Source organism: Equus asinus, chromosome 8 (assembly GCF_041296235.1).
Source record: "Equus asinus isolate D_3611 breed Donkey chromosome 8, EquAss-T2T_v2, whole genome shotgun sequence".
In the NCBI taxonomy this organism is placed as follows: domain Eukaryota; kingdom Metazoa; phylum Chordata; class Mammalia; order Perissodactyla; family Equidae; genus Equus; species Equus asinus.
The window spans coordinates 72,934,401-73,078,579 of NC_091797.1; the positions used below are offsets into that span (position 1 = coordinate 72,934,401).

The 144,179-nt window shown below is 45.3% G+C and overlaps 1 long non-coding RNA gene and 1 pseudogene across 1 annotated transcript; both read right to left on the reverse strand.

Moving 5' to 3' along the window:
- Nucleotides 1-35,527: 35,527 nt before the first annotated feature.
- Nucleotides 35,528-51,952, reverse strand: LOC106840852 (transmembrane protein 132B-like; annotated as a pseudogene).
- Nucleotides 51,953-52,449: 497 nt separating this feature from the next.
- On the reverse strand, nucleotides 52,450-117,579 carry LOC139045905 (uncharacterized). The gene is made up of 3 exons (XR_011505290.1): nucleotides 117,376-117,579; nucleotides 53,736-53,852; nucleotides 52,450-52,786 (listed from the first exon to the last, which is right to left on the reverse strand). It is a non-coding gene; the product is annotated as an uncharacterized lncRNA (long non-coding RNA).
- Between the last annotated feature and the right edge of the window lie 26,600 nt (nucleotides 117,580-144,179).

The window sequence follows — 144,179 nt, forward strand, 5'->3', positions numbered from 1 at the left end:
TTCAGAAGGGGACATACGCATTTTAAACACACTCTGGTCCTTGCCTCTGCCCCATTAGACCACAGGAAACAAAGTTATGAATGTGGCTTAAGATCTAGAAGTTGATTTGCAAATTGAAGGGTAGAGGGCACATTCCTGCAGCGAGTCTGGGCAGAGAGAAAAAGTAACAGGTCAGGATGTTCTTGCTTGGTATTTTTAAAATTTGTTTTCATCATTTTTCGGAAAAATCTTGGCTTTCATTCAAACTTTGCCCAACTTGGGTGAAAAAGTGACTTTGTTATCTTGAATAGACACTGCTGACTTTTTATGTCTTTGTGTTCCCGAAGAGAAGGCACTAGAAATGAAAGAATTCATCATGCAGGAATAATCAAGAGACTGACAATAAATTCAGGAGGCTGGAAGTAACTATGGATTGAAAGGAATTATATCAACATTTTGAATTTTTCACTAAATTAAAATGTTGCCTATGGAAGTTAAATGAATTCAGACTTTTCTTTATTCAGGAGATGCATGTTTGGTAAAGATGGGAGCATGAACGTAAATAGTTATTTCACTTGTTCCTCAAACTCCACTAAAATAGCAATAAGCTGATTTTATTTTTAAGGTATCAACACACAAGGACAAAAAGATGATAGAAGAAAAACAAGAGTGACCTAGAAAGGTGTTGAGCAGTGAGAGAAAGAGAGAGAGAGAGAGAGAGAGAGGGCTGGGTCACATTCCACCAGCTACAGGACGTCATGCAAACCCATGTGGTTTATTCCATAAATCCATCCCCTCACTCCCACTCCAGAAATGGTGGCCCAGGTTCCTCTGTAGGTGAGGAGCACAGGCAGGTGGGTTTAAGATGTTTCATTCCCAGGTATGAGGCCATTAAAAGGTATCTGGATAAACTGCTGTATGTTTTCCATTGTTTAGGCTAAGTCATAATTGCAGTGTTTGTATCAAAGGAAGTATCTCTAAGCAGGCTTTTTCAAAAGAATCTTTTAGAGTTACATTGAAGGCTTTTCTCTGACTCAGACGTTCTCTGAAGTTCAAGATCATGAATCACCAGGGGACTCTGTAGAAAGAGGAATCCTCAGGTCCTACCCTAGAGCTGCTGAATCAGAGCCTCTAGGCATGCGGCTCACTAGTGGTGTTTAACCAGGTGAGTCTGGTGCTAATGTTTGGGAACCTCCACTCTGGATGGTTTCTCAGCCTTGTGGAAGGGTGTGGACCTTGGCCAAGCTGGGTGTAATCAAGAAACAAACTGAGATGAGTGTGAAAGGGAGAAAGGACTGAGCCAGGGCTTCTGAAAAGAGTAGACACTTAGGGTGACTATACCTAGCGGAAAAAACCCTGGATGCTCTCCCTATTCCTCAAGAATTTAGGAGCCATGGAAAGGTATTGATGGTGGTATTGATAATCAGTAAATTACACTCAGGAAGACCATTAACAATTAGGCATACGAAGTGGAATTATAGAAATGGAAGGTAAAGTTTCCAAACAAGCAAGGGAGAGGGGATAAAAAAGACAACTTGAAGAAGTTAAGAGAAAAAATAAGAATTGAAAAGACAACATAAGCAAAATGAAATGTGTGTCATCTTAACAGGAGACAGCAAAAATCCTCTAAAGAAGAAGCTTTGTTCCCCTGTCAGGCAGAGGGTCCTGGGGAAAATCTCTAGGATTAAGGGAAAAAAGGCATTTTAAGAGCAGGTTTGGGCATAGGTTTGCCTGATACTCGTTTTGAAGCTTCTCACATTGCACAATGAAACCCTTTCTTTCTTCTTCACCTCACCAGCCACCTCTCAACTTCAGGCAAGTCTGCTAACCTCAAAAATTCATCATGTGAATGAAGCTTTCGTGGAAATCAAGGAATGGACTATATTTAACGCCTGGGTTTATGGTGTGCCAAACAGAAACAGCAGCTTGGAAATAAGAATCTGCAAACGACTGTGTGAACATAAGCCTCAGAATTCTGATGAAATTTGGAGGAACGCTTTGGTCTCCCACAGAACAGAAAGGAGATTAAACCAACCTTGCCACGATGCCAACGATGCAGGAGACCCCTGTTCACACCTGGTGACGTGTAATAGACACAGGCCACATAAATGGCAATAATATACTGGAAAACAGAGTTGACTATATTTGTAAATTGAAATGCAAGACTCATGAGATTTTTTTCAGTTTTGTGAATTTACATTTAAGAAGATATTTGCAGTCTTGTTATGACTAAACCACATTTTGTTACATATGTACTAAATTGCCATTGTTGAGAGGAATAAAATTCCACAAGATGAGAACAGTCCTTAAAAAATAAGCAGGGACGTAGAGCTAGATATGAATCTTTTGCAGTGCTTTCATATTGATTAATTTCCTTCTCCTCTCACTTTTATTTGGTTGTGATATTACATAATCCTGGAATATATGAACACTAACCTCTAGAATGTGAAAGACTACTGATTTTAAACTGAATGAATGATTAATTAGATGGAAACACTTAAAAAATATCATATTCAGGCTCTAATCTACCTAAAGAGAACCAATATTTATCAATGTAATTTTATCCAGTAACTAGAGCATTAAGATTAGAACAGAAGAATCCTTAAGATCTACATACATATTCCTTGGATGAGAATGATCATGAAAAAAAGGTCAATCTGAATGTAATCACCAGATGCAGCCATGCGTAAACGTTTGCTAGGTTAACAAAAGAATGAATAAATGCATTTTTTTATGGCTTTCCATACAACTATTCTTAAAGTGAGCAAATCTTCCCATTTCTCAAGAGAAGCTAGATAACAGTATTCAGGGAATGAAAAAGTTTACTTTTTCAAAAAATTCAATTTAAAAAAATTTATTGAGTAGTCCAAATAAAACCCTTCCATTGTTACTCTGCATTAAGGGTTTTTGTCTCCTCCTGTTTGTTTTGTTTCTTCTCAACAGTAGAGGGGGTATAATAGTCAGCATCTTTAGTTGCAAACAACTAAATTAAGTCTAGTTAAATAGGAAGAGTTTTATTAAAGAATATTGGAATATTTGTTCAGTTATTGGAAATAGCGGGAACAGACGTTCCAGACTGGATTTCCATGAACGGCTCTCAGAGGACTTCCCGGAAGCAGCCTGGTAAGGGGACAAGAGTCATTCAGCTAGAGTTGGAAAGTAACCGCCAACAACAGCGGCCCTAGAAATATCCACCACGTGCATCCACGAAATAGATTTCTTGCATCTCACCTGCCTGTTTCCTTAAGTAGGCGGCACCCACATAGTCTCACACAGAAGTGCATGGTTGGTGGGCCCTAAGTCCCGTGTCTTCCCCCTCATAGCAGTGATTCTGGTAAAGCTAGTTTGTTGTGTTGGTGGTGGTTGTTGCATTCTGCATGAGAAGATGGATTCGTAATAAAGGGCATTAGCAATGTACATGGATCCATAAAATGAAATTCCCTTCCTCGTGGATATAAACGTGGGTCATACTTCTCAGTCCTCCTTGCTGTTAGGGAGAATCGTGTGAAGGGTTTTAGCCAGGGGAATATGGAAATAGGTTCTGATGCCACTCCCAGGTTTGGTCCACACAAATCTCCCACACAGTCCCATTCTTGCTCTCTGTCTCCATCTGCTAACCAGTACAGAGGACCTTGTCAATTTCATAAAGGATCAGGGAGCCATACAATGGGAGGGGTTTGGGGCCGAGTGACTATGCGAGCAGAGCGTGAAGCCACTCATGCAGCCAATTAGACTGTACCTTGGCTAAAAATATACGTGCTTTGTTTTAACAGCTAATATTACAAGACTTAGCTGTTACAGTAGCTAGCGTTTATGGCAGGCAGCTGTGAGAAAGAGAGAGCTGTTCCCAATGGGAGGAATATGCTTTCAAGTGTGAATTAAAGCTCTTACCTTGACAGAAATTAAGAGAAAAAGAGAGAGAGAGAGAAACAAATTCTGGACATAGTTAAAAAGATAATTCCAGAATCCTCCATATTCTGGCCATCTCAATAATGACATCCATTTATGAAGATATCAGTGTTGTGTAGTGTGAATCAGCAAAAACAAAGTTACAAAATTTGGTGAAATAAAGCCTTTTAAACCATGAACAAGTCAAAATTCCTACAAAAGTCTTATAAACTCTCCATCAGGGGAATGTACCAATCTCATTTTATTGTCTGCCCTGTTATATATTCAAATGTTTGCACATTCAATACATTTCTTGTTAGAGAAAATGTTTTCTTTGCTTTTCTGGGTAATTTGCTTGACTCTCTGTTATGCTTGCAGAGCGAATCATCCGTCACATTAGCACAGAATGTGTGAACACCAAAATATTTCTCCCCGACAATCGCTGCCTCTCAATAATTGACCCTTCCTTCCAATTGAAGCTTTTAGTTCCATTGTTCCCTCTAATGTTCACCAGTATTACTCACTCACTACCTTTCATGCCCTGAGAATTATCCCAGGAGATCGAAAAACTGTAGAAATGTTGCCGATCCCGTTGATAATATTTTTTAAAATGAGAACAAATGCAATCCAGAAAACCACTGGATCTGATTGCTTCTATGCGGATTCTGTGTGTCACGTGGTGGGAGGAGGAAGGTGGCATTTTGGACTTATTTCAGTTGATGTCCAGGTTTAACATGTTCTGGATTTGGACAAGGTAGGTGTCCACCCTGGCTCCACCACTTCCATGCTCTGAGACCTTGGGGAATCCACTTCCCATCTCCAAGCCTGAGTGTTCTAATCTGCAAATGGTAATAATGACAGTACATCACTCCGAAGGGCTATTGGGTGGGCTCCAGATGAAATATATAAGGCATGGGGTAATTGTACTGTAATGTACCAAATGGCGGTGTTTGTCATTATTCTGGCAATCAGTGGCTTTCAGATGTCTCTGTGCAGTTCAACAGCTCCATTTGTGTGAATTCTTAGAGCACTGTAACTTTCCTGTTGGCTTCCTTTCTTTATCCTCCCTACAAGTGGTGTTTTGGATGTCTGCTGTGTACGAAGGGCTGGAGTAAAGCAAGTATGCTGAAACACTGCCCTGTCCCAGAGGTGGGGGATGGAGAGGTAGGAAGGGGGACCTCCTCTTGGGGTCCTCTTCCTTTCACAAGGCTCTTTCTCCTGCAATTCCCCACCAAGTTCCACCCTCCTGATGCTTCCCTCCCTTCGATTTCTCACAGAGCAAAGGAATCCTGTCTTCAGCTAAATATCACATGGAAAAAGATCTCACAGACTCTGAAATGGCCCAGTGGTGTAGTGGTTAAGTTCACATGCTCCACTTCGGTGGCCTGGGGTTCACAGGTTCGGACCCTGGGCACAGACCTAGCACCACTCATCAGCCATACTGTGGTGGCATCTCACATAAAATAGAGGAAGATGGGCACAGATGTTAGCTCAGGGCCAATCTTCCTCACCAAAAAAAAAAAATTAATAACAATAAATTAAAAAAAATAAAGATTTGTTAATGTGCTTCTCTTGGAGGAATTTGCTTTTCCATATGAAAATTGACTTGGTACCCACAAAAGGCATAAGTTGCTGCCCTGATGGCAGCACCTCAAGCATTTGGGGATAAAGGAATTTTGTTGAGCTCTTCAAATTAAACTCCAGAGGAAACTACATCTTTAGCTGGTAAAATAAGTCCCCAGACCAAAGATCTCCCTTCACAGGATGGCAAAGTTGAACTAGAGATCTTCAAAGGGCCTTAGCTCTCCCTTGAAAGGTTGATGTAAGGTCTGGCATCTAATTTTCAGGTGGTGGCCTATGAGGTGACCAGAGGACTAGAGAAAGAGCCATTCTTTCCTGTCTGGAAAACTCTTACACATACCTCAGGACCCACTCAGTGCTGCCCCATTAGGGAGTTTCCAGTTAGAAGATAAATACCCTGGTCCAGGATGAATGGAAGCATTCTGTGTGGAATAAAAGGAGAATCTAGCAATCGCCTCAGTGAAATAAGGGAGGAGGAAGGAAGGATGTTATGGGTAAGATGATGGAAGCCCGTTCATTAAGCAAAGTGAGAGCAGGAGAAATGCTGTGCCCACACGCCCTCCACGTCACCATTTTAACTATGCAGATGGCTTTCCAGTGCAAGGGTGTCTCTGCTTGAGAAGCATCTATGCTAATCCAACCAGCAGTCTGTTCCTGCACAGCCCGTGAGGTGGGAAAGCTTATTATTACTATTATTATTGTTGTTATTCCATTTTCAAATACTTAGAGGATGGAGAAGGAGAAGAAGAGGAGGAGGAGGAGGAGGAGGAGGAAGAGGGGGAAGGCAGGGGGAGCAGAAAACTATGATTACTGAGGAGGCTGAAGAAGAGAGGGGGAGGAGAAGTGACAAACTCCATATGTGGCCTGTTAAGGCTGAAATCTACGCTCTCTGGCCCTTTGGAGAAACCATCTTCTATTGATCATGTGGAATGGGGACTACATCTCAGCCCTCACTTGCCCCCTCACCTGGATGCTCTCACTCAGTGAACAACCTGAATCACTGTACATGGCAGCCCTGCCAGAAGTCCACAAATGCAACTCTCTCTTCCCATTTGAAGACCCATCCTTTGCAAGTGATTTCTTAACGCCGGAACAGGAAGAACAACTGAGTCACTGCTTAATACACTTTACTGATTTCCCAAATGACAAGATCTAGAGACATTTAGAGTTGTTTAAGTAGGTTCCAAATGTACACCAGTAGAGTTCACACTTGGTGCACGCCTTAGAGGCATCCAGGAAATCATTTCAGATGAGGCCGTCTAATGGACCAGATGACGTAATCAAGTGCCAGGCCGGAGCACCCGTCCCACTTCCGCCATGAATTGGTGCCAAATTGAAGTGTAAATCACTCATGAGAGACCAATAAAGAAACATCTCTTTGATAAAACAGTGCAACCGGGACTTTTTGTGACTTTATATTCAGCAATAAACTCAACATCAACAGCTGAGCCCGGAGGAGATATGCGCATGTCTCCCGGTAGACGGCAGTCAGAATCTCTGTGTAGTTCTGCAGAACTTGATGTTCTGAGGACAATTTTGATATTATTTCTCTAGATATTATGGTACATGGAGAAGAAATATTACAGAGCCCAGAGCTCAAATATTTTGTGTTCCACAAATCCCTGAATCGTTCCTGAGGGATTCACCGGGCACAGACACCCGCAGGCATGTTCTCAAGGGAGAGATGACGGCCAGCAGACAGGAAGATGGAAGAAGGGATTCAACTCCAATGAAGGGCGATGTTGCAGTTAACAGAATGCCCCGTTATTCAGGAGACATCTATTACTGGGACTTCATCTTAAAAGGACATGCTCGCTAAAAGCCCAGAGTGGGATGAAGACACACGTTTTTCAGATCCCAAGGATGGAAACAGTGATTGAAAAGGCTCTTAGTGTCTAGAGCTATTGACAGAAAGAGAATTTTTAAAAGAGTTTTAATTTATCAGGTTTGGCTCCAATTTTTTATTGCTATAAATTTTTTTTTTCATATTTCTCATCCACTTCAGTGAACGGTAGTTACTGGACGGAAAGTTCTCACGTGTTCTCAGACTAGTAAGAGTGGCTCTTACACCCCATCGTGGGTGCTTAAGTTGTTCATGGATTAAAAGCCCTTTAAGAATTTCTGCAGCAAGAATGTCTCTCTGTGCTCAGTCCTAGCTACCCGACTCCCAACGTCGTCTGCAGTCAAGACCACCTCTCTAAAGGTAGCCTTGGCGATGGAGGCCACCCCAAAGTTGTGACAATTCTGCTCCAATAAGCATGAGAAGCTCAGGTGCATGACTGATCTGAATGATTATACTTTAGGCATGCACTCCATTCACAGCCCTTCCTTTTTTTCTTATATGACTAGCAAATATTTGGAAAAGAAGTGGATGAATAAGTGAAGAATCAGGCAAATTCAAACAGGTGTCCTTATTGCAGGGCTTCTCGGAATCGTTCATATTCTATTGCATCTCGCGAGACTCCAAGACAAGGGGAGCGTTCGATGGTCTCCCAGCGTTCCTGTGGAAGAGCCGTGGTTTGACCAGGACACTGTTTCAAGCACGTTTCACACTCAGCACTGGAGACACGGCTCTGACCAGCCCTCTCGTTTCACAGAGGACGGAAAGGGAGGGTGACAGAAGGGAGGCAACTTGCTCCAGCTTTGATCTTGTTGCGGTAAGAACTATGTTCACTTAAATCACGTCGGTTTTATTTAGTTGTCTTTGTGATTCTCTTCAAGGATCAAACCAGCGGCTTTTCAAGAGCCACACCTTCACATAGGTTTGACGTTGCATCAAAACCAGAATTCACAAGAAAGACAGGCCCCGCTCTGACTCACTCCTTAGTAGAACACTGCAAGAAGTCAGTCTCCAGGCTGGCCCTGGTCCAGCTTCGTGATGGAACAGCGGGGACCTTCTTCTTCTTGCTCTTCTCATTTTTATGCATAACTTTGCACTTGAAAGTAAAACAGCGTTTCTTTGATGGCACCTGAGGGTACTCTGGCATTTATCCCAACGATAATTAATGTTCTGCCCATGCCAAGGTCAATGTTCACCTGACTGTCTTATTTTTGTGTTGGAGTCATAGAAAATAATCAAGAAATAAAATTTTGTCTGGTACAGGAGGGAAAAAAGGTTTGCAAGACCTAAGGGTGATCATTAGAATTTGTACACAAAGACCCATTCCAGGAGCTCTCCGGTGGAAGAGAAGGCAAGGAAATTCACAATAAAACAGAGAATCCCACAGGAAAGTCTTCTACTTTTTATGATCTCTATAATGGATGCCTTGGTTTTAAGAGCTGTAATTAACTATAAGCAGTGACAAATGCTCAAGAAAAAGCCAATGACAATGGTCTTGGTGGCTGGTGGTCTGCTGTGATCTGAGGATCTCTTGTTACCTCAAGGCTGGCTAATGTATCAGACATTCAGTCTTATCCAGCTGAGCCTCCAAAGAGAAATCGCCAGAAATATAGAATAACTTCAGAGAAATTCATCCCAGTGGAATGAAAAGCAGTGACGATCCCAAGCAGAGTGGATTTTGCAAGTGGGAGGGACTTCCCTCTCCACATGGCCATCTCGTCCCCTGGACCCGGAGCACGTGGGGCCGAGACTCATCCCGGCGTCCCAGCGGCAAACATGAAGCTGGGGAAGGGTTGGAGCTAATTAATCATCTTTAAGTAATTGTTTGAATTGACCTGAACAAAATAGAATGTAATCAAATTGTAAAAAAAAACAATAGGAAGTCATTGACCCTAAATACTCAGTGGAAAGAAACTGTCCCAAATTCCCACTAATCGGGGAGCACATTTATTTAGCCCTGATGCTTCCATGATGGTGGGGAATTGGGCAGGTGTGTGGTGCCCACTGCACAGATGAAGACAGAATTTCTCAGAGTCCACGTCTGCTCCAGAATCGAGGGAGTAGAGCAAGAAAAGGTTCTTCCTCACTGGTTTTTGAAGCATGGAACAAAGATCTCTCTGATAGGATGTTACTTCCTTTTAAAACTCAAAGGATGGCTTGCCCCAAATTTGCTTAGTTATTTGTAAGACATCCAGAGAGGGGACTGGGAATGTGGTGGTTTGGCCCGGGGTTCGGAGCACCCCAGAGCCCAGGCAGCTCCTTCTGTTTCTTGAACCCAAACAAGCTTTTACTGAAGACGAACGCAGAGATGGCACCTCGGCACCATGGGAATTACCTGGTGCGACACGAGCTAAAGACCACCTTCTTGGCAATGGGAGGGGGAATTGCTTTCAAACTTTGAGTATTTAACCCAGGTCTTCACTCAGGCTTGGCAGAGGAGCAGCCACTTCGGAAAGAGATTGAGGGGCGCAGATTAAGTGGAGGCGGTGGGGTGGGGTCTCTGATCAGAAGCCGAGTGAGTGGCTGGGAGGGGCTCTGCACAAAGGGACGATCCTCCCTATGCTCCAGAGACGTCTTCTTCCCATCCTGGCATACAGAAGGGGAAATGGGAAGAAAGACACAGCTTACGACACCAGGTTCTCAAAAAAAAAAAAAAAAAAATGGCAGAGTTGGGGCAGGTAGTTGATGAAGGGAATAATAAGCTTGTGATGAGAACGCTCACTTATTCTTAACCCCACTTAGCCTGGCAGAAAGCAGTGCAGACCGAGGCATTGTGTGTATGCGATGGAAACTAGCCCCAAACAGCACACACAGTTAGAGCTATAGGAACAGAAGCGCCCAGTAAAAGTAGGAAGTGACTCGCCCCAAACCCCCTCGGTGACCTCAGAGGGAGAAGCTGACATTGCTGCGAGGAGAAGAGAGAGGGTTAAGGTTAAGGTTAGAATCTTAAGGAGATGAGGTCACATGGTAAAAGTTTAGTTTTATATTAAATCTGTCAAGTAGTTCCAAAGTAATGAAACATTAAACAGATTTTACCATAATAATAAAAGGTTCATTTATAACCAGGAGTACTTACGTATTTTTTCAAATGTTTAGAAAGTCATTTTCAGGTGGTCCAAAAAAAATCCACACTTCTAAATACCACACTTCAAGCCAACGATCATCCTTATTTTTCAAAATCAATAAAGCTCTATTAATTTGGAATCCATTATTTATGCAGAAGCTGGGAACAATTAATTTAATTTGGGATCAACAATACGTTTGTCTTGTCTAAGATGAAAGGATTTGCTGGGCCAGAAAACAAAGACTGTGGATACTTAAATTAAGATGGAAGCATTTTTTTAAATGGCATATTATTTGTATACGAATGACAGTAATAATAATAATAATATTGACAAAAGCAACCAGTTCTCTCATCTTTCTCCCAAAAGCATCATACCGTCCTCTCCTTGGACATCACTGTAAATCTTCATGGGAGTTCAGAGCAAACATCTAAAACGCACTATTTATATTGATTTGTGCATTCCCTATAATTCAGGCTTTTTTACTCATTCAGCGGGCCTTTTGATTCTATTCGTGTAAATTTTGCATTCAAAACCCAGTCTCCTAGAAGAGGCAGTTTGGGGAGTGGTTAAGGTCGTGGAGTCTGGAGCCGGACAAACTGAGTCAGATCCCCTCCCCTCCTGCCGGCTGTGTGACCTTGGGCCACATGCTCTGAGTCTCTGGGCCTCGGTTTGTTCATTTGTCAAGTGATGATAATGCCTACCTCCCGTGTGTCTTGAGGACTGCACTGTGACAGCCCCTAGCTGCATGGGAAGCACGGCGTGGGTGAGCTTTATTGTGGTTTTTATCCCGTTCCACAAAAATGCTGTTAACGGCTGTATTCCTGGTCCTTCTGCCAATGAACTATGCTAATATTGACCTTGTTCTCCAGCATCCAGGGAGAGATGTGCTCAGGCACTGCATTCATTTCCTGCTGCTGCTCTAACAAACCACCATAAACTGAGCAGGTTTAAAAAACCCACACATTTATTATCTTGTAGTTCTGGAGATCTGAAGCCCTAACATCAAGGTGCTGGCAGGATTCATTGCTTCTGGAGGCTCCAGAGGAGAATCCATCTTCATGCCTTTCCAGCATTTAGAGACTGCCGCGCTCCTGGGCTCCTGTTCCTTTGTCATTGTGGCCTCTGCTTCCGTCATCACCTCTTCTCTGACTCTGACCTCCTGCTGCCCTCCTGTAAGGACCCTTGTGATTCCATCTGTGCCATCCGGACAAACCAGGATGATGGCCCCATCTCACGAATCTTAGTTTAATCATATTTGTGAAGTCTCATCCCCCATGTAGGATAATTGGGACGTGGTCATCTTTAGGGGTTCATGATTCTGCCTACCACAGGGACTCCTTTCTAAGTCCTTAATTTCACCCTTTTCTCCTAAACCTGCTGCTCTTTCTCTCAATCTTCCTCCCCCACAACAGCAGCAGTTTTACTAAATGCATATTTGATGACAAAAACATGGCCGTGACTCTAATAAATTCCCAAAGACACAGCACCCCTCCTTGGCATTTCAAAAAAAGTGCCTATTAAGCAAATGCGCATTTACCCCAAAAAAGAAATAAACAGATGTGTCTCATTAGCAAAAGAAGGGCTTTCATTTTTAACCGACTTTAATGTTCTTCCTGAATGCTCATCAATAGGTGTGATGAAACAAAGGCTTTAGCCAAAGAGTCAAATTTTGCAAGTTTCCAGATGTGGGAAACTCTGTAGGGTTGAGACAAAGGACACCCCAGCTTGGCCCAACTCTGGACAAGGAGACGGCTGCCGTTTTTAAGTTGTTCTGGGATCATATGACTTTCCAACATCATATTCAAATGAAATGAATTCCCTAAAAGAGACTTTATTGATTCATGCGGGCTTAGAAGAGGAGCAAGACCAAGCAAGGCACACCTTGACCTGACCTTGCGTGCTCCACCATGTCTGCGCCTGGTCACCATGCTCAGAGATTTGGACAGACCCCTGTCTTCTCACTGGGCTGGAGACAGTACCTAGGCCATGGTTTCTGGTCTTCCAGTTTTACATGTTGTCAAATAATTCAACTTTCAAAACTTCCCGAATGGTTTGGAATCTCTCATGGTTCAATGGGAAAGAACAGTTTGTTGGTCTGGCTTTCTGGGAAGCAGATGCTGAGACAGAGTTAGGAGCACAAGCAGTTTTGGGGGGGGGCAATGCCTGCGGAAAATAAAAGAGAGGGGGGAAGAGGATTGGGCAGAGAGGATTCGCAAAGGGATCTGACAAAGCCTCAGCCAACACAGTGGGGAGCAGAGGCTGCCCATTGGAGGAGCCTGCGCCAGACGGAATTGGCCGGACCTGAGCATCCCTGCTGTGTTTTGCTCGGTCATTGGCTGGCTGCCTGGGAAGACCGAAAACTGAGCAGATCCAGAAGGCAACAGGAGGAGCCTGTGAGCTAACTGGACCACTTGCCGTTCAATGGCAACCTATGGAAATCCAGGTGGCACACTGCCACGGCAGCCACAAAAATGTGCCTGGAATGGACCCACTGCCACTCCTGAGCAGGGCTTGCTTACTTGATGAGTCTCTATGGAAGAAGTAGATTTCATTTATGCATTTGTTCATTCATTGATTCCTTCATTCATTTAACAGATATTTGCAGAGCAACAACTTTCACTGGGCCTCTTGCCAGGGAGCTCACTCTGGGGAGCAGACAGGCTACTAGCCAGGCCTCCACAATGGGGGACGAGGATGTTACTGCAGTAGTCATGAGGCGCTGAAGTGTGCGATGGGGGTGACAGTGGGGGTGTGCAGTGTGGGGGCATGCACCCAGTCTCTTGGGGCCAGGACTGACCTTCCAGGGACATGCAAAACCAATCTGTCCATCTGATCTTCCTGGTGGTTAAAATCCTGGATTTCTGGAAATACGTGGTGTTACAACTGACCTCAACATTTCATCCCAAACACATGGCTGACTACCAACATGTTGCACGTGGGGCCTGAGACGGGCCAGCAGGTTCCTTCTCCTCTGGAATCCCTGCGGCTGTCAGCTCTAGAGAGTTGAGATCCCAAGTCAGGTGCATGTGGGGTCAGAGATTATCGGGAGACCCTGAGGCCATAGCAAGGAGAGAAACCAGGCAGATGGAGGAAAGAGCCAACAGAGGGGGGAGCCAGAAATAAATCACAAAGATAATAGCCTAGATTTAGATACTTAATTATAAGCCAAACCCTAATCTAAGCACAAGGCAGAAAGACGTTTAATAGTGATGCTAATAATAACGGATGCCGTTATTATCTCTCTTTTACAAATGAGGAAACTGAGAAGTAAAATGAAAAAGAGGAAATTTGAAAATGCAGCAGAAACACGGAGAGAGGCAGGACAAGATGGCACTCAGCTCCAGGGACGGGGTCCAAGAGACTGGCTGCTGATAACCCCAAGCCGCAGTGACATAAATTCCTGTGCAGGGTAAGGTGGATCTGGGCTCCCACATGTCCTATTAGGAAAGGAGGTCACACCCCTTTCTCCCACCCCCTGCCATCCTGGCCTGTGACGACGTTGGCCCATCGCAGGCAGCCCTCCCCACTCCCCAGCTGGGCATCAGGCACGGTTTACACTTATCAGCCACTGTGGGGCTGTCCTTCTCATGGCTTTTGGGAAGCCCCCACTTTGAGTCTTTAATGGACACACAGTTTATTTCTCTAGGATATTCAAATCACCAACTGGCTGTCCAGAAATTGCAGAAATGTCATCCTGGGCACACAGTTTACAAGTTATCACTCGCATTGTCTCTGATCCTGGAAAACCTAATGCAGAGAAATCCTGCTGCAGATGGGAACTTGGGTGAAATTTTAGACCAGCAGCCCCCAAACGCAGACAACGTGATTAATAGGTGGTGACAAAATAGTCATCTGGCAGGTGGCTGGATAGAATAAAGAGATGTACAATGGTAGGCCAGGGAGCTTTTTCTAGGAGGGAGGGTGGAGTTCTTAGGAGGAACAAGTCTCCATCAAAATGCTCCTCCACTCTCAGCATTGTGGGATTGTTTGGCCTGAAGTCGATGGTCGGCTATGTCAGTTAAGCAGACGACAACCCTACATTGAGCATCTGCTGTGTGTGGGGTACTGCCTAGGGCAGTATAAAACATGAAAAAAGGCAGATGAGCATGGCCGCTCTCACGGGACTTACATTCCAGTGGAGAAGGCCAGAAGCAAACAGGTGGCTTAGTGAAATGCACAGTGCACAGTCCAGCAGAGGAATGTCAGGGCCACTGACGAGCAGAGCAGGAAAGAGGCAGACAGAGAGTAATGGATGGGTAGGGTACAATTTTAGGAAAATGCTTAGGAACTCCTCACTGAGAGAGTGACCCCACTGGAACAACTTAGTGTAGCATCTGAAAGGCAGAATAAGAAAATGACAATGATGACAATTAACAACACTTAGAAAGCCCTTACTGCGTGCTGGGCACCATCCTCACAGTTCACCTCGTCGAGTCTTCATTTTCCGATAAACTAAGGATCAAGAATTAAGAGCTTGTCCAAGGTCACAGGGCAATAAGCTGGAGGTGACCCAGCCAGTCGGGCTCCGGCATCCGTGCTCTGAAGCACAGGGTCCCTCTGCCTTCCCCATGATCCAGCAGGGAGTGGACAAGGCGATGAGTCTGCAGCCGTGTAGACGGGGCTTGAGAGTCCTGCCTCTGCTGCCCACTGGCCAGGGGACATGGGAGGCCACTTCCTTCTTGCTCCTCATCAGTGTATCCATGATAATAACAGGACCCTCTTCACAGGTTTGTTGTGAAATGAGGTGAGATACCGATTTAAGGCACTTAAAGGGGTTCCTGGCACAGGGTAAGTGCTCAACAGAGAATGTCAGTCACTCTTATTAATACCATCGTTATGGTTAGTACCTTTTAAATCATGGGTAGGATGCAGGGAGAGTATCAAAGTCATCCTTGGTGGAGAGAAAGTCAGAAACTATTGCCTGTCATCTCTGTGGAGGTTCTCCGGACTGTCTATGCTGCCACATCTCTCAGTGTTTCAGCCTATCCAACCACGTCCAGGGAGATTGTCCTCAGTGGTCCTTCTGTTCCCGACCATCAACAGGGATTGATGGGGTGTGCAGACCAGAGAAGAGGGATTAAGACCCCTGATGACCCAGGCGGGTCCACTGGGGGTGCCCTGGAACTTCACGGCACAGGCGGGAAGAGTGGGGCTCAGGAACGAATCTGAGGGAGCAGAAGCTGCTGCGGGATCATGCCAAGAATAGAGAAGCGGTTTAGCGACACCTCCGTGGGAGGTCGCTTTCATTCTTTTAGTTCTCGTTGTTTTTTTTCATTTATTAATTTATTTGAACACTTACAATAAGCCATCCACCCGCCATGATGGAATCCCTGTAGGGTAACAGATTTGCTGTTTATTTTTATTTTTTAAAAAGTGGAGCCAAGTCTACTTGTCTACAGGATGATGTTTGATATTTCAGTGGGTTGCAGCTTCCTCTACAAAATTATGTATTCATGGTATGTTTTGTGAAAATGAAGGTTACTCTTCTCTTTGCTCTGTTACTTAAGCTGAAAATTACCCTTTTAAATTCCCCATCCCATTATCAAATCCCCAGGTAACACACAGAAGGGCACTCCCAAGAGGGTGCCCCTCAACCCCACCCCCGGCTGGCGTATAAATAGTCAGGAACAATTACGGAAATTGCTGCGATTTTATCAGAGAAGACTCAAAAAGGCTTCATTTTTACAAATGGCTTCAAACTGAACATTTTAAACTTCTGTAAGTTTATTCTAGGGGTCCAAACATGGGAAAAGCAACACAATAAAGGAAAAAATAAATTGAGGACAGAAGAGAAATGATGAGAGCCCAATTAATATTATTAACTTTTCATTTTATAAGAAGTACAAAGAACTGAAAAGCTAATAGAACAAATCAGAGCAGCTGGAGGAAGGGACAGAACTTGCAATTATCCCTGGACCCCAACCCCACGGGACGCTTGGGGCCCTTGACAATGATGTATAAACCACTGGCCCCCCCCCGCCCCCCCCCGGAGGCCCTGGACCGGGGTTTCTCTGGTGTAGAGAGTTCTCACTGTGGGACAGAATTTACGGCAAATTAGAGTCAGAAAAGGAGCTACAAGGAGCATCAAATGTGAATTGCACACATTTACGTTATTCAAAGGTGAGCCTTTATTTTAACTGCTTTGAAAAAGCCTTGTTAATTTGTGTTTTCAAAAATAATAGCTTATTGTCAGGTCATGTGATGGTCAAAAATCACTCTGAAGAGCTTGAAATGGCCTCCTCTGTCTTTTGTCAGGAATGCCCATCCTCAGCTGAGGCAGGAGCTTGGTCCTCATCACTTTTATCCTCAGGGGGCAACAGTGGGGAGACCCATCACCCAGGGGCCATGCTCCACAGAGCAGGGCTCACACCACCGGTGGGAGGAGAGCAGGTCTCAGCTGCTGTCAGAGTCCAAGGCTTAAATAAAGACCACTCAGTTCATTTGATTTTCAATTATCTTTCCATTCTCTTCATTACACTAAAGTAAATTCTCAGTTAGATGCTAATACATCCTGAATACCTTTTTAATACCAGCAAATCTTCCTTTTTAATGAGGAGAAAACTGGTCTCAGGTCAGCCTTTGTTAGTCAACTGAATCTAAGTGGAATTAGTAACATTATTTTACATCCACTGTGTATTTGGAGAGGAATGCTTTTTGGGTTTTTTTGGTGACAAATGACACATATTTCCATTTCTGGTAGAGATATAAAAATTCCTCTATAAACATATTCATTTAAATACAATTATGTATCATGCTTTCTTTGGTGTCCAATTCCCTTCATTCAGTATGTTGATGCTATCCATCCATTATTGCATGTGACAGCTTCCATCATTCTCAGTGCTGTGTAGTATTCCATTCAACAAATAGACCAGTTTATTCATCCATTCTCCTATTGATGGGCTTTGGATGCTTCCCTATTTGAGGTTATGATAAATAAGGCTGCCATGGGCCTGTTAGAGTGTGGCTCTGGGGGATGGTATACACATTTCTAGGGTGTATGTAAACCCTGGAGTCGTAGGGGATGCACAAGTACAGCATTGATAGATATTTCCAAAGAATTTACCAGAGGGTTGGTACCAATTTACTCTCCATCAGCTGAATACGAGAGGTCTGGTCATTCCTTGCCCACACTTTGCATGTTTCTCTTACTCATCTGAGCCATTCGGTGAGCACAGAGTGGTATTGCATTGAATTCCCCGGGGAAGGTTGAGGACCCTTCATGGGTCTCTTGGCCACTTAGCCTCCTTGGTGAGGTGCCCACTCATGCCGCATGCTCACCTTTCCATTGGGTTGCAGTGTGCTAGAGCTGAGGGCAGCGGTTACTTTTGGGGGGAAATCGTGACTGGAAGGGGGCAGGAGGGGCTTTCTGGAGCCCTGGTAACATTCTGGATTTTTATCTGGTGTGTGTCATTTATAAAGTTCAAGTTTTGCACATTTTCTGTATAAACTTACAAGAAGTTTGAAAGAAATTACAAAAAATTTTGAGAAAATAATGATAGAAGAAGATGTTCACAGATATGTCCAAGCCCATGTGCGGTGTATACAAGAGACTGGAGCATGGGGAGCATTGGCTGGTGTAGTTGACAGGAGTCAGAGCCCAGATAAGGTCCTGACCTCATGGCCACACAGTCAGCAATACTATGTCCGTATGTCTGTGTCACTCGATCTGGGCTGGAGGGATGGTGGCACAGCTCCGTGCTTACAGGCCCTCCTCCATCCTTGCTCCATGAGCCATATGGGTGCCTTCCCAATCATTAATAGGTCTATGTCACTCATCTGCTTGAAAATCCTTTGTAGCTCCCAGGATCCACTGAATACAGACGAATAGTTCAGTAGTAACCCAGAAGACCCTTCACTTCTGGCTCCCACCAAGCAGACCCATCACACGTCCTTGTTCCCAATGCATCCTCTGTTCCAGCCCTCCAGGGTGACCTGGCGTTTTAGGAATACACAAAGTGATTTTTGTGCCTTTCCTAACAATGATAAATTAAACAAGATAGACGTAGATCATGTATTCAGCATTTTATGTGTGGTGATTCGCAATACGTTGTTGCCAGTGATTCCCCAATAACTTTGTCCGCTGGGTCTCCTCCACGATTCCCCCGGGTTCCTCAGGAACTTTGGATTCCGGGCCCTTCAGGAAAGGCTGGATTTTGCTAAGGCAATAAACAACCTCAAGTTTTGCAAGTCTTGACAAAAAAAAAAAAAAAAGCATATCACGTTCTCACAACGAACGAGGTCACAGGGCTCTGATCCAGCTTCTTCTCACTCAGGAACCAGGCTGAAGGAAGCCCCTCCACCGTGTGACTCTGACATCTCAGCCTGAAGCGTCAGGCTCTGCCACAGCAGGAGACAGAGGGCTGGGGCGTGCTGCCTCTGCAGTGACATGCTTCGGCCCCAAGTGGCTTCTTCCATGTTTATTGGCTAAACTAGTCATGTGTCCGTGCTTACCTACAGGGGCATGGGGAAGTGGAAGCATGCATTTGCCTGAAGGAGATAAGAATTTAATACGTGTCCACATTAGTAATGTCTACACCAGGGACAAAAAGAGTCAGCCACGCAGGTCGTCAGCAGTGGAGCCCAAACTCAAATCAGTCTTCTGCTCTTCGTCTTCTTGACTTGAGAAGCCTTTGCCCCTTGCTCTTGAAGGCAAAGTTATGACCCGTGGTTCGAGGCACAGCTCACATACCACCTCCTCTATAAAGCCATATTTGTTACTTTCTCTTTTAACTCTTGCCTTGAAAATTAATCGTCGCTTCCTCTGTTCCCTCTTGTCCTTTGTTCTTATCATTGACTGTCAGCAGTTGACAGGTTTTATTAATTGACTGTTCACGACTGCATTTGCCATCTGACGGCAAGTGTCTGCAGGCCTGGCACAGATCTACTCCTCTCTGTCTCCCAGGGCCATTGCAAAGTGAGTGATCAAGAGGCCGGCCCCAGGGCCGAGTGGTTAAATTCGTGCACTCTGCTTTGGCAGCCCAGGGTTTCGCCAGTTCGGATCCTGGGCGCGGACACAGCACCGCTCATGAAGTCAAGCTGAGGCGGCGTGCCACACAGCAGAGCCAGAGGCACTCACAACTAGAGTGTACAACTATGTACTGGGGGGCTTTGGGGAGAAGAAGGAAAAGAAAAAAAGAAAAAGGAGAAGAAGTTTGGCAGCAGATGTTAGCTCAGCTGCCAATCTTTAAAAAATAAATAATTAAATGAAGTCAAAGCGAATGATCAAAAAGTGTACATTGGATGAAAAACTGAGTCACTCAATATTTGTTTTTATAATCGTTGCTATTATTCAAAATGAACTTCTCATCCTACTCAGTGGATGGATCCGTGGTACCCCACCAGAAGAACAGAAGCTGTGCCACGTAATTCAAAGGAGATATTTTTATGTGAGAACTAGTTACAGAGGTAAGATCTCAAATCACAGGGAAGTGAGGCGACCTCAAGATTAACAACCACAGAAAACTGCTGGTACCTCAGGGCTGCAGGGGCCAAGCCAAGGATCCAGGACCCTGAGGATAGAGCTAAAACCTGAAAGAAGGGCAGGTGGCACCCCAGAGCCAGAGCCAAGGCTGGGAATCTCCCAGGAGAGTTGGGACCACAGGGAAGGCAGTCTCCCCGGGGGAACTGAACCACAGAGGGAACAAAATCAATGTTAGAAATAACACCAAAGTGGAGATGTTACCGAACCTGAAGTCGGTTCACTCACCCGTTGCACAGCAAGCCAGTCTCTGACACCGGGTGTGGTGAAAGAAAGTAGGAATTCTACTTTTGCACAGCGCTGAGCAAGGAGAGAGGGCAGCTAACGCTGAAATCCCAAACTCCCTGAAAAGCTAAAAGGAAGGGTTTTTATTTGGGGTTTTAGGTAGGGGAGGGGGAGCATATGGCCTTGCTGGTCGGAGCTTTCCCACCAGCCTGTCTTTGGCCTTGAGACACTTGCAGAGAGGAGGGAGCTCGTGACCTTGCTGGTCAGCAGCTTTCCCATCAGCCTGTGTCTCTTTGCAGGGAGGAGATGATCCAGGTGCTTGTTCTTGATGGTGTCTGTCTCCATGGAGGATAGTGGATTCTGGAGCCAGGAAGCCAGAGAGTAAGCAGGGAATGAGTGTTTTGGTTTTAACCCCATATATGCTGGGTTTAATGTGGGGAAACTGATATTAGGGTCAGTATTAGAGAGAGGATGTGCAGAAAAACGATTTGGTTTCTTCCCTACCCTTATCCTCCGACTTTCCATAATGGACCCTGCTGGTCAAACCTACCCAGAGGTGACTACAGAAGCCTGGGAACAGAGTCTACAAGAGTCAGTGCTGCCACGTAGACTGGAGAAGAAAAGCAGTTAGTGGATCTGAGAGCAAGCAGGGAAAGACCCAACACACGGGAAAACCAAAGGTCAGGCATAATTTTGTCCTTTCCACAGGCTGATCCATTTTAAGAGATCCCCAGATCTGAACTTTCTGCAGTGGTTTTCATCCACCCCAGTTGTGCCTTCTGCTCCAAGGAGTAAGACCGCATGCGGGCCCTGCCCCGTGCAAGTGCCACTCGTCCCTTCCCTCCCCTGTTTTTCTCAGCTACGTGAAACAACTCTGAGCTTGTCAGAGACGGTCGGATTCAGCGCAGAACAGGTTAGGGTAGAGAGATGACTGTGATGGTATTGCAGCCAAAACACGTCCTGGCTCACACACCACCCCGTCTCTGGTGGGAAAGCAGGGCGGGGATCCGGAGCGCATGTGAAGACCTCACAGGACAGCTTCAGAGGCCCTCCAGCTGGTCTCAAGTGCCTGGGACGACACCAGGGCTGACTGCATTCCTGGGCTTACAGCACTGTCAGCGTACGCCGAACAACTCTTCTCCCATTTTGAATGTGAGTCTTAAAAAATAAAAATAAAAAATCACAAACAAAAGCCATATCCTTAACAGGAAAGTTAAACTTCTCCAAGTTGTTTATCTTATAGGAGGGGTCATAAGTTATCTGGTGGTAAGTTTACCAGCATCTCCACTCCCTCCAGTTTGCATATGGGATGATTTGGTACACGTGAGAAGGAAGCAGTCAGCCTAAAATGGGGAGAAAGCTAGAAACACGTTTAGCTTTCTTTTCTTTTCTTCTCTTTGAGGAAGATCAGCCCTGAGCTAACGTCTGCCACCAATCCTCTTTTTGCTGAGGAAGACTGGCCCTGAGCTAACATCCATGCCCATCTTCCTCTACTTTATATGTGGGATGCCTACCACAGCATGGCTTGGCAAGCAGTGCCATGTCCGCACCTGGGATCCGAACCGGCGAACCCTGGGCCACCGAAGCAAAACGTGCTCACTTAACCGCTGTGCCACCAGGCCGGCCCAATGTTTCCTTTCTTTTTATCACTAAAGACCATGAGACCATTTATTATATTACCCAGGAAAATATTATTTATTTCACTTTTCTATGTACTCTGAAGATACTCTTCTCTCAGCAGCAGCCGGTGGATAAGCAAGCAAACCACAGACCCCCAAACCCAGATGAGCACCTGGAGACAATGGGAAGTGCCTGACAGACGGAGGGAGGGAGCATGACTCCCTGACGGTGGGAAGAAGAGGACCCTCCCTTCGCATGGAAGCAGTTCCTATGGGCTGTTTGCTGTTCTGCTCCAATTTACAAGTTTCAGTGTCTACTCTTTGAGATACGGAATATGTTACTTAAGTCAATTACCTGTGTGCATTTTCTTCTTCCTCTCCCTCTCAGGCAAAATACTGGCATAAATTCAAGCCAGAGTCATGCAACCATGTCTCGAGGCCGTGGGCTCATCGCAGTTGAGGGAATGTTGTCAGACAGATGTGAGGTCGCTCCGTCCCAGATGCCTCCTTCGATACTACTATAGAAATATTATTGGAGCTATTTGTAATTCTCAGCAAACGTCCTCACATGCCCCCCAGGAACACATATGGATTCACTAGCTGGCTTTCCAACCACACAGAGTAAGCAACTGAAATTCCATCTTCGTTTACAGATTAACTTGGGGACTTCGAAAATATCCCTGAATATCTGTGAGCTGGAGACGTCTCTGAATTTCAATCGGTCAATATCCACAAATAATCCTGGGACACTCAGAATGCACAGACCCGGGAGCGCAGGACATCTGGTCTACCCTGTCTCCCTCTGGCTGGGCTGCTGCACAGGCTCCCATTGGATGCTGGGAGCCTCGATGATTCCACGCAGGTGGATGTCTTTCTGCCTGAGTCAAACACATTTAACTCAATCAGTGGAGTTATTGTTCTGAGGCCAAAATGTCTCCATCTCATATCCTTGCTTTTGTCTCTCCTATTCTACGAGCGTGATATTAATTTCTAACTCTGAGTGGCAGAATCCTCCCAGCACCATAAAAAAGATGGAAGAAATGAAAGGAACGTCTGCCGAGCAGTCCCCTGACATGCCTTCTCATTTCACCCACCACCCCACAGCAGAACAATATTACAGGCCTGCGTAAAGTTCTAGAACTAATCCAATAAGTGACAGGAGCGTCCTATCTTCAGCTATCCTCACTTCAGAGGTGTTTCTCCTCTAATATGTTTACCCTGCAATTCTTTGTCTCATGAATCCACTAAGGTAAAAACCTTAAACAACCTGAAATCCACTAGGATGTGTCCTCTATTTACAGCACAGGAATTGCGAGCTATAGTAAGCATCCCTTTATCAGTTTGATCTGAACCTAAATAGAAGTGTTCGCTGCAAGAGTCACTAATGTGAAGACGTAAAGTTGTCAGAGCAAACTCAGAAACGCTGCTTGCGAGCTGTGTTCCATTTCCTTCTCCTTTAGCGCAGGAATAACTAAGTCTGGATAGCCGCTTTCTTCTTGAAAGGAGCGTGTATTCTCTCTTGGTGAATAACCATTCAAGCCTGGACCCCAGGCTATCCCAACACGGCTAGCTCCTTGTCAGTGGAAACCGACATAGTAAGAAGGGGAAAATCCAAACATTAGGTGACGCCTCCAAATTCCAGCACACTCAACCCAGAAACAGTGAGGTGACGCTAACGGCTGGGCGTCTCTGACCGTCTTGGTGGGGGTTTCCTGAAGCTAGGAAGACACTGATGCCACAGAAAGCAAACTTGTAGGAAAAAAATAAGGAAGGAAAAAAGAAACAAAAATGTATGTTGTTTTGTATCTTTTATTTTACTTCTTTTTCTTTTTTTATTTTAATTATCTTACCCTTTCCAAACCCCCACATAGCTTGGGATCAGACAGAATTTTGCATTTAAATGGTGCAAAATAGGCCTCATGAGCTGTGGACACCTATAAAAGGGTCGTGTAGTTTATTCTGTAGGGAAATAAAGGCTACACGTAAGCCTCTAACAGCAATGACAGCACAGAGCCATCCTCAGCATCATCAAATAATTGTAAGAGCAATAACAAACAAGGAGAATGTCTCCTTTATTCACTCTTGTCTTAGTCAGCTCCAGCTGCCATTAAAAATACCATAGACTGGCGGCTGAAATAATAGAAATTCGTGTCTCACATTCTGGAGGCTGGAGGTCCAAGAGCGAGGTTCTATCAGTTCAGGGTCTGGTGAGGAGTCTCTTCGACTTGCAGGCAGCTGACTTCTTGCTGTGTCCTCACAAGGCAGGGAGAGACGGAGCAAGCTCTCTGGTGTCTCTCCTTCTCAGGACACTCGTCCATCTTGAGAGCCCCTCCCTCAGGACCTCATTTAAACCTAATTACCCCGCAAGGGCCCCGTCTCCAAATACGATCACACTGGGGATGAGCGCTTCCACACGAATTTTGGGGGAAACGATTCAGTCCCTAGCAACTGCCATCCCAGGTCCAGAACAGTGACGGGTGTACAGTAGATGATTAACCAACATTTAATGAAAGAAAAAAAGACAGAGAGAAAGATGGAAAGACAAAAAGAAAGAAAGAAAGAAAAATAGGTTCCAAACTTGTTTTTTTCTCTTCCCTTCGTACATGCAAATCTGTGTTGGGATTTTTTTTTGCCAACTTAACCCCACCAGTACTCCCTTCTAAGCCCGGAGACCATTTTCCAGAAACGTCTTCCAACGAGAGGAAATCAAATGATATTTGAAAGGCAAAGATGAAGCAAGAGCCATTGTCACTGGGAGGTTGTGGCAGGCAGATGCTGGGCTTCACGGGGCTCTGGACAAGCTCAAAGCCGCTTATCAGAGTTCCCTGCGAGCTCAGTCTGTTCCATGGCTTCAGGCTGAAGTCATTAGTGACTTTTCCTGGGATCCTCCAGCCGTGGCCTCCAGACCTCCCCTCTCCCAGCTCCACCCACAACCTAATTCCCATCTTAAACCTATCAAACTAATACTGTAACAATTGCAATGGCTCTGTTTTCTTGATCCAGCCTGAAATCATATCCAGACCGACACAATAACCTAAAGGAGGTTTTCTGCATTTGTTGTATAATATTTTCGTTTTATCATAGTCTCCTCCCAACATATTTTTCACCCATAAAAGTCTTCCCTTCTCCCGCTTTTTGAAGCTGAAAGGACGGCTGGAATTTGTCTAGGTTAATGCGAGGAGGACTATGCACAGGCTGAGCAGAGTCAGACCCTGGGGGCGACCACGGCAAAGGCAGGTGTGATCAAGAGACAAGAGTATCAATTAGGAACAGGTCCAGGTGCAAGGCACAGAAACCTCAGCCAACAGCTCCCTGAACCATAAGAGTATGTATATTTTTTCAACTTTAGAAATCTGGAGGTGAGTTCAGAATTGGTTTTGTCATTAAGATTCCAGATTCCTGCCATCTTTCTGATCCTCCTTTCCGGAACTCAAAAACAGAATGGGGGGACAGGGGCCAGGAGGACCTTGCTTGTATTACAATTATCATCAAGAGGAAAATATTGCCCAGAAGACATCGCCTAATGTCCGATTGGCACCAACTGGGTCCCATGCCCCATCTATGGCCCATTCACTGCCAAGGGAACGGGATCACCTCCACTGGATTAGGTCATTCATGATCCATCCCCCGGGAGTGGGGAGGGGTAATATTGCCCACCTCTGCAGGCTCCCAGTGTGGTCTGCCACAAGGGGGAGCTCTCTGCTCTGGAGGGTCGGACATAACTCAGGTGACACAGGTGGAGCTGAGATCACAAGCAATCACACGGTGACACTGTGGTTTCTTTTCCACAGCCTCTGGATTCTTCTGGGTACCTCAAGGGCAAGTTGTCCATTTTGATGCATACAGATCTGTAATATTTTTTCTGTAAATCTTTTCTGATACTCCAGAATTTTCCTTTCTGACATAAAGGAAGCAGAACTCAAAGCCTAACGTGGGTAGCAGCATCTAGGGCACGATGTTTAATATATTTTTCATTTCTTTCCATAATTAACTACTATTTTTGCGAAGTGATAATGGTTTTCTATTCAGAGTATTGATGCAGTTTCCTGTATTTAAAATATCCTGTTTAAATATGTTTATTTATGTAAAATAAGACTTTTACAGTAAATACTACATAGATACAGTATAGATATTATTGTAATTATGGGGAAAACTGCAAGAGCGTTCAAGAAAAGACTGAAATTGGAAAATGTTGTTTCATAGTCTAAGAGAAGGTTTGAGAGAGAAATAGGCCTACAATGCAACTGGACCCATGAGGAAAACCTGAATGTTCTCTCTAGATTAATTTCTAAGCCAAAGTATGTAAAAACATAAGCTCTGTGCCAAGTCTTTCTTCCTTCTGACAGCATCTTGTCACTCCTCAATAAATATCCAAACACACAAATTATCACGTATTTAAACATCAAAACATTGGGTTATTTCAAATTCATTTGGGCCAACTGTGGCATTTGTCATTAACTGCTGCCATAATTACTGTTAATTCTGAAAACAGCCTGATATATTCCAGGCCATTATTAACCAACTATTGATTTCTTGTTATTAAATTTGGAACTAAAATGACGGAAGAATTCATTAGCTGATGCATGTCTGTGTGTAACACACACAGACACACACAGTGTTTTAATAGTGTTTCTTAATCTCTGGTGCATATGAATAAAAACTATTTTAAAAATCATAGTGGGTAATATCAATATTTCCTACCCAGAAAAACCTGCTTCACCCTGACAAATAGAAATGGCAAGCAATGGGATCTATTGGAGTAGATGACGAAGCCATTTGGTGTAAACCTAATTCGGCCTGACTTTGTTTTTTCCAAAAGGGCCTGAGGTGGCCACTGAGCATGCATTGTAGATCTGCTTTAAACATTTCCTATGGCAAGAACAAAGGCCCTTAAGATAAAGGTGCAACTTCCCCCACATTGACATTTCCTTAAGGATAAGCATCTTTCCTTAGGCTAGGAACTGATTGCTGCACTCACTTGTGACCACCCAGCTCACCTGTGACCACCCAGCTCAAGACGACAGACCTGCCACCCTGCTGTGTCCACCGAGACAGCAGACCTACCTGCTGTGTCCATCAATAGCTGTGCTGACAGAGCAGTCTCTCAACTATTGTAAAAGGGACATTTCAATCCTATGTGAAACATCTTCTTTGGGGGTACATAACCACTCTGTACACCCCACTTCTTTGGTGCCCTTTTTTCCTTCGGGAAGAAAGGCCCTGGGCCATGGTCCTCACATTTTAGCTCAGAATACACTCACCTAGATTTTCATTTATAGATTGGTTATGGATTATTTTTGTCGACCACCCTATTTAAAATAGGCTCAGAGGCATAAAAATTTTGATTCTAGACAGTACATATTTTACCAGTGTCTTCCAGAGAGTGGACTGGCCTGCAGGTGATGTGTAAAATGACTTCGAGTGATGCCCAGAGAGCGCTTAACAGCCTAGAGTCACATAATGAGTAATTTTATTTCATTTTCGATTTTCATTTTAATTCTCTTCCAATCTTCTGCATGACATGGAGGAGAAAGTCTCACATTGAGGATGGCATGTCTTTGGCAGCTCCAACCTTGTCTGGTTTTCCTTTCAGTCAAAGGGAGCATAAGCATCAGGCCCAGCACAAGGTTGGAGCTGCCTGGGCCAGCCTGTTGGTGGTTCTTATGTGGACACATGTGGCTGCCTGGGCTTCAAACACGAATGCTCACACATCAGTCTCACAAGCAGGAAGGAGAGGAACAAGAAAAAGTTGTCTTTCTTTTTGAAAACTCCATATTTTTGTTTCTTGAAAAGTTTCCTTCTCCCCTCCTCCCATTTTGGCTTATCTCTTTATTTTGGTTCACTTTTATTCCTTTTCTCAGAAGTGGCACCTCTGACTGGCCTTTCTGCCTGTTTGGCCACTACCGGGTCACATGCTCATCCTCAGACCAATCACACACCATGGTGAGTGGTCACATGTCTGGCTCAGACCAATCAAGCTTCGTTCCTCAGGTCTGGGGGTGGGATATTGGGCCACACAGTACAAAATTGGGATTGGTTGGCAGGGAAAGAGGAAAAATAAATGGCTTTTGACTGGGCAATGAGTAGCGTGGGTCACATTTTTATTTGCATGGTATTTTTCTGTTTAACTTTCATTTATAACAGTGATCTAAAACAAGAAAACTGTAAGATAATCATTGTACAAAGGTGATGTGTGGGGATGTGTGGCAATGAGCAAATATGACAAACGTCTTAATAGGATTCTTGAACGTCTGACACTTGGAAGATGATAGATAGATAGACAGATAGATGGATGGATAGATGGATAGATAGACAAATGATAGATAGATGGATAGATAAATGGATGGCTATTTTATGGGTGATCTGTGCAGAGTTACTGAAGCTCACAGAACCTAGAAGAGATGATACCTGTTTCCACCAGAATGACACTTCAACCATCCTTGGTGGAGAATAACCTCTGCGTAATTGTGTGTCTGTGAGGTGACAGTTAGTATGCAAAGTGCCCCAAAGTTAAGCAGTCTCCCAAGGCAAAACATAACCCAGGTGCTTATTCTTATAGTTGGGAGAGGCTGGCCCACAATTCTTGTGCTCTCCAGTCTTGTTTCTATTTTTCCGTTCTTGGACCTAAGATTCTATGCAAAAGACTGCAGCTCTAGAAGAGTTGGCAAACTCTGGGTAAGGCAGAGTGTTGACCAAGCGCCAAGTAGTGAAAACAAACAATATTTGTTAGCGGGCATTGATACAAAGTTGCTTTGGAGGGTTCCCAATGAAACTGAGTTTCTAATGGTGAAATTCCGTCAACTATAAAACATAGGTGAAGAATATAGTCTGGGCTCTCATGCAGCTTTCCCAGAGGTCCTAAAAAATGCAAAACATTTTATATTGCTTTAGCATGAAATTGCCCTTAGCACCCTACCCTCTCTTTGCCAGTGCAAATTTCAAACACTTTGTCATGTATTTGTGCGTATTGACTTATTTCATGTCATAAACAGCAAGATATGTACACCCCTCCATTCTTCTATTCAACATTTCAGAGCTCTGACCTTGATATGTGAGGCAGACAGTTTCAATAAAGAAAGATTGCTAAACGCCGTCTAAACCACAGGGATGTGGAGCTGAGTTATGGCGGTCAGGGAGCCTGGCTTATTTCTTTGTCTTTCCAGCAAAAAACACCACTTCCCAATACCACAGTCTTTTGGAATAACTCATAAGAAAAATATAAAAGTACATTTGTTTTTGTCAGCTTGATAAGTGGCCCTGTAAAAATCCCCAAACTTTGTTAGCAGACTGAAAATATGAAAATTATTTTCCAGTTCAAATATATTTCTTCTTCCTAAAAGAAAGCCAAGCTGAGGCTGAGCTCCCCCCAATAGTTTCCATGATTTTACTGGGTTTATAGAAAGTAATGATTTTACTGAACTGTAAGACCATGGCAGATGGGGAAACCATAGTTTAGAGAGATTAAATGAGCTGAATTTTATATGCCTCTAGCATTTAAAGCATTGAAAAATATCAAAATAATTGGAAAACGATGCATTGTAGCCACCAGGCTATTTCTCAACTGAGCAGCTAATGATCGCTCCTCACAAGGCTCCAGATGTGTGTTTCCTCTAATAATGGGAGTTAAAAATAACACTCCTAATTCTTCCTCCGATTGATGATCAGCTGTCCCCCTGCTGCCAGGCGTTCCACACGAGGGAGCGTGGCTGGGTATCTCGAAGCTGCTCAACAATCAATAAATAAGCATGTTCATCATATTATTCAAATGCAATCTTAATTACTTCAGAACTCGCTCCAAACTTTTGCAAGTCAGCTCATGATAATGAACTCTTGGGCTTTTGTCTTCCAGCTCACAACGTCATGCTAAATGGACTGCGACTTGACAGGCTGAATATTTATTAGTGCTGGGTTGTTGTTTGATTCTGAGTCTCGGGACCGACTGGCATAGCTCCGTTCCCCACTCTCTGCCCAACCCGGTTCCTCTTCTCTCATCCATTTTTGTGGGGTGAAAACATGATGCTGCCATAAGCTTCTGGTGCAGCACTGAAAGCTTCTTAGCTTGAGGGACTGACGGTGTGGTTTTCTTTGCTTTACACATATGGAAGTGACTCCAGCCCTTGGTCCCACCAGAGCACTGCACAGGTGGCACAGCGGAAGATGCTGAATGGTCTCTTGTGTTAAATTTCAGAGTGATAGTGGCCTCACAGCATCCCAAGGGCAGTGGTGGACTTCTGATTAGGTGTTACTGGAATGAGCCCTGCTATGGGAGGAAGGCTTGGACCTTGGTTCCAGGTTTTCTACAGATGCACTGGGCTGGTGGGCAAGTTCTAATGGCTGGGGTTCCCACCTGTGAAATGAAATCCTAATATTCTGACCTACCTACCTCCAAGGTACTTGAAAAGATGAAGTAAGGGGAGGGCGGGAAAGCATGTCACAAGTCAGCCTCCACCTCCAACCAGCTTCTCGTCGTCGTGGTGGTCCCTGAGATTGGGGTGTCACACTGCGAAGACAGAGCCCAAACCCGCATGGCGCTTTGACCTCCTTGGGGTCACAAGGGATGAGAAAAGAAAACATGATAATGACGTCAAACTGTGACATTGTCCAGAGCACAGTGTCTACTCCACCCTCCCCCCAGTTCCACGTTGGCTGACGAGAGTGCACTGCATGTGACATGGGACCACGACACACATGTTCTTTTGTCTCTCACAGTCCCTTTCAGACTTTCAGGGGAGGCATCCCCCTGCCTCTGCATAAACTCACTTCTCTGTTCACGTTTAAATAACAGACCTTTGTGTAGTGAAGACTTAACTTTGTCCAAAGTGAGGTCTGTTCTTGCCCCGGCTCCCGGAGGGAACCTCTGAGACCCGGCAATTCCCTGAGTGCTGACCATGTCTTTGTTTTTCATTGGCCCCTCAGGCCACACCTGGGGGTTTAGGCTGATGAGGTGACACAAGTGCAGGGTTGGCCAGCCCAGAACCAAGCAGGTGCTTAGAAGGTGGGGAGTCTGAGCCAGGTGATATCACCTGACCTCCAGCAAGGGGCGGGGCGTGGTTCCATCAAGCTCACCTGTGCAGTGCAGCCCCAGCACAGACTCGACACAAAGTCAGGGGAGCCTCCCAATTGGCTGTACTCCGTGCATATTGTCACATGTCAAAGCTGGGAGGGGTTATGCGGTCCAGGACTCCTCAGCGAGAGGTCACATTGGGACCTCCTCTCACGCATCTCCTCCGTTGACCAGTTCTGATTGTACCTTTTTGCTAGAATAAAATTACAGTCCTAAGGATAGCACTTTCCTGAGTTCTGTGAGTCATTCTAGTGAATTATCAAAACTGAGGGTAGGTTTCACAGACCCCCGAACCTGCAGCTGGTGTCAATGTCTCACGGGGACTCTCCCCTCTTGCTTTCCAGTCTACCTAGCTCTTTACAGCCTTCCACGGCCAGTGTAGGTGATGAGTACAATCTCTGTTCATTTGTTAAAATGTCCCACCCAAGATACAGACCAAAACCGCGTTCTTGATTTAACTGCAAACCTTCTCCCCTCCCCGAGCTTGGACCTGCCCCTGGCTGGAGCCTGTGGGGGGAGAGTTTCTCGCTTCATCTCTTCTGCTTTTGCCAACCCTCAGCCTTTGGGCCATTTCGTGAGTCTCTAGCATCTGAGCAGGGAATCCTGAGGAGACATGGGGGCTGGCGAAAGTCTTACTTGAACTGCTAACTATGCAAAAGAGCATCATGCTCTCTGGATCCAGCACATCTTGACGCTGCATCTTTGATGTCTTTGGAAGTTCTCCACTGGGCTCACCTCTCCTGCAGCATCTGTGACCAAGACAAGCCATCGCTGGTCTAGGTGGCCACTTTCCCCTCCTTTGCTGACCTTCAGAAAGCTCTATTCCTTCTCTTCCAGATTGTTGGGGCATTCACACGACCCTTTATCAAACAGTCCCCGGAGGACCTCTCCCCAATTCTCTCTCAAACCCACATCTGGCCTTGGGACCCAAGACCCTATTCATTGCCCACAGACAGTAGTCTCTGGCTGGGGACTACTGGCTGGCGTATCCATTAACGTGTGAAAAGACACGTATAACTTAAACATACATTATAGATAAGCGAAGTCAACATTAACTTGCCATTGATACGGCATAAACACACTTTTCCTCCAAGAGCATGGATCTGTAAAATATTAAGTAATAGGAAAGTGTGTGTCTTTCACAGTGTTTTGTAGCTACTTCTTTTCCCCTGGGTTTGACCGTTTCTTTGTTATTTGCTTCTCCACTGCCAGTGCCTGTCCTTCCTCTGTCTTGGAGGTTGCCTAAACTTCTGACGGTGAGTGATGCTCACCGAGAACACCAAGAATGTAGTTGACAGTTGACGATGCTTCTAGAAGTCAAAAACAAGGGTCTCTCGTGGAGGACAAGTATTAAAAGGGTGTGGATGCAGGACTAACCAGTGCAGGCCACACTGCTTCTGTGTCCTGTGCCGGGAAGGAGAAGCTCAGTCCTTCCATGTGCAAATCCTGGTCCCTTTCGGTGCCTCTTTTGGCTGTCAGGTCTTGCACAATTCTCACCTGAGTGCAGCTGTGAGGTGGTCTGTCCAACACCACTGCGCAGATGTGCAAGTGGAATCCTCAAAATGGGGCAATGAAATAGAAGGACCGAGTGACGGGAGATGTGGACCCACAGATGGCAACTGTGGTTTCCCCATCTCCGTCTAAAATGTTGACACAACTGGGAAGTGACTGCACTCCACAAGAGGGTCCATGGCACCCAGAATAAAAAGGATGATCTGAAGTGGAATTGAAAGGGGAAAGAAAACCCGCTGTAAGGAAGAAAGAAAGGTGTGAACTGAGTCCATTTTATAGGTAGTGTCTATAAGTGTAGTTACAGGTTGTTTCCTTCATCGGATCAGATTTTATCATAAAAGTAATGGGTTGTTTAATTCTAAACTTGTATAAAATATCAAAGTTGTGAGTGACCTCCTATTTTTACATGGATTCCAGACAAAGAAACAAAAGGAGCAGTGACAGGTCATTAGACACCGAAGTCATTCTAGACAAGTAAAACGTTTTCAAATGGGTAGAAAAGTCAGCCTCTCACAGACTTCAGATTTCAAACCAACACCCGTTTCATCGTAAACTGCTTTATCCCAACGATCAAAAAGGTGGCCTGTACGCTCAGCCTCTGCAGGACCTAAAGAGAACACCCTCCACCTATAATAAAATGAGGGAAAAAACACCTTCATCCAAGCGAATGACCCAGACCAACAATTAAAGCCAGGCTCCTTTCACGATTCTCCTAAAACACAGAGATTGGCTGGTTGTGTCTACTGATAACATCCCGGCTTTCGCAGAGTGAGAAGAAGATTTCTAGTGGATTTTAAAGCCCCTGGACTGTCATTTCCCACCTAGAAAGTTAGTGTCTCACTCTCCTCTGGATATGGAAGAGCTGACATTAAACTCTTCTCTGCAATTTCCTAGACATTTTAAGATTTCTAAAAATAAACAACCCCCCCCCCCCCACACACCATAACACATACACGTTTATAAATTCAGGAAGGAATCTTCAGTAGGTACTGAGAACTTCAATACAAAAAAATGTTGCATGCACTATTTGTACTTTGCACATAAACTTCCAAATAAAAAGTCTTTGTTATTTTATGAATCTCATTTCAAACTTTCTCTGTTCCTACTGTTTTTAAACCCAATTATACTACAGTTATATATGCACACTGAGATCTGGGAAGCCCTCTCCATGGCCAGGGGCTCGGCTCTCCTGTTTTCCATTAGAAAAAGAACTGGATAAAGCTGTTAGTGAAAAACATTTTTCTATAGTTCAGAAATAACGCTGATGGGAAAGAACGGACTTGGAATGAAGGCAGAGCATTTGGCTTCATATTCTGCCAACTCTTTTGAAGCGTGAAAGCGTGCTGCTTCACAGACCCAGGTTCACAAAGACCCACTACATCTCTGCCCGTTTGCTCCAGGCTCCTGTGGGGCTTGGAGCAGGAGCAGGCTGGGCTGAGGGGAATTATTAAGACGTATCAAGCTATTCAAACTCTGCATTTCCAAGGAGATTTCTCTTTTCATCCTGAAAGCAAAATGTGGCATTTGCCAAAATGGCCAAGATGATGCTAGCAGTCTGGAAAAGTACACGCACAGCTAACTGAGGGCCCAGAGGGCTCTTGGCACATGTACCCGCCAGTGTTCCAGCTGAAACCTCTGCTGAAATCTTCAGAGGCCCCACTAGAATCCCCAGTCATCGTGCATTTTCCTTATGTCTTTAGAGCTCTGCCGCTTCTGCAGCATCAGTGCCCGGGGGATCTCGGGCCCAAACAAGCCCCTGCCCCCAATGTAAACACGTACACACATGAACACACACAGACACAAACATGTAAAACACATGCGTGCATGCACACAGAGACACGCGTGCACACATGCAAACACACATGGACATAAACACTCACATGTGCACATCACGCATGCCACATACACACATATGTACACAGTCACACATGCACACAAACATGCACGTATACACATAAACAACCACACATTACATACCACACACACATAAATACTCCCCACACAGATGCATAAACACACACAAACACATATATACACATACACACAAACACACATGCACATAAACAGGCGCACACACATGTGCACACCACCCACACATACACATAAATACCCCCCACATTAACACCCACAAACATTAACACCCACAAACATACATACACATATACACATAAACATATACACACACACACCATGCACACCACACACATACACGCAACTACACACATGCATGCACACATCCAAGCTGTTAACAAATACAGCTCAAAAGAGGCACAGAGAGACGGCCATCAGATAACCGGGGAGCCTTCACTTCATCTGAGGGTCGGTTTGTTTGGCTCCTGAAGGATGTGAGAGATATTTGACATCTCCCTGTCTTTAGCACCCTGAGTCATCTCGCTACAAATAACTTGTCTGGGCTGCTACAAGAATAAATAAAATGTTTCTTAGAGGTGAGATTTCCCAGTGCTTTTAAGACTTTTTTTGTTACATTTACATTTATCTTTTCAGATTTGCTAAAAAGCACCAAATTCCTTAGATGGAAATGGTAAACCTGAGCTGTATGTTTGCGCCCCTGTGCCAGCCAGCTGGATAACTAGGAGTGCAGGGCCCGTTTATTTGCCTCTGAAAATCTGCATCTGATCCATGCATTCACTCCTATTTGCCAAAACCTTGGGGGAAATTGGGAGTATGTACAGGACTAGAAAGAATCCTGGGAGAATGTGTGGACCTTAGCGTGGGAGCCAGCACGCACAGCTGAAGAAACCGCTTCCTTTCACATGCATGTCTGAACGTGGCCACTCACCCCTTCTCCTCAGTCCTACGTTCCTCCCAGATGGCGATGTCCTTTGAATGACTGACAGGGAAAAGCTAAGGTAAGAGCATAAAAGATTGGAATGGAATCGAAGAACATTTAAATCTTACTTCCATGTTTAAATAGATGACACCCTGTGGTTAGCAGATATCTTTATGCTGCAAAATGAAGTCATTTCATTTCTGAAGTAATTCCAGGGGAATAAAATTGAAAAGGAATCAAGACAGAGACTAGAATGTTCCAGCAGTACCGTCAACCACCCCAAACATGTGCCAGGTTTCAAATTCAGTGCCTCTCATGCTTGTTCTCTCTAAAGGCCTTCTCTCCTTTAGGTTGACTATTTCAGAGTAGTTTGGCTGTATTTTTAAAATCAACAGTTTTGCACTCTTTTACTTTAAAACGTATTTATTCCAATCTATCTTTTGGTGTTTCAATATGTCTACACTGCATACATGAAGCCCACAGACAGTATTTTAGCATAACTTTTCCCCATCCTTTTAAATAAGGATTCTTTGTAACATAGAGAACATGCATTCTATCAGGTATGGTTTTGATTGGGGAGATGGCAGTTTAGTTCAGAAGGCACTTACGGGGCATTTACACGGAGAGAGAAGTGGAGAATTGAGGCTGTTGAGTAGAGGGGGAAAAAACAGTTTCACTGCTATATTGAGATGGGACTTTCAAGTCGCCTAACGCTGTCAAAATAATAATAGGCTACGGATGTGGGCAGTGGAACAAATAATGCATCTTTCCACCTGCTCTGATGTTCTCTATTCCCCAATCGTTCTGGTTAGATTTAAGGATGATTCCAGCCTGGAGACTTAATCCTGCCTGTTTGCAAAATAAAAACTAGGAAGTCAGTTTCAGCTTCTCTCTGTCCACGCAGGTGTTTTCTGAGGTTGGCGAGGTGCTGTTTATTCCCAACGAAAACTTCCAGGGTCTTCTCTTCTTGCCTTCTCCCAACTTAACGCACCTATGGATTTAAACTCGCTCCTTGCCTGTGGCCGCTGCCTCTCCATCGCTGTGTTTTGGCCTCTAAAACAGCGTATCTAACCATGGGAATTGACACCTCACATTCTCAAATGTTTTGGGTGGTGTGGTCTTATTGAAGCGTCTGTACCTTCTATACCTTAAAGAATTCACAAAACTGAATGCACTCGACAGGGATCCTAGTGTCTGTCTGAGCATTAATCTGAGCCTTTCCATCCTGCCGTAAAGGAAGGGCCTTTCCCTATACTACATTTTGGATGAAATCATTTTTTCAGACCAATAATTTGGAAATCCCGTTCACTAAAATTTTGCTCCATTCAGGCAAACATCCCAGGGAGCCGCATTTCAGACTCCAACAGTGCAGGTCCATTTTTCCACATGGCTTTATGTTTTTTAGGATGCAATGCCTGTTATGCAGGTGAAAAACAAGGGTGACTATAGCTCATGTTTTTTAATCGCAAGAAAATTTTAGAGCAGATATGATGCCGATGACATTTTGTTAAGTTTATGAAGGTCAATGCAAAGCTCAGAAAGATTTAGAGTCACTGTTGTTTCACACTAAAATGTCCATCCTTTCACTTTTCAGTAAATATCACACACACACACACAAACACACTAGAGAGGAAGATGGTTTGGAAAATTTGGAAACGGGGCCCAGTCCTCTGTTCGGCTCCTCACTTCAAGTTGACTGAGTTTTAGCTCAAGGAGCAAGTGCGCCTGCCCAGGACGGACTGTGTCTCCCACAGACTCTAGGTCATCCCTCTTTACAAAGCCCTGCTCAGGGAGGTGGCCATTTCCGGCTCTGACAAGAACCTCTGCCACATTTCCACTCTCTGGGGTGCGTCGTGCACCAAGCCAATCGCCCTTGCCGTGGGAACTGCGTATTTTGCACGCTGCTTGCAACAGGCTCCTCGACACTAGGGTGATAGCGGTTGCCTCCCCACCCACCGTGAAGCTCCCCCCACAACTCCACAAAGTCTCCCTTTCCAGGGGAGGAGGCCTGGCTGACTATGTGTGACTCATCCTGCAACTGAGCTGCGACACTTCCATTTCAGAAATGAATTCCCATTATGCCTGGGCCAAATGTCAAGTATCCAAATGGAGAGAACATTGAAAGTAACTTTGAGAAGCAGCAGGCTTCGTTTGAATAATTATGTTCGAATTAGCATGTACTTCTCTCTACAACAGGGGCCACCTCTCCAGCGAACACTCTGGGAAACCCTGGAGCTATCTCCTGGCTCACAAAAGAGCTCTTCTTCCCGGAGCTAGCCATCTTTTAAATGGTCTTTCTTGTTGTTGTTAGTGGTTATTTTTGACCATTTTATATTTCCTTTATACATGTATGCATTTTCTAGATATTTTACAATAAGCACCCATTTCTGTTATAATTGTGGAAACAGTGAATAAGATAGGCAGTCGCTGAACCATAATTGGAGTCCCTGGTCTGGATAGTGGAGGCAGCCTGGGAAGTCCCCCCATTTGGACTTGCCCGTGACCGGTGTTTATTACAGAGTCCTTGTCATTTCCACAGTGGCTGGTGATTCCCCTAAGGAAATAAGGCTCCTTCCCCTCTCATGGGACCATCAGGTTTAGAGCAGTGGAGATGACAGGTAGTGCTTTCACAAAGATAACATAAATTTCCTTCTCTTTCTTAACAGAAAAATTTCGGGGTAAGTGAGTCCTTTTTTCAAGTCCAGCATGCTCACACATTCCAGGTAACATCTTAGAGGCTCTTTAAGGAGGATTTGACTCTGTGTCCTCACTGCGGTGTCTTATTTTCACATCAAATGACTCAGGTCTCCTGGTTTCATTCTCCAGCTAAATTGAAAAAAAAAACTCAAACTTTATCAGCCTCACTTCTCAATCCCAATGATAGCAACCACAGGACTCAGAAGACCAGCTTCTGGGTCATGTCCACATCACCAGGGATTTGCACCCTGTCCAAAAACAAGAGATACAGGAAGAATACTTAGGTTGCTAGTGTGATGAGAACATATCGGAAGTTGGCTTGGATGTTCCCACCCATGAACAGTGGTGACAAGGGGATGGCTATGCTCTCTTTCGAATACCTGAGTCATCAGCCATTTGGAGTCAAGGACCCTGCAACTCCTGTGCCTTAAAATTACATTTCTTAGATCTGGTCCTCAGATGTGCACGATCTATCCTTGAGGTTATCTGAGCTAACTGTGAGTAGCCAGGATAGAAGTTTCCATCAACTTTGTCAAAAAGTAGAAGACATCCTCCACACTGTTAAGAGAACAAAGCCAGGAAGGAGATGCTCGTCAAGGTAAGGGTGCGGCATGGAAGGACAGCCTCAGAATGCTAGTTGACCGTTTCGGAGGAGCCACTGCTGGCTGAGTGCTGTGTTAAGCTCTCTCTTTCATATTAAAATTTGTGTTATGAAATATTTGAAATTATAGAATAATAACGAGATGTCAATATACAGACCACAGAAATGTAAGATGCTAGCTTTGCCATTTTTGCTTAAGATCTGTCTCTTTTAAAGAAATAAAACATTACACATTCAGCTTAAAAATAAAAAATTAAAAAATCATAATTCCTCCCCCGTCCCTGTATCACTGCTGTCGTTCATCTCACTTCTGCAGAAGCGCGCATAATCAGACACATTATTGCCACTATTACTTTGAACAAGTTATCTGTTCCATCATTGAGAACATGAAAAATGAAAGCTTTTATTTTACCTTCAAAAAAGTTTATTTCTTGGAGACGAAATGGCTCAGCAGAGACTAAGATGGCCATTCTAGCCCAATATCCATTTCAGCAGCTGTTCCATCTTAATAAATAAAAATCGTATTAAATCTTCCTACCTTTGAATTCTCGCTTTGCTTGAGATCATTCCTATGGTTCATCCAGCAGCACTTGATATTTTGTAAGTTACACAAGAACCATGTCATATGCAGTTTCTTTTTTCTTTGCCACCGATTTAGTCTCTGTGTTTTTCCTAAGGGCAGCTTATTCATCTTGGAAGAGCCATTTCCCGCTAAGATTGTGTGTGTGCATGAATATGAGCACCAGTTGTTTCTCCCTCAGTGTGCATTCCATGAATGTTTTGTTTCTGCCAGAAAAACAATTGTGCATGTTTTCCTGGTCATCGCATAGCTGGGTGTCTACATACTGTTAGACTGAAATATCATTCTATTTATTTCTCTTTCTTTTTATTCAGGCAAGTGGCAAGCTTCATCTACAGCTGCTTCCTAGGCATTTTCTTTCTATGTGTGTCAGTCCTATTTTTAGATTATTTAAAATGGATATTAAAAATGATGCTCATACAATGCTTACATAAATACAGCAAAAAGTAGTTTTAACTGAGAGATTGTACCCTCCAGAAATGAACTTCGTTGGTTCCCCCTTGAGTTCCAATTACCAGAGGGAAAAAAAAGCATGTCAACGGCTCTCAACATTTCCCCAAAATTCAAGGGGAAAAAAGCTTCATGTAAAATTTATTTGTTAATAGAACTCTTTTATGGATACTCATATATTAAATAAAACCTCTTGTCCAATTCAGATACAAGATATTTCAATAAGGAAAACTCAGAAAGATAAAGTAGGGGTAAGAGTTTAGGTGCCACCCCTAAACGCTCAAGGGAAAAGTGGAGAAAACCACCATCCAATATAGACATGCAGGAAATGATGTGACATGACAAACCCCAGGGAAGAAAACTTACACGCCATCAAACAGATCTTGAAAAAACTACTTTTTTCCCCTATTTATATTTCCAAAAGAATTCCAGAAGCCAAAGAACCTAGCTGTTGATGCATATGTAGGGCAGGGACTAGGGTGAAGAGAATGAGGAGCCTGAGGGCATCAAATTTAAGGAGGCACTCACTCTCAGTCTTGTGCAGTGCACACCCCTGGCACCCAGCCACACCTCAGTCTCAGCCTTTGGCATACGTTCATCAAAGCAAGAGCAGTACTCACTGCAAGTAAGGGTGGCTACATTGATGTTTTACACGTGTCTGCTCTCCGGCCATGGATGAGTAACTGTGCTCCAAAAGGCATGAAGAATAGAAAAATCAATTCCAAAACTCTTTCTAATTCCAAGTGGCTATCTACCCTGAGTAACATCGATGCGCTCTAGGTTCATTGTATTAGCACTGAGCTGGTCCCAGGAAGCACGTAAAAACAGGGTCCCACAGCCATCCCAGTGTCTGCTTGTAGCTATCGAAGGGTACATCCTGGCTTCTAACCCAGCTGCTATAGCCCCCCAGACCTCTGCTACCTGCTCAGGAAGGGACCCACCAGACCTCCACAAGTTAAGCTTTGCTAAGTCATCCCCTATTGCTGATAAACTCACTGCTCCACCACTCAGAAAACAGAAGGCATAAAGGTGAGTACGGACATAAGAGAGGAGTTCACATCTGGTCCTGCATTCTCTCCATATAGTCTCTAAAGTCCTGGGAGTCCCACAGCCCCATGTCTTGGCAGACCCACTTGATGTTGTCATCGCTGTCGAACAGGATGGAGTTGGTGTACGGGCTGCTGTCCTCTGGGAGGATGGTGGTGTAGGAAGTAAACTTGACTCGCTTCCTCTTTGGGCCCGATGGATGTGTAGGTTCATTTTTAAGTTCCTTCTCATAGACATAGTCCGAAGTTCTGAGCAGTTGACTGTGGAAAGTCTTCTGGGAACTGCCGTTCAGAAGGAAGTTCCTCTTCTCGAACTGCAGCCCCCTGTCTATCACGGTTGTGCACTCCTCCGACGGGAGTGTGACGTCCACCGGGCTCTCCAAAAGTTCCACTTCATTGCCGAGCCAGGCCCAGTCGTGGGAATGGGGGACGTTGCCTTGCTCACTCACAGCAAACCTTTTGTGTCTGTATTTCCAAGCAAATGCCACACAGTTGATTAAGAAGACCAGAATGGCCAGGCAGAAGACACAGAACAGGGCGTACATGCCAATCTCCAGGTCGGTTAACCCCCTTGAGGTCACTGTAAGGTCACTCGGATTATTGGGTTCCCATAACGGTAACTTCCCTTGAGTGGGAAAGCTTGTGAAGGCATGTGGACCACCACTCCTGAGCAACTTCTTACCCTTTCCTTCCATGGGAGACTGGGGGGTTGTGCTTTTGTTGGCACCTTCCTCTTGGCCAACAGAGGCGCCATGTTGGAACCATTCCTGAACTGCTTTATCCTGGTTTCCCTTCACGCTCCATGGAATTACTGAGGTGGTCTTTATATTTGCAATTTATGCCCTCAATATCATTGGTGCCTCCTTGGTGATCATCAATATTTGGTTCATATTTGACCTTGACATTTCCTTTACCCACGGCAAGAACTCTCTTCCTCTTGGTCTTCTGACAAGGTTCACTAATCATCATTTCCAATTTAATCAAGGGTCCTTGCCCTTCACCCTCTGCCACTACAACTGGCCATTTGGACTGAAGGCTTTCCTGGACAGACACCACCATTTCATCCCATGATGAGGTAGCGATGGAAAAACATTCTTAGGATCATAAATGTCTAAGCGTGTCACCAAACCATCACTGAACAAATTCTGAGAACTAAGAAAATAATGAAACTAAAGCATTTTGTTATAATTTCTTTTCTTCAAATTTCTAAACATGTTCACAAATGTGGTTTCCTATAAAATATGTTTTCAATATGCAGGCTGAGAAAAATAAATCCCTGTGTTTTAAAATCTAGAGCAGTTTCCGTCACACATTAAACAGACATAATCATGTGCTGTAGCCCCACTGGTGTGAGGAGCAAATTTACATACTTCGCTGAATGCAGTGCTGAGCATATTAACGTATTGAATGTCATATAACAGAATTTGACTTTAATTTTCCAAAAAGAGTTTGAAAGATCACGTGATGCGCCTGAATCAATTTCAGGTGTAGCTAATCAAGCTAGTGCTCAAGATAATATCACTTCAAGCATTCTTTATTAGAAAGACACGCTCGGCCTGACGTATCTGGGAAAAGATGCTTTATGGGGACTGGCATGCTTGAAAGACACAATGACTTTGATATAATTTACGTGGATTTGCTACAAGTTTAAAGATGGAGCAGAGGTTTAAAGTTGCCCACAGTTAATATAAACCAACAGATATCTGGTGCCTATTAGCCATACTTGTTTAAATAGTTGAAATAGAATTTTCAGGGATAATACTACTTATTTTAGAAAAGCAGAAATGTGATCCTTTGGTCATGGAGAACCCACTACAAAATGGTATCTGGACATGCAGTCAATGAATTAAAGCATATATTGTGTAGGAAATGGATCTAAGGAAGATGTCTCTAAGCCACTGAGCGCTTTTCCCAGAGTAGGACAGATGGGGTAAGAAGGAGGAGGAAGCTTCAAGAGTCACCAGTTCTAGCTATGAGGGCTCTACTCGTCTCCTTTGCAGGATGGGAGGGAGAGAGAAACCATCTCAACTGAGCAGTGACAAAGGACTCTGGAGTCCCACCTGCTGTGGTGCTTGGAGAACGTCTCGGCAGCCGCTGTGGAGACAATGGCTCTTTTGTCGGCTCTGTGCGGCTGCAGGGAAAGAGACAAGCCAGCCACGAGCTGCACGCCCGGGTCTGCGATGGTGACGCGGTCATCCAGGACGGTCACCGTCTTCTCGGCCAGGATGGAGTCAGACAGAGGTGAGAGGACCTTCCGAGGAAGCGAGAAAGCTTCAGCAGAAAATGGATCTGTATAATCAGCTGGATGTTTTCTTTTCCATCATAGCTTTGCCACAATCACTTTAACCCCTAAAGTGTGCTCTCGGTTTACTGCTAAACGAATGCCTCCTCCAGAAAGGAGAAACTCGCTCAGACCAAGGCAGGAAATCCCTGCCTCGCCATCAGGTGCAGTAGCAGCTGCAGGTGAGGTCACCTGTGAGGTCAGCAGGAAATGAGATTCCTCCCAAGGACAGGTGACAACTTTAATGTCAGAACAACCCCTTTATTTGGGTGATTACTACTGGTTTTGCTCACTGAGAAACAGTGTTCTCAAAATCAAAGATTATCAAAAGCCTTAGTCTTTGAAATCACAGGAGAAAGAACAAACATGCCTCTCTTGCCTTGAGGATTTAGCTCACCTGGACACGGAGAAGCAGCTTAAAATAAACATGATGCCAGAAAGACACATTTTGGGGTGTCTGACTTCTGACTCCAGTGCAGGATTTCAGATAAGGGGTTTCTGAAGACAACATTCCTCACCCCTGAGTATTTTGTGTTTCACCAGCAAGCAGGGTCCCGGGTCCATTCACAGTCTGGACGGATGCTGGCTCCCTGCCCACTCTGCCTTACTAAGACCTTACCTACACGCAACCCTCCCCAACATCCTATAGTAACTCTCTCTCTTCTGCTGTTTGATATGATGTCCCATATTTCCTCTGGGTGTGGTCTCCTTAATAGCAACAGGTCAATGAACCTGACTCTCAGACAACAGATTTGTACCTGACGAGATTAGGACAGACGGTCCCAGGCAAGGATAACTTGATGAAATGGTTTAGGAAAAATTTTTAGATGTTCAATTATACCCATCAATTAAAAAGACAAGGAATTATAAACATACATCAGCCTAATATATTTTATTTCCTTTGATTTATACACGTTAATTATTTGTTTTCTTCAAAGGGTTTGAGTTAATCTAGTAACAATATTAAAAAATCAAAGAAAATTATCTCCCTCATGATGTTGGCTTATTAAAGCACATGAAACATACATCTTTCTCAAAACCAGTATTTACACTTTGACAACAGCAGAAAATTACTACAAATATCTAGAGAAATGGTGTTGCAGGGAAGTAAAGTTTTCCACCCAAAATGTGTCTTTTTGGCATGACTATTATTTTAAGCTGATTATTTTTAAGAAACAGAAAGACTAAGGAAGTTTTTCTTTTATCTTTCCCTTCACTGCCTGAAAGACTTTAGATAAAGGGAAGAAGAGCTGTCACAGGGATATCTACAAAGCACACAAGCGAGGTGTGGCGGTGGAGGGGAGTCTTAGCAAGGCCCATTGGATCCAAGTCCTCCCCGGGTCCCATTGTCTCTGGGTGGCATGGCAAACACTGGTTTTCCAAACACTTGCTCTTTTCATTCTCCCTGTGAATTGCCTTCCTTCCCTTCAAAATCCCAGACCCTTGCCTCCTCCTTAGCTCAGGATAGCATATAAACCCCAATTACTTGACTGTTGAGGAACCTCGTATCTTTGGGTTCCTGTATGTAAGAAATTAAATTTAATTTTCTCTCGTTAATCTGTCTTACGTCAATTTAATTCTTTGACCAGCCAGAAGAACCCAGAAGGCTAGAGAAAGACTTCTTCCTCTCCAACAGTTTCTAGCCTTCTTCCTCTGCTTAAATTCATTCTTTTTGAGTAGTTAGATGTTTATAAAGCAATAATTGTTGGTCCATGTGGCACCATTGAGCTCAAGAGGAAGACACAGTGGAAAAGGGAATATTAATGGCCTTAGGAAGTTGTCTCATCTCATAAAGCATCAACCTGCCAGCAGAGGTGATGCAGACCTGGACTAATGCAGCATCAATAAACCTGCTTTTGCAAAATTACGTTTGGGCAAAACCTAAATTGTGATGTGATCAAAATATTTAAACATCTTACAAAGATAATGAATGACCTGTTGTATAATCTCCTCACAGCTCTTCTATTCAAATCAGCTATGAAATATTTTCAATAACAGTATAAGAACAGAGAAAGCATGAAATTATGGAAGTGTGTAAAAATGAGTATGACGACAATGCGTGCAAACATTGCCAAGCATCCTGGGGTAGAGAACTAGAGACGGCAGGGGAATAAGATTGTTTTCGTTGTATGTGTCAACTCAGCATTCACTGGTGAAAAATGCTTGATCTCAAGAGTGTCTTTAATTTGCAAAAGCTTTTTCGCGCTTCCTAAATTAAAAATTAATTTCTGAATATGAAGATTGATGAATCCTGTGTATTATTTCTCATTACTTCCTCTCTCACACACACAAACACACATGCACAGAGTTACCTTGCACTAACTTGTATCCGGACACACACAAATAATGGGTTGGGTATTTGGGGGAAAGGTCAAATAATTAATTAATGAAGCTGCACAGTGGTGATGCCCGGCTCCCGACCCACCAGGGTCCTGCCATCCTGCAACTGAGCAATTTTTGGCTCCTCCACCTTCATGAAATCCGTCATGAGGTCAGTGATGTCCAAATGCCAGTCAGGGCTCAGCACATAGCTCAGCTGACCTTAGTTGGGCAACTCCACCACAAGTTGGGTGAGGACGCGCACCGTGGCGTGCTGGTACTACAGCAGGCAACCCCGGCCCTTCCTCTCCTTGTCCTCCTCGTCCTCACTCTCTCAGGTGGGCCTGGGACACAAACAAACCAGAAGGAGCATAACTATCATTAAGACATTACAAATACCCTCAATTTTCCAGCAACTGTGGAACTGTACAGAGTAAAACGAAAGGGCATGGCTCCTCTGCCCATCTGCCGTGACCACTCGCTGATCCGTCCCCCAGTCTCTTCAACCATCAGCACTGGGGCGGGGGGGGGGCGCTGACTATGAGCTGGAATCGCTGCTTCATGCCCAGAGCCCAGAGGACAAAGGCAGTGTCTCTTGCCTTCAATTTGTTTCACTCAAGTAGAAGATACAGGCTCCAGAGAGGCAGTTACAGGATCAAGAGGATGAGTCAGTGGTTCCCAAACTGTGCGGTGCATCAGAAGCATCCAGGGAGCCGTTAAGCATCCCATTGCCCAGTTTCAATCATGACGTCTCGGAGCTGGGGCCAGGAATCCACATATTCTGAAGAGGTCCTGGTGAATCGAATGTGCAGCTAGGTTTGGGAGTGGCTGGTTTGAGCTCCAGGATGAAGCAAAACTGGTTGCACTGCCCTGCTCCACCCTGACTTAGACGAGGCGCTGGAACGCTCTGACCCCCAGCTTCCTCACCTGCAAAGTGGGCCGGCGCCCACCTCTCATGTGCTTGGTATGCGTTGAGGGAAATGACACCTGCCGTGTGCTTGGCATAAGACCACCACAGAAGAAGCCCTCGTCAGAATTCAGGACTGATTGTCCCGATGATGCAAGAAGAGATTCCATGGAGTTCCGCACAGGCTCTGTGAGAGGACAGAGAAAATATGACTCACTACACCTTAGGGAACAGGTGAGGTTGAAAGGGGCTTGTTAGGAATAACTAAACACCCGTTTCACCTTTATGTCTCTGAACTGAGGACAAAAGACCAAATATTATAACAAAAGATGCTCAAATTGCTTTTATCACTTAGAAAACTCCGAGAGTTTTGGGAGCCGTGAGCCAGGAACCATAGAGGAGGACCAGATACATATTTCCTATAAATCACAATGTCACAAGCAATCTCCAGCGTGTCATCAGCCCTTGGGAGCACAGCAGCTGCCATCGGCATTGTTATTATTTCACACATAGACCCGATTTCTAAGCATGGGGCTACTTCCAGTTGCTGCGTTTCCTGGAGGGCATCAGAACTCGCCAGCACTCACAGCCTTGACCATCCGATGTCTCTGGGTGGGGCTCTGCTCTCTCCCATCTTTTTAAATCTGTGCAGCAGGAAGATGAGCAGAGTGCCCGTTAGCAGCAAACCCTGTCTTCTCAAATAACAGCATCCTCTTAAGTGGCTGTTAGACTTCATAGGGCATAAACACTTTCCTCTCTAATTCACTTTCTGTTTACACAACGGGATAGGCACTTTATCCCCTCATTTTGGCTTTTCTTCTGCTTCAAAAATCAGATATTCAGCCCCAGGCAGTTATTGGTTCTCTCATTATGCCCCCATGCTGGGGAATTCATTGCCTCAAAAATGTTTGATTCTGTGAGCTGATAACTATTTCTGAAGTCAAAGCAAAATAACAACAAGAAAAATCACTTATTTATGATATTAGGGAAAGTTTTCTTTTCTTCTTCTTTGGTCCCCGAGGGTGTTTATTCTGTGTGTCTCTTTATAGACTCTGCAGCACCCATTATGGGAGAGAGATTATAAAAGCAAATTTATGTTGCTGTAATTTGCTTTGGGACAGTGTTAGCAACCAAGAAGCTGCAAGCACACTGCTCTGATCTGGGCTATTTTTTTTCTCGATCAAGTATTTGGATAAAGTGAACACAGGGAGCAGCTTCTAAGAGAAGCAGCCTGTCCGCTCGTTCCCACCCTCCATCACCCAGCCATTCAGCCCCCAGGAGCCCAAGTCTCCCTGTTTGTCAGCTGAGGCCAGAAATGTGGTCGCCGCCTTTTTTTTTTTTCCAATTTTACTTTTGTGGTAAGGACAACCTGAGTTATTTCCCCTTACCAAATGCTTAAGTGTACACTACAGTATTGTTGACTAGAGGTACAATGCGGAACTTATTTCTACTCTGGATGTGATGTGACAAAAATGGCATTTTACCTCTGCAGTGTTCCTCCCCAAAACCTACAACTACAGTCAAATATGAATACACACACACATCGAATTCCACTAGAAGGGCATTTTAGAAAATGCCTGACCAGAACCCCTGAAAACTGTCAAGGTCATCAAAAACAAGGAAAGTCTGATAACCTGTCACCGACAAGAGGAGCCCAACTTGCATGAACACTGAATGTAATGCAGTACCCTGGAACAGAAAAAGAAAATTGGGCAAAAACTAAAGAAATCTGAATAAAATATGGACTTTAGTTAATGATAATATATCAACATGCATTCATTAACTGTAACAAATGTACCATGATAACGTAAGATGCAAATAATAGGGGAAAGTGGGTGCAGGGGACACTGGAACTCTGTGCTATCTTTTTAATTTCTCCGTAAATCTAAAATTGCTCTAAAAATAAAGTCTGTTTAAAAAATAAATAAACTTGCAAAATGAGTAGAAAAGGTGTATCTGTTCTAGACCTATTATGATAACCCAAGGTTTGGTGAATATTATGCAGCCATGAAAAGAGTTAACAGATAGCCCACCTCTGGTGTGGTAAGACTCCAGGATTACGGTGCGAAGTGAAAAAAGCAAGGATGGAGCTGTGGATGAAGAATGCTAACTTTTATGTTAAAAACAAAGTAGAGGATATGAACATGCACCTAAATTCCTATCTGCTTATATTTAAATAAACAAACGAGGGAAGGACAAATAAGAAACTAACAAAAATAAATATCTATGGGGTACAGGGAATAAGGTAGACGTGGACATGGGGTGGAAATGGGACCTCTCAGTGTATATTTTTTACTATAGTTTTGATTTTTGAACAATGTAATTATGACATCACCAAAAGATAAGTTATGGATCTTTTTTCCTTCCATCCTTTAGGTTACTGGGTGCTTTCAGCAGGTTTCAGCATTAGGATACTGAAAAAAATTATATGTCTGGTCTTATTAATATTAGGCTAAGTTGAAACTATTCTCTTCATCTTGAGAATGTCAAGATTTTCAGGGCTGTTCCCCTGGTGCCATCTTTAAAAGCTTCCCCTCGAGTAAGAACCAACTCCTACTAAGGTCAAGGGACGAGAATATTTTCTTCAGCATGTTCTTTTTTTAAAGATTTTATTTTTTTCATTTTTCTCCCCAAAGACCCCGGGTACATAGTTGTATACTCTTCGTTGTGGGTCCTTCTAGTTGTGGCATGTGGGATGTGGGACGCTGCCTCAGCGTGGTTTGATGAGCAGTGCCATGTCCGCGCCCAGGATTCGAACCAACGAAACACTGGGCTGCCTGCAGCGGAGTGCGCGAACTTAACCACTCGGCCACGGGCCCAGCCCCTCTTCAGTGTGTTCTTAATACACCACCTTGAAGGCAGAGATTGCTGAATAGTTTGAAACTTATTTAGCAGTGACAACACATTATCATCAAATTTGTGTTATATCTTATTTTTCCCTCAAACCCAGGAATTCTTGACCACTGGCACACGCCCGAGACTCCACTGTTAGGGAAACGGCTGCATTTCCTTGTAGCTTCTGTTCCTGGCATAAAGAATAGTCAGCGGCAGGCTTGCCCAAGGTCGGAGCAGAAGCCAGACAGCAGTGCGCTGAGGGGCTTGGGGTTCTTGGCCACATATCCCCGGATGTGACCTCAGGGAACTTTTTCCCTTGCTGATTCAACACAGGCAGCAAATTAGGCAGGGCCCACAAGACTTTAAAATGTGCAGTAGTAACCACAAGAGGCAGCAGACTGCAGGCTGCCCCACGATCCAGGGCCTCAGCCGCGCAGACACTGGATGCGGGGGGGCTGCCCTCTAGTCGGGGGTCACATTGCCCAGGCGCCCTTGCACCCAGGCATGGCCATGTGATTGTTCCCACAACAGAAGGAGAGAAAAGAGATAAGCCATTTCCAGGCCAAGACAGAAAAAAGTGTATGTGCCTCCTCCATATTCCCTTTTCCCATCCAGCAGCCAACATAGATTCTGGATCCCCAAATCACTGAATGGACAAGAATCAAGGGCCCATCTATATATGTGTATATATATGTGTATATATATATATGTTTTAATATATATATTTACTATATACATATAATATGTGTTTTAATGGATTATTATGCATTTCAAGTATATTTTATATTTATACAACATATAAATAGTTCGTATTGATATGCATTTTATATGCATTGTATATATTTATATGATACTTATTACATATATGATTTGTATGTATGTCTATGGATTATTCTGTATTTCGTGTATACGTTATATTTCTATAAGATGAATAGTTATTTATATGCATTATATATATTTATATGTTTTTTATATATAGATAGACAGAATGGTGCTTCATGCTGCAGAAGCCCCATATCATGTTGAAGATCCCCATATGCGATCATCCCCAATCGCATATGGGGAAACTGAGGAAGAGGGAGCTTAAGTAACTTGAGTAGGGCCACTGAGCTGTATGTGGCAGAACCAGGACTAACACCTAGCCAGGCTGAGCCCAGCATACGCACTCCTCACCATTACACCATCATCAGTAAAAGTTTGCTGGCTTCTCCAAGTAGTAAAGGAAAAATGACAGGAGGGATGACAGGGAAATCAGGGATGAAGGACGACTGTCAAGCTATCCTTAAGTGCCAAGCCTGGGCTGGATGCTTTGTACGCATGGTTTTGTTGACTGTTAACCACAGCCCCACCAGGTCAGTCCTAGGGTTGTTCCTCTTTCCAGGTAAGAGAATGTAACCCAGAGAAGTTAAGTCATTTTCTCCACTCAGATCACGAGCGATGGGCAGAGGCTGGCTCCCCAGCGTACCCCCTCATCACGTCTCTCACCACAAACGGGTGGCAGAGTCTGATCCACCTGAACCCCAAGTCCAGACACTGTTACCCACCCTCATGCTGCTCCCTGGGGCCTGGGTGCCTGAGCACCAATTTTACCATCTTTACAACAAGTTCTGGGTCCACAGAGGATGGAATCTTTTCTCTGGCTCTCACCTTCTGCTGCAGGCCACCAGGATCCTCCATCCTTTCATCTGGCTCAGCTCCCTGTCCGAGATCTCCACCTGCAGGGGCAGTCAGGGCGCCCAGGCCGTGACCTCCACCTGGGAGGTGAAGCGCTGGTGGGTGAAGTCCACGATCGCTTCCACTCCGCTCTCCGTCTCCTTGTCGTTCACAGAAACGGAATCAGTTGTTGGAAAACATGGGGGAGGAGGGGATCTTGAGATGCATCAGCAGAAAAAAGCAAAACGAAAAAACGAAAAAAGACCACAAACAAAAATACACAACAATGACGCTTCAGGAAACTCCAACAGCCCTGATTTACTAGAGAGCTGGGAGAATATGCTTGTAGCTAACATGATTTTTTTAGTGACAAATGATGATAAATAAATCTCAGAAAAAACATTTTGTCCCAATCAATCACCACTAGCAAAACTGTAAGACTAATGTAAAGGAATGACGTAATCTCTTATGCCTGTGTGTTTGTCTGTGTGTGTGTGTGTGTGTGGGTGTGTGTGTTCCTCACCAAATGTACTCAGTCTTCCATAAATCAAATCTCAGATGCATCAAATTTTATGCTTGGGCCATTTTTGACAATATATAAGTGCTGGCCATATGGTACTGAGAAATAGTTTTATGCCAACCATAAATAGAATCTTTTTAAAAAAACTCAACAGTAGAGTTTTACCATAGACTGAAATTCTCCTGTGCAAAGTACTCAACAAAGCCTTTAAAAAAACGAGTATAAGTATTTTTTACTCCTTTAAACTGCAATTTTGGAGAATGAAAGTGATGGATGGCATTTTCATTACAGGCTTCGTCTTCAGCTTTCTGAGGGAGCTAATTAGCAGGTGAAGAATGAGACAACCAAGGCCCGGTTTTCCTTGACATCTTCCTATTGAGCAAATAGGACGCTTTGTGGCCATCTCTCCTAGGCCTTCAGAAAATCCCACACATGTACATAGATGGAGGAGATGCGTGAACAAGTATAACTTCGTATGAGAAAGATGCTATGTCCGAGGAAAGCTCTCCCCAGAATCACAAGCAAAAAGGGGGCCCACAATCTTATTTTTCAGATGCTGAAACTGAGGCCAAGTAAAGTGAGAAGGCTGGCTCAGGAGAACCTGACTACTTCTGGAGACAACATCTGGTGTGGGCTGCTCACAGGGCTGCCCACTGCTATACACCTACAGTTATTCCACATCTCTCTCGAAGGGCTTCGACACCTTTCACAGACAAGTAAGGGCCGGTATCATCACTGGGGGAGAGATTTTGTCTGCTTTTGTCACTGGTGTATCCTGGGTACAAAAAACACTGCCTAGCACATGGAAGGCACTTAACTCATGTTTATTGCATATGACTTCTAAGGAAAGATATAGAAGAAAATGATGGCTCGAGGATGGAATAGCGCAGGGACAAGAGCATCAGCCAGAAAGCAGAAATAGTAAGCGGTCCTCTCTGATGCTCCCTTTGCCTCTCTGCAGCTGTTTGTGCATCTCAGCTCCAATCCCAGGTAAGCGGATGCTACAGTTTAACACCGACATCACTACAGAGTAAGGAAGATAGCTGATCCCGCAGGACTTTTCAGTTAATCCTACACCTTTGGTTGTTCCATCAAAATTAGGAGCTAGAATGAGCCAATCCCTTACCGTCCACTTATTTACTCCTATGTCTCCTTTGAGACTCAGATCTACTAAAACAATACGAAGATTCCAGGTTTTTTTTTTTTTTTAAAGACAAAACAGTAGAGGAACATTTAAAAAAGAGGAAATGCAAAGCATTTTCAATCATACCAAAAGACACAATCTCATTCCTATTTAAAAACATGCAAATCAAACACGATTGAGACACCACTTCCCAAATTTATAAAACGTATATGTTGATAATCTCGGTTGGTACAAGCAGTGGTGTGAGTGTGGAAGCCGAAGCTGGCTCCTTCTGGTTCATAAGAGGCAATAGTTAAAAATTCAGAAATTAAATAATTGCAGGATTCCCCTAAAGCAAAATAATTCGTCAGCTTCTGAAGTGTCAACTAGTTTATTTCCCAACTGAATATCCCACAAGCTATAATTAAATCCTTTACAGTATGTAGTATTTAAATAGTAATCTCCAGACATTTAAAACAAAAAATCAAACAACAAATGTATTTGTATAATATGTAATATATATGTATATACGTACACATATATGTGTATATATAATACATGTGAATGTTAACAGAGGTTACTGAAGAGAGAATCTAGTCTCCCTCTTAGTAAAAGGGCATCAAGAACAAAATGAGGAACACAGGCCACGTGTGTTTTTCTTCTTCGTGTTATCGCTGTCCTGGAGCATCCCACAGCCAGTGCACCCAGGTTCAGCCATTTAACATCACGAGACTGTTAGGAAGGAGCAGAGGGGGGCGTTTTCTTAACTCTTCATATCTCCCGTGAAATAGCCCACTTCGTCCATCCCCCTTGCTATTTCCAAATAACCAGGCACATAAATTATACCACACTGAAAAGGTCACATTGACAGCGCTGTTAACTGATTTATAGAGCATGTTTGAGGGTTTTCAAACCTCATTATCATGTCCAGGTTTGGAAAAAGAACAATCGCGGCAGGATTTTCGATGAGAGCTGAAAATGGGATAGATGAGCACCTTTTGTTATCTTAAGAACCTATGATGCTGACAGGGCTGAGCCTGACAGCTATTCCCCGGGGTTCCTTCGGGGGACCAGAGAAGCCCCACGGTAGAGGCCTCTCCTCTGAATACTTCCCTCCAGGTCACAGGCTGGGAGAAAAGGAAGATAAGCACATCCCACGCCAGCCCCTGGCCCCAGTGATTGCTGTAGCCTACAGCATACGAGCTCACCTACAAGCAATAAAGTTCCGATATAAACTAGATGCAAAATAGGAGGCTGCCTCTCACCTTCTCCTGTGTTTAAAGTATTCAGTATGTATTTCTAGAACTCTTCTCTTCTGAAAACCCACAGGTATATATTCAATTTTACTTCGTTTGTAGAAAATTTTGATAATTGTTCAACTCTGTACCTTCTTTATCAGTTCCTTTTCTTCCTACTAATTCCTGCTATAAAACTTCATGAACGGTAGCCTACCCTTAGAATAAGAATCGGCTTTGGAAACCACAAGGAATTCTGGATTCATAAGAAATGAACACTGAAATTATACAAATAGCATTCAGGACTGTTGTCCATCTTTTGGGACAGGCTTCTAGAGGATTCCGTGTTAGGTGGGAATGGTTAGACTCTGGAACCATCACCTTGCTGGTCATTGGTTGATGACATCCTGAGGGGAGCACGATCTTGGCTACACCATCTTACTCACCCGTTGGCTAGAAGCTGCCTCAAGAAGTGTGTGACCTCAGTTGAACCACCGTTTTCAGTCACCAAGTGAGGATGTATCAAGAAAGGCAGAATCTTGGGGCAAATGCTGAGTTGGAGCCTGAAAGAGTTCACAGTTGGAGAGCTTTATCTAGCTACAACTCTTACAAATGGGTAGCAAGTCCTCTGTTGAAGGAAAATCACAGTGACACAACTGTGTGTTGGACCCAGTTCACCCTTGAGCCACACAGATACAGTTCTCCACTCAGCTGGGTGTAGATGGATGAGCAGATCTTCCAGGCCTGTGGGGTACCTCCACTTCTCATGACAAACTTATTAGAGAGGGGTTTGAGGGATAAGTAGTCTTAGCCACTCCACTGACTATCCGTCACAACAGACAGTCACTGTCTGTCTTTTCTATTCTCTCTTCCAAGTTTGCATCACACCCACCTACACCCTGCTCAGGCAGTTCGATCCATCAAAGTAATAGATCAATATGATGTTCTGTGGTGTGCCCAGATGGTCCAGATCTCTTCTGAAGGTATTCTGGAAAAGGAGAGAAAACTTAACAGAGCCCTGGGTAGAAACTGCAAATATATGTTGTTGTCTGTCTCACGTGAATGCAAACTGTCTCTGAACTCCTTTCCTGAGTGGGACAGAAAATAATGCACTAAACAGATTAATTCCCCAAATGATAGCCAATATGCCTGAGACCATATTGACATGCCCTAGCAAATATACCACATGTGGCGCTGTAGCTGTGATCGGGGCTACCACTTGTTTGAGCTTACAACTAAGCACAAACAGCCAAACGATCACTGGTCTATCTGGTTTCTTCTGGGACCTATATTGGTGAATGAAATGCAAATATGAAAGGACGTTTGGAATTGCTTCTCCCTCTGCTTGGAATACTCTTTTTCCAGATCTTCCCCAGACTGGAATCTTCTCATCCACATCAGACACAGATATTATTGGTGGTCTATTCCATAGACCACCACTTTTATATGTCCCAAAACACACACGTACTTTATTATTTTCTAAAATAACCAATATTTTATTGAGATAATCTGTTCACTTCCATTTGCCAGTCATTTTAATCCCATCCTTCTTGCTAGGGATGGGTTTAGGAATGGTGATATGCTGTGATTCAGGCCAGTGGGAGAGGGTGCTTCTGGAAAGGGTTTATTTGCTTTAAAAACAGACACAATAATAGGTGCCTTTCCTGGAACTATTTCAGCCGAAGGACCAAGTTGATATGAAGAGCATAGAGTGAAGAAGGAAGAAAGAAGCTGGATCTTTGATGACCTCATGTAATCAGAGTTAACCAAACTGGGAGGAGTCCAGACAGAGCTCAGCAACTATGAGCTGATGGATTAATACATCTGTGCAGTTTTCCTCTCACCCCATTTCATTCTGTGAGCTGGGAATGACTCGTGTTGAGGAAAGGAGAGGAAGTTCTCTCGTTTCCATCACTGGAAACGATGAGGAATGAAGTTCCTTTCAAACAGTGAGGAAGCATGACGAAGAGGAGACGGGAAGAGTAAACTTTACAAAGTTGGCCAGAAAGCTGATAAATATTGGACTTTGCTTCCAAAGCGGTAAATTTGGCCTTTGACATGGAATTCAGACCTACCTGTATCACATCAAACATTAATTGTATGTGAGGCGGGAGGAAGAAAGAAATAGACACAGAAAAATATGAGAGTCAGAAGTCCGTCATTGAGCTGAATGATACTGCCAGGCTCTCTGAGTCCCAGGAGGGGCAAAGAGATACAAATGCCAGGCCTTCGAATGTTGTCAGAAAAGAACTGAAGGTGATGTGGACTTGGAGAGTAAGGATGGATGGTTCGTGCCGTTTTCCTTTGTGAACGTGCGTGAAATGGTCTGCAAATACCATCTAGAGAAAGTCGCCTTTGGAGAGTCATCATTTTCCTGCTCGTTCTTGCTGCAACGTTACTTTAGAGTAATAGTGGCACGAGGCGCCTCTTGAGAGGAAAGTATCTTTCATCTGAGGATCCCGTAAGAAACGCCCACTGCTTTGTTTTCTGTCTAGAAGAGAAGCAAGAATTTAACCCCTGTGCCCACTCGCCACTGAATTCGCCACTGTATTGATCTGTCTGTCTGGACTGAAGAAGACCTGGCCGTGCATTGTAGTCCCCCCTCACGACCCTGCTCTCACCCCGACACACAGGAAGCTCTGTACCAATGAAGACAAGTTCCAGAATCAGATACGCTCCTCACACATACACGAAATGGACACTTCTGTGTGAAGATACGCAAACTACCTTTAATAATCTTTAATAATCTTCTTCATCAGAATCAAAAGAATATTTAATATCCCTTACATAGTTTTGTGAAGTGATGGCTTAGTGTTTGACACTTAGGGAGTACCCAATATATTTTTTGTTCTGCCTTATAGTCAGTAACTCCTGAAATAAGGCAGGGATATTAATCACTACCCTCAAGGGGGGCTTGCTGTGTCCTGGGCATTGTTCCTAGAACTTAATAGGCACTATAGCCAATTAATCCTCGCAATAACTTTGTAAGGTAAAGTATTCTTATTCTTATATCATAACAGAACAAATGAGGCTCAGAGAGGCCAAACTGGCCAAGGGTACAGAGCTGGTAAGAGACGGAGCCAGGATTCGAACCCACGCCATCTGAACGCACAACCAGGGTTCTTAACCAATGTGGGTGAATACTTCAGCACAAACACGCAGGGACAGAAGACCTGGCCCTCTCTCTGGAGCAGCACGGTCCTTGGGAGATATAGGAATACACCCACAGTGAGAAGTCGGTGACTAATCACCTTGGTCTTTCGACTAAACTCCCAGCCAGGGGAGCCAGTGACTAGATCCAAGGGACCTTGGGCCACTGAGCTCTTCTGCTGCCAGGTTGTGTTCCCAGGTCTGACACTCACTCTCCTAAAGACCCACATACAAATGATATACTACTTAGTAAACTACTCAGGGTTCTGTACAGGCAAATGAAATTTTAACATAAGAAAAATTAAATTTTGTTTTGTGGGCTTTTTTTGGCAAGGAAGATTGGCCCTGAGCTAACATCTGTGCCAATCTCATTCTATTTTTCTTGTATGTGGGCTGCCACCACAGCATGGCTTGACGAGCCTTGCATAGGTCCGTTGCCCTGGATCCCAACTCGCAAACCCAGGCCACCCAAGCGGAGCATGCAAACTGAAGTGCTATGCCAAATTAATTTTAATTCTTCCCTGAGCAAAAATGGAAAGAGAGTCTCCCTTCTTTTAGAGAATTTACTTTAGGAAACTTGTAATTGTGAATGCTTCCTCTGCCCCTTTGAAATGTATATGGTTCTTTTCAAAAGCTAAATAAGCCTTTTGCCCGCTGTACAACTCAGGAATGTCTTTCTCAGAGACCTGGGATCCCTCACCTTGAAATGTAAATATCAGGGGCATTATCGCCCCTATCTCTCAGTTTCTGTGGGAGGCTGGGAGCCTCTCTTCAGCCAGTATCTGCCTACAAGTTGCAAACCCACCTCCTATCATAAGACTGAGAAGTTTTTCTTTCAAGTCAAGTAGCAAACGCTGGTGACTCCCCTAATTCACAGGTGAATTTAGGATGCCCTGCATCTCACCATGGATGCTGAATCCTTTTATTTAAGGACTAGTTATTGTTTATCTTGAGAACATGTATGAGATGGACTGATATCTGTATATAGATATGTACATATCATATCAATCTATTATGTATCTGCTTCACTATATAAAATGATGTGATTTCTTTCTGTTTTTGCAATCTCTTAGTGAATTGCCTGGAATGCATATCACATTCTGGCTTAATATTTATTTGATAATAAAATTGTTTTCTTTCTCTTCTACTTTTTTAGATTTTTCTTTTTTTGGTGAGGAAGATTTGCCCTGAGCTAACATCCATTGCCAATATTCCTCTTTTGTTTGCTTGAGGAAGATTCGCCCTGAACTAACATCTGTGCCAATCCTCCTCTACTTTGTATGTGGGATGTTCCACAGCATGGCTGATGGGTGGAGTAGGTCTGCACCCTGAATCCGAACCTGTGAACCTGGGCTGCACAAGCAGAGCAGGTGAAACTTTAACCACTTGGCCATGGGGCTGGCCCCACTCTTCTACTTTTGTTAAAGAGATTTTCTGAGTTGGTAGAAGATTTTATTTTTAATTGTATTTCCCCAAAGCTCTCATGGGGGCGTGGGAGGTGCACCTATTCAGTGGCTGCTTTCACCTCAGAACTACAGGTCCCCTGCTCACCTTAATTTGGGACCCACAGAGCATCCTTACAACAGAATTCCTTGACACCTTTCCCGCATCCAACCTCCAACACATTGCTGGGCACAGAATATTTTTGGATTCTGTTTGATGGGCCACTACTATGGGAAAACCAAGACATGTCAGTCTTTCTCCCTTGGGGAAAATGCTCTACCCGTAACACTTTTAATAAGCTTTTACTTTTTCCAGACAAGTATGTTCCAAAAATTATTCCTTATCAAAATTTCAGAGCATCCTGGGTCCAAGACTATGACTCAGTGCAAAGTTTAGCATATGCTTATTTGTGGGATGTTTTCATTTTAGCGTTTCATCCCTTGACTCAGAGGATTTTAATCAAAGCGCCACCAAAGCTTGTTAGCTTAGGAAAAGATCCAAGCACTTCGTATTCATCCAACGATGCCTCGGAAGGGATTAAGAGTTGTCTGGTGGAAGCCCGGCATATGGCACTGCCCCGCTCCCCGCACCAGCTCTTACTGCGACCCTGGACCTGCTGGAGAGAAGCCCTCTTAATTAGGCTCCATCGGCACAGATGCCGGAGCCAAAGCTGAGGTGTTCGAGGATTGCACATAAATTAATTAGGTTAAAAAAAGATATTTTGGCAGGATAAACAGGTTTTCAAGAGGAAGTTCTGCAGAAATTTTCCAACGTCTATTAAAGCTACTCAGGAAAGTTTCTATTAGAAAAAAACAACACTTGAGAAAATAAGAGAATCATGTGTTGTGAACTTAAGGTATGAGGCATCGATAACAGAGTTTTCTCTGTGATTCCAGGAAAAGGGACATAAGCAGATACAAATGGTGGTCTCTCAACCACCTATTCCACAAACAGAAAGGAGAAAAGAGGAACTTTGAAGGACCCAAGCAGACAGGACCTGGCAGACACAAGCTGCGCTCCCTGCTGCCGAGAGAGGGCTGGACATCTGAACTCGCACTCTCAGTGAGTACTTCTCAAGAGATCCAGAAATTCCGAACCCAGCCGACCCCTGGTGTTTCATGAGGAAACTCTCGGTGCACAAGCAACGCCCTCAGCATTATAAAATGCCTTAACAATGACGGACTTGTGATCGTTCCACCCACGAATAGAAATAGACGAAATTCCTGCCTGTCAAAACTTTTTCTCAGCTGCCTGAGAATTCCATCTGCAATCAAAATGACTCTGAACTAGGTAGGATGACACATATGCTGTTTCTACCAGCCCTTCCCCCACCCTGACTGCCATGGTGAAATTATACCCGTTTCTTTATGGAAAAAGTCGATTTACACTGGCAGAACACAAAAAACCTTATTATGCTCTTATCTTGTACATTCATGATATAATTCAATTTACAACAAAGGTAATTTACCCATAAGTTCTCAGGGCTCCTGGACAGGAATGGCATTCATGAAGTACTGTTCAGACAAGGTAAACAAGGACAGAACAAAAAACCGTGCATGGCTCAGAGAGGCAATGTAGCATCAGGTCTGGTGTAACGCAATTGGGAATATTGAGGACCAGCCACGCTGGAATGAGCATATCTCACTCAAGGGAGGCAGCCACCACAGCCGCAACTGTTTGCAGGTGGGAATGCTGACCCTGTCTTTCTAGAGCATCTGATTTTTTCAAGAGAAGCAAGAAATCCAAGTTTGGAATGAAATCTGTCAAATCTCAGGATTGGCCCCACTTGGAAAACAAGAAAGCAGGATGCTGGCCGAGGAAAGCAAGAGTTGGGACTGTCTCGGCCTCAAGAGCTGCCACCTTGTGGACTTTGGCAAATGCTTTTCTTGACAGTGTGATTCTGATGTCCGAGGAAAGACATGGAGGTGGGTTTATTTTTATTTTTATCTTCAATGTATAAAACAATCTGGTACAATTGCGTACCTCATTGACATTATGCTCCAGTCCTTATTAGATACTTGTCCTGGCTCCCATTGATTTCATCACATTTCTGAAGACAAATCAATTCCTAGAGGCTCCTGGGAAGAGCTCCATCCTGAGAAGGAATCTGGGCTCTGGCAAGAGGAATGCAAGGATTGATTAGTGATGCCTGCCTTGGACAGGTGCTGGGGAGCTGTGGCATGCATCTTATTCCTGCCATTTTTGCTATAAATCCAAGTCCAAATTCCTTAGCAGGTTCTGAAGGCCTTCAAATCTTAATAGCAGCAAAGCTTCCAGGATGTTTTCTCAGTAGCAACAATTGGTGCCTTCATCTCTTTTGCATGAAAGCCAAAAATCACATAAGCAGTATTTTCTAACAAATAGTTTTCTACCCATGTTTCACCCTACATCCAACCATCTTTGTTTGAGGGTAATAACCCTTTGTACTCTTGCCATACATGGTTCTTTGCACAAAGTGTCTTCCCTCGTGGACTAAAGGAGACCCTGTGGCCTGAGACTCTCCAGAACATCTCTCACAGTCTTTCTCTCATGTAACCTGGTCACGAGTTTCTAAAATTAAGGTAAAATTCACATATCATAAAGCTGACACTTGTAAAGTGTACAAATTGGTAATTCTTTAGTAGATTCACAGTTGTACAATAATCACTACTATCTAATTTTAGAATATTTTCATTAGTCCCCAAAGAAACCTCATCCTCGTTAGCAATCACACTTCATGCCTTCTTCCTCCCAGCCCCTGGCAATCACTAATCTACTTTCTGTTTCTGTGAATTTTTCTATTCCGGACATTTCATGTAAATGGAATTACACAATATATGGCCTTTTGTGATTGGCTTCCTGCCCTCAGCAGAATATTTTCGGGGTTCATTCATGTTGTAGCACCTATCAGTATGTCATTCCTCTTTACGGCTGAACAATATTCCATTGTATGGATATACCATGTGTTTTTATCCAATCATCAGAAAATAGACATCTGAGTTGTTTCTACTTTTCTGATACTATGAATAATGTTGCTATGAATATTCATGTACAAGTTTTTGTATGGATGTATATTTTCATTTATCTTGGATGTGTAACTAGGAATTTCTGGGTCGTATTAGAACTCCATGTTTCATATTTTGTGGAATTGCTAAACTGTTTTCAAAAGTAGGTGCACCATAGTACTTTCCACCAGCATATGGATATTCCAATTTCTACATCCTGGACAGCCATGATTTTGAGAATAAACTCTCCACACGAAGTATGAGCTGTTACATTCCAGAGTTCTCTACCCATCCACAAGTAAACATTTTGGGAAGATCTTTCTTTGGGTTGTCTGTCAAAGGAAGACTTCTCTACTGAGGAGGGAACTCTTACAGCATCTAAACTGTGACACAGAAGCACCAATTGAAACATCTATCTGTTTCTGTTTATCAATGTGGACATTATTTCCTTTCAAATATCCACATTTCAGCTAAGATTACTCTTTTTAATGAACCAGCTGGAGTAGGCATTCATTAAATGCTGTATTGAACATATGACTAGATACATGCATGAGTGAATAATGACTGAATAAATGAATAATAGACGGATGAATGAACAAGCTCAGTGAATATTTACTGAACACCCTGTATGTACCAGATGCTATGCTAGATGTGGATACAGAAGAGAAAGACAGAGACGTGTGAGAATTCACGGAGATCACAGACTGTTGTGGGTGATAGATAGAACCAAGCAAACAAACAAGTTAAAGGAAAATTTCAGCTAGTGGTAAATGCTACAAAGAAAACCAAAGAAAGTAATGGGGTGGAGAGTGGCTGGAAGGAGGTGGTCAGAGAAGGCAGGACCCAGACCCCACAGGACCTTGCAGTCATGGTCGTGGGATGGAGACAAGAGAGGAGTTTTGAGGATATTATGGTGCCTCCCACTCTGAGTCTTTAAATTTTCAATGAAAATTGTCACCGATGTTTCCATTGGTCTCCCTTTAGGTACTGCAGTAGAGTATTTTGATCCTTGGAAGAGAACTTGAGAAGGACTCGTTCCTCTCTTATCCATCTCCTACAGAGTTGTCTGAATTTCTTTATTTTCTAAGCTAATTTTAAAAATGGTCGCTGGATGACCACCGTCCGGTGACTCTTCTCTGACCACAGCGTCAACTCCAAACTCCTTTGCTCGGCTTCCACGCCTTTCGTGCTTGTCCTCCAGTATCACCTCCCAATGCTCCCCTTCATCTGCTCTTCAGGAAAATTGGTATCTCGAATTTCCCCAAGCACATCAGGCATTTTTTAAAATAGCCACGGCTTTTTCAATTATGAGAATGCCTTGTTTCTCATTGTCTTCCTAATCAAATTCCCTCCGTTGCCTCCCAACTTCTACATCTACTTCCAGACCCATTTCAATTATTCCCCAAATCACTAACATAGAGTTTATTGTTATCATTTGCTGAGATGACGTAGCACTCTGTCCCAGTTTAAGCTGCATATCTAATACACTTCACTTTTCAGAGGCAGGACACAAGTGAGCTAGTCATCTTTATACCCCCAACACACAGGATAGTGAGTGGCACAAAGTATGTGATTGATTGATTGATGAATGAATGAATGAGTGAATGAAGGAATGAGAAAAGCTTCTTCCTTTCCCCTCAGCAGGAAACTCCTGCCCAGCAGATCACTTGAGCTGGCCCGGCCGGAGTCCCTCAGCTCCCTCCCAACACAGACAGCTCCAGAAGTGACTTGCAGGAAGATTTGTCGCCAAGCTGGATGAGATCCCTTCCTCAGGAGTTTTTTAACTGAACTCAGTTGGAGAAGATTCTTTTCCTTCCTTATTATAGAGTTCTACAAATAGGAGCTTCAATCTACTTGTGGCCATGGTCCCTATTTTGTGGAGAAGCTTGTCTGGAGGAATAAAATTGATGCCTAGAAACAATAAATAGAAAGTGTCCAGTCTCGGTTTCAGCTCTGGCTCCCATCACCTGTAAGTCCCCAGCCTTCTCAATATTAGCTTACAAGGTCCAATATATTTTCCTCCTTCCCACTGATTTTTCTGGAATTTGAGCTCAGTGGTTCTCACCCTGGAACAAATTTATCCCCAGGGGACTTTTAGCAATGACTGGAGACATTTTCGCTTGTCACAACTCAGACAAGTGGTTGCCAGTGGCATCTAGTGGGGAGAAGTTAGGGCTGCTGGCGAACACCATACAACACATAGGACAGACCCTTACAATAAAGGGTTATCAGACCTCAAATGTCAGGGTTGAGAAAACCTGGATTACTTCAAACTCATCACATATAAGGACCTTTGTACGCCTGTACCTGGGATTTGTAAAGGCCATGCCCAGAGGCTGCAGGCTGCACTCCACGCTCTGAGGCAGACCCATCAGGTCAAGTCTGCAAGTCAGTCCACAAACCCTTCATCCCACAAAGGGGGAAGTTCCATGTTAAAATCATTGATTTTCACTTGCACATTGTCTTCCCTGAAATGCAAGTGAAAAACACTTTCCTGCCTTTCGCTCAATGTCACAGACCAAGCTTTGAAGTGAAATCAAGTAACAACAAAGCTTATTAGCTGTGGTTTTTGGAAACAACTCTATCAACGTTTCATGGTTTATGCAGCTGGAGATGTGGGACTATTGATTCAACTTGAAAGAATTCCTTCTTCCCAGAGAGTAGACGTCTACTTTTCTGCAGTTTGCTGCCTCTGTCTGTCTGACAGGCCGTGGTCCCTGAAGTTTTATCGATTGGTGCCGCCACTGGTTATTGAATGAACCCGTGTACAGTAGAGAATGTGCATATCCTCGTATTGATTCAACCTCAAAGGATGCCTTCTTTTCTGGAGAAAGACCTCCTCTAAATGTTTCTCATCTGATTGGGGTTTTTTTGTTTCGTTTTGTGTACACATTATCTTCAGGACACAGTGTAATGAGATACTGCCCCGTGTGGATAACATCAGTCTGGGTCCACACGGAAGTGCTGGCTCTCCAGATGCTTCCCAGGGGGTCAACAGACTCCGACTGACCTTGGTATGCTCACTTCAATCCTTCAGCCTTCATTCTGAAACTTGTGTACAGTCACGATGCATGGGGCCCTCCCGCAGATACGCTGCCCAATTAAAAGTCCTCGAGATTCATAAAGTGTTTCCTTAATTTACATCATCATGGGGGCTAGCTCCTAACTGACAAGACACAGACTCTGGAGTAGAGTGGATCAGGACTCAACCCTCATTTTACTTGTTTGATACCTGAATGACCTTGGCATGAAAACTTCCAGAGCCGTGATCTCTCACTGTGAAATGGAGATGCTATCCCTTTTATCCTCAAGGACTGCTGTATCCATCACTTTACATAATGACTGAAGGGCTCCAGGAGAGGGCCAGGCACCTGGGAATCGTGCGGCAAATTACCTTCTCCATTCTCTTCTCTCCTGGTTGCTGGGAAGAAAGGACAACCTGAAGAAACTTGGGAAAACTGGAAAATCTTCTCATCTTGGTCCTAAAACAAACCAGAAGACCCTTCAATAGAATAGAATGAATATTTTGAAAAGATTAAGAAACCAAGGCTCAGGCAGATTAAACAATTTGTAGCAGAGAGAGTAGTAGAACCAGGATTTGAATCCACGCCATGCGGCTCCAGACTCTGCACCCTGCAGTATAGACATCTATGCTGGATATCTACCCACATATAACCACAATTGTAAAGACTGTTTGCAGTGTGTCATCAGGCATATGAATAGAGAGGAATGCAGTATTCTATTTAAGTGTTGAGACTGAAATGTGGACACAGAACTAGGGAAGAAATAGAGAGACGGGGAGAGTGGTGTGGATAGAGGATGGGGAGTAGAATTTGAACGTTTACAGCATCTGATTTAAAAGTCAAAATGAAGGTCCGACAGGGGCAGGGAGTAAACATAAAAGTCTGCTGGACTCCAGGTGGCAGGCAGAGCGAAGAGGTTCGGGAGAGAGCTAACGTGCCCGCGGCTCTCCGGGCGCCTGCCGGGAGCTGCCCCATCATCTGGGGGTCCGTGCACCCCTCAGCCACACCAAGCGACGGGCCAGGCTGCTGCGTTGTTCAAGGTCGACCAGGGTGCTTCTTCAGTGGGGGAAACTTCAGCTTTGTCTTAGAAAGTATTCAGTTTGCACTAGACATCGGTCACAAAGCGAGAATTTGGCAGCCTTAATGCAGTGACTATTAGCATCCTATAAAGTTTAGCAAAAGGAGACCAATAAAGGCATGGGAAGGTCCCCAATTGCTCCAGTCCAAGCCAATTCCAGGGCTCTTGGTGAAACTCGTAGGAAAGAGAAATTCCCTTAACACTGGGCTTTCTAGATGGAGAATTTGTAAGCCTGGGATTGTCCGGGTCCCAAGAGGGATGACCTTTCCTGAAGGTGATTCTAACCAACAGGAGAGCAGGGCCGAACATCGGTGGGACCCAGCATCCTGAACGTGGTGCTGGTGAACCGAGACGCTTGTGTCTGCAACGTCTAGTGACATGAACCCAAATCCCATCTCTTCTCTTAATCCCACTTCGGTTGAATTTCTGTCCCTAAAGCTGAAGGAACCCCAGTGAACGCTCAGAGTAACTCCTGCAGGGACGCAGAGGAAAGGCTCAAGAAGCCGACTCACTGCACGTGGTGGGAATTTAAACTCTGCGTAAAGCACCAAGACAGAAACAAAGGTCTTCTGTTCTCTCGTTGAGCACAAATTTAATACATCTCCAAAAAAACAAGACAGTCGGGCAAGGTGTAAACGTGAGGCCTGAGGCGCGTTCACAGGCCGCAGAGCTCTGAGGGCATCGCCCTCCTGAGAACGGGGCTGGAGGTGGCTGGAGACGTGCCCAGGTGAGGGTGGACTGGGAGAGAAGGAGAAAGCCCCTGGCCATGTCTCTGAGCGAGGAGGGAAGCTGGGGAGCTTGCAGTTCTAAGCTGCCACATTTCTTTCTTAACTGAAAGAATTTCAATTAAGAATGTTAGTTTTTAATTGAGGCAGCCAAAACAGAACCGAAGAAAAACAACAACTACCACCTGTCTAATTAATATGGAAATGATAATCTACACAGCAGGAACCGAGGGTTAAGAATGAAGCATTATCTATAGTCCGGCCAACAGGAAATACTTGCCGTATCTCCAACTGGAAAGAAATAATCCAAGTCTAAATTGCTGATACAAAGAAAGACGAAATTAGTCAATAACATCCAAACTGCCTGACATTTTATACTTAAATTCTTGGCTCCTGGTGACAAAGAGAAGCTTTTTTTTTTTTTTTTTTCCAAAGATGGGCACCTAGGCTAACAACTGTTGCCAATCTTTTTTTTCCACTTTATTTCCCAAACTACCCCCCTCCCCCCGCCCCGGTACATAGTTGTATATCTTAGTTGCAGGTCCTTCTAGTTGTGGGATGTGGGACGCTGCCTCAAAGTGGCCTGACGAGCAGTGCCATGTCCGCGCCCAGGATCAGAACCCTGGGCCGCCACAGTGGAGCACGCAAACTTAACCACTCGGCCACGGAGCCAGCCCCAAAGGGAAGCATTTTTATTCAACTTCTTCAACAGGTACTGGAGGTGCTAGCCAGAGCAATTAGGCAAGAGGATGAAATGAGACTCAAGAGGATGAAATGAGACTCACCTGGGTTGGAAAGAAAAAGTTAACATGATCTCTATTAGCAGATGACAATTTTGAATACAGAAAACTCCAAGGAATCCACAAAATAACTATTAGAGCTAATAAGTGGGCTTAGCAAGGTTTCAGGATATAAGGTCAATATGCAATAATCAATTGTATTTCTATACAGTAACAATGGAAAATCCCTGAATGAAATTAAGACAATTCCATTTACCATGGCGCCCTCCAAAAATACTTGGGAAGAAATTTCATAAATGAAAATAAATACTCGTATATTGAAAGCTGTAAAATATCATTAAAGAAATTAAAAAGAAAAAAAGACCAAACTAACTGGAAAGACATCACATGTTGAGGAATTGGAAAACTTAATATTGTTAAGGTGCCAATATTCCCTAAATTTATTTACAAATTTAATGTAATTCATAGCAAAATCCTAGTTTCCTTTTCCATAGGAGTTGACAAGTTGATCCTAAAATTCATACAAAAACTCATGGGACCCAGAATCTGCAAAAAAATCTTGAAAAAGAAGCACAAAGTTGGCGGATGCTCTGTTTCCAGTTCCAATCTTTCTGCAAAGCAACATTACACAAGTCAGTGTGGTATCGACATGAGGATAGAGATGTAAATCAAGGGAATGGAAGTAAGAGTCCAGAAATAGACTCTTACATTTCTGGTCAGTTGACTTTTGACAAGGGTGCCAAGATCATTCAGTGGGGAAGGAATAGTCTTTTCAACAAATCATACTGGGTTGACTGGATATTCATACACAAAAGAATGACGTTGGATCCCTGACTCACACAGTATAAAAATAACATCTGAAAAGACCATAGAAATGAATATCAGAGCTAAAACTAGAAAAATATTAGAATAAAACATAGTAGTACATCTTGTAAATTTGTACGAGGCAGTAATTTCTTAGATTTGACAAGAAAATCACACACAACAAGAGAAAAATTACGTAAATTGAACTTTAACAAAAGTAAAAACTTCTTTGCTTCAAGAAATTCCATCAATAAAATGAAAAGATTCCCCACAGAACAGTAGACAATACTTGCAAATCATGTATCTGATAAGGGACTTGAATCCAGAATATATACAAAGAAACTGTACAACTCACAATAAAAAGATAAATAACCAAATTTTAAAATAGGCAAAAAATACAAATAGACATTTCTCCAAAGAAGGTACACAAATGGCCAATAAGCACATCAAAAGATGCCCACCATTTGTCATTAAGGAATGTGAATCAAGTCCATAATGAGATACAACTTCACAGCCTCTTTGATGGTTAAAGTAAAAAAGACAGACAATAACAAGTGTTGACAAGGTTGTGGAGAAACTGGAAACTTCCCGAAGAGTTGGTGAGAATTTAAAAGGTGCAGACACTTTGGAAAACACTGGCAGTTCCTCAAAATATTAAACGTTGCATTACTATATGACCCAGCCTTCCACTTCTAGCTATCTACCCAAGATAATTGAAAACATATTTCTCCATTAAAACTTCTAAACAAACATTGTTCTTAATAGCCAAGAGTGGAAACAGATCAAGTGTCTAACAACTTATGGGGAGGTCAGCAAAATATTGTATATCCATACAATGGAGCATCACTCAGGCCGACAAAGAAGCAAGTGTTGATACATGCTGCAGTAGGACGAACTCGGAAGACATTGTGTTAAGTGAAAGAAGCCAGTCACCAAAGGTCATTTACTGCACTAGTGCATTGACATGAGATATCCAGAATTTAGCAGGTCCCTGGAGACAGAAGGTCTCCATTCCCACTTGCAGAGGATGGAGAGGGTGGGGTGAAGTGGGAGTGACTGCTAATGAGTACAATGTTTCTTTTTGTGATGAGGAATACATTCTAAAATTTGATAGTGGTGATGTTCCACAAGTGTGAATTTACCAAAATCCACTCAACTGGACATATTAGAAGTAGGAATTTTGTGATCTGTGAATTGTATCTCAATAAAGCTGTTTTAACAAATCCAGAGGTTTTCTTTTACATCAAATTGGACTTCTACTTTCCTTATGGGGGGAGGGGACTTCTCCCACCCTGGGCTTGCATTCCTGTTTTGAAGAGATTGGGTGGAGCTGAGTTGGGGCTGCAGGCTTTAGCTGGGGTATGGGCAAGGCAAAATATTCCTGTATTTTCTCTGATTCTCTTCCTGCTCCACTTCACCCAATTATACGGCCAGATGAGCTTCTGTAGGCGGTGGAGGATGGCGAGACCTGCAGGAGAATACTCAATCCCTCTGATAGTTTAGAAACATCGTATTTAAATTAACTTGAAGAGAAAACGGAAAAAGGAAGGGTTATATTAATTGCTTGTTCTATAAATTTTACGTAAAGTAAATTCATGCTTATTAAAACCCTATTAAGAACCATGTACTGAAACTTTTCTGTGCCTGATAGCTCTAAACCGAGGCTAAAAATAGTACCGACCTCCTGTGGCTGCTGTGATATGAAATGGATTCCTGTGTATTGTGCACTAAATATGCACGAATGAGCATGTTAGTACACATCAAAATGCTTATTGTGGGGCTGGCCTGCTGGCGTAGTGGTTAAGTTCTTACACCGCAGGTCGGCAGCCCTGGGTTTGCCAGTTTGGATCCCGGGTGTGGACCTACACACCACTGATCAAGCCACGCTGAAGCAGCGTCCCACATATAAAATGGAGGAATATTGGCACAAGTGTTAGCTCAGGGACAATCTTCCTCAAGCAAAAAGAGGAAGATTGGCAACAGATGTTAGCCTAGGGCCAATCTTCCTCAAGAAAAAAAAATGCTTATTGTATAATATTAGCATTACCTAGTATGAGTGCCTAGTAGTAATAATATTGTTGTTGTTAATAATAGTAGTAGTAACACAGACCTGGATAATACGAAGATAGATAAGACACAGTCTCTGCTTTCTAGAAGTTGAAATCTCAAGGAAGGGGCAAAGCTCTCCCACGCACATCTTCACAAAACAGGCCCCGGCTGCTGCGCTGCTTGCACAGGGTGATCTCAGCCCAGGGCAGAGAACCCTTGGGGTGAGAGAGGCAAGGAGAAGGTGCTTCGCAGAGGAGCGGGGAGCGGAGCTGGCCCTGGAGTGACTTGCATTTCTCCCGGCTTAGGCAGGGGGAAAGGAGAGGATTCTACATACAGAGAACAGCATGCAAATCACAGCGGGTTTGGGCACCTAGGTGGGCTCCAGTGTTACTCAGTACAGAGGGCCTCTCTCAGGAATGAAAAATTCTACCAAAATCTAATGTTTTGCTTTAAGCAGAGAAGACCTTCAGGATCCAACTTTGCATAAAGCCATCAGGACGCCCTCTGTTCCGTGAGCCAACACGCTTCCTTCGTGGAGAGAGTGCTTAAGCCAGTTTGATCTGGGTTTCTACTGTAGGCAGCCAAAACGCCATAATTAATTTAAGAATTGATGGTAGACTCGCCAGTACCCACCGCCTCCCACCCTGGCGCAGGTCCCTCCAGTCAGAATCTTCCGTGGGATCTTCACCTAGTTACTGAGGCTCAAGCATGCCCCTCTATAGGATGACATTCAAGACGTCCATCACTCACATTTTATCCTTCCTGTAAATTCAACCATTTAAGGAAAGCTCGGTAGGAGCGCTCTTTTGTAGTACATTAACCCAGGAAATGCAGCTGCTGTCTCGAAGCTGCCGATATTCTCCAGAGGTGACATCAGGTTCTATTTCGGGACCCACCGCCTCTACATTTCTGAGCGAGCAGCAGGTCACTTTAGATTTCCTCTGACAGCACATGCATCAGGAGACGCTCTCTTACCTAAGCCACCAGAGACCAAGTCTGAAAATGAGATGCTTCCCTGGGGCGGAGAAGGCTTTCAAATGTGCACGTAACTACTTTGAGCCCTTTAGCATCTCATTAGTGCCCGGTCCAGCTGATATTGGAAGCCTGAGAACTTAATTATCTCAGAGTCAGTTGGCAGGCACTATCTTCCAGAGCAGCAATCGTGTTTTATTTATTTCTCTCCAAGAATGAAAAAGTTCGGCCCCATGCTGATGATGCTTGACTGGTTTCTGGTGTTCTGGAAGCCAAGGTTCGTTGGCAAATCTTAAATTACTAATAACTTAAGAACACGAGCTCATCCTTTAGTCAAAAAGAGATTCTCAAAGTTACAATATAATCACGCCCTGGAAATCATATTTTTCTTCCTTCCAGAAAAGACCTTCACAGAAACTTAGTGAAAAGAAGAAAACAGGCTTTAGAGGTGATGTGGTTGAAAACACAAGTGTTTTGAAAATTCAAAAAAACTTGTTCCAACTAACGGATCCCTTTGATGGAAAAGCAGGAGGAAGGGTACTTTGCTACTAGTTTCTAAGAACACCCTATGTCTACACAACCACACTGACAATTCAGTAATGCACAGTGCTGATGCGGGGCAGCTCTGGAGACAGCAAGCACCTGTGGGCCCACCACGCACCAGCTAGGTGATTTAGGATGGGTTAAAGTCTCTGTACCTCTGTCTCCACATATATAACATCACATAATAAATAGTATTACCTACCTTGAAAACTTGTGTGGCTTAAATGAGTCTATACATCTAACGTGTTTATAATAGTGCCTAGGGCAGAAATGAGAGCTCAAAAAATATTAACCGTCTATTTCCATTAGCCTGATTATAATCCTCTAAGGGAAGAAGTTGTAAATATCGCATCCAGGTAGCTTGCAAGGCTCTTTGTATATTACTCTGCTGAGGGCTCATCAGTGTATGTATTGGAACAAAAGCATTCCATGAAATCAAAAGAGCACTTGGCTCATTATCCCTAAGGTCTCACTTCAGTAAAGATGTTCCAAAGACCAATCCACACCTCTTTCAAGATTTCCAGTGGCAGGATATTCGCTGGAGATGTTCTAGCAAAGACTATGTGGCCATTCGTATAGGAGCTCACTGCATCTTTGGATGGTGTTGTGGACGAAATTGTGCCTCCCCAAAATTCAAACGCTAAGCACCTACTCCCAAAGCGACTGTATTCGGAGATAGGAACCTGAGGAGGGAATTAAGGTCGAATGGGGTCATAAGGGTGGGGTCCTGACTCCACAGGACTGGGGTCCTGATAAGAAGAGGAAGAGACCCCAGAGAGCTCTCTTTTCTCCCCACGCCACAGAGAAAAGTCCACGCGAGGACAGAGCTCGAAGGCAGCTGTCTGCAAACCAAGAAGAGACCTCGCCAGACACCAATCCTAACGGCGCCTTGATTTTGAAACTCAAACCTCCATTATTGTGAGAACATAAATTTCTATTGTGTAAGCCATTCAGTCCACGGCACTTTACTACGCCAACTCTAGCAGACCAAAACCCATTTCCCTAATATTCATCCATCCCACATACATATTGAGTACCTTCTGTGTGATAAACATCAGTGAGTAAAAGAGACAGAGTTCTTACCCTGTGAAGCTTATAATCAAGTGGAGGTTAAAAATTGTGTAGATTTATACCCTACAAACACACACACACTGTCACACACTTAAGTCGTGTTTATTGATACTGAACAAATAACGAGGTGTGTGCAACGTCTTTTATAAACATCATCTTATTTTATCCTCTCCAAAATATCTCAGTAGAATTACATTGTACACATATTTAACGAATAAATACTTTAATTACATGGGCTTGAGGTAAAAAGAGGAATGAGAGAAAATATAATTGAGTCTCTGACTCCCCAACACTCTCTTTTGGTCTATGTTGATTTTGGTCTATGTTGATTTTGGTCTATGTTGATTTTGGTCTATATTGTGTCAGAGAATTTGGCCACAGTCCAAGTGCAAAGAAAAATAAGAAAAGGTAATTCTTGGCATTTGAGCGTCTAAGATCTCAGGCCCTGGTGATGGAAGTGGACTATACAAAGGGCTTTCCCTTACAGTCGCACTGGAACTAATATTCCAGGTAGGGATGAATTCCACACTATTATCATCATCCTCTTGCAGACAAGGGAAATGAGGCTCCAAGTGGTTAAGTAACATGCTCAAGTTCAAAGAGTTAGAAAGTGGCGAGGCCAAGATTGGATCACGATGCTGGATCTTGAAAGTTTAACCCCTGGACTGTGTACTGAGCCGTATTTTTGTTCTTTATCCTGAGCTAAAATTGGTTGCCTTCGACTTCCACTTTGGGATCCACTAAAAAAGAATAAAGGATTCCACTGACATGACGACCCTTCCAGTCCTTAACGAGAGCTTCCACCCCTCCCCTTTTGCTGATCACCAGGTAAACACGGATACTTTCTGTGATGGCCTCTCTTGTGGTTCCATTTCCAGGGCCCTCAGCAGCACCGTGAACACCTCTTAGAGAACACGCGCCAACATGCCAGAGCTCATCACACACCTGGAATAAAAGAGGATGTGCAAAGGGACCAGGGACGTGAAGTTTTCCTGCCAGATTGGTAAAAGTGGGGAGCCTTCAATGGGCCTTAGAGTGCATAGTTTTGACAGAGACAAGGCTTATTGGCAAATGAGTTAGTTAGGCATGTTCTCTGTTTCCACAAAGACACAGTTCTTTCTTGAAATTCTGGGCCTGCTCATTCTGTCTTTTCCTGGCTCGCTCTTGATAGAGACCAGGGCACCGGGGTCACATTCCTCTGAGGTTTACTATTAGAACATGAGCTGCACAAGCATGGAGAGAAGCGGGACGTGTAATTACAGTGCTAACTTTCCCAACGATCTATGTGATAAGTACTATTTTTCTTCTCTTTTATAGACGGATGATTTGGCTTTCATTGATATTAAATTTGGAACTAATAGCTGCTTGTCAACAGAACAGAAAATTTGGAGTGAAAATTTGAAAACATGATAACTGAGCTGGGGAAGGTGGAGCATCCGTGTGTTTTACAAGTGGGTTTTTTTTTCCCCCCTCTAGATAGTACTGTATTCATTCGTTCATTCATTTGTGCACCAAGTGTTACCCGAACATGTATTCTTGTCACATTTCTATTCTGGGCATTAAGATGATAAGTAAATAATCAACCCAATGGTACAGAGTCCAAGCTTGGAAGAGTCCATTCTCACCAGGGAGATTAAACAAACACGAATAAATATTTAAGATGTCCGTCAAGGAAGGGAAGCCCTGAGGAATTTGGGATAAAAAGAGCTCATTGAATTGGACAAAATCACAGGTGTGGAGATAAGTTTTAGAACTGAGGCTTCCCTGAAGAAGGAATGATCCAGCCCATCTACTGCAACGTCCCCTCCTGGCGCATCCCCTTCCTGACGGCCTCCCCTACGGATGTCAGCCCTGCCTCGCCAGCCCCTCCCACCCCACAGGCCAATTCCTTGCAATGCTTCTCTTAATATACGCATATCAGTCTGGCTCTGTTTCTTACCCCCTGCTGGATAGAGTTGAAACAATGGCTGCCTAGTGGCACAGCCAAGACTGGAACAGAGACACACAGAGGTCAACGTCCACTTTGGTAGCCACCACGACATTGTTTCAGCCAGTCATCTCCTCCCGTAAATGAAGCTAAAATTTCATCCTATCTAAGTAGAAAGGGACCTTTGACTGTAAACACAAAACTCCTAAGACCTTGATTCAAACAAACAAGGAAAAAGACACAACGAAAACTGATTCAATGTGTTTTGCCTGATGTGAAGTTCTGTTCACAGCAGCAGTATGGAGGAGCCTCAAAGCTCGTGAACACTGACCACAAGGCTCGTGGTTCATCATTCACGGCATTCTCCTGTGTCCAGAAAGCCCAGGAAGCGGAACCAACTCTGAGCTCCATTTTCTAGCTGCCTGTTGGCTGATATTCCCATGCCAGCCTCTGAAGGGGGCTCTCCATAACCTCACCGCCCTTCCCTCCCTTTGTCCTCAGAATAGTTCAGTCAGGATTGATAAAACGGCAAGACTGCTGTAAACTCAGTCAGAGAACAGCTAGGGTCTTGCTACAACTTATATAATGATTTTCAATTCCAGTGCTGGGCATCGGCTGTCTCTGAAGTCTGCCTAGCTCACCATTTCAATTACATTTTTGTGGCCTCTGATAACATGCTATCCCAGTAGTACATGCTTTCAAAATCCAGCTACCTGTTGGCCCCTGAAGAAAGATATTTCAAATAAGATGTACTTAGAGGAAAAGTCAATAAAAATTCAGCGTGGCTCAAAGCACGGTTCTTGTGTCAAGGAGGTAATAGGTAATATAGGGAACACGAGGAAACTGGAAGAAGCTTCCATTATCACTCTCCCTGTGGACGGAGAACATCCGCCAGCAGCGAGGGGCAACTGGAGAGTAGAATCCCCCTGCCTGACCCTTCTAGGGGTCATTCCAAGAAGACAGTGGCCGGCGGGCCTTACGTATTGTTCAGCAAGTTTTCTTGATCAAGTGTTTCTTCCCGACTTGCACAACAGAATATAAAACAGGCGAGTCTTTAACCTGTCCATAGAAAACTTGAAGCTGTGGAAGCAACAATAAAGACAACTGGCCCTCCCATAGGGAGTGGGGGGAATTGAACCAAGCAAAACCCCATGAGGGTAGAGACGAGCTTTCATGCCTGGCATTTGATGAGTGGTCATCCCATGTTTGTTGAATGGATGTGAAACCAACAAACAGTGCTGTTCTAAACACTCACTAGGAATTTCTCTTTTCCTGGTATCCATCCCCCTGGTAACAGCAACAGGGACCTTGGCAGTCATTGTGGGAAGCACGGCCCCGCCCATTCTGGCCACTGTTGGTTGGTCCATAAGTGAACACCTGGCCCAAACCGGGTCAATGAGGCAACCGGAATGGAATTAAGGGATTGTCTGTCTTAGCTCTTTTCTTGAGAGGAAGGGATATAAACTTAAGAGCAGTTGGTGGCCATTTTATGCCACATGGATTGAAAAGCAGAGAAAGTGGTTCTGTAGGAAGGGGAATAATGAGATACATATGTAGAGAGAAGTAGTAATAAGAGCCCCAGTTCGTTTCCAGGTCATTCTTAAGCAAGGAGTGATTAATTTCCTACCCTTGACGTCTGTGAGACATTCTGCCATCATAATAACGAAAATCAATGCCCTTTTCACCTTGAGTCCTCTAGGAGGGTTGCTGGCCTAAGGCTCTACATTTTTCACATAATCCTGAAGCATTTAAGGCATGCCCACTTACACCCCTTTTTCACTTATCAGCCAGAGAGAAACACCAGATCCCACCCTCCCAGGTGAACGTCCTTGGTCTCACCGCTAGGAAGATGTGATGAGTCATTGTAAGAGGCACTGAACCAAGAGCCACAAGACGTGGCTCGACAGTCTGTCATGGTGAAGTGTCCCAGTGAATCTTGCTTGTCTCCATTTCCTCATCTGTAAGACTGGGAGCCAGTCTATCCCCCTGGAGCTCCCAAGGATAGTGATTTGACAATGATGAGAAAAGGAGGGAGGGAGGCGAGGTGGATGGAGGGGAGGAGAAGAGAGAATCACCATATTGACAAGAAGAGAAAAGGTCAGTTTGGAACCCTGATAAGAACAGGAGTCCCCGACACAAACCCCTCCAGAGGCCAAGCAGCTGCTGGATGTGAGCAGAACAGCCCAGGGAGCCCCGGGAGAAAAGAGAGCCACCCCCAGAGGAGGCAATATTACTACGCCCATTTTACAAAGGAAGAAACTGAGTCGCAGAGAAAAGTGACTTACCTAAGGTCATATGGCTGGTCCGTGGCTGAGCTGGGATTCACCAAACTTCAAAGCACAGGCTTTGAACCAACGCCCCAGAGTTCCCCCCGCCCCTACCGCCGTGGAATCACATTGTGAGACGATGCACTTGCCCCAGGAGCTAAGGATGGAGGCGCAGTGCGATTGCCTCTACTGTGTTGGTACCTGAGTAGAACTGTAGCGTATTGCAGTGAATAAAAACTATGAGAAACTGGAGGAAATTCCATTCACGGCCGAGTCCCTCTCTGTAGCTGATCGATAATAAAGAACAGGCAGAGGGAAGCCTTGATGCTCTATCACCACTCAGCGCCGTCTCCATCTGCAGAGTCTGAGTTGGGAGACGTATCTGTCAGGCTTCCGTGGGTGGGGGAGGTGACAAGTCATCTCCTGGTTCTGCATCAAGGAGGAAGAGCTGAGGACCCTGAGAACAGAACCCTCATCAGAGCCGGTGAGAGGGAAGGAACGGGAGACAAGCAGTCAGTCAGATAGAGACAGAGAGAAAGACAGAGAATTCACACACTCATATAAAGCGGAGAAAGACAGAATGAGACAGAGAGAGGCAGAGAAACAAGCACATGTTTAACCACAGCTAGAAGCTAGAGCGAGACACAGACCAAGAAATACAGAGACCACAGAGCCCCAGGGACGAGCACAGACAAAGATGAGTCGCAGAAGCAAAGCAAAAGGAGAGAAAGAGAGGGAACTCGGATGTGGACACAGGATTACAGGTTGAAACCTGGGTCTGCACTATTGCCTGCAGGGCACTGTGCTCCTGCCAGTTCGGGTGGACCCCGCTTATCCACAGAGCCCACACTAACGCACATGTGTGGAGAGCAACCTCCCAAAGGAGGTGCCATTATCATACCCATTTTACAGGACAGGAAACTGAGGCTCAGAGAGGGTTACTGTGGGCCCAAGGTGAAGCATCTAACGAGCAGCAGGGGAGGGGACCTCAGTGCCCAGCTACAAAGCACAAGCTCTCACCTGATGCCCGGAACTGCCTGATGGAGATCACCTTGTGAAAGGAAGTGACTTCTAGAGTCCCAGACCTCGTAGGCCATGTTGGGGAAAGACACACAGAACACACAACATACTGGCACATCCCTCTCCATCCTCCTGAGTGAAGGGAGGGAAAAGGAAGTCATGGCGTCCTCTCCCGCACGGCAGCTCTGGCCTCCGCTGCTCGGATCAGAGGAGGATCCGTCAGTCTCCACTTAGAGAAGCCAGCTCATTTCCAGTTCTGGGCCAAAGGGGAGCCACTGAAGAAGGCCCTTCTCCGAGTGGTGAGAGGAAAAAGAGACAGGAGAGAGACAGAGAGCATGTCCGTGGTAGACTGAACACTGGTCCCACACCCTGACCCCTGGAATCTGCCAATGTCAGCTCAGCGGCTAGAAATGGATTTACAGATGTGAGTAAGTTCAGGATGCTGAGGAGACGGTCCCCAGGAGATGGTCCTCGACCATCCAGGTGAATCCTGAGTACAATGACGTGGATCCTTATCAGAGGGAGGAGGAGGGATCCGACCCAGAGAGAAGAGGAGAAGCCATGTGACCATGGAAATCGAGGCTGGAGTGATGCGGCCACAAGCCAGGGGATGCCTGAAGCCACCAGCAGCTGGAAGAGGCGGGAAGGATCCCACCCTAGGGCCTCCGAGGGAGCGCGGACCGGCTGGCACCTCGACATCGGCCAGTGAAACTGACGTCGGGCTTTCGTTCCCCAGAACCGTGAGAGGAGACATTTCTGTTTTTTTCAGTCTCCCATTTTGTAGCATTTGTTCTGGCAGCCATGGGGAGCTAATACACCATAGGCAGAGAGTCAGAAGGCAACAAACACACAGGTTGAGAGACAGAGACTGATTGAGAGGGAATGAGAGACAGAGACACTTAAGAACCAATAAAGACAGAGAAAGAGTGGAGCACATCGCAACTTAAGCATGGATGGACTTTTGCATTCTTGCACCCCAGCCCGCCAAGGTTCAGGGACCCGGGTCCTGCTTATTCCCGCACCCTGGCACCAACACTGGAAAATAAGTGCAGAAGTGTCTGTCTGGAATTCCTTCCCGGCACCTGAATCCATTAGCAGTTCCGTCAAGCGCGGCCTAATTACGTCTGTAAGCTGCCAAGACAACCAGCTTTGTTGAATGAAGGAACCTTCTTATCCAGCTTAGGCCAAATTAGAATTTAGTACGACACCCAGTTGGCACAGAACTAGCATGCAAATATCAGTCATTTAATTATCACCTAAACCTGATTAAGGCAGCCCTTCTGAGAGAAATGCTCCGGAAGAGAAGCACGAGCTCAAGCTCACAGCAGCGACTCCATGGAGGCGGGAGCCAAGCCTCTGCACGGTCTCTGCAAACGGGTCCTGGGCAGGTCCGGCCAGCTGGGGAGATGGGGCTGGGGTCTCTGGCTGGTTCTCAATCCCTCAGACAAGTCCTGTTTCTGGATGTTTGGACAGAGATGGAAAGGGAGAGGAAGAGAGATAGAAGCCGATGTAGAGGGAAAGAGAGAGAGAGAGAGAGAAAGACTGAGAACCTACCTGCCCACATAGAGTCAAAGAGGGAGAGAGAGAGAGAGAGAGAGAGAGGGAGCAGCTGATTGAAAAAGAAGAGATAAGTAGCTGCAGAGAGAGGAAGAGCTAAGACACAGAAAGATATAAAAGCCAACAGAACAGATAGATGGTGAGACAAAGAGATACAGAGAGAGACAGAAAGAAATGCGGCAGGAGGGGCAAGTTGACCTCTGACCCAGGGATGCTTGCCGTCAACATCCCACAATGCCCTGGGCTGCCTGGTGGACCACTGTGCCAATCCACACCTGTGACTAACCGGGGTGTTCTGGGACTGAGCAGCAGAGGCTGGCTCACCTCGGCCCCCACCTCGGGGCTCATCCTCACCCAGCCCCGTTTAAGCTGCATCCCCAGTGCTTATCCAGCTGTCTGGCAGGTAGCAGATACTCAACAGACACATGTCAGGAAGGAAGAGAGAGGGAGGCATAAAGAAGAGAGGAACAGAAGGAAGGGGAGTCTCACACCCCTGAGAGAGAGGCCGCATGCCGTCTGTTTTGCAAAGAAGCTGAGGTTCAGAAGGACTCAATTATCTGTGCCCAAGTCACACACTGGCGAGTGTCACGCACATTCCAGTCATTGGGCACATGAGACGCACACACTTCCATGAGGTTGCATCAACCTTCTCTCCTTCCCCACACTTCTGCCTGGAACACCCAGCACTGTGGTGTGATGGCTCAGAGCCTGGGTTCAGGGACAATCTGCTCCAAAAGCTGCCTGCACTTGGGAGAGTCAGTTCCTCAGCTTTCTGTAAAAAGGATTTAATGTGCCCAAGTCACACTGTTGTTAAAACATGTAAACGCACATGTGGCACACAGTTGCTGCTCAGTTAAGAGTAACTATTGGTTTTATTACCCACAGCTCTCGGTTCTTCCTGGCAAACTCCTATCTATCCTTCAAAACCCCATTGCCATGTTGCCTTAACTTTAACACCTTCCCAGATGAAATGTTTCCCTCTGGGGAGAATTAGCTCTTTCTTCGAATATATAGCTATATCATTTGTAAAATACCTCCTCTTAGCATACAGGAACATAGTCAGCTTATATATCTGTCTCTCAGCTTTACTGCAAAAATCTTGAAGGTAAGGGGTGGGTATAATTTGATTTTATAGAATCAGGTAGAGGACCCACAGCAGAGAGGGTACTTGAATGAATTAATAAATACAACACCATAGAGAAGTCTGGGAGGGCGAGGTGTGCGGAACTCACAGAGCGCAGGCGAGCTGGAGAAATGGACTGTGGTGGCAGCTTCTTGGCAGGAGCAGTTCTGAAGGTGCGCCCCCCGCCCCGTTAACCCTGAGCCTGCCCTGGACCCCAGCCCTCTCCGCTGCGTCCCGCCAAGAAGCACAGGTCATCTCAGGAGAGTTTGTCTGGTTACGACGTTTGTTGAAAATAGCTACGTGTAAGGAAAATAAGGTTGTGTGTCATTATGGGAAAACCTGATAGAAAACTGTGCTTTTTTCCTCAAAGCCTTGGAATTGCTATCTTTCAGAAAAGGCCAAAGGAAGGGAGCAATAAGCCACACTCTATGAAAACCACAGCTCATGTTCCATTGATCGCCTCCACATTGAAGCTGCCCATTGGAAGCGAGTGCTCTCCAGAAGGGTGTGGAGGAGCCATCCTCCTACGTGTCATTTAGACCATGGGTGTGTGACTTTCTTCCTAGGTGAAAATTATTCACCACTTCTTTTGCTTTAATGAAAGTTCAACGAGATATGTCTGTTGAGCCAGTTTAATATATAAATTAGATGATTTGCCAAATTATGATAATTCAAAGCAATTCCGACGTGCCGCCCCAGTACTTGAGTCGTACCTCAGGGCGCACATACATATGGATCAACTCCCTGGCTGCAAGGCTGTTTTGGTTTCTGGTGTTTTCTCAAAGCAACTCCATCGTGTCTGTCTGCCTGCGTCTCACAGCTGGTATGCGGCTTGTTTCTCAAGGCTTCGTGAAGCAAGGCAAAACAAATCAGTCCCCAGCATTTATCTTGCCAGAAAAACTGATGGTCCTCACCTTTACCCGCAGAAAATCTTTCTCCTCCTCTGACACATACTTAAGTAGTTTGGGGAAACCATTCGTTTTCCCATTTTTTCAAAAAGTTTTTAAATTGTAAAACAAGCCTTTTCTAGGCGCCTTACTGGTGGGAAGCATGACTGTCACCACGTTATCATAAAGATCATCAGAAAGGTCTCATTTTGGCTTCCAGAGGTTCTACCCTAGAAAAGGATCCTTGTTTATGTCGGTGAGAGGAAAGGAATCGAGACCTCGCTCGTCACCAATTCGGTCAACAGCACACTGGTCGCTGAGATGGGTCACTGTCCGGGACGCAGGCTCTAAAGGTCGCAGATCCGGGACTCGATTACCAAACAGTGTTGATGGAGGGTGGACGGTGTCTCGGCTGCCTCGCCCCCGAGGAGGAGAGGGGGATACTGATGGTCCCACAGGAGCAGAAGCCAAAAGCAGCCAGCAACTTCCTTCCGTCTGCTGTTCCCAGGCACAAACTCCTCCAAGTTCCACTTGGAAGAGGGTCCCCCGGGCAATGGTTTTGGATATTTGATTTGAGCTGATCCTATTAGGAGATAGAGAACAAAATCCCCGCTCCCACTTCGAACATCAGTTTAAGGAGCAGCGTTCTTTCCTGAGGAGGCAGGCGGAGCGTGACAGGCGAGAGGGAGAGGTACTGGGCCCAGGAATTTACACTGGGTAATGTTCAGCCGGTGCCCAGAGTTAACCTGATTTCCACATTTATGTGTCATGATGGAATTTAGAAACGACTTTCAACAGCAAGCTGTAAATGCTGAAGCTCTCAGGGTCGCGTAAGCCCCACAGAGTGGAAGAAGGTGGGGGCCTTTTTATCTCAGGGGGAGGGATGCCGGACACGCCTGGAAACCGTGTGACCATGAGTTTTGCCCCAGGACAGACCTTCTGGTTCTGTCCGTCAGCTTCACAGATTTCAGACACATTTTCCAACTCTCGACTCACCCGTCCCCTCTCTTGAGGGGAAGACAGACGCTGCTAACCCCTGAGTGACAGACGGCGGAGCAGAGCGAAGGAGAGACGAGAGCGGATCCTCCAGGTCACTGGGCAGGTCCCCATCCTATGCACCCTCCGATGCCTTCTGTCGAGAGGTGACAAAGGCCAGGAGGGCAGGTTGGTAAGACACTCCCTAAAGAGGAGGGGGATGCTTGGACCCAGGTCACCGACAGAATCAGTCATCTGCAGAGCGTCCTGCCTGTGAGCAGACCCAGGTCATCCCAGGACCCAGCGCCCGCAGGTCCCACCTCTCTGCAGGCTACTCAGGTGAGTGCCTGTGACCAGTGAGCCCAACCCCCAGATCCGACATTGGCTGGATCCTAGTCATCATTCCTGTCTCTGCTCAAATGCCTCCCGTCAGGCCTTTCCCTCCCTTCTCACCCGATGGGAAGTGGGTTCTGCCCCAAGTGAGCCTCTGCCCTTCCACCCTGCGCTGTTCCCCGCAGCTCATCGCAGTCTGAGGTCACCTGCTTATTGGCTTGCCATGGTGTGTCTCCCACTCTACACTGTGAACTCCGTGAGCGTGGGGCCTGGTCCACCTGGCTTAGTGCTACATTCAGGGTGCCCAGCCCAGAGCCTGGACTCAGGAGGCGCTCAGTAAATACAGATGGAAGAAATGAGCAAATCCAAGTCACCCCAAAGCAACGTGTGGCTGCCACCTCTGCAGACGCCTCCTTAGGCAGGAGGCCGAGTGATTGCTACCTTTAAAATAACAAACATTCGCTGACAGACATGGTCTTCTGCCTCCCCAGAGTCTACCCTCCTCCCTGAAACAGCGCTCAGTTTGATCAGACAGCTGGTGAATGTCCTTGACCTCAGAGAAGGTGGTCTTTCTGCAGCTTCAGAAATCAATCATAGTTGGTGTCCGCCAAAAATGGGACTTCAAGACTCTAGCATGGTGATCTGCCCAAAGTCAGGCTCAACTCTGGCCAGTGAGATATGGGGAGAAGCCATAGGGAATGCCTTTATCTTCCTGGGAAACAAATAATAGTAATAATAATAATTGGCAAGTAGATAGTGATCATTTAGCCAGTATTTAAATCACTACTGATATAACTGAATTAAGATAAAATTTGAAGAGGAAAGCCCTTTACTCTTGCCTGTTAGCCTTTTTTCCCCTACTGCTGGCATGTAGATGTGATGCCTAGGGTACAGCAGCTATTTTGGCACCATGAGGCAAAAAGAATGAGGAAAAGACCAAGAGATCTCAAGTGCTCTGATCCTGATATTATAGAGCTGCTGAACCAAAGCAGAAACTGACTGCTTACAGAACTCCTGCCCTGGAGACAATAAACCCCCCTTTTTTTTAGCTACTATGCTTCAGCTATTCTCCAACAGACAAAAGCATTTCTAACTGACACAGGCTGGCTAAAGACAAGGATGAAAAAATAACATGATCCATCCCTCTCAATGGCTTAGTGAAGCCCAGGACAGGAAAAACAAACAAAAAAGACCAATGGGGCATCAGTCTCTGTAAAAAGCGGGGGAAAGATAGGGAAAGTGGAAAAGAAACTAATTGACCAGAAAAGCTCCTTCTTTGATTCCATCTTTTGCAAAGGATGGTCCTGGACTGCCTTTCCCCTGAGACACAGGGATATCTACTGTAATGCTAACAGTGACTGTGCAGCCTCTTTGCTGGAATTAAAACAGGCTTTCATGTATGCAAAGGAAGCTTCTCTATCTTCTCCCCCAAGCCAGGAGCCTTCTGACAGCAGAAAGCTGCCTAGCAGGTTGCTGCTGTTTTGTGGATTTCTCACAATCTTCTAAGGTTCAGAATTCCACAGCATCTTATCCTACATCTGGGTCCCCATCTCTCTCACCGGCACGCCCCCTTCTCCACGGCATCACTACTGAGAAAGAAACTGACATGCGGAGAGAGGAGTCTGTCTACTTTGCTCCCCTCGATGGATTTCTCAGCTTGAATTATACCTCATAAAATGAATCTTTGCTCTTTATCTCAGCTACTATCATTTCTGCTGCATAATTCTTCAAAGGGCTGTGCTAATTGCCTTTTTCCTCCTTTTCTCTAAAATTGGAAGGAAACGGGTTCCCCAGTAAAGGTGCCCTTCCCTCCTAATCTGTAACAGTGAGCGTCTCAAGACCTGCAGGCAGCTGAGACCTAGGCTACACTGTGAGCGGCCTTCTCACCGTCTACAACACTGCCCCACTTGCTTTTCTGAGTCACGAATTCAGACGTCTGGGGTGGCTGAAGATCAGTGACATGGATGACAAAGAAAGAATGTGTTTCAAGTGGGAACACAAGAGCACACCGGCTCCCTGATCAGAGCTGGAGTTGCTGTGGGAGAGAGAGCAGAGCAGCCTGAGACTCACCCAGCTGCCTCCTTAAGGAGGCTGTGTCCCTCTAGGGGGTGGTGGGGGCCCGTCTGTGCAGCATCTCCGCAGCTGTGTCTCCGAGACACTGAGGGCGGCTGACCACACACTGGCCCACGCTGTGGCCACAGTGGGGCAGGTGAGCTCCCACCCAGATCTGAGGGAGGCGCAGACATTCCTCGCCCACGACTGCCCGTACGCCGCCCCCCGTGGACACACGGTTTATTATATCCATGAGCCTTCACAATATTATTTGCTTGATATTCTTATTTAAATCGACCTCACGAGGTAACGAGCCTTGTTGTAAGCAATAAGCGCTGTGAAATCCTAACTCTGGTATGCAGGCTTCATTGTACTTTGTTTCCAGTGCATTTTCCTTACAGGAATAGCTGCATATATGATGTAGATGTGTGCACACACGTATAGATCCCCCGTTCACACACAAACACACACATGCACGCCCTCACCCGTGCACCACCTGCATTATTGAAGAACCTTCAGTGACGAGTGTGTTACACTTTGACAAACATGAATCTTTTTGAAATGACTCATTTTAGTTGGGAGAAGATGAGGCCTGGACAGGAGAAAGGACCTGTCCAGAGTTACTGAGCTAAAATAATGGCAGAGGCAGAGCCCGAGCCCAGGACTGCAAAGCCCAGTCCAGACCTCTTTTCTGAAGATCAAGATCCCATTGCTTGATGCCCAAAGCTGTGCCATGGCAGATGTGAGTGCCCCCCCGGGTGTGGCGCGTTTGGGTGGAGCACGGTCCACAGCCTGGGGGCCTGTGTTCAGACACACACTGGGGGCTTGGGGCCACTTAGGGGGAGGGGCCACGCGAGCTGCAGCAGGTTGGTTGAAATCCATGGCTTCAAGCTTCCCTCCTACCTCGGAATTGACAGCCCAAGATGACTTCTTGCTCCAGCCAGCCAGAAGCCCCACTGTGCCCTTTCCCGACCCTTCCCTCGGTGGAAACCCCATCATGACCTCAGCAATATCCAAATAAATGCCAGATTCTAGGACTGCAGAGAATTTTTTAAAAAAGGAGTGAAGAGAAAATAACGGTAAAGCTATTGAACCCTAGTTAACCCACATCCTAAGAGTGTGCCCTTGTCCAAGTACAGGCACAACACAGACCTCACAAAGAAAAGGGGCAGTGACTTTGTGGGCACAGTGAGCAGGACACAGAAGGAGCCCTTTCTGTGGGGTCTTCGGCACAGGGACAGGAGACCGAGAAGACCTCGGGGTTACTGTTTCACAGAGTTGTCATCTCGTTCCTCCCTAATTGCATTACAACCCATCGTAATTCTGTGGGACTCAGGGACTCAGCTCACTCGAGGTCAGAGTTGGCACCCGGTGCAGATTGGCAATGTCTGGAGATATTTTTGGTTGTCTCACTCAGCGGGAGGGGACTGGCATCCAGTTCCTAGAATCCTGGGATGTACCTGAACACCCTACAAGGCACAGAGCAGCCCCTCTCAGCAAAGCATCACCCAGCACACAATGTGAACCACGCTGAGGTCAAGAAACCCTGAGGTCAAAACGATAGCTTGGAGCGTCACTGAAGTGACCGTGAACGCAGCAAAGGAAGGCACCCCACTTCCATGCACCGAAATGTCAGAGGACGGGTCCTGCGGAGGCCTCCCCATCTCTTCCTGCCCTCTCACGGGGAGCCCACGCCGTTCTTCCTACCAGCTGCACTCAGCTGCTCCCGGAGAGGACGCTGCACAGACAAGGATGCTACCTACTCCTGCGATCGTTAATTTCCTCGTTTCCATCTGAAGAGAAAATTGCAAAGGCTATTTTATTGGACGGTGTTTTAAGTAATGTTCATATGCAACGTAATGTGACAGGAAGTATTACTGAGAGGAAACTGGGAGAAAAAAATGAAAAGTTATTTCTTCTTTGAGAATGGAGGAGACTGGGGAAAAGATCCAAAAGGGGATATTTTGCCCCCTTAAGAGGGACAGCCTTTCTCTCAGCGTCGTCCTCTGCACTGCGGCTCCCAATTACGCCATCTGTGGACACGCTGGACTTAAACAGAGCCCGACTCACCGTGAGCGTCGCCTGGCATGAGGGACCCCTGCTCACACGCACTTTCACAAGGTCCTGCACAGTTTTAAATTTTCACCCCTCGTGAGTGCCTTTTGGAGTTTGTAAACTGATCCTGGTTTTTATTTAAAATCACTTCGTTCATAAATAATGATGATTAGTGCAATAAACTGCTCCCTCAGTCTTGCTCATCTCAATTGATGGTGATTTCATCTCTCCTGAATCGAAGGCAAAACAAGAAAACAAGCAAAAAAAAACCCACATAATGAAGTGAATCTGTCAGCACGTCTTTGGGGCTCTACCTTCAAATATTGAAAACCTAGCTCCTTCCCGTCACTTCCATTGCTGCCTCCCTGGTCTGAGCCGCCACCACCGCCTGTTACCTGGGCTCCTCCAACAGCCTCCTAGCCGAGGCCTTCAGGTCTGCCTTTGCTCCTCTTCGGTCTGTCCTGAGAACGACGCCCAGAGTGAGTCTACGAAAATGTATAACAGAGCAAGCCCCTCCTCTGCTCAAACCCTCCACAGCTCCCTAATTCCTGCAGAGAAAAGCCGCAGTCCCTTGGCGGCCGAGAAGGCCCACCGTGATGCCCTCACTCGACCCCACACACCTTCCTGCCCCAGGGCATTGCCACTTTCTGATCCGTCTACCTGGAATGCCTGGGTATCCATGTGGTATCCATATTCTCTCATTTTCATCCATGTTTACTAAAATGGAAAGAATCTTCATTTCTTGGAGAGAATTTTCCTGGACTCCCTCTAACATTGCAAATCTTCCTTTTATCCCTATCTCCGCTATCCCTTCCTTACCTCGTGGTTCCTTCTCCTTCGCACTGTTCATGATCTGACACGCTACCTACATCACTCATGTACTTTATCTCTGCCTGACCCCTAAGAATCTAAGTCCCACAAAACAGGGATTTGTGTGTTTCATTGTTATCAAATTTCCAGTCCCTAGAATTGTGCCTGCCACATAGACGAAGCTCTCAGTACATGTCTCTTGAATAAATTAATGAGATATAAACAGGAGAGTTGCTAACCATGTGGCCTTTAAACATACACTGTCTCTAAACAGCTCAAAATGATTGTAATACATATGTTCCAATTTCCAAGAGAACAAATACCAGAAATCAACAGGCACAAAAAAATTCTACCTTACAAGTTATCAAAGAGATGCAAGTGAAAGCAATATGATATTTCACCTGTCAAAGTGGCAAGTAGTTTTAAAAACAAATTGATACTACCCAGTATCAGGATGTACAAGCATTTCCTACACTACCCATGAGAACATAATAGAATACAACTTTCCTGCAAAATGTTTTGTCAATATGTAGCAAAAACCCTAAAAATACATCTGGATGTTAAACTAATCATTCGATTTTAAGAAATAATTTAAGAAAATAACAAGAAAAGTAGACAAAGAAGTATAAGCAAACATTGACTGTAAATTGCTTATAATATTTTAAAAAATGGGAAAATTCTTACTATCCTACAAGAAAAGAATTGGTAACATAAATTATATTTCAGCCATTTAGTGAGATGCTCTGGCCAATGAAATCCTGCGTGGAAGGTTGCTGAGTGGCGTGAAGGAAGCGAACGGTATGTTCTTGTGGGAGATTAAGCGGTTGGTCACAACCTCTCACCCTTCCCTATATCCACACTCGCCCACAGTGAGGCCCGTGCTCTCACCTTCCTCTGTACGTGCCGGATGGTATAAATTCACAGCCAGTGAACTACCGCTCCTACTCAGAGTTACCTGAATCGTCGCCAGTACTAAACTCAGCAGAATCTGAACTTTCAATACATGTCCCTAAAACAGAGAGGCTTAGGAGGGTACCAGCCTCCCACAGCAAGTCAGCAATGGGATGACACACAAAATCTGTCTCCCAGGTCCGGGCTTAAGAGCTCCCGTCTTATCAGTGTTTCCTTCAGGTCCCTTAGGTGAAGATTACTGAGCGATCCAGGGCCTCTGAAAGATTCTAAACGGCTGGGTGCTGCACCACCAAGCAGGCGGTGCTGAAATCCACGTCCAGGGAGGGGACTGCTCACGTTTCCCCAGATTCTCGCCAAAGACAGAAGCAATACACACCAGCTCCTCCTGCCAGCGATTCAGTGAATGAAAATGTCACAGTGACACTGCACCTGACACTGCAGGATGGAGACGGGCACCAGAGGATGGTGGGTGCAACGTGCTGGAGTCGCCCACCTGGAAGGCCAGTTCAGCACATGCCCAGGCATCAGGGAGACCAGCCTGGAAACCACTTGGCAGCTGAATCGACCTGCTGCTTGCGATCACGACAAGCGTCATTTATCTCCTCATCGATAGCAACACATCACAACAGGCTGCCAAGCCCATCTCGTGCAGAGGCCCTTCTATTTATAGTTTACAGAAAGCAATTTATTCTTCAAAACTTTCTAAGGGCTAACTTTCCTGTTGGCCAAAAGCAACTTTAAAAAGAATCACCGGTAACTGTCAACGTGACCGACCATCAACCTTTGGTCCAGTCCAGAATCCCCAAGTGCTGTACTCAGATCAACTCAGGTCACACAGAGAAAGTACCTCAGGGCTGCCCTTCAAGGGGGACCTTAGCCACCTCCCCTGCCGCCACCCTGGGCCAAGCCGCCACACCCCCTTCCCTGGATGCTGCCAGCAGCCGGGAAGTCGTCCCCCACCTTCCCCCCTGCAACCCTCCAATCCACACCCCACACAGCAGCCAGACTCCCAGACTGAATCGTTTCCAGCATCCGTGAGTAAGATACTGTCACTCTTCTGCTTAAATCCCTTCAATGGCTTTCTACTGTTCTTAGGGAAAAAAACCCAAACCTGTTCCATGGTTCCGGGAGGCCCCGCCTGACTGGGCCTCTATGTACATCCCCCGTCTCATTTTGTACATTTCCCCGTGTTCACTGCAGACAAGCCCCGCGGTCCTTCTCCTAATTCCTGAAATAACAGACTCCCCCTTGTCTCTCCTGTCCTTCACTGACAGTTCCCAAAGTGACAGTCACCTTCCATTCATCTGGCAGGACGTAGGTTACAAGCCATGTTCATATGAAGTGGATTGTTCCCAGCTGCAGGTTGCTGCCCATGAGCGTGCGCGTCTCCTCTTCATCCAGCAAGCGTCTGGAGGAGCAAGACATCTGCAGAGGGAGAGCTGCCGTGGACGACCCCAGAAGCCCCCTCCCCTCCTACGAGCAGGACACGCAGAGCCCGCGGCCGCCCCCAACCAGTGTCCCAGTGGGGTCCCCACCTCCCCTAGTATCCAGTTCTTGGAGAGGAAAAGGGGAAGAAGAGAGGGAAGAAAAAATGAGGGGAGGAAATCGTTCTCGCTGACACAGCTTTAGTGCGATCTCCTCACCAAATATATTTGTCAAATATCTATCATGCATCAAGCACTATTTTAAAGAATTTTATTGAGGTATACGTGATATAAAGTATAACACATATGTGTTACATACATAATATTTGGCAAGCTTTGACCTATGCATAAACCTGGGAAATCATGACCAAAATCAAGACAAGGATCAAAAAGTTTACTTGTGCCACCCCGTCATCCCTCCACCCCACCCGTCCCTGGGCCCACACCCATCCACACACAACCGCCAATCTGATTTCTGACGTTAGAGATTTGATCGCATATTCCGTAATTTCATAAAAATGCAATCATCCATTTTCTGCATGGCTGCTTTCATTCACCATAGTGATTTTCAGATCTATCAATATTGGAACCTGTATCAACAGCGAATTTCCTTGTATTGCCTAGTGCTATTTCCTTATATGAATACTCCACTGTTCATCTGTTCCCCTGTCCACGGGCACCTGCGTGGTTTCCGTTTGGGCTAGTACACAGAGAACTGCCACGAGCAGTCGTGACCAAGTCCTCATGTGGACGTAGTTTCATTTCTCTCTGGTAAAGACCTAGAAGTGGAATGCCTGTGTCACAGGAAAGATGCATGTTTAGCTTTTTCTTAAAAACTGCCACTGTTTTCCAGAGCAGCCGGACCATTTTACCTCCCATCAGCAGAAAGTTCTAGTCCCTCCACATCCTCACCTACAGTTGGAATTGTCAACTGGCCCATTTTTTTCTTAAATATTAGCCATTCTAATAGGTGTGAGGTCATACTCACTGCAGTTGTCATTTGCGTTTTCCTAATGACTGATGATGTTGAGCATCTTTTTATGTCCATGCATCCACTTGCCAGCCACCTGTTTTGCTATATTAGATGCTTAGTTTCAGAGTCACAAACGATGCCCTTTGAACTGGAACTCACGTGGAAATGACTGAGCAATCGGTGCCGCCTGGGAGGAGAAAGCTGACTAGATTGGCAATAAAATGAGAATGAACCTTCTGGTGAGAAACGCAGGCGGCTTCCATCCAAATGACTCGTAAGTGCTCGTTATTTGAGATGAACGGGCTGCTCCGGCCACTAACAGCGAGGAGGAGTCCTGCCTGTGATGGTGACAACTGATAACTCACGACACTAAAAACAGCAAAGACCTCCTAATAGTGCTCATCCCCGTCCTCACTGGGAGGCAAGTGTTCCACAGGAAAGAGCTGGTTGTTCTGTGACCAGCAAATTCTCTCTGAACCTTGGGAAGAGCAAGCTAATGACCTGGGACCCGGAGGTGAAAATTGATTCGATGGTCTCCATCCAAATCAGACACAGTCTGTGACTCTCAGCCTTTGGGCTACAACTGTTGGAGACAGAGATAAACATTCTGATGTCAAGGACAGGCGGGCGGGAGAAGGGATGAGGCCGGCCTGGAGGGGATGCCGTGCTACAGGGAGGTGATGTGGAGGTCGAAACGTGGAGGCTGGTGCCAGTTTCTGCTTTCTTGCTGTGTGACCTTGGCAGCTCTTTAAACTCTGTGCCTCAGTGTCCGCATCTATAACACGGGAGAAACAGGAGCACCTGCTCAGGAGGTGAGTGATTATCGTTATGACCACTGGAGGGCGCTGTCCTGTCTGCGCGGGGCGGCCGCTCCCCGGTTTCAGTTAATTGTTCCCAGAGGGTAATGTGGATCTGCTTTTGCCAGATCTTCATATTCTTTTCCCCAAGATAAGCCAGAAATCTCGACTTCAAGCAAAATTCCTAAATTCAAATCTTTAATGTACAAAAATATTTTATGGGCCAAAATATTTTGTTGGTCCAGCCTGCAGATTGCAATTACACATGTCATGCGAAATGAGGCGAGGGGGCCCTTGTAATTCTCTTGTGGTAACCACAACGGCTGCCGCTACTGCTCGATTCCTTATCACGAGTTTAGGAAATGCACGGCGCTCTGCACACCACTCCCTCTTTGTTCTCCCTGCAGTACCACCTCCACTTGGCAGATGGGGAAATTGAGGTTCAGAGAGATTCAGGGATTTGGCCAAGGTCACACAGCCAAGAAGTGGCAGAGTGGGGATTTGAACCTAGGTCTGCCATCCCAGGAGCAGTGTCCACATCCAGTCTGCTCTGGTGCCTCTCTCCCTGCTCTTTCTCTGGCATATCCAGCTCTTCAATCTCCCTTTCCTGGGGACAGAGGATGACCAAACTAACATTGGACCAGATGTCTCCATTCAGGACTGAACCACCTGGGGCAGAGTTTACAGACAATCACCCGGGCAGGAGGATCTGCTTCCCGCCCTAGCCTCCCTCTGCTTTGCACATTTGGAAATAGCCATTAACGAAGTGAGTCTGAGCCCGAGGCAGCTCATTGCGGCGGCGCCCTGCCCAGGCATCATTAAGTAGAAGCTGCTGTTCCTCCAACAGATGGGGCTGCTCTGGTTCGTGCACATCTATGTGCTATGTGTAGAAATCCCATTCCATTTAACGTTGCCAGCTGGCTCAAAATATTCCCCATGGCTGTAAGGATACAATTTTCCCTCTTCATGGGTACTCCTGCTGCAAATTCCCAGGTAGGTGTTGACCACATCAGACTTTCCTCATCCTATTGGGGGATTCTCAGTGTGCTGAAAATCAAGGACTTTGTACGATACCTCTCTCTTCTTTCCTCTCTCTCATAGTTGGACTCACGATCATGGACTGAACCAGATGGGGTGGAAATAGTGGTTGATTTGCATGTGCCTTGGGCGGCACAGAGATGAGTCTCTTTGTCAATGATGATGCCCAATCCTGGGGGCCATTTCAACAGCAGGATGTCTGCCCCGGGGTGTTTGGAATGCCACTGGCCAACACTAAAGCGTTTGGGCTCATCACAGATGCAATAGAGGGCGGTGGAGGCAAAGGTGAGCTTGGTTCTACAGATGCCTAGATTCCAATTGCGCTTCAGTCGTGGTGTCATCTTGGGAAAGAAATTGTTTTGTTGGGTTTGTTGATTCATTTTTGCTTTGAAGGATTTATCCTATTATAATGTTGTTCCTTCTTGGGATATTTTTTATTTCAAAGCATTGATTTAATAAATAATATATACAGATAGTAAAAGAAATAATCAGAGTGCTAAAGAGTAAGTGTACCCAGAAATAAATCAGGCCGACACTGGTGATGCTTCATGTCTTAATTTGTGTGTTACTAATGTGAAGACTCATTTTATTGTTGTTCTTTTCACAACACAGGTTTCTTTGTGTATTTGTATATATTTGATGTATACGTATTTACTGAAAATTCTCACTGCCAATGTTGAACCCATCCTCTCCTTCCTTCCTCATTTTTGTGTTTATCCTTCCAGGCACATCCTATTCACACACTCACTCGTGCACACATATGCACACACACAGAGGTAAACATTGCCTCCCTTTACACACGTGGCAGCGTATGAAACAAGGTGCTCAGCACCTTTCTTTTCTCTCTGAGAAAAATGTATCAGTGGGTGGTCCATGTCAACAGGAAGAAAGATCTATTTCATTTTTAATAATTAGTTATTGTTTACTCCATATTTTACCTAAGTTGTCCCATGAAGATGGAAATTTAGACTGTGTCCAAATTTGCTGTGATGGATGATGCTGCAGCGTCTCTTCCGGGGCACCTTCGTCCCTGTGCTCATTCGTTAGACTGCCTGTGGAAGTCGAGCCTGGAAGTGGGCGTGCTGAGTCTCTCGCGCACCTTCCCGGCAGCTCCCTTCTGGGTCTGTTCACCCGGCCTGCTGAACCTACATCTCAGGCAACCAGGTCAGCTGGTCCCCGGGGTGGCAGCCAGCGTCAGACTCCGATCTCTAGTACAGAATGTCAGAGTAACTTCGCGGTTCCCAGGGCAGCAAGAACGCTCCTTTTGCCTCTTCAATGAACGCTTGCTACTTCGAGGAACACCATGAAGGAAGCTTAAAACTGTTCTAGTGAAAAGAGAAACAGTAACAAGTGTTGGCAAGAGTGGGAAAAAGCAGGACTCCTTAGGCATTGCTGTGGGGAGGGAAAATGGGGCAGCCGCTTTGAAAAACAGTTTGGCTGTTTCTGGAAATGTTAAATAGAAGTTTACCAAACTCCGCTCCTAGGTATCCACCCCCAAAACATCACCATCTGTGCACACACGTGCTTGCATGTGAGTGTTCATGGTGTCATTGCTTATCATGGGCAAAAAGCAGAAGCACTGTAACCCTCACCAAATGGTGGGTTAATAAGCAAAAACTGGTGGTACATCCAGACAATGGGATGTTATTGAGGAATAGAGAGGAATGGAGTGAAGATTCATGCCGAAACACACATGAACCTTGCAAACATTACATTATGTAGGAAAAGCCAGACACAAGAGAGCATGTACAGTATGGTTCCATCTGTATGAGATATCTAAACACGGGAACTCTAGTGACAGAAAGTAGATTAGTGCCTGGCAGGAGCTGGGGATGGAGCAGACGTTAATTACAAATGGGTGTGAAGGACTCTTATCCGGTGATGAAAATGTTCTAAAACTAGATTACCGCAATGGTTGTACAATTTGGCAAATATAGTAAAAATCATTGAGTTTTACACTTAAAATGGGTAGATTTTAGGGTATATAAATTACATCTCAATAAAATTATTTAAAAATCAACCTTCCAGTGATCCCTCACCCAAGCATTGTACTTGGCTCTGTGGAGGACACCAGATGAGAAAGACATGGTGTCCTGCCTCTCAAAGGCTGGCGTCTAATAATGACCACTAGCAAAGTCACAAACCCGGACAGCACTGGTTCCTTCAAAGGTCTTTATTGTTTCCATACTTGGGCAGACATTTTAGAATGGGAAGATTTCACAATGAAAAATCTCCAGCTTTCTGTCTGGTCTTGAATATTGGCAAATCTGCAGCTCTGTCCTCACAGAGCCACGTGGAAACAGTTGCGGGGAGCTGAGTGGTGGCGCCCCCTGTAGACGGGGCGTGAGTCCTACGGGTCCCCCTCTCCATTCTCCCGCTCCCTGGCATCTTCAGTCATCCACAGTGTGAACCTGCTCTGCTGGAGAAATTTAATTTTCCACCCTGACCTGTGTGTTCTCAGCACTGTGCTAGACATCATGGGGTTTTCTGAGCACAAAACCCTACACCTGGCGCCAGGAGGCTCGCATTATGGGAGACCAAATGAAAACACAGGTGACCAGAAGTGAAAATGCAGACTGCTCGTCTTTCCACTTGGGCTTCCCTCTGTGGAAACCCACAGTGCTGTCCTCCTCAATCCTGGTAATGGCCCTTTGCACTCACAGCAGCTTCATCTCAGCTCGCTCCTCTCTGCAGAGGTCTGGCATCACCTCGGTAGCACAGACGTACACAGATTTGTGGGACCCTGTTCTGGGCACCCTGTGCCTGCATTCCTTGGCAAGTCAGCGGGGCAGCAGAACTGGGGCAAACCTGATGTCTAAAAGCAGATGGCAGGGTCACCTTACACACCCTGACACAACACCTTTCTGCTAAAGTGAGCCTGGGTTTTACACAGCTGCCTCTTAAATGGGGGTTTTGAACGGCCCACAAGGGAGCCCCAGTGGGAACTCTGATTGGAGGTAAAACCACAGGGTGCTGCACGGCTCTTCCAGAAAATTAGACGGCGCTCTGTCCCGTTAGGTTTCCTGCAGCCTGGGCAGCTCATTGTGCTGAGTAACTGCTTTCATCTGCATGCTGTCCTGCCCTGGAGAGAGACTGGGACCTCACAACCATCGTCCATGAATGAGTCACCTCATCAGCCTAAGGTAAATATTTTCCAGAGGCAGAGATGGTTCCGGGAGATGGGGAAAGGTGCCAAGTCTGTCCTGTGGTCCACAGCAGCCCTGGGCTTGGTCTTCTCTGAGTTTTTCCGCCCCCTTTCTGCTCTCAGTTAAAAACCCTACAGCTTCCTTCACCTAATCTTGAACAGGTTACTTGTCTCAAGGGTATCAGTGTTTTCAGCATGCTCTTTAATTGTGGGGTAAAACCTACGATAGATTGCATGTACCCAGGAGGTCTGCCACAGTGCATTCCACGCCATCTTAATGCGACGCTGACAGTCTTAGGTCTAAATATCCTCCCTTCAATCTTGGGCAGACATGTGGCCTTGGTAGAAGTTACACTACGTGACCTTTGAGGCCTCGTCATAGAAGCCCATTCCATCTTTCAAAGGAGGAAAGGCGTGACGTTCATCAGTGTTATCTTGGATCATTGGTCTCCTGTTAAACATAACTAAACACAAATTTCACACATTTTTATCAAAAATGGCATGCGGAGTACTAGGGTATTCTTATAACATATTATTCTCATTCATTTGATGATCTATTTATATCCACCCTGTAGCATGAGGACTGAAATTGACAGTCCTCTGATAAGAAACATGGAAAATTTAGGATCTTATGATTTGAGGTGAGTTTTTTGTTTTCAAGTTTCTAGGCTGTTTGACTTTTCTATAATAAGCATCTTTTAAAGTAAAAACTGAAGTCATAACCAAAACACAAAGGCATCCGTCTCTCCAGGGGGCAAGCAGTGGGGGTGGGCTGATGGAAGCCAATGCACATTTTACCTGCAAGCTGCCACGTACCCATCATTGCAGGAGCACCTGGGAAGCTCTGGAAGGAGCTTCATTCACTCGCCCTCAGGTGGGGGGTTGGAGGCCAGGATGTCCCTCCTCCTCGAAAGGAGGTGGGTGAGGTCAGGAGAGCGTGAAAAGTGCCACCGGCAGGGAGTCAGGGAAAAGGGGGAGTCATGTTATCCACTGAGTAGCATCCTCGGGGGAAGAGCGAAAATCACCAGCAGTGGTGACATTATCAAGTGTCCATCAACCAATGAACAAGAAGCAAATGTGGTCTATCCACACGACGAAGAATTACTCAGACAGGACAAGGAATGAACTGCTGATTTGTGCTGCAACATGGACGATCTGGAACGCATCTTGCTGAGTGAAAGGAGCTGGACCCGAAAGGTCACATAGTGTGGGATTCCAGCCACAGTAAATGTCCAGAACAGGCAAGTCCACAGAGACAGAAAGCAGACTAGTGGTTACCGGCCTGTGGGGCTGGGTTGGAGGAAAATGGAGAGTGAATGCTAATGGATAGGAGTTTCTTCTCAGGATGGAAATGTTGTAAAATTGATTGTGGTCATAGTTGCACAACTCTGTGAACATAGAAAAAAACAACTGAATTGTATACTTGAATGGGTAAATTGTGTGGCATGTGAATTACATCTTAATAAAGCTATGTATGTACATACATATATAGAGATTATATATATCTATGACACCTTTATCTCTCAGAAACATGTAGTAGGGAAAAAGAACTTAGACACAATTTTAAATGTCATCTGAGAGTAGGCAAAATAAAAACCATTAAAAACGCTGGAATCAGAAGTCTGCTTTGCAAAGACGTGGGTAGCAGTCGGTTCCTCCGTCTCTCCAGGGCAGAGCGGATGCACAGCCAGCAGCCATGCTCACGTCTGGACCTCGCACTTACAGCTGGTGTCTGCTCTAATTGCTTAGTGCTCGTGGCATTTTTCTGCTGAATCTTTGGAACATTATTTCTACTCTTAAATATCTCTCTCTGTTTTTAAAGCACAAAGGCCTAAAATGAAGGGAATTGTTAATTTTCATTCTCTTACTGTGCACTAAGCATTTTATGAATTATATACTTTTAATCTTCAAAATACTCTGGTGAGGCGTTTCTGGTGGGAATGATTTTACTGTTTTATAGATAAAGATACTGAGGCCGTGAAACTCTAAGAAACTTTTCTAGGTCACGCAGGTAATAAACGAGGAGCTGAGATTTGCACTCATTCTAACATACTGTTATTATGCCTCTAAAGAAGCTGAAGAATTGCAAAACGAGCACACAGCTCCATTTGTCATCTGTGTTCACTGGCAGAGAGGCCCGGTACGCGTGGGCATTTTTCAGCAGGTATGTCAGACTTAGAGATGGAGGTAGAAATTCTGGAATAAGTTAAGTGTCTCCTAGACAACCCAGTGTTGTGGCAAATAACCAGTTCACCCATGGACAGTGAGGGTGCTTATCTTTTCAAGGAGAACATCACTGTCTGAGAACACCGCATCCTGAGGACATCACCTCACACCCGTGAGGAGGTGTGGACCGGGAGCTTAGCACTTTCACGTCATTCCCCCCTTTGCATTCACCACTCATCACTAACCATTCAGAAAATTCCGTTCGCCAGCCTGAGGTGCAAGTGGCTGCTTTTGAAGCATATGATAAATATTAGAGGCATTAGCAGAACCTTTAAAAATTTGTCACATCCCATTCTTGCCACAGAAACAACCAAGATCCTCTTATTGGCTGACAAACAGCGGTTTCTCTCTGGACTTCTTTCACTGGGTCTGTATTTCCAATCTACCTAAGAAATTGCACGTCCAACAGGGTTTTCCTGAAGAGATGTAGGTCAATTGAACCAAATACTTTTATAGTTTATTTTCCGCCTTTGACATTTAGCTGACTCCAGTCAGCTCTCAGGGCTCAATCTTTTTGTATTTCTGTATGTCTAAATGTGTGCTAGGAAATGACCTAACGTGGAAACCCTGTGATGTGGCCACGGTGGTAATAGGTTTGCTGAAGATGCTCGCTGGGGTTCCGGTGCTATAATAACACTTCAATGTGGAGAGCTGACTTGCATGGGGCATCTTAGAAATGTGGCTGCCCACTCTGCAGTAGCCACAGACAGCACCGTTTACAAAGTGTGTTGCTCGTTCTAGTTTGAGTAAAAGCATAAAAGGTTGACTTGCCCCAAGTTTATTCTGGAAACCAAGAGCCAGACAATAGAGTGCCATGTGGTGACAATCTCAAACAAACACTGACAAATTAACTTTGGGAGGCAGATGGGCAAAATCTTATGAAGCGAGAGTTCATCAAAGACAAGTCTTAAAGATATAAGAACTTATTTCTTGTCCTAATAAACAGAAACTAATCACTTTAATTAACTGGAAACTTTATTGTTCTCAATCACTATGAAGATCTTTAACGCTTCAGAGTCAGGCTCCTATATTTGAGGACGCCCTGGGAATTTGGAAGGTGAAGGAAATTCTGCTAATTCCATCATACCATCTAGAACCAGGAAAGCAAGGATATGACACACCTGGTGTCCACCCCACGCCTGCACCCAAGGCAGACATTGCTAATCAATCACAGCACTCTTTCCATCACAGGTCCATTTTGTCTTCAGAACCCTCATTGCAGTGCTCCTGAGTGAAACCAATCACCTGTTTCCTATCCTCAAACCAGACCAGTCTGTAAAGCTTGCAGTGAGGAGGGATAATTGGAAATGCGTGGATAAATGGCCACAGTGTGGAGTATTAATCAGCAGTTTGAAAAATATGAAGACGAACTATTCCACTGGCTTAGAAAGTCAGTCAAAACATGTTGGAGTACACAAAGCAATCTGCACAGTATAACGTCCTTTATCTTAAACACACCTATATTCAAAATAATCCCATAGACTTTCCTCGACTGCATATATACATATGTAAATAGATAGATAAAAGATTTGGAGGAAAATACCAAAATGGTAACAGTGGTTAATTTAGGGGAGGGGACTGGATTGGGGGAGAATCAGATGAGATCGTAGCCTTGTCTGTAAATATTCCATAAGAGAATGCATTCATATATTATTTAGCTAATTAAAGTTTTACCTTAATTTTTTATTATGGTAAAATACACATAATATAGAATTTACCATTTTAACCATTTAAAGAGTATAATTCAGTGGCATTTAGTATATGCATAATGTTATGCAACCATCACCACTATCTAGTTCCAGAACATTTCATCACCCCAGAGGAAACCCTGTACCCATCGTCAGTCTCTCCTCATTCTTCTCTCCCCCCAGCTCCTGGCACCCATGAATCTACTCTCTCTCTTTGTGAGTTTGCTGTTCTGGATATTTTATATAAATGGACTCATATAATAGGTGACTTCTTGTGTCTGGCTTCTTTTAAAATTTAAACACCACAAAGAGAAAAGACTCAAGCGTAGGTCCTCAACCTTTCAGCGCAGCCCTCTGCCGTAATCAAGATTTTCCAAAGTTGCGGCTGATTCCAGGGGCCGCTGGCCTGTCTCCTGAGCTTTCCGAGTGGAACCTCGTTCCCTGGGGCTGGCCTGGAGGGTTGGCGGCTGTGTGGACAGAGGCTTCTCTCCGGGATCGCAGGGACATGAAACCTTTTGAGTTTCAAATAAAATATCTCTCCACTGTGGAAACTCATGACAGAAGTAACAGTTTGAGAAAAGTGTAGATCTTATATTTCCGCTTCACGATGTGTAATTGTTAATGGGACCTACAAAAACAACAACTCATATGGTTCCGCCTCATACGTAGGTGCCTTAATTGTGTATTGTTTGTCTCCCTAACCATAAACTTCAGAGGTCAGGGGCCAAGTTATTCTGCCAAGTGCAGGATACTACATTCAGTGTACTCAGTATGTAACTCTGTGTCCAGCATACACTGGGGATCAAGTGTAATCTGTAGAATAAATGAATGGATGGATGATGAACCAATGGTCTGATTCCCTCATGTGAAAGATGGAGAAACAGGCCTAGAGACTGAATCTGACTTGCCAAAGGCCAAACCTTTCTCCCAGAGATGCAGGCTCCATCTATCCATGCACACATGTCCTGAGTGTCTTAGTCTGTTCAGGCTTCTGTAACACAGACAGGGGGCTTAAAGCACAGAAATCTATTTCTCACAGTTCTGGAGGCTGGAAGTCCAAGATGAAGGTGCTGTCTGACCCAGTTCCTGGCTGCAGATGCTCACCTTCCAGCCGTGTTCCACAGGAGAGAGGGGGAGGGGTCTGCTGTCTCTTCTTTAGGGGCACTGATTCCATCAGGTTAGGGCCTCACCCTCATGACTTCATTTAACCTTAATTACCTCCCAATAGGCCCTATCTTCAAATACATCATATTCAGGATTAAGACTTCTGCTTATGAACTGGGTGTGGGGGAGTGTGACACAATTCAGTCCACAGCACTGAGAAGAGAAGCAGCAACTGCCAATTCCATAAAAGCAAGCAGAATCCCAGGCCGAGTCATTTCCCACTTCCGTCCTTCCGTTTCCCTCTCAGACAGCTGCAGTCAGCACTTCAGGACACGGAGGCCCTCCCACCCTGCCAGGGAATGCTCCGTGCCTCCCACAGCAGCTAAGCAGATGCTGGCACCCCCTACAGACCTAGCCTGCTCCCCACGAGCTCCTGGTGCACTGGGTCCCATCCTGTGCAGGGAGCTGGAAGGGGAAAGGAGGCAGAAACACACGATGGATTGCCAGTTTCACAAACCTCACTAAACAGAAGCAGGGCCTTATCACACCAGACCGGTGGGCGCCCCAGCAAGTCTAAAGGCAGACCAGGCGGTGCCAGTTTCCCTCTCTTCACCTCAAGCCCTGGCCTGGACCACAGGTGGGAGGGGGGTTTAAAAGGAGACATTCACGCATATGCTGCCAGACGTTAGATGTGTCAAATCAACTGTCTAAGGGCCAGGAAGGGATGTTTGGAGGATGGTGCAAGGAGCCCAAGAATACGAGTTTAAACAGAAGCCTTTGGAGCGGACGTCTGGAGACACATAGAAGACTGAGCTGTCATCACTCCGTCTTAATTGGCAGATCACAGTCTCCAAACATGCTGGAGAAAACCATTCAGCGCCCTGGTCCTGTGGGGGGTGTGGGGAGGGAAAGCAGGTGCCTTCATTAACCGTGGATGCCAACATTCCCGCAACTATGGCCACTTTCCAGCCAAAGGATTATTGCTCTTCCTGGATTATCCCCGCCCCCCTCACCTTTTCTTGTAACTTTCTGCCAATCCGTTGTTTGTTTGTTTTTTTTTTTAACTTGGATGGATTGCCATCTTGACGGCTGTCTTTAGAATTTTCCTTTCAGTCTGACCCTGTTTTCTAGAAAAAGATATTTCTCTTTCCATTTCTACTCCTTTAATGAGGTCTGCTGGAAGTATTGTGCTCTCTCACCCAAGGCGGGCTCAGAAAAACCATTGGTCCATTTTTGAGCAATCATGGAGCACTTTCAATTCTTCTCAAGGATTCAGCCTCTGTCTACACTGGGGTAAAAGTTTGGTCCAGACTCCTTAGTCAACATAAATCCGTGAGAGCAAGTTGCTGTCATATTCACATTAAAAGGAAGCCAATTAAAAATCCAGAATGCCCAAATGACTACGTTTGAATTTTCACCCAATGCTCAGGAGCTGATCAATATTAACTTAAACTGAGGAAATTTAGGATCCCAAAATAAATTTTGCCTCAAAAAGGAAAAAATAAATTTAGACCCTAGTGGAAATATATATGGATTTTACTGAGAAAGATAAATCAGGCGAAGTCAAAGAGTTATTTATCTTAGCTAAATAAATTTTCAGAATACTTTCTCAGAAGGCAAGAGAGTGGATTGAATGAGAAAGAGAGAATATGCACCATAAATCAGAATAATTGCATTATTTCACTATCTCATTGGCTCAGTTTTCTCCTGACAAAATTTTTAAATTAGGAGGAAATCAATTTTTGCATTTAAAACCTTTTATAATGCACTCAGCCACTTCTAAGTGATAGTAAAATATATATCATTCTAAAAAGCAGGATAGAAATTCAGGTTGGATCCAAAACTCAATGGGCAATAAGGAATTCAGACCATTAGGACATAAATTGTCATTTGCATGGGGTCGAAGAGGGACTGGTTCTGAGAGAGCTGGCAGTAAATTGAAATTAAAGGAATAGCTTCTTGAGTCTGATTGTAAGTGGGCAGGCACCCTCTTCTGGAACATTCTCAGCACTCTACATGTGGCAAGTTCCCATCCACCAACCCCATAAATTTGGGTGAAGAGGAAGATTAAATTTTATAATGTTCCATACAAATCAGTTCCAAGTCCTAAAATAGGGCATGTCATTAGGCTGAATTCTCAGAGCCTTCCTAATCAACTGGGGCCATGTTTGGGAGAAAATCAAGTTTTAAACAGCAGTGGATCCTGAGAGGTAGGTGTTCCAACTGGCATCCAGCTCTGTATATTAAGCTATCAAATTTATAACTATTTTCAAACATTATTCCGTCTTTTTTCTTTTCATTTTCTTTATTTTTTAAAAACTAAATAGGCTCATATTATCATATTTTTTTCTCCACTTTTATGACCACTCTTACCAAATCTTAACTCAAATGCATTGTGGTTGAGACGCAAGGTATGCAGATATGTGACATTTTTACATTGCTAATCTAAAAACCAGACCTATGACAATTTGCAGATATTTTATACTCAAGATTTATGAGAGCAATGTTGAATAAAGTTTAATTAATAATGCAAATGACACCATAATGCTCTGGAGACATTTAACTCCAACCATCTGCTTGGCAAAGAAAAAAGAATTAATTTCTTCTCACCATTACAAAGAAAATGATAGGGAGAATTAAGATATTTCTTCCATCTTTCTTTTTGGTCCAACATCTCTTTTAAGAAATATGCACTTTTGGCAATTGGAAGTTATTAAAATAAAAAGAACTAACATTTATTAATTGCTAAGTATGGATCACATATTGTGCTGGATGCTCTATAAACTTACCTCATTTAGGGAACCCTCCTCCACAAATACCAGCCGGGAATGGTGGACATCTCTCCTGCCTCTCCCCACACACCCCCACACTTTTGTTTACAACACCCGGATGGATTACTAGCAGTATAATTATCGTTAACACTCCTCAGCTAACCTAAGAAAACCAAGCCCATGGAGCCGCCGTGTAGACAGGATAGAAATAAAGGGAAAATTCAGCTTCCAAGTATTCTGATATTTAGTGCAAGTTAAAAATGGTCAAATCAGACATTTCTGAAACAAAAGGCTTAATTTGAACTTTAATTATCTAGAAGGACAGTCTCCTGTGACTTGCCCATTCCAGCCTGCTAGAAGGAGAAGTTTTCTGATTAACCAGCTTTCCACGAAAACAAAAGCATTAGTCTACAGAGGCAGCGTTAAACTAGTCACTTAATACTTTGGATGATATAACAGAATTAAATAAGTGTAAATATGTTCAATCATATTCACTTTAGCTACTCCATAAAAATATTACTTTTTAAGTTAAATTAAGCTTATTTAATTTTTGTTGCATTTTAATAAGTTTATTTATAAGAAAGTAATCTTAAGAGGACAGTACATTTCATGGATTGAAATAAGAAAAACGAAAGGCTTCCAAATTAGAATCCATGGTTGGGCAAAATTCAGCAAATTATTATTAAATTAAATTCAGTAACTTATTACTATTATTTGATTGCTTGGGATTTTGATTAATCACCTCTCTAGGACACAGATTACTGATTTACATGCCGTGTCTTCCAAAGCCATTAAATGTGGCTTCAATTCACCTCTGCCTGTTCTTCCTGTTCCGTTCTCAGTAATGAGTTATCAGCCGTTGAGTGGGAAAAAAGACTGTAGGTGTTTGCTAACATCCCTCTTCTCAAAGAGAGGAGGCTCATGATACCACAAAGCTAGGTGTCTCCTGCCTGTGTCTCAGAGTTTTTGTTTCTTCTGAGCTCGGCGGAGAACAAGGAGATGGTAGAATGCCCTGACATCACATCCTGGCGTGCCCGCTCTTACAATGTACTAATGTAATGTCATCTATCTATATAGAGTACTTAGCATATCAGAAGGCTTTTACTTTTACAAAGCTCAAACTGGTCTTTGTCCATGAGATGGCAGTCTAAAATAGTGATCCAAATTCTTTGTTCAGCTCATTCTACAAGTGGGACCATGCTGAGAAGAGAGAAAAACTGTCTGCATTATTGCTCCAACCCAGCTCCCGGCCAGTGCACGTAGCTCCACCTTAGCCTCGTCACAGTGCGGCATACTAGACGGTGAAGATATTGCTCTGTTTAACCAACAAGTATTTACTGAGCACCAACTATGTGCAAAGCACTTATCTAGACACTGGTGATGCCACAGAGAGGAAAACTAGACTTTTGCCATCATAGACCCTATTTTTTTAGAGTGAAACAGGCTACAATCAAATATATAACATGTCACATGGCAATACAGCAGTCCCCACTTACCCACAGTTTCACATTCCACGGTTTCAGTTACCCATGGTCAAATACAGTCCAAAAATATTAAATGGAAAACTCCAGAAATAAGCAACTCATAAGTTTTAAATTGCCTGTTGTTCTGAGAAACATAATGAAATCTCGCTCCATCTCGCTCCATCGCACCCAGAGGTGAGTCATCCCTTCGTCCAGCGGATCCACATGGTACAGGCTACCTCAGTTATCAGATTGCAGTGCTTGTGTTCAAGCAACCCTTATTTTACTTAATAATGGCCCCAAAGTGCAAAAGTAGTGATGCTGGCAATTCGGATATGCCAAAGAGAAGTTATTGTTGTTAATCTCTTACTGTGCCTAATTTATACATTAGACTTCATCAAAGGTGTGTGCATATAGGAAAAACAAAGTCTGTATAGGGTTCAGTACTATCCACGGTTTCAGGTGTCCACTAGGGGTCTTGGAACATATGCCCCGCAGATAAGAGGGCCTACTATAAATGCAACGAGGTTAAACAAAGCAGGATAAGGGAACAGGGAATGAAGACAAGGGCTGTTATTTTAGATAGAGCGGTCAGAGAAAGCTTCACTGAAAGGTGCGATTTGGATTGGCAACCGAGGATGAGGATGATGATGATGAAGAAGAAGACAATCACATCGATGCTAATCGTGGGTACCTTTGTTACTGTATTCACCACTTGGCATGCTCTGTCCAATTCTGATGACCCTGCAAAGTGGATTCTGTTATTACCTCCTATTTTAAGAAATATACACTGACATTGAAGGGGGTGTGCGCTAGATTGGGAATGAAGGAAACAAATTCCAAGAATCTGGAGAGGGGTCACAGGCACAGTTAGTTAATTAGACACATTCAATCAATGACAAGATAGTCTGAATGAAAGTTAAGCCTAGATAAGGACAATTATATCCAACCGATGACAATAGGGAACCTAGGATGTCACTCGTGGGACACTGTTTTGAAATGGCAAGAGCAGAAATCATTGAAATTTGCAGCCGAAGATATTTTAGAAATTGATATGTTCCTCCCTCAGGGAATTCTGCCATTCTGTCTGTCTGGAAGGTTCTCACTCCAAACTTCCTATAGCGGATGCCTTCTCATTACTCAAAGTGCCACTCAATGGTTGCCATTCTCAGCGAAGCTTTCCTTGATCTTCTCCCCAAGGCCACACCCCTCCAGGCTACCTCAATTATATTATCTGATTGTATTTGCATCCTCAAGTTATCCTTAGCTTAATTACTCATTTGCTTATTCATCTATGTGTCTGTTGTCTTTTCTGGTAGAATATAAACTCCTAGAAATTAGGAACCTTGTCTACCCACATGACCTGCTGTTTTCCTATGCCTAGAACAGTGCTTGGCACATAGTAGTTACTCAGTAAATGAGTGGTCCAATTATTCTGTAAGTGAGCAAGCTGGAGAAAAGGAATGTTAACTAATTGGTCTAAGGTCATGCACATATCCAGGGGCAGAGCTAGGACGTAAGTTTAAGAATCTTGACTCTTGGTGTATTCAGATTCCCAGATTCCTGGTGAAAAGTCCCTAATATTTATATGCTTAACGGTGAATCTTAAACTGAATGCTGACGGTTTGGAGGAACACAAACATGGGGAAGATCATCACTATTTTTTGTTTCTTCTTGTCTGCACAGTGAAGTCTTGTCACCCAGGAAAGCTGAGCCCTGAGACTTTTCGGAAGCACATACATTTCACCTCCAGAAGAAACTCTGGAAATGTTTTTCTTCCCCCGATGACATTAGCAATTTAGAAAATGATTTGAAACATAAAGGCATTTCACAGTAATGACAATAAGACTTGGCAAATCTCATTAATGAGATATACTAACTTGGAAATTACCACAATTCTATTTCACAGCGAAACTATTGTAATTAAGTCAGAGCGTGTCTGTGTTATTTAGGAAAATAAGTAATTACACTATGCCCTTGGGACCTATTGCTGATTGGGTGCATCGAGCTAATACTCTTGCAGTCTTGTCTGGAACTGAGCTTGATAATCAGATGTCTAGGACCATGCTCAGAGCAGTTGACTGCCTCCTACAAAAATATATTAGTGTCTCAGCGACACTGCCCCGTGAAATGCAGGTCACACAGCAAACTGCCCGTTGACATATACTCAAACTGTCTTAATTACGAAAGGCACAATGTTATTAATTCAACAGACCGTGACTGAGCAACCCCTATACATGAGGCCTGTGAGGAGCACAGAGTCCAAGGGTGACACGGGCCACAGGGTGGAGCTGGCTACATAGGGTATTATCAAGAACCCAAAATCAGCTCAAAGATGCAATCATATCACGAAACAGGGTATCTGAGGGCCCAAAGAATTGCATTCCAATATTTAGAGCAGATATGGCAGCCACAAAGGAAGTCAAATCCAGCTTCTTATCAATCAGCACATTAAAGATGAGTAAGTCTAGAGCTAACGTACAGCATGATGGTTGTAGTTAATAACACTGTGCTGAATACTGGAAATTGCTAACAGAGTAGATTTCGGGTGCTCTCAACACAAAAAAATGGTAACTAGATGAGGAGATGATATGTTAATTAGTTTGGCTGTAGCAATCATTTCACTATATATATATAGAGAGATAGATATCTATACTGACAGATAGCATCACGTTGTACACCTTAAATATATACAATTTTTACTTTAAAAGAAAGAGGAGGGTGACTCGGCCAAGGATCTAACAGGCAGTTGACCTGCTGGACCAGTCAAAGAAAAGTTCAGACTCAAACCCCACACCACCACCTCTGGTCTCACCTCTGTCCAAGGCTTTCTGATGTCTTGTGCCCAGCAGAGATGACCCCTGAGGGTGGCAGTTCAGTTTGTTTCTGATTGATACGATTTACCATCAACATTGGGACAACCTTTCGATGAATGGGTATTAAGAGTTTTTATCCATGGCCGAAGGGGAAAGAAATAAACAAGCCTGCATTCACCATCCCTTCTAATTATATTCCTCTAGAAATTTTAGGCAGGTTGTGACTACAAAACTTCTTTTTCAACAAAGAAGAGTTGGGATTTCAGTGTCTCTGCCTACCTGGAACTGGATCTTTCTCTTATTAATTTTCCTATGAACGCAGTCATGGGTTCCCCAAGACTAGACAATCACAATTACATACAGGGAACACTGATTTCATACATCAGAAATACAGAAAGTACCCAGATGGAAGAAAGGGATATTTACAAACGATCAAAAGAGACTTTACCTTAAAAAAGTGAGAGGAAATGGGCTTCTGAAATGCCCATCATACTGTGAACACCTCCCATTAGCATCTATTCCTATTATGATAATATTGACGAGGGCATGCAGCACCTCAGACTACAGTGTGAGCTCTCTCGCCAGCGTCATGAACATTGGCAGATTATGAATATACATTTTAAAAATATTCTTCCTCTAACAAAATCCCACTTGTTACCCAAGTAGGATATAAATTAACTATTCTGGGTCAGGATAGGATTGGAAAAGTTATCAAATGGAAGTTTTATTTAACTCTTAATGCTAGTTCAACTACTTTTTGCCATACTCAATACAAAAGGGCTAAATTCTTAACTTACTCTCTTTAAGGCGAGTGGAGCATGACACTCCTGACATCGAGGTTTAAAATTACATTCACAAGGAAGAACGGCTAGCTTTACAGAAGAAAAATCCAATCCTGAAACACAAATTCCACTCCTGATCCCAGCTAGTTGGTTCACCAACGAGGGACATTGGGTCTTAGGCAAGAAGATGTAGATATCTTCTCAAAGGAATTGCCGCCTTCATGGGAAGCCCGGTCTGAAGTGCACAAGCTGCTGATGGTGAGTTACTCAAGCCTTTTGTGCAGAGAAAGAAAGCACAATTGTACCGGTGGTATTCGTGCTCAGGAAGTTCTCTAGGATCATGTAAATTTTCATTTATATATATATAACATTTTACACATATACAATTTTTCCGTTTTATTTTGGCTAGTTTCTGTCACCATGTGTTCAAGTTGACTAATATCTATTCTGCCATTAGCCCCATCCAGTCTATTTTTCCTCTCAATCATTGTTGTTTTCATCTTTAGAAGTCTGACTGGAGACTTTTTATATATTCCATGTCTTTAATTAACTGATGAACATACGGGATGCAGTTATAACTGCTTTAATCTCGTCATCTGCTGACTCTAACATCCATATAAATTCCGGCTTGAATGAATGGATTGTGTTTTCTGACATTGCGTTGTGTTGTCTTGCTTTTTTGTATACCCAGTACCTTTTCAGTGGACACCAGACATTGTGTATTTTACCTTATTGGATGCTGGATATTTTTATATTCCTATAAATATTCTTGAGGTTTCTTGGGGGACACAGTTAAGTTCCTTGGAAACAGTTTGGTCCTCTTAGACCTCACTTTTGATTTGTTTGGTAGGAACAGAGTGGTCCTCAATGTAATGAGTCACCAGCACTGGGCCCAGACTCTCCTGCACACATGATTCAATCTCCATGAACCGTGGGGTTTCCAGGCTGGCTGGTGGGACAGTAACTACTCCCAGTCCCGTGTGAGTGTCACCCTGTTCTCACCAAGCCTTTCTGGTCATTCTTTCTCCAGCCTCACATCTTTGTAGCTTTCTCACATCTTTGCCTGATAACTACCCTTACGAACTGGAGGGGGACCTCCAGCAGATCTCCGGAATCCTCTCTCTGGGCTTCTTCCTTCTCTCCTATGCTCTGAAGAAATGCAGTTGCCTTAGTCTTCCTTGACTCCCAGCTCTATTTCTTCAACTCAGGGAGTCCACCTGTCTCTGCCTGGCTTCCCCTGCCTGTGCTGAGGTCTTGAAACTCTCTCAAGGCAACGTGCCAGGGCAATTGTAGGGCTCACCTCACCTGTTTCTCTTTTCTCACAGGTCACCAGCCAAAGGGACTGATGTGAAATGTCTTGAAAACTATTGCTTCATATATATTTTGTTCTTGAGTGTTTCACGAAGAGGGTAAAGTCATCCATATTACTCCACCCTGGCTTGAAGGAGAAGTGTTCTCATCATAATTGCACAAAAGCAAACTGCCTGTCTTGAGTACAGGAACCGTACCTGAATTGTTCCACAATATGCATCCTAACTCAGTGGAGGGCCTGACCCATGATAGGTACTCAATATTTAACAATCGAATAAATAATGAATAAGAGAATAAATGATAGCACATCTGTTTGGGCATTTAAAATGGTTGATTAAAGATACTAGTTTATAGAGTCTAACCTATCATTACTGATCTAGGTGAGGGTTCAAGTGGATAGACATCTGCAGTTTTAGCCACCCTGGCATCCTCTTTACTTTCTCCTGATAACAGCACACTAACCTCCTGTGGCAGACTGTCCCTTCCCCATTCTCAGTCCATGTGACAGAGGTGGGAGCAATGCCACTGCCAGGTCCAAGAGTAGCCCTGAAACCCAGGATAAACAATCAATGCATCCCATCCTATCATCACAGTTCAGAGAGAGACAAGTGGCTCAACTGGATCCATGAATCCAAACCTCATCTTTCTAGTAATTATTGAAACAGGAAAGCTTTGTTTTTGCTAAGTATATTGAACTGGTTGAATGGAAGGTTGGAGCTTCTAGGGGCTCAACTTCCAAATGCAAGGATAAATAATAAACTCAGAAAGATGAGCAAAAAGAGATCCTAATGGCATTATTTCAACACCTGGATCCATGTGGATTTCCTGTCATGTGAGTTAATGAATTTCCCCTGTGCATTAAGCCAGTTTTACTCAGGTTTCTGTCATGTGCAGTCTTAAATAATGTACTCATAAAGCTAGAGTATATTATGAGGTAATACATAAACTGTTTCTGAAACATTTTGTATATAGAGTGAAGGGTAAGGTGATTGAAGAGAAGTAGCAATAAAAGTGGGTGTATCAGTTAGCCATTGCTGAATAACAAAAGATCCCTCAAACAGATAGCATGAATAGTAAGCATCTCTTACCATGCTCACAGGTCTTCACCTCAGCCAGAGCAGCTTTGAGCCCACAGGTCTGTGCCTCTGCGGGTCAGCTGAAGATGCACATAAACTTTGACCTAGTAATTTCATTCCTAGGTATCCTCAAAGGTACACAAGGGAACAGGTACACAACGTTCATCTAAGCAATAAACCCACTGCCAAGCTACCTGGATGCATTGAGTTTCCAGGCAAGGAGTCTGTCAGCTGACTTCCTTTACCTTTGGCTTGGCATTAGCTGTCAGAACACTTTCAAATTTGCTTTGTTTTTCTAATCTCTTCTCTCCTCCTTTATAATCACATGGTTTTCATCTTCATTTCCTCACAATAAGTGTGCCTCAAAATATTTTACATTAAGACTTTTTCTGCCTTTCTAACCCAATGTGCTGGAGCTTTGCATTTAACAGCTTTTAAAATTCCTATCACAGTATTTCAGGCGGCCTGTATGGTATATTCTACTAAAACGATTCCAGCCCAGGTTGTCACAATTCAGAGATTACAGCTTCTGCAGGATGTTTTGTTAGGAATATATTCATATATTCGCTTTGTTAGCCATCAGACACATCCCATAAGCCTGCATTTAATATCTCATTTGATAGAATAATTCAACAAAAGGGATAAAATAAGCAATACTTATTAATATTACAGACTGGATTTTACAGTTATATTAGGTAGACACACACTGTCATCCAAGCGCAAACGTTTCGCGTTTCTTGCTCTGCAGGCAAGGACAAATGGCAAAAGGAAGTGACAGAGGAAGGGAGAAGGAGGCAGGAAACGTGGGAGCTTCTCTTAATTATGCAACTCTGATTATATAATTACTTTTTCTCATACACTCTTTCCTATCTCTTCCAAAAAGAATGCAAAATTTATTCTCGCGAAAGTGATAAACACCATCTGTGTTGTTCTTTGAGCTTGAAAACATCACTACTTGATCAAATAGTTTGAGAAAATAGATGCCCTATGTAAAATCCACAGATATCACGATCAGTTACCCAGGCAGTATTTTCCAAGGGCGCAGAGTTGGAAAATCACAGTTGGACCCCTCAGGCACAAAATCTGCATTGGTAAGACAGTGGGGACAGCCTGGCCACCTCTTGTTTCTGTCTTCCAAGCATCTTTCCAATGGGCACCTCTCTGCTGCTCTCTGAGCCCAGATGGGGTCCATTTGCCCCCCGCTTCCAGGGTTGGCTACAGTGGTTGGTTCTGGGTGGGTTCATGATCCAAGTTACCCCAAACTAAGCCAGTGATGACCACTCCCAGGACTTGTGCTGGACCTGACGGGGAAAAGCATTGTGGTCCTGAGGTGACCAGTCAGCCAGATAGACACTGGGAGATAGTGGTGGCCAACCTGCCACCAGGAGGGATGAGCCTGCCAGAGATAATCCCAGTCCAGAAGAAAGGCAAGAGGCAGGCTATGCTTGAGCATCTGGATCCAGACACCCCTGTACCAGTCCACCCCTGAACTTCTCCACATGCAGGAGGAAACTAGGTCTCCTTTTTGGCTTAGTCTTCATTAGAACAGTACCTAACAGCATCAGGTGGACAAATGCACCCTGGCAACCAAGAGGAAGTCCTCCAGTGGGGACACACACACAGGGCCCCAGTGCAAAACGGAATCAAACAGATGCCACCTTTGAGAGAGAGAATGACTTGGCTACCTATCCAGCAGGCATTCTCTCATACTTCATCCTTGGTAACAGGACTTGCTCCCAACTACAACTCCTAAAAATGTCAAAGACTCACCCTACCAAACTCCTCTGAATCCAGGACCCACTGTGGACCAATGGGATCTGAAGGGAAGACTACTGGCAGGGCTAGTGGAAAGGTTTTCCTCCCTGGTGAAGAGCTATACATGAGGAGAAACATCCTTCTTCCTGCCTTTGGATATAGCTGGGTGAGTTTGTGATGTCTGGAAGAGCTGCAGCTACCTTGTGATCATGAGAAACAAGCTGGAGAATGACAGCCAGTGCCTGGGGTATCATGGAGAGTAAAAACAAACATCTGAATGACATAGTGTGCCACTGGATTAACAAAATATGGAACCAGACATTTCTGTTCTTCTTGTTATGAACTATAATAACTTCTATAATTTCAGCCACTTTGGGGTGGTATTTTACTAATGGCAGCTGACATCATCGGAAGTAATACACAAATCTCACACCCTCTCCATGTATTTGCAACTGAGGCTTAGGGAATGTTCATTGAGTGTGTGCAGATTTCCAAAAGTCCCATATGGCATGACAGAGTTGCATCATGAAATCCTTTCTCAGTGGTGTAATGGAGCGTTGAGTTTGGAATCACCTAGGTTCCTGAATATCTTGATCAACCACTATCTGCTTAGAAGGTTTTGACCACTCAACCTCAGTCACTTCTTACTCATTGAGAGAGAGCTTTTAAAGCAGACAGAAAATGGTCCCACACAAGGTTTGTTGGGGTCATCATGAACACAGTCCTCACTGCACACTTCCACTAGAAAAGGAAGTCCTAGCCAATCCCTCATGCTCTCACTCACTCACCCACTCGCTGATTCTTTCATTAAACAAGCACTCATCAGCACCTTCTTTGTGCTTAACATTGTAGAACTCAAGTATTTTAAGGATTGAAGAAGAAGAAAAAGGGAACTTTAAGGCTCTGTCACAATGACATAGCTCTGCTGTTGGAACAGGAACATAGCCAGAGAAGATATAAATGAAAAGGTGTGGCTGTTTTCCAATAAAAATTTATTTACAAAACAGATAATGGGCCAGATTTGGCCCACAGCTATAGTTTTATGACCCTTGATCTAAGAAAAAGGAAGTTTCTGCACTTCTTATGTGAAGGCTCCCAGATAGATGAGGCTGTGGGGAGGAGCGTCTCTGTACGTTGATGGCGACCCCTTGGCCCTGTATCACCAAAGTGGAAAGGAAGAAAAAGACAAAGACAGAATCACTAATGGGACCCTTGGAAACTGAGTTAGGTCAACAAGCAGTTTACAAATGAGCAATATAAATTCTGACCTCCATTTGGTTTGAAATGTCACATTTCTTCTGGGAACTGCCAACAAATTACTCTGCGAGATCCAAGGATAATTATCATTCTGGAGTGCTGGCAAGTTACAAATGAGTTTAAGGTGTTATTTGCTTGAATGATAATTTGCAGTGTATTTAAATGGACTTTCATTCCTTCCTCTCTCACTCAGAGTTTGCCTCCTCTGAGAAGCCATGACTCAGGGCTCCCACGTCCCCTTTCTAATTCTCGTGCCCTCTTCTCCATGGTTGGATAGATCAGCCAAGGAATCTGAACCTCTGCCCCATTTGGGCCTCTAAGCCCTGTGGCTGTGGACACAGGATCCACCAAAATCCAAGTACAGAAAAGCTTTGGGCGAGAATGGTTTTCTCCCACAAAGGAATTAATTCCCAGACCCCCACAGCGAGCTTGAAGGGATGAAAACTTACTCTGAAAATGAACCATGAAGCTGAGGAGACAAAGAACCCAGGAGACGCCTGAGCTGTTTACACAGTGCCACAAACCATCAGGATGGTGGGAAGCCCATCTCAGAGCCGGGGGCCCCCTCACATGCTGTGTGGTTGAGGGGCAGCCTCTCCAGGGGGAATCTCTCTCCTGTGCTGCCATCTTGGAGAGCGGAAACCCCACCCAGTTTAAAGGCTTCCCCAGAAGCACCAGCCAAGAGCCTCTGCTTGCATCTCAGATCTTGTCATGCCACCGTACTCTCTGCTGGAAATGTGATTTTTTAGCTAGGCATGTCAGTGGTGGGGACAAAATCAGGATTCTGTAAGTAAAGGACAGAATTAAAAAGACTGATAATAAGAGTTGCTGAGAATGAGGAGCAACTTGAGCTCTCCTGGATCATTAGTCATAAAACGGTACAATGACTTGCAGAAAAGCTGGGTAGTTCCTGGAAAACTTAAGCCTATACTTATTATATGACCCAACGCATCTGCTCTCGGCAAAGGAAGATTGCACATGAATGTGTATAGCAGCTTTGTTCATAACAGCGCAAACCTGGAAACCATGCAAACGTGATCAACCGGTGAGAGATAAACACGGGGGTGGGGGGCAGGGGTATCTATTACCAGCAATAAGACGCTTCTCAGCAATAAAAAGGAGTATTATTACTCCTGTTACTACAGAGCCACACAACCACAGGCAGGAACCCCACAAACACTTGCTGATGGAAAGAAGTCAGACACACGTGCTGCGTGATCTTCTAGAAAGGACAAATCCAGCTTGTAGTGACAGAGAGAAAAGGAGTGTGTGCCTGAGTCTCCAGTTCGTGGGTGTATTGATTAAGAAGGAGAAAGAGGGAACTTTTTGGGGTGATGGCAATATTCTGCATCTCGACTGTGATGGTAGGTACGTAGGTATATATATATTTGTCAAAATACATCAAACTATACATTGAAATGGGTATGCTTTAATGCATTTAATTACGTTTCCATAAAGCTTATTTTCTTCAAAAGATCCATATATTTGATGAACCCAAAATACACAGCACATTATGATAGCGCAGCACAGATACGACATTTATCAGCATCTACAGCACTTCCACCATCATCTAGTCCAGCCGTCATCTTCCACCTGGATAACTGTCAGAATCCTCCACTGACAGCCCTACAAGTCTTGGAGACTTGGTGCTTGATCTCTCTTAGTAGCCAAAGTGAGCCTTTAAAACCCTGAAACAAATCATGTCACTCCTTGGCTTAAAACCCTCTGAACACTCCCTCTAGGTAAGAATAAAATTTGAAGTTCTTTCCTTGGTATATCAAACAGGATTAGGCTCAGCTGCGAGTCGCACGAGGACCCCAAAATGCACGGCCTTAAACAAGAGAGAAGTTTATTTCTCTCTCAAGATAGTGAAATCTAAAGGTTATTAGCCCAGGGCTAGTATCAGAGGCCAAGGCACTCTTCTCTTGTTGCTCCACTGTGCAAAGCTTCCATTCCTAAGGTCACCTCATGGTCCAAGATAGATGCTGGGGCTCCAGCCATTACATCCATGTTCTAGCTGTCAGAAAATAGGAAGGCATACCTCCTCCCATTAAAAGCACTTAAGGGAAATTTCAAGCACCATGACCACTGACATATCATAAGTTAGTCAAAAAGCCATACATACGTGAAAGGGAAAAAATGTTAGAAAATATAGTCATTATTCTGCTCAGCTAAACATCAGGATTTCTATGCATGAGGAAGGTAAGGCGGAATAGATATTGGAGGACTCCAGCCTCAGCCACATGCCCATCAGGGGCTGCATGGGTTCCCCCTCCCTGATCCCACTTCCCCTCACTCTTCTCTTCCTTCCTCTGCTCCAGCCGCCTGTCCTTCTTGCTGCTCCCAACACAGCAAGCTTATTCCATCGTCACGGGCCCTGCCCTGTCTGAACAGCTCCTCCCGAGGAGGTGTTCCCAGCCTTCCTCTCTCAGCCCTCAGGACCAGCCCATCTAACATGGCTCAGTCTTTCACTGTTCCCTCCCCCGGCTTCGGCTTCCTTCTGCACACTGATCCTGGAGATCTGCTTTGCCTTTTCAAGTTGACAGAAAAGAAATCTGTCCCCTCCTCCCCAGCCCACTCCTGCATACCTGGAGTTCCAGGGAGAAAGGGGCACTATTTTAAAAGAGTAGAGAAAATGTTTGTGAAAAACTAGGTGTAGTGGGGCTGTATGGAAATGTGGCGCTTCAAAGAAGGGGGATTTCCAGGGAATTCCTGGCTATGCCTAGTGACTTTGGGAAAGCAAAACTTTTTAATGTCACTTAGCAACTGTCCTTCGGATGCGGTTACAGGCCAGCTTCAAGAGCCTGAGGCAGAAAGGCTCGGGGGAGAGAAGTGGCTCTCACCACGTGCTCTTGGCTTCCAAGAGTCAGCCCATCCTGGACTGAAGGGGCAGCAAGAGGAGACGCTGGGCGCCCGCGCTGGAGTTGAAGCCCAGGGCCAGGCGCGCTCGGAGCCCGGATCCACAGCCCCTTCAACTCAGCGTAGGCGGCGTTCTTCCTTTTTCTGCACTTGACCGGAACCCCGAGACCCCGGACAAGGGCCTGTGTCCTGCGAGGAAGGGCGCCCTATGCCAACTGCTCCTGGGACCCAGACGCTGATCCCTCCCCTCCATCCTCTGGTCACCCGGGCCCTGGTGCCGCTCAGTTCACGCGACCAACCGGACCCCATGTGCACGCAATAAAAATAGCAATTGTCATAATACCAGCTGGCCTCCTCGGGAACGCTCCAGGCGCTGTGCTGTGCGCCAACGGGCCCCTCCAGTTCCCTCCACTCCAAGAGACCGTACATTCCCGCGCTGGAGAGGAGGAAGCCCAGTTCTGTTCCGGAGACTCGAACTCACCTCTCCCAGACAGGCGCTAGCCCCTCCGAGCCCCACATTCTCCACCAGCCACCCCAGACTGCTTTGAAACCAATTTCCGGTGCCAGCGGGGTGGTCCCAGATTCCTGATAGGAGAAAGTGCCTTTCTCCGTGGGCCAAGATCCACTCTTGGGCCCCATGGTGAGAGGCAGAGGGACGCAAAAGACTGGGCTCCCTAGTGCTGGATCGCCAGCCCCACAATTCAAGCAAAAGGGCGGTGCAGTGGGACCCCACAGGTGTAGGAATGGACGCACAGTTATACACTCCATCTTCCATCCTCACAGGTTGACTGAGCAGGGGGCCGGGCAGGGACCCCACGCTTGGGGCAAAGATGAACAAGAAGCGGGGATAGTTCTATCCCCAGTACTACAGCTGGGCCGACCTGGGGGCAGGAGGTGGACAGATCAAAGGAACCTTTCCCTTAGCCACGCCCCCTTATTAATTGTGGGGCTGCACCAAGGACACGCGGGACCTGTCAGACCGCCCCAAACGCCCCACGACTCCCAAGAGTATCTGCCCATCCAGGCAGGAGGAGCTGCGCACTGGCGCTCCCAGTGCGCCCTGCCGTCTCGCCAGGTCCCCTAGACGAACTCCTGCCTTACCTCTGCCCGGAGGCGCCGGGTACAGCCCCCGACCGCGTCCTCGGAGCGCATCCTGCGTCCCCCCCCGGCACCCCGCGGGCTGCCCCAAGCCCCGGGGCCACCCCGGCTGCGGCTCCGATGTCCGGTACTGCCGATCCTCCCCGCGGTGGCTCCCGATCCACCACCGCCGGCGCTCCAGCGGCCACCGTTACTCGGCTGGGTTAACAGTCCGGGCGCCTCAGACGGGATCGCCCCAGCCCCGCCCCAACCCCTTCCAGGTCCACCCGGCCCACCTGAGCTCCGCCCCAGTCCCGCCCCGCCCCCTGCGCGGATCTCGTCTAAGCCCCACCCAGCCCACCTGTGCCCCGCCTCAGCCCCATCTCAGGCCCCTCCCAGCCCACCTGTGCCCCGCCTCGCTCCCGACTCGCCATCACAGGCTGAGCTCCGCCCCCAGCCCCATCCAGCCCACCTGAGCTCCACCCCCGGCCCGCTGTCCTCTCAGGTCCGCGCCGCCTTCAGTGCCCCGCCCAGTTCCCGCTCCTTGTCCCCTCGGCCTCCGGACAACACGCCTCTCCCCACCTCCTGCCCGACTCCACCTCCGGAACCGCCCCTTCCCCCTTGGCCACATCTCTTCCCCTCCGGCCCCGCCCCGCCGGCCTGGTCTGGGGCCCTCACCCCGTGGAGCGCCAGGAGCGCAGCAGGAGACAGCGCGGGATGGAGGTGGTGCAGAAGGAAGATGCAGAGGGCAGGACGCGGCGCCTCCGGGGGCGTCCTCTCCTTGGACCGAGAAACTTCAACGTGGCGACCCCCTCCTCCACGATCTGCGTCGCAGCCCTAGTGGCTTCTGCCCAGATCCGCAAGGACTCAGACGCGCAGAGGGCTCCTGCCACCCTCCCGCGGCCCTGTGGGGCCAGTGGTCAGCACTCCCCAACCCCAGCTTTCGGGTCACATCCCGCTCTTATCTTGGGAGCAGGGAACGTGTAGGATTAAAAATCTCCTGCTGTTTATTATAGAAAGATCTATAGTTACGTTTTTAAACGGGAAAATCAAGATGCAAAACTAGTTGATATGTATGCGTACATACACATCACACCAGAAACTGCTAACCGGGATCCTCGGGGAAGGGGCTGGGACATGGGGATAGGAGAAAAATTATTTTAACTCCATGTTCTTTCTGTACTGTTTATTTTCTTAATGTGCATGTATTGTCACGGAAACAAGCAAACAAAAAAAATGAGTACCCCGCGGAGGCCCTGAGAGAGTCTGAGCTCCCAGATGGCAAGATTCTGTCACCTTCCCAGCAATTACAAGGTAAGAAGGACAGATGGACAGTCAGGGGCCGTCCACCCCCCAACCTCACCACCACACCGGCAGTGCTGGCGGTCCCCTCGGCCCACTCCTCACCCCAGGGCTCCGGGTTCTGTGCTCAGCCCGAGCTGGCTCAGTTGAATATCAGAAGGGCGGCTTGACCTTTTCATGTGTCACCATCGGCCCTGGTTACTAGAAAACCCCCCGAGAATCCTGATCCCAAATGCTTTGAAACAAACAAACAAGAAAAGTACAGATTGATCGAATGAGAAGAAGCGATAGAGAAATCCAGAAGGACTGCACACCCATTTCTTTTTTCCGCAAGACTGATCCTAATAGAGGAACAGGAGCCAAGCCTGGGGCTGGGAGAGCGTTTTGAAGAGCTCGCTTCAGCAGCGCGGGCCTCTCCCAGCTCTGTGGGGCTGGGGTCCTGGACCAGGCTGGGAGAGGAAGAATCAGGGGTGTTCTCAGTCCCTCCTGCTTGGTGATGTCAGAGGGAGAAGGACACAAGGGACCCCTGGTGGCAGCCGTCCCTTGTCGTTCCAAGGACACTTGTTGTCCACTCTGGTGGGAGCCCACAGAGGAGCAGGCTGGGGTGGGGCACTGACTTGATGCTGGGTCACCTGAGGGTGGGGTCACATGCTCTGGCCACTTTTCACTGCCCTCCCACCATGCTCAAACTCAGCCCCAGATGGACCTTTCACTTCTTATACAGGACTGCTGCTGGGCCCTTGTGACTAAAACTTGGCAGTTCTGACGGAATCCAGCCATTGGGACTTTCCCGACGTGGCTCTTGTTTCCCTGTGATTAAGAGTTTTATCTCACCCAGGGCACAGCGAGAGCTGTTTCTTATTTAAAAAGGTAGAGTGTGCTGCTTGGGGTGGCCCAGACTTGCTCTAGGATTCCAAGAGCCTGTCCTGTGACTCTCCCACTGGGACTTCCATCAGCTTCACGCCGTCCCTTTCTCCCCATGGACACCTCAACACCGTGGAGTCTGCCTGATGGTTTGGCCCAAACATTACGTTTGATTGCACCAACCCCTGGACTGACTGCAGTGCCCTTTACCCACCCAAATCCAGCAGCCTTGCAGTCACGTGGTGGATGGGCTGGAGTAATACTCCTGGGAGTGAAAGGTGTTCCCTCTGGACCCCAAAGAGGCCCACCAGGCACTGTGCTTCCCTCACTGTGGTATGGGATGAGGTGGCTTGCTGTTCACGTCAGAGAGGATACCCTGCAAGGCTGTGACCACTGAAGTTCGAGTCCCCGAAGCTTCGTGCCCGCCGGAGCACCTGTCCTTCCAATGCCTCTAGTGCACTAGCCACCTGGTTACTTGTTCTGTCCGATCAGCCTGGTGTCATTGATGGAGTGGATCCATGGCATCTTCAGTGGGATGTCCAGGCAGGCCATGTCTGGGGGCTGTATTTTCACAGCGAGAAGGAGTGTTAATCTAGTCCGGAAAGAGCTCTGTAAGTTCATATTGCTGTCCATCCGCGTGAATACAAAGATTTGTGTGTGTGCATGCATTTGTGTGTGTGCTGGGTTGCCATGCAAAATCTATTTAAAAATGTATGCCCAACCTTTACAGTCTGTACATAGCAGCAGAATCCTTGCATCCTTGGGTATGTGTATCTTTAAGTTTCTGTGTTGCCAAATTGCTCTCCAGAATATTTGCACCAATAGGCAAGTTGCATTTGAGGTCAGAGGTTTCTTTACTTTCTGAAATGAGAGGATTTTCCAGAAGGTAGTGCTTGTATATCTTATTTTGGGGTGACATACATCTGGCTTGGTTTTATAGATCTGCAGTTGGTGTCTTGTTTTCCAGAGAAGCACTCATCTTTATGGCTCACCATTTAATTTCTCTGCTGTCAAGAGGCAGAATTAAGTTGTTCCTCTTTTTAAAAGAATGATCTAAGTAGGGAATAATGAATGCAAAATGCTGCAGTTAAACATCAGCAGATAAGCTGATGGATCGGCTGTCACTTAGATTATGCTGTAAACGGAAAGAAAGTAATATTTAATCATTTGCAAAAAACAAAAACAGTGGTGATGGATTTGGTGTACTTTGACTCTGAGTGACTCATTGCAGCAAACTGTTATTTTCCAGTTAGTGGAGGGAATTAAAAGGGCAAAGCAGAGAAAAGCCATTGCTTTCCAGAGCATGCCAGGTCTCCTCCACTGCTGAAACATAGGAACCGTGGCGAGTTAACTGTCATGGGCTGACTGGTGTCCTTCCCAAATACATGTACTCAAGTCCTAACCCCTAGGACCCCAGAATGGGTCTTTATTTGGAGACAGGGACTTTAAATGAGTAATTAAGGTAAGATGAGGTCGTGTGGATGGTTCCTAATCCAATGTGACCAGTACCTTTAAAAGACGAGGAAGTGCAGACCCAGATGCACACCAAGGGAAGACGCTGTGAAGACACGGAAAAGACAGCCGTCAACAAGCCAACAAGAGAGGCCCCGAAGGAAAGCAGCCCTGCCTGCAGGACTCTTCCCTTGCCTTTCCCAGCTTCTGGCGGCTCCTGGCATTCTGTGGCTGTGGCAGCATTGCTCCAGTCTCTGCCTTCATGTCCACATGGCCTTGCCCTCTCTCATCTCTGTGTCTTCTCCTCTTCTTTAAGGACACTTGTTATAGGATTTAGGGCCCACTTGGCTAATCCAGGATGAGTGCATCTTAAGATCCTTCACTTACCTACGTCTGCAAAGACTCGTTTTCCAAATGAGGTCACATTCATTGGTTCCAAGTGGATATATCTTTTGGAAAGTCACCATTTGGCCCACTGCAGGGCCCACTGGATAATTCAGTGTTACCTCCTCACCTCAAGATCCTTAATTTGATTAAATCGGCAAAGATTTTGTTTCTGGAGAAGGTCACATTTGCAGGGTCTTGGGATTAGGGTACGGAATGGCTTTGGGAGTCATTATCAGTGCTTCACACTACCCAACAGGGCTGTCATGGGGATGAAACTTTTCCTATGCAAAGTGCTTCCAACAGTGTCTGGCGCTGAGTAAGTGACCTGTAAATATTGCCTAAATAAATATCTTTGTTATCCACACCTGGATCAGCAGTGGGGGGAAGACAGACCAAGAGAGTGGTGAGTTTCAGGATAAATGAGAAAGCACATTTCTTTGTAACAAAGAAGAATATTCCCATATGATTAATATGCAGACGAAAGGTTTCCATGTTGTAAGAACCAATTTAAAACACCTATTAGGAATAGTCCTTAGTACCACGCTGATAAATTTCACAGAGAAGATGTATGATGAAAAACGTAATGACCCGGTAAAAAGGCTTAGAATTAACAGGGTTTCTTTCTAAATGCAAATAAGCCGAGTGTGGCTTTTGTGACCCATGCTAGTGCGTCACACCAGCGGTGGTCTCACTCCCTGAGGGTGTCTGCCGGCCCTTCGGGCATTTGAGACGCCCTCACACCCTTGCACACCCCACCCACCACTGGGCCATGTGGAAGCCGCTGAGTGCGCTCTGGAGAGACGCTCTCAGATTCTGGGAAAAGGGGCTTTTTCAGAGGCAGGTGTAGCCTGGGTGTGAAGGCAGAGAGCTGGGGTCCGTGGTGGCTCCTCCTTCTCTGCTCAGCTGTGTGACTTTAGTCGGGTGACAGACTCTCTCTGAACCTCTTCTGTAAAATGAGAATTTCTTTGCAGGCTCACCGTGGGAAATAAAATATAAAGAGCAGTCTAGCCTGTTAAACATTGTTCTTCTAAACGGTTTCTTCCCTCTGCAGAAATCCACTCTGAAGAATTGAACCCAAGCGCAGTGTTGTTTGCTTCTTTTAAATTTCTTCCTCAACCATGAGGGCAAAATGGATTTTTTAAAACTGAAAGCACACTATTAGGTGAATGAAAATAGATCCTCAAGGATAATTTCATGCTGTATTTTGTTTTTCTTCCCAGAAACCCCTTTTCATTATAATTTTACCTGCTTCAAAGGCAACAACAAAATAAAGTAATTGCTTTGTCAGAGCCCAGACCACAGCAGAGTCGGCCCTCCGTGAGAATCTCCTCAGAGAGGCTGAAGCAGTTCTGGGGGGGGAGGGAGGACCAAGTGTCGGATGGGGGCCTGCGACACCCAAGCCAAGACCACCGGAGCTGTTTCTCTGAGGCCCCTTCTGATCATCCTGTGTAAGATCATGGTCTGTCCTGTGAACGGAGTGGAGTTTCTGACAAACAGAAATATGTATCTTCCCGTGACATCTACGATTAAGTTTCGACCAATGGTGAGTGAGCTGAATGAAGGAGATCTGGGGGTCAGGGTGGGCCTCTGGTCGTCTTTTGGCAGTTCTTAGACACTAGTCAGTCCCTACAGGTTATGAACGAGCGGGTTGTGTAGTAAGGAATTCGGTCACTTAACCTTGCCCAGAGAGAGGTCTGACCTTTGCCCTCTGCTTCTGGGAGGTAATCTGCGTCATGCCCAGTTATCAGGAGTATCTTCGTTTGGGGCAATGACTGGCCACACTGGCTCTTAGAATGGGGCCAGCTACACCCATTGATTCTAGAATGGGGGCTACCCATGCCAGAAAGACCAGCCCAGGGACTCAGGGTTGGCCTTTGGGTCACACAGTGTCATCGGTTGACTGGAGTCTGAGTTCAATGACTCATGCCTCCAGGATGGAGCCCCAGTAAAACATGAACTCTGAGGCTCGAGAGCTTCCCTGGGTGGCAGTACTCCTATGTATTGTCACGCGCTGATAGTGGGAGGGCAACGTGTCCGGACTCCACAGGAGAGGACAACGAGCTCGTCTGGGACCCTCCAGCGTCCCCTGCATCTCCCCTCTGCCTGATTTTGATCTGATTCCCTTCCCTTTAATAAACCACGACCACAAGGAGAGGAGCTGCAGTGAACTCTGTGAGCCCTTCAAGCACATTGCTGAATCTGAGAATGGTTTGGGGGACCCTCGAACACGTGGTTGGTGTCAGAAGTGAGGATGGGGGGCTGTCCCTGTGGCCAAGTGGGTAAGCTTTTGCACTTTGCTTTGACAGCCTGGGGTTCACCAGTTCAGATCCTGGGCACCGACCTAGCACGATGCTGTGGCAGCGTCCCACATGGCACAACTAGAAGGACCTACAATTAGAATATACAACTGTGTACTGGGGTTTTGGGGAGGAAAAAAAAGAGGAAGATTGGCAACAGATGTTAGCTCAGGGCCAATCTTCCTCACCAAAAAAAAAAAAAGGAAAGAAAGTAAGTGAGGGTGGTTGTGTGGAGGGGTGTGTGCCCCCTACACTTGGCTGTAGGCTCTAAACTTTGCAGTTTGCCTAAATGTAGGCAAAGGCCAAGTGTTGGGTGTGTCTCTCCAGTTCCTCCCTTTCCGGGGCACATCCAGATTTTCATTTATAATCGTGCTTCTCGTACATGCTGTCAGCACCTCAAATCGCAGGGGCCTTTCCTGCTGGGAGGTCGTGGTGGGAACCAGGCGTCTCTGCAGCGTTTCAGGGGGCTGCGTCTGCCTCAGGCGATGCTGTCTCGGCTGCTTCTATTGATTTTCTCCTCCAGGGTGGAGCGCGGGCTTCTCTTGGTTGTCCTTTGAGTCACCGCGGCAGGAGACCCGGGTGTGCGGTGGAGGACGGCGCCTGCGGTCCAGGAGCAGCCCCCGCTGTCCAGCTGTGGGGGAGGGCGGGCTGGTGGTGATGTTCAGGTCTGTCAGGGAAGCATTTCTGAGGGTTCCGTGGCTGTGAACTTTCTTTCTTTGTGCAGGGGTGGGGGGGCTGTAGGGTGACCCCTTTCTCTGTGACCTCCAGCTGAGCCGGAGGACTTCCTGAGGGTGGGGAGGGGGCGCTGGCTGGGGCTCCTCTGTGATTACCTGGCCGCCCCTGAAAGACCCTTAAGTGGCCGTTCTGGGATCCCCATCTCCACAGGGGAGCACTGACTGGAGTCCTGCTCTAGGAGAGTTCGGGAGCTGGGCAGCAGTCATGGCTGTGGGTATTTTTCTGCTCTGTTTTCTTGGTAACAGTTCTTTCTTAAGATAGAAAGTGAATTTATCTTAAATTGGAGTGGAAACAACTTACAATGAAACATTTGCAATTAAAGTATATTTATCACTAAGATAGTCACATTTTTCTTTTTGAACAGTGCCATTGACGCTAAATATACCACTGAAACTGTAAGAGAAATATCTATTACCTGTTAATAATGGCTATTTTTATTCTATTTATTTCCTCTAGAGCCTTTGTCACAATAAAATAGACGAGAATTGTGCACTGTGAAATTGAGCTGAATTGGGAAGAGCAGGGTTCATAGAAAGCATTTTCACCCCCTGTAGGAGTTTATTGAATTTCTTTTCATCGATTGAGAAAAGTTTCCTCTATTTATGGTGTTTGCTGGTTTGGGGAAATATCTTTTCTTCGCTATAAATCCTCTCAACTCTTTGAAGATGAAGTTAGGTAATTACCTTCATTTGCCTGTAAAATTTTAGGATCTGTAATCAGATCAAATATTCCCAATTATTGGCATAATGTCTCTCTTTTATGCGTGCTTTGTATTTGGAATGTTTTTGCTTTATTTTACTTGTGCAATTCTAAAAGTAATACAAGGCACCATGTGACCTGGAATGACACTCTTGGTCATTTACTCCAGGAAAATGAACACTTATGTGCACACAAAATCCTGTATGTGGGTACTCAGAGCAGCTTTATGAGTAACAGCCAAATCAGATGTCCTTCAATGGGTGAGTGGTTAAATATAGCAGTGGTACATCATGTCATGGAATACTACACAGCAATAAAAAGGGGAAAGCTGTCCGTATACACATCCATTTAAAAGAATGTCCAGAAATTATGCTGAATCAAAAAATTCAATCTCAAAGTGTTCCACACTGAATGGTTCCTTTTATATAGTATTCTTGAAAGGACAAAATTACAGGGGAGGAGAACAGATTAGCGGTCCCCAGGAGTTAGGGACAGGCGAGGGTGGGGGAGGCTGGGAAGGAGGTGGCAGCTCCATAAAAAGGAGCATGCTTGTGCCGACGAAGGTGTTCTTGGATGTGGTGGTGGTTACACAGAGTTACACACGGGGAACAATTGCGTAGAACGAAATACTCAAAGACACGCAAGTGAGTGTGTGTAAAACTAGCCAGATATGAATTATGTCAGTGGGTCGTATCAGTGTCCACTTCCCAGCTGTGGGAAGTATGCTATATTTATGCAAGATGGTGCCATTGGAGGAAGCTCAATGAATGGTACATGGGACCTCTCTGCTTTATTTCTTACAACTATTTGTGAATTTACAATAATCTCAAAATTAAAAAGAAATAATTAATGAAACAATACAAGGTCATTGTTGAAAAACTGGAAAGCACAAAGTATAAAGAACCACTGTTACTATTTTTCTCTTATCCCCTCCAGTGTCTTTATTCCATGTATTTATGACATACTTGAGTCCCGGGATGCGATCTCCAGACTTCTTGTTATGAAAGACAATATGTTCTACATTTTTTAGGATACAGTAATTTGTATTATCTTACCTGTAGGCCACAGCATCCTCGTGCATGCCCTGCCTGTGCTGTAAATCTTTGCGTGGTCATTCTGCCTGGTCTGCAGTGAAATTCAGTTTCTCTCCACTATGAAATGAATGTAAGATTTTATGCCATAAACAATAACAACTTCCATTTATTTGAAAGGTTTTTTTTAAAATGTGTATGCACATGTACTTGATATGTTGCATCCGTATGTCTTCTTTGGGTCAGGATCATGGGTAAATGTTTGAAACGGTATGAATCATACAAATGCACAATGCTGTCCAGTAGCCTTATTGCTATTTTGCAAAATATTGGAAACTGCCTAAATGTCTGCCTTCGCCACCTATCACTGTGTAACAAGTAACACCAATACTTAGCTTCAAACAACAAATGGTTATTATCTCACAGTTTCTAGGGGTCAGGCCTGGGCCCAGGATGGCTCAGCTGGATGGTTCTGACTTAGAGTCTCTCCTGAGGTTGTGGTCCAGCTGTCGGCTGGGCCTGCATCTCCAGCTTGACCCGGAATGGAGGTTCCCCTTCCGGCTCACTCACTCGGTCATTGACAGGCCTCAGTTCCTTGCTGTCTGTCTGCCAGGGCCTCAGTTCCTCACCACAAAGGTTCCTTGAGGCCTGTGTGTCCTCGGAACATGGCAGGTGTCTTTCCCTGGAGTGGGTGACCCAAGAGAGAGAGCAGTCAAGGAAGAGAGGGGCCAAGATGGAAGCTGTGGTCTTTGCACCCTCATTTCTGCCTCTTGCATTGACCGCACAGACCGATGACCCTGGCACAGCACAGGAGGGGCTGCCCGAGAGCGTAAATACCAGGAGCGGGATCCCTGGGGCCACACTGGGGCCGGGCTCCGGTGCTGTCCGCACAGGGGACGGTGGTATATAAACTACTGTCCACCACACAAAGGGACTCCCGCCAAGTGAACGACAAAGAGGGTGAGTTCCACAAACTATGGTTTACGGGAGATATTGTTAGGTAAACATTCTACCTTTTGTGTAAGAAAGAAGGGAAAATAAGAAGACATCCATGTATCTGCTTATCTTTATAAAAACAAATAACAGGAAAATAAGGCAGCTGACAATGAAGCTGTTGCCCTGAAAAAGGTGGGGCTGGAGGGGCGGGCGGACGGGAGGAGGGGCGGGGCGCTCTGTATACCTTCTTGAATAATTGTGACTTTTGGATGCAGGAAAAAATAAATCAGCAAGGATGGGAAAGGAGTTTAAAGTGATAAAACAGAGTATAAAATGAACAGGTGCAGCCAACTGTATTTCCAATGAAAACTGTAACCACGCTGAGGGGAGCAAAGTGAAAGAGCCAACAGTCAGCCGTTGATGATTAAGTAGCTAGGAACTTGAAGTCTTTTTCCTTTTTCACAATTACTGATTATAGCCGTTAGCTGTTCCCCCGCCCATTGTTGACTGTGCTGTTCAGGCAATATGCTCTCTGACCCCCACTAGCTTCCTACAGTTGACATCTCCTGGAGCCTGGGTCACCACGGTCATGGGGGTTTGAGCTGTTTTTCAGGAATTAGAACCCTTTGTCCACTTCAGGTGGATTGACACCAACAGCCCATCCACTGGGCCCGTGCAGGCATCTGATAGGCAACCTTTTGACATCAAGAGCTAAAAACTCCACCCCCAGATCATGCTAACGCCGCCATTTTGTGAACATGCATCCTATGAAGAGGCATGGGGTCTGACTACACTTGCGCAGATCAGCAATTACCTCACCTCTCCTCGCCTCCAATCACCTCTCTCCACATTTCAGACCAGCTTGCCCCCCTGCCCCATAAGTATCCCTGAGTCCCCATTTTCTGGAATGTGAATCTGAGCCTCAGTCTCTCGCTTCCTCACATGGCTGCCTGGTGAGTAAACCCTCTCTCTGCTGCAATCTCGTCATCTCGGTGTTTGGCTTTCCAGGCGGTGGGCAAAAAGGAACCTGGTGTGGTAACAAAAGTAAAAAAACAAAACAGAGGACAACCGCCTAATCCGTGTGAACGCAGCATTTCCCTGTGTCCTCTCACTTGGGGGCAGAGCGTGGAGGCAGGGCAGAATCACGAACACATTCTGAGCCCCTTCAGTTGTAGCAGCTGCGCTGACTAAGACGGGGGTAGACGCCACTTTCTTTTCTTCCTTTTAAAGTGCAACCTGTCTTATCAGCCTCAAGGCATAGGGGACCCCAGCGTGCTGTGAAGTTTTCCTTTAGCTGGTGCGTGTGACTGTGGGTTCTTGGGTTTGTTCCCGTCTCTCTACAGGATTCGTCATTATGATAATAATGTCCTGAGGCCCCAGACCTGCCTTCTCTGACTACCCCTCGGCCACCCCATCCCCTCCGCTGTCCCACAGCCACCCATGCCCCTGGCCCTCCCCTCTTGCTGCCCCCTCCCTCCCGGGCCTGGAAACACACACATCCTCATGCTCCGCCCTCATCCTGTCGCCTTGCTACTTTCCATAGTTGTGACCCTCTCAGGGGGGCTTCTCCAGCCTCTTTTATTTTAATTTTCCCTGATTTTTAAGAATAATTTTGTTAAAATAAAATGAAATGGAGGCCAGGCTTGAAAATCCACCAAGCAGACAGAACCATTTAAGCCATGAGAGCAAAACAAAATCTAGCTTATGTCATGAACATAAGCGAAAACTAACTTAGGTTATTTCTTATAAATGCCTCTGATAATCATCAACAAAGCTGAAGTCATCTTCCCAAAGGGGTAGAAGATAATCATCTTCTAAGCCATCCTGGCATGTCACGCCTCGGAACTTCGAACCAGCTCTGGGTTTGGTCTCTGGGTTTACAGAGAGTGTGCTTATCGCTCAGTAAATTGTTCATATCGAGTAGAGCGCTCTGAGTTCTCTTTCAACAGCTTGTTGAGGTGAAATTCACATAACATAAAATTAACTAATTTAAAGCGAACAGTTCAGCGGCCTTAAGTAGGTCACAATGTCGTTCGACCTTCATCTCTAGTTCCAGAACATTCCATCCCTCCAATGTGCCTTTCCTTGCAGGCTCTGCGCACACTGGCCTTTCTTCTTCTGTAGCCCGCTGGTGTCCTCACCTTCCAGCCAGAAAGGCTGCTCCCCTGCCCCTTCCTCATGCCTCGATCCCTCCTTTCTCTCTCTGTTGTTCTTGTCTCCAGCTGGTTCTCCTCTTTCTGCCTTTCTGAACCTCACCCACCCCTCAAGGCCCAGCCCTGTTCCAATCTCTTCTAAAAGAGCCTCTTCAACTAGATTTTTGAATTCATTTTTCCCTTATTGTGTGCATGAAGTGGTTTGACTAAAAATATCCTGGTCTCCTGGTCATTAGCCTCCTTGAAATATTAATTCTCTCCTCAAGCAACAGAAACCCAGCTCAAACTGGTATAATCCACAAAGAAAATAAATTTGGTCACCTAGTAATAAAAGTCCAAGAGGACAGCTGACATCAGGCATAGCTGGATCCAGGTGCTATAATAATATTAGGAATCTGTTTCTCTGTCTTTCAGCTTTGGGTTGGCTTTGTTAAACTCCATGGGGTGACAAAGGGGCCCTCAGCAGCTCTAGGCTTTTGTCCCATCATGTGTGCAATGTTCACAGAAAGAGAGCTTCTCTTTCCAGGTGATGTCATTGGCCCAGCCTGAGTCATGTGACCATTTCTGAACCAATCACTGTAACCAATGGAATGGGTTATGCTAATTGGCCTGGCCAGGTCGCATGCCAACCCCTGGAACTACTGATGGCATCAAGACTTCTTGGAACCACATGGACTAAACATGAAGACTGGGTAAGCTGTCAAAGCAAAATTGGCATGCCACCATCAGAAGAAAGGAAAATGGATACTAAATTGGTTAAAATCAACCTAAATCAGAAAACCCCACCCAGAGGTCTTGATTCTGGGTTCAGAAATCTTGGTTCTCAGGCTCCCAGCATGTCTCATTAAGATGAGTTGGCCAACTTGGATCAGAGAGAGGGGACAAATGGTCACCTTAGGACTAAACAAAATTTTCAAAGAAACTGTCTTTGCAGGCGCTGATCTCGCAGGTTCAAAGCTGAAGTGGAAATTCAGTCTTTGTTGGATACTGCAAACCCCAGCCTGCAGGCTTTGTTCCCAGCAGTCTCCTGACTCTCCTGGGTGGTGGCGGATGGGGCCTGATAATGATGTTAAAGGTCAGTCTCTCATAATGGCCATCATATTGTCACAGGGCCCCTCATTAGTGCCATGTGGGAAGAGTCGAGCGGGCCCCAGTGTCACTTCTCATTCTATTGTTTTAGGCCAATTACTGGTCTCCGCCCCCCACAGGGCTGACCTGGTGCTCACGCCCAGATTTCATCTCTACCTGGACTTCATTCTTCTCCGTTAAAATGCACTATTGGATCATTTGCTAATGAGCTTTCCAAGTTCTGTTGATGTGAGCTGAGCACTGGGCTAGTGCATAAACATTGGTGCCTGAACCCATACGGACCCATCTTCCCTTTCCTGGAACCTAGAGAAATAGCTGCTCCTGTAATGAACATTGTGGCCGTTTCCTATCCTGAGCCATCTTATTCTTGCATTCTCGCACCGGACAGGAGCAGGTTTCTCAAGACAAAAGAGAAACATAATTTTTTTTAATGCAGTTTACCATTTTCTCACGCATGATTCTAGCTGATGGTTGCTCAGCCAGACAAAACAATATCATAATCAATGCATTATAGATGAGAGCACGTTTCCAGGAAAAGAACTCCAGGAGTACTTGCATGGATGTAATTAGCAAAGAAGTTAGAGAAATCACACGCACACAATCCTTTTAACTATGGTTGACTTAAGACCTAATTACTTTAGAGTAATTGGCCTCTCAGAAAGCTTTTGAGGCTGTTGTAATGAATACAATGGGCCAATACGGGATGTGATGGAATCATTGGGTTTTAATTAATTGGATTCGGGGGGATGCACGTTTCCTGAAGGAAAGCCCTTCACTCAGGTGATTTACACTTTGGGATTTCAGAAGCCTATAAAAATTTCTTCCATTGCATTTCTGTCCAGCTGAGGAGTATTGAAGACCACCAGATCAAGTGAAAGTTACAAGAACATCATCCGATTTCCTACTGAAATGATACTCAGCATGTCAATATGCTCCTCGGCTTCTCTCTCTCTCTTTTTTTCCAATTTTTTTTTTATTGTAGTAAAATACACAAAACACAAAATCTATCATCTTGAACATTCTAAGTGTACAATTCAGTGGTATTAAATATATTTTTAATATTGTGCAATCACCACCGCCTTCCATCTCCATAGCTATTTTCATTTTGTAAAACTGAAGCTCTGTATCTGTTAGACAATAACTCCCTCCTCCCTCCAGCCCCCCGCAACGAGCTTTCTAAGTACCTCATACAAGTGCAATCATACAGTGTTTGTCTTTTTGTGATTAGCTTATGTCACTCAGCAGAATGGCTGCAAGATTTACACACGTTATGGTACATGTCAGAATTTCTTTCTTTTATAAGGATGAATAGTATTCCACTGTATGTATATACCACATTTTGCTTATCCATTCATCCATCAGTGGACACTGGACACTTGGGTTGCTTCCATGTTTTAGCTGCTGTGAATAATGCTGCTGTGGACACGGATGTACATATATCTCTTTGAGACCCTGCTTTCAATTCTTTGGAATAAAAAATAAATAAGTGGGATTGCCGGGTCAGGTGGTCACTCTATTTCTACTCTAAGAACAGTAGGCAGAATCTCCCAGAAAGACTACCTTTCAGCAGTTTACGGGATTTGGAGACAGCCAAAAGAGCAGATTAAAAATTAAATAAGTTAAAAAGAAAGACTACCTATTCTGGTCTCATTGTATTAAATAGCTCTAATAACTTGCAGACATTGCAGAACCAAGCGAGGCACTGTGACACATCTCACCACTCAACCATCAGTCTTGCCAGTTCTAGCAAAGGGTAATTAAGACCATATCCAATTCAGTGCGCCCTCAAGACAGCCTCCCTAAGTAAAGATCAGCCCCCTAATGTGACAGAAAGGCAGTATGCATGACATACACAAAACTGCCCCCCCCACCCCACCCCCACCCCCACCCCCCCGCCCAAGAAGCAAGAAAGCCCAGACAGGACTGAGGGGAAGAAATCAAGGGTGGAGAGCAGAGGACAGCCTGGGGGCGGGGCAGTGTGGTTTTTATGTGGCTTTTAATCTATAAATTTACTTCAGGCGTTCAGGCTGCTGGGCCAGCAACTTGATTCATTCTATTCGCTGTACTGAAACTCCTCTGCTATGAACACGTTCATTTCTTTCCTCCCTGCCCCCAAGTCATCCAGTGAACAGACTGTGCAAATAACCAGCAATAACTACCTTTGCTGGCCAGTGATATTACACCTGCGCACTTGGTAAACGCAGCTGTACGCAGTTTCCAGGTGGTGGACCGCTGCACTGCTAACCCGTCCACCGCCCACAGCTCATAAGGCAGCTCGTGGACCAGCAACACATTCAGCAAACCTTTGCTACAATGTTCACTTAACAGGGTTCTGAGGTTATGCCATTTCCTGGTGCACAAGAAAAATACAGGCATACAAAAGGATTGATGCGAGAACGCAGGTGGAATCAGCTAAGGAGAAAAGAAAAGGGGAAAACCCATTAAGATGTTTGATTCAGTTGACCTGTGCCTACAGGAAAACCTCTGCTCATGTATTCTTTCTGAAGATGAAAGGGAAAAACAGACCCAGCTCGTGAAAGTTCATGAAAGAAACTGGTGGCTGTCAGAGAAACAAAGTGGTAGAATTCTGGGTGCTTCTGTGGCTGCAGCAATGTGACATGACAAGTTTTTAAGGCTCTGTCAATACCATTAATATTTATGACCTCAGGAAACGTCCGTCGTGCAGCACATTCATCAAAGACTTCTGCTCAGGAGTTGTTGTGTTTTGTTGGGCAATGGGCCCTGAATGACAAAATTGAGAGCGATGATGCGAAGGGTTTGATTTGCTTCTGTTTTACACGTCCTTAAAGGGGTAAAACCATCAGGAGGCTGTATTCTCAGAAAATAATTTTCTTTACGAAAAAAAATCCCGTTCCCTGTTGACAGGTGAACTGGATTAATTACCACAATGTGGACTCCTAAGTATACAAGTTGTCTACAGGAGTTGAGGGGCATCAAGTTGCTCCCGCTTTCCACCTCCTTCTTTGATTTTGAGATACTGCTTAGAGATGCCAGACGTGAACCCTTGCCTCCAGTGTTTCTCTGCCTCTGAGCTGATCAATAGAACAATCCCCTCGCCAGGGCTGGGGAAATGTGGAAGTGTGCGTGGTTAAGTGAGGTCAAGAGCCCTTAGATTACATTCTGCTCCCACACTGACTTCAGTCGTGTGATCGAAGACTGGCTCCTTAGCCGTCCAGAGCCTCACTTTCCCTCTCTGTGAAGGCGGTAGTATAACTCCTGCTAGGACAACCTTTATCATAGGTTACTTCGAGGATTAAATGAGGCAACAATTTATGCACAGTTCTTGTTACAAAGTAAGAATGTGATCCATGTCAGCACCTTTTTGTAAAATTAGTATTCCCATGGCTTAAAAAGGAGATGCTCAAGAGCAGTGGTGAAATTGAAAGTGTTTCACAACAGGGCAGCGTGGTCCCTGGCGGATTGGAACAGATGCAGCTTGTCCGTACCTGCTACAGCCCCTCCGCTCCCCCCAGGGCACAGCAGCTGTGTCTCAACTGGCAAGGGAATGTTGCAACGCATCTTTTGTCGTCGTCGTCGTTGTTGCATGGCTTACCGCAGAGCCCAGCACGCCTTGTTCTAAGTAGCTCTGACTTCGCGAACTGCCAAGACGGCATTCTTGCCGGGCTTCTCTTTCCGGGGCGGAGGGGATCACGGGCGGCAGTCCCCGGGGTGCCCACCAGATGGCGCGCACAGACCAGCGGCGGCCGCACGTGCCCCGGGGCTCCGCGAACACCTGCCCCTCGCCCGGCGTCTCCCCGGTGGGGGGCGGGCGGCTCCCCGGCCCCTGGGCCCCCGGGACTCGCGATCTCCCGGCGCCCGAGAGAGGGGGCCCCTCCTGCCCCCCAGCGCTCAGCGCGGCGCCTGCCCGCACCTGCCGCGTGGCGCCTGGCGGCTTGGGAAGGCGGTGCCTCCCTCCGCCTCGGGCTGGATGGACGTCGTGGGCGGCTTTTTTTCTCGAAAGGCTTTATTGCTTTTATTTAAAATAATCCATATGCACTATAAAAATTTGAAGCTTAAGAAGAGCCCAAACCCCAGCCCCCTCCAGTCTGACCGGTTACGTTAGAGAATTCTTCCAGGTCCTCAGAGGGATGAATGGCAGGCTGGCTGGCTGGCTAAGTAACAGATGGACATCATATTTTATAACAACGGAATCCTATGAAATGCAGCTATATTTTATTTGTGAGAGTGTTAAGTTCCTTTTCATTTATAAATAAAAGAAGACAAAGATCCCCAAGTAGACTTGCTGTATTTGGTAAAACAAACAAACAACAGCAAAAGAGCTGAGAAGAGATTTTGACTTTTTAAAGAACCCTGGTAAAGTGAAGGAAGGAAAGCTTGTATAAACAACGATTATATCATTATTACTGTAGCTGCTGCTTCCCTGGCTACCACTGCCCCCAGCCTCCACCTGCCTCACCGCACCACCTCTGTTTCTTTCATGACGCAGTCTTAGCCAGAGATAAGAGACAGACTCCCTTATTTGAAAGTTGAAGAAATGGCACTCAGATTTCTTGCCACTTGCCCCGTCTGGCTGTTTATTAGCTTTGCTGTTTTTGCGATGTCGAAAGCTGTAATGTTGATGGCTCGTGTGGAGCCTAATTCCTGTGTTCCTTTATGATTAACTCTCTGCCTACATGAAGCTCATCTTTCTTGCTCCATCAGTTACTCCCATGCCGTCTGCTTCTTTGCACCATCAGAGATGCTGGGCGGGATTTTTATCTGCCTATAGCCACTTGTTGTTGTTGTGGGATTACATTTTTATTCCTCTATTCTCATTTTAGAGTGATCTAGAGGATAGATGAGATTAGGCCAATGGTTGGTCCACCATAATTCCAACTTTCTTCTGAAATTGTGGAGTGCTGTTCAGATTTAGGGGTTTGTCAGTCATTCCTTCCACATCTAATGGAGGGCCTGGTTCCAGCACTGGGTGGGGGGAAGGGGCAGGGGGGAAGCCAGGATGGATACAGAGATTCAGTTTGTGGCGTCAGTGATGTCAGCAAGGGCTTTCTGCCCAGAAACAGAATTCTCCTATTTTTGTGTGAAATTTCTTTAATGAAGAGGGAAGTATTCTATCCCACAATTAAAGATCGAGCTAAAACCCTGACATCCTCGGGTGGAGTAATCGTTCCTTCATTTATTTAGACTCAGCTGGAGAAGCTACTGGTTCTTTTCTGAGAAAAGGAGTAGAGCATTTAGAAAAGACCAGAAGGGGTGATGTGGACCACAGGGAGACCTGCCACCGCTCCCATTTTCCCAGAACCACCTTTGATTCTGAAAAACGCCCACCCTTGGCTGGTGATGGTTATATGGTCCTGTGCTTTTTGTAGAGAGGAAGCTCGCAGACTGGGGAATAAATTAGCACAAGGAGCTGTCCAGGCAGCAAGAAACTGATGGGCCAAAACTCGGTGTCGTTTCAGGGACCCGGGGACTCGCATTAGTCTCTCAGTTCCCTTCGGGACTCCTTTGGGGGCTGTTCAGAGTTCCTGCTGGAGAAGCGGCCTCGGAAAACCAGGCTCACTTCTGTAGGGCGTGGTAGTGTCTGGGCGTGATAAAGCTGCTGTGCCTTCTGTCCCCAAGTGTCAGCCTGGCCCAGACCTTACAGCTCCTCTGACCCGCCAAGAAGGGAGGAAAGAGGTGTTCAGGCCTCATCCTGAAAGGTGAGGCTGACTGCACATGCCTTCCCCGTGGGTGGTGGCAGGCCGCTGCTCAGGACGGTTACAAGTCAGAGGGAAACTGAAGCTGCTGCTGATTAAGAGGCATCTTCTCCAGGGACGATGCCATCAACATGAATTTCCCAGGTGTAAAGGTGGTACAACAGGCTGGCCAGGTCCTGCTGGCTCCACAGGTGTTCTCATTGTCTTTCAGACCATCAGCCTCCTGAGGACAGGTCATGGGTTTATAAAACTCCCATAGTGCCTAAGGCAGTGCTGCCGGACCACAGGTCAAGGGGCTTCAAATCACATTTCTCCAGGTTCGCCTGTGGATGAGCAGAGGTGGGGGGTGGGGAAGAGAAAAGAAGGCTGATGGAGGGACATGAACAGGCAGCTCATTCCCCATCTAAGGCGCGCCACCGCTCAGCTCCACTCCACTGTTCTCACATGGGAGTCAAGCCCCGGATTGCCAGATCTTCCATATTTTCATGACAGGCCAAAAATTTTAAATGAAAGTTTTTTTCATGTTTTTAACTGTTATCTCAAATTTTTAAAAGGAGGTAAAGCACAGTATGGCCGACGGGCAACATTTTCAGGCAGGTGGTCAGCTGTGGACGGAGCCCCCGTTGAGGGCAGGGCCTCTCCACTTCTTCATTCTGCACCCTCTGCGGAGCCCAGCGTGAGGGACCAGTCAGGACTGTTTAGGTGTCTAGGGGTGGCTGGCTGTGCTTCTGCAGCATCGGTAAACGTGTAACATGGCCCTAGCACATTTTGCCTGCAAAATCCTCGCAGCTGGAGCCTGAGGCTGGCAGTGACAGAGAGTCTGCTACCCTGACTCAGTCTCGTTGGCTGAGACGTTGATGCCCCAGTAGGTCAGCTGTGTCTACCTGGGCGCATACCCTTTTCCTACAGCATAGACGGGCAGACAGCAAACCCTTGATTCAAGCCCAGCTCTCCCACTTACTAGCTCTAACCCTGAGCCTTCTACTTAGTTCTGGTGCATCAGTTTTCTCATCTGTAAAAAGGGGCCAAAGATAGTGTCCACCTTGCACATTGGTTGTGAGGGTTATAGGAGTTGATGTAGATAAAGTGTTTAAAACATTGCCTGATGCATAGTGAGCACTCTACATTCGTCATCATCACCATCATCCTCCAAAGAGGTTATTTAAAAAAAAGGAATTGTTTGAAATTAACCAAATCACACCATGGATAAAACCATAGATCTATTTTGCAAGTTACCATCTTATTGCTCCTGAATATTTAGGTATCAAATGATAGAAAAAAATCCAAAATAAACTGATTTAAGATGTAAAAGGAGTTAATTAGCTGATGTAAGTGGCTAAAGCAAGGACTGGTCCGTCTCCAGATCCAGGTGGCCAGCAATGTTCTCAGGAGGCCTTCTCTTTCCTCATTTCTTGTTGAGTACTTCTCCTTCCTTCTCTCCTTCATTCACTCGCTCACTCATGCAGTGCCTGGACTGGCAAATGTGAATACAGCAGGTGGCGTGTGGGTGAAGAGAATGAGGAATTACTGGATGGAGGGGGACGTTTAGCCCCGTGGGTTAGCTCAGGTGAGGCCACGAGGAAGCCACGGCACTCAGGCCCAGCTTCCGTGAGGGCTGTAATTTCCTCTTCTCCTTCCACAACCCGGCCCACCGTCCCCTACAGAAAAGCATGGACTTAAGACATTTTTAAGAAAAAATTCTGTAGTAGAAGAGTGACTCTAAAAAGTACAGTTGACCCTTTACCAACTTCTCCAGATCCCCAGAGTGTGACACCAAGCTCCCTGGAGGAATTTAAGGCAGGAAGAACACCTGTCTGCTCCCAGGTTGCTGGGGAGATGGTCCTTACATGAAATTAGCATTCCACACAGACGGCAGAAATTCACAGACGAGATGTCAGTGTGGATATACAGCTATAGATAAGGATAAAATACACGAGTATGTCTTTAGAAGTCTTAAGAAACATTATTACTCTTATGACTTATTTTTCGCACACTTTGAGGTTTGCTTTTTCTTTTCTTTTCCCTTCTTTTATGTTGTTTTCAAAAGATATGGTTAACATTTATAAAAAATCCCCATAAGGACACTTATATTAAAATTATTCCCTAAAAGCAAAACAAACCAACTCAGCAAACACACACGCTTTCTAAGACCCCAGGTGGAGGAAGCATGACCTGAACCAGGACTCCCTGGCACCACCTGTGGCCTTCCCAGCCACCTAGAGTGACTGCTGCCCTTGGATCAGCTCCAGGAGTGGGCGTTGTCATTGGGGAAGGAAAGAGGAGATAGAGAGAGATAGATGGATCCATCCCTGGCTGTTTCCATGCGACAAAGGCAGAGCGAGGAGCAGAGGTGGGCCGTCTGGTCCTGATGTTGTCTTGGCCAGTTTGAGCAGGGGAGAGGAAAGATGCCACGGATCAGAGACAGCAGGTGGCAAAGCAGTAAATCACAGGGATGAGGAACACCGGGAGCTGGAGTCAGGCCAGCATGGATTCACATCTCACCTTGCACGTTCTGGCTGTGTCACCTGGGGCAAGTCCCTGAATATCCCTGAGGCTCCATGTCCGCATCTGCCAAATGGGGGTGACAATGCTCCTCAGAGGCTGCTGGGAAGGTCAAAGGCGTCTTGGCTCCAGAATCCATGCTCAGTCGCTACCTCAATTCTCTGGTTCTCCCATCTGCCACCCCCCACCCCACCCCACCCCACCCAGGCCTGCTCCACTCATCTGTGCACTTGGCTCTTGTTGACATTGGAACTGTATCCCCGCCTCATCCAGCTGTATTTCAAAAGCTGAAGGTTCACACATGGTATTTGATTTGAATGGTAACATTGGAGATCATCTAATCAAGTTTAGTCTCCAAGGGAAACTGAGGCATGGTGGGGGGTGGCTTTTTCCGAGTCTTCTATTTGTTCTCCAGAATCAGAGAGAATTTGTTTATGATACCCAGGCAGGTAGGAGCTGAACTGACCTAAAAACCCACATCTCCTGAGTCCTAGCTCTTTCCTGTGATGAGAAATAACCACGTGGAGTCACCTGTGACGATTTCCATGGCCTCCGTTAGGTGGTCATCACTGACTTTAGTGGTGCAGCTGTTGGATGTCACCGTCCAAGGCAGGACGCAGACCCTCATTAGCATCAGATCCACGAGTGCATCTCGAGTGAATAACTGTTAGACAGTCTCTTGGACAGAGGCCCTTGGTGTTTCACCAGGAGCTCATTCTCCTTCAATTGCCTATTGACTAAGTGTTTTATTCCCGGTAGGTGAATGATTACTCAGTGTTTCTGATGTGAATTCTGCTTCAAAGGGCGTCATTTGTAACTCTGAGAACAAGCCTCTAATATAGAGAAATGCTTGTTAATCAACTCCTCCAGCAGCATTTGGTTTCGGAAATCTAGTTTGTAAAGGATTTACTAAGCTTTGGTAATTCCAGCGTTCAGGAGGTTCTTCCAGCCCCATTCTTTGTATTGACAGATCGGATTTTCCCACCAGGCTTCCCTGACTCAGCAAATGGCACTGCCATCCTCCCGGTTACTCAGATTGAAGATCTGGGAGCCATTCCTGGTGGTTCTCCATTTTTATGCCTCATCTGGAGCCCATCAACAAGTCCTAGAGGCTGTAACCTCAAAGATACACCCGGAATCCAACCACTTCCCTCCATCTCGCTACCAACCCGAGCCTGACCACATCCTCTCCCCCCAGGATGGTCACCGTGCCCTCCTGACTGGTCTCCCTGCCTGCTGGATCTCACCTGCCTACGTATTCTCTTCATGGCTCTTCGCACCCTCCAACATCTTCTTGTTACGTTTGTTTACATCTCTCTCGCGTCCCAGGAATGTTAGGTCCGTGAGGACAGCTCATGTTTGTCTTCATACTTCTGTCTTCTCACGACCTAGAAGACAGCTTGACATCTGATGGGTGTTCAATGAATTTCTGTTGAAGAGGTAGCAGCAGGGAGAAGGGCACAGATGACAATTTCAGCCTGGGAGTCCCCTCAGCCTGTCTCCTTTTCTCCATCATTCCACTCTTTCTCTTCTTTACTTTTCCCCTCCTCTTTACATCCACCGTGCTCCCATCTTTCCTAGGACAGCTGCGTTTTGGGTTGGGCAGCGGGTGATAGTGGAACGAGGTGAACCTACCCTGCAAAGACACATAGGGTACTGAGATGCAGAGCATGTGTGAGAAGGGGCGTTCTCTATGTAATCATCGAAGTGAGCATGTGATCATAAACAGGGTCGACGCCCAGGAGGGAGCTGCTGAATGAATAAATGGAGAACACGAATGGGCTCGCCAGACAAAGGGAACGTGGGGAGAGTGTTTAAGATCAGTGAGGATAAGTGGAAAAGAGGGCGGTATGGTTAAAGAGCAAGAGATGGGGAAAGATTCTGTCGGACATCGTAGGCCGTACTGCAGGCTCTTTCCATCTTACAAAACCTGCGTCTCTGGTGAGATGGGGTTTGAGAAGAGCAAGGTCTGGTAGACACTTTAATGGGATTGCTCTGACTGCTGTGTTAGCAAAGACTGAAGGGGACTAGGGGGCAAGCCGGGACTCCGTGGGGCGTGCTGCATTGATTGAAGCAAGAGTCGATGGTGGGTTAGGCCAAGGATACAGTTCTGGAGCTGGAGCTGGTAAGGAGCGGTCATATTCTCGACATGTGAAGGGAGATTTGAGAAGATGTGCTGACGAATCTCATATGGGGTATGAGAGAATGGTGGCACGGAGATTTGTAACTCAAAAAACAGAAAGGATAGAGTTGTAGCTAATTGAGACAAGAAAGCTTTAGAGGAAGTTGTTTGGTAAGGATGGAGGGACAAGCTTCAAGAGCAGAGCTCAGTAAATGATGACTTGGGGCCAAATGTGGCCCAGGGACTACTTTTGTAAATAAAGTTTTCTTGGAACACCCCTACGCTTATTTGCTTGTGCATTTTCTGCGACAGCAGACTGGAGGAGCAGCAACAGAGGCTGTGTAGCCTGCCAAACCTAAAATCTTCACTATCCATCCCAATAAGACCTCTGTCTCTAGCATGGAATTATCGTTATCTGTGAATTGAGTGATTTAAAATAAAAATTAGTGTATTTTATAAAATTCAACAATACAGTATATGTGAAAAGTTAGAAACAATGTTGGACCTGGCATTTTGAAAGCCTAATACATTTTCCAGGCAAAAATTTATGTTCAAACTTTACGTCTGCATCTGACTTCTTCAGTGGGGGAGCAGAGTCCAGTGGGGAACGTAGGATCTGTGTCTTGAACTGAGAGAATGACTTTGTCAAGAGGACAAATGCCTCCTCTTGGTCTCTGCCGCCCCCCACATTCCCATGTGAGAAAAAGAAGTAACCTTTCCATTTTCTCTTCAGTTCCTTGTAGGAATAGCTCCTGTCACTTCGCATTCTCTGTCACTATCCAGGCTCATTTAAAACTCCATCTGATAAAATAAGCTGCATGATTTTCTTCTCAGATGAAATGAGAAGAAAATAATGATCACAGAATTAGATATTGGCACCCTGTTGGTAGTTGGCTCTGACCTGCTGGGGAAGATGCAGATAAAAAAGTAGCCCAGCTCGTGTTTGTCTCCTGGACTGATGCAGTTTTCTGGGTCCCAGAGGGTCCCTGTCTCCCTCAGGTGACAGGATTTTTCTCTCAGCAGAGACGGAGTGAGGGGCCCTCTGGGCTGAGGTTTGGGGAGGGCAAAGGAGAAGCTGCTCTTCCTCTGGCTCCACTTTTTAACCACTTCCTGGTGGCAGCATGATTTTGAGTTACAGCCTAGACAAAACAGTGGAGCTGAGCCCCAGAGAGTATGATGCCATCTCATTCGAGGTTAGCAAATATACGATTCAGGTAAGAAATTAGGAAAATGGGTGCTAGATTATTTTGCAATTTGAGTTTGTTGTACAAATGGAAAAAAAACCCATTAGTTTCTTCAAAACAGAGAACTGATAGACGAGAAAGATTGACTTTTCTCTAAAAAGAGGAGAGATTCAAAGAGTTTTCTTTCTTTGTGTGTGTGTTTCTCTAGCAAGATAAAAGTTAGTCCCGAGAAGTAAGCCCATTTACATGCTTAAAGATTCAGGCAAAGAAATGATGAAGTTGCGTTTAATATACAGCTGTGAAGACAAAAATAGATTTATATCTAGCAGTTTCTTTCATATGTATTTGATTCTTGAAACACTATTTGTAAGTGATGGAGCAGCACATTAAAATTGCTCTGGATTATAATAATTTAGCAAACCACTTACTTTATATATTAATCTTAATAGATGCATGTCTATTAAGAAAAAGGTGGTGAATAATTTAACAAACACAAAAAGTGCATGTTGTAATACGTCCTGTAACTTATGTTTTTTAATAATGGAAGATTGTATTCGATCCTAACATCACAAAGTTCCTCTGGGAAGGTTAAAATGGAAGAAAGAGAGAATGGATTAGTTTTCGCTGAGTTCTGGTTCTTGCTCCCTTCTTTGAGCTTGTTTTCAACAACAGAAATTTCAAACACACAAGAGAAGGTTGCAGCTCTCTGAACGATTTGCCCATAATGACATGCAATCTTCTTGATACATTTTTCATAAAAAATGTCTGAATTCGACAAGTTCTTCTGAGAAGAGTTGCAGTTCTTGGGGAGCGGGGGCGATGGCCGGCCCAGGTGAACATTCAGACTTTGTCTCTATGATGAAAGGACCCCACGGTTTAAATGCCCCAACTCAGCTGGCTTAACAGCACCCGGTTTACTCCATGAGACTATCTCATAGCTTTGTATGTATTGTTTCCAGATATTGGATATGAAGAATAAAGTGTTTGTAAACAGCCGTGTACGAGTATTTTGAGTGAAATATGTTTTCATACCTCTTGGGTAAATATCAAGGAACCATTCCATCGTCTGTTGAGAAGTCTGCTGACATTCATATCTTTCTTTCTTTGTACCTAATGTTTCCTTTTTTCTGTGACATCCTTTGATTTTCCTCTCTATCACTGATTTCCATCAATTTCATTTTCATGTGCCTTGCTGTGATTTTCTTTTTACTTTTTTCTTTTTGGTGAGGAAGGTTTGCCCTGAACCAACATCTGTGCCAGTCTTTCTCTATTTTGCATGTGGGATGCCTCCACAGCATGGCCAACAAGTGGAGCATGTCTGTGCCCAGGATCGGAACCCATGAACCCGGGCTGCCAAAGTGGAGCGCACAGAACTTCAACCACTCAGCTGTGGAGCCAGCTCCCGTGATTTTCTTTATGTTTAGACCACTTTGGGTTTTTTGAACTTCTTGGAAATGTGGGGTTTTAGTTTTCATCAAATTTAGATAATTTTTGGCAATCACTTCTTGGAAATTACTTAATTTAGCAATTTATTTATATATCTGTATCTCTTTCTATTTTTATATATATCTATGCATCTATATATCTTTTCCTTTCATTCTGAGACTAAAATTATATGCAGATTAAACAGCTTGATGTTGACCTTCAGGTCCCTGACTTGTTGATTTGTTGCAGTCTTTTTTTCTTTGTTCTTCATTTTTAATATTTTTCTATTGCTATGTCTTCAAATTATTTTCTCTTGAAATGCATCATCTGCCACTAATCCTGTCTAGCATATTTTTCATTTCTTGAGTTTCCATTTGGGTCTTTTATTATATCTTTTATTTCTCTCCTCATTAAATCCATGTTTTCCTTTATAATCTAGATCATATATTTGATATTAATAGTAACTATTTTAAGGTCCTTGTCTGCGAATTCAATCATCTCCATCATCCTTGGGTCTGTTTCTATTGATGGTTTTCTCTCCTGGCTACAGACCACAAGTTTATGCTTCTTTTAAAGCTTGGTAACTTTTCATTGGCTCCTGGACATTGTGAATTTCGTGTTGTTGAGACACAGATTCCAGTGCATTTCTTTGACCAGTGTTGGGCTTTTCCTCTGCATGCTGTTAAGTTGCTTGCAGATCAGTCTGACTCTTTTGAGACTTGCTGTTAAGCTTTGTTAGGGCAGGTGGAGAGCAGGCTTTGTTCTAGGGTGAATTTAGCCCTATTTTGAAAGTCTCACCCATCTGAGGACTCTCCCCGGTACACTCAGTATTATGCGGTCTCTCCTTCTGGCTGGTGGGGACATGGACTCTGCCCAGTCTCATGGGAGTTCTGGAAACTGTTTGCTGCTGCTTTTGGAAGTCCTTTTCTCAGCCTTGGGAAATTCAAACCATGTGTGCACATTATCAGCACTCAG